The sequence below is a fragment of the Diadema setosum genome, chromosome 5, assembly GCF_964275005.1.
Source record: "Diadema setosum chromosome 5, eeDiaSeto1, whole genome shotgun sequence".
In the NCBI taxonomy this organism is placed as follows: Eukaryota; Metazoa; Echinodermata; class Echinoidea; order Diadematoida; family Diadematidae; genus Diadema; species Diadema setosum.
The window spans coordinates 1,883,707-2,015,058 of NC_092689.1; the positions used below are offsets into that span (position 1 = coordinate 1,883,707).

General features: G+C 37.9%; 7 protein-coding genes across 7 annotated transcripts; 4 read left to right on the forward strand and 3 right to left on the reverse strand.

Moving 5' to 3' along the window:
* The first annotated feature begins 3,543 nt into the window (after positions 1-3,543).
* LOC140228505 (lysosomal alpha-mannosidase-like) lies at positions 3,544-31,889 on the forward strand. The gene is made up of 24 exons (XM_072308737.1): positions 3,544-3,731; positions 5,597-5,699; positions 6,507-6,680; positions 7,810-8,003; positions 11,518-11,721; positions 12,893-12,964; positions 14,935-15,051; positions 15,696-15,896; positions 16,733-16,805; positions 17,560-17,599; positions 18,305-18,374; positions 19,407-19,532; positions 19,887-20,003; positions 20,954-21,083; positions 21,673-21,761; positions 22,127-22,348; positions 23,042-23,160; positions 24,032-24,133; positions 24,629-24,716; positions 25,430-25,510; positions 26,553-26,771; positions 27,672-27,821; positions 28,357-28,480; positions 29,102-31,889. Exons 1-24 carry the CDS (start codon positions 3,654-3,656, stop codon positions 29,194-29,196), a joined length of 2,988 nt encoding a protein of 995 aa, XP_072164838.1. The 5' UTR covers positions 3,544-3,653; the 3' UTR covers positions 29,197-31,889.
* A 1,517-nt stretch (positions 31,890-33,406) lies between these two features.
* LOC140228410 (uncharacterized) lies at positions 33,407-35,432 on the reverse strand. The gene is made up of 3 exons (XM_072308629.1): positions 35,351-35,432; positions 34,068-34,348; positions 33,407-33,496 (listed from the first exon to the last, which is right to left on the reverse strand). Exons 1-3 carry the CDS (start codon positions 35,430-35,432, stop codon positions 33,407-33,409), a joined length of 453 nt encoding a protein of 150 aa, XP_072164730.1.
* A 1,323-nt stretch (positions 35,433-36,755) lies between these two features.
* LOC140228986 (uncharacterized) lies at positions 36,756-44,846 on the forward strand. The gene is made up of 5 exons (XM_072309248.1): positions 36,756-37,006; positions 39,977-41,044; positions 41,604-41,900; positions 42,373-42,511; positions 43,182-44,846. The coding sequence occupies exons 1-5, from the start codon at positions 36,893-36,895 to the stop codon at positions 43,502-43,504; spliced, it is 1,941 nt and encodes a 646-aa protein (XP_072165349.1). The 5' UTR covers positions 36,756-36,892; the 3' UTR covers positions 43,505-44,846.
* Positions 44,847-48,728: 3,882 nt separating this feature from the next.
* LOC140228383 (C-type lectin galactose-binding isoform-like) lies at positions 48,729-52,374 on the reverse strand. Its single transcript, XM_072308606.1, has 4 exons — positions 52,285-52,374; positions 51,356-51,622; positions 49,908-50,036; positions 48,729-48,997 (listed from the first exon to the last, which is right to left on the reverse strand). Exons 1-4 carry the CDS (start codon positions 52,358-52,360, stop codon positions 48,729-48,731), a joined length of 741 nt encoding a protein of 246 aa, XP_072164707.1. The 5' UTR covers positions 52,361-52,374.
* Positions 52,375-56,463: 4,089 nt separating this feature from the next.
* On the forward strand, positions 56,464-59,711 carry LOC140228412 (uncharacterized). Its single transcript, XM_072308632.1, has 3 exons — positions 56,464-57,325; positions 58,572-58,710; positions 59,226-59,711. Exons 1-3 carry the CDS (start codon positions 56,580-56,582, stop codon positions 59,709-59,711), a joined length of 1,371 nt encoding a protein of 456 aa, XP_072164733.1. The 5' UTR covers positions 56,464-56,579.
* Positions 59,712-63,121: 3,410 nt separating this feature from the next.
* On the forward strand, positions 63,122-68,135 carry LOC140228987 (uncharacterized). Its single transcript, XM_072309249.1, has 5 exons — positions 63,122-63,705; positions 64,577-64,844; positions 65,463-65,668; positions 66,278-66,857; positions 67,252-68,135. The coding sequence occupies exons 1-5, from the start codon at positions 63,202-63,204 to the stop codon at positions 67,548-67,550; spliced, it is 1,857 nt and encodes a 618-aa protein (XP_072165350.1). The 5' UTR covers positions 63,122-63,201; the 3' UTR covers positions 67,551-68,135.
* A 4,325-nt stretch (positions 68,136-72,460) lies between these two features.
* On the reverse strand, positions 72,461-93,786 carry LOC140228988 (tetraspanin-15-like). The gene is made up of 7 exons (XM_072309250.1): positions 93,658-93,786; positions 84,697-84,882; positions 83,387-83,461; positions 81,815-81,910; positions 79,968-80,078; positions 78,567-78,740; positions 72,461-72,812 (listed from the first exon to the last, which is right to left on the reverse strand). Exons 1-7 carry the CDS (start codon positions 93,733-93,735, stop codon positions 72,711-72,713), a joined length of 822 nt encoding a protein of 273 aa, XP_072165351.1. The 5' UTR covers positions 93,736-93,786; the 3' UTR covers positions 72,461-72,710.
* Positions 93,787-131,352: the final 37,566 nt, after the last annotated feature.

Below are 131,352 nucleotides of genomic sequence, written 5' to 3' on the forward strand. Positions count from 1 at the left end.
TTTATCAGCGCTTGCCACGGTGCCATTCAGTTCGATACCTCATTAACCGGTCTCACGGTGTGTTCAACCTCTCACACATTAACCTTTGTCTCAATCATAAACATCGGTGTAATGATTAATTTTGTTCAGTAGTGAGGAGATATAGTTGGAGAACATAAACGGGAAGGGGGATGATGGGGCGGTGTATTACAGACCTCTGTGGTTGCGGAAGGGAGTGCTATACACGCCCATATAGGCTTATTAATCGGGAATGAAGTTCTGATCAAAGTTCGAGTCACGCTTTGAGAAAGCTGCCCCTCCCCCTCCTTGCCATCTCTCTCTTGCGCCTGCATGCATGCACACGCACACACACACCGGCATGCACACAGACACAGACACCGGCACGCACACGCGCTCACATACACATAAACACACAAATTCACACACACAGACACACACACATGTACAATGTATTCATAGTTATTCCTGCTCATCTATGTTCATCGTTTGGAAGATTAGGCCTATGAGGCCAAAATAGTGTTGATTAATGCAGAAGAGACGTCTCCAGTGGCATAAGGAGATAAAAAAGCAAAAATAAAACCAATGACATATATATAGATATGATATATATATATATATATATATAGGTGTGTTGGTACCAGGATTGTTTTTTATTCCAGGATTGTTTCGAATAACCTTTGAACTTTGAACTTTATTGAGAATAACACCTTTTGGCCCCGTGGGGGCATATAAAGGCTTAAACGTACATAACATAAACATAATATAGTGAATACTATAACGATATAGAACATATTTACAAATATACATGTATATACAGTTGTCAGCCGACACTCAATCTGTGAATCAAGGTCTACTTGGCAGTAAGCAAAATCAATTACTTAATTACTTAAAGGGAAGGTTCAGCAGTGGGGTAGAGGGAGGTCTAAAATAAAAAAAAAATGATTTTCGAGTATACCAGTATAGAAAAGATGACGAAGTAGAGTGGTAGTGCATTTTGACAGTCCAACAGTGCTATTTATTCTGATAGCACTGTTGGACTGGCAAAATGCATTACCACTCTACTTCGTCATCTTTTATCTATCTATCTATCTATCTATCTATCTATCTATCTATCTGTCTATCTATCTATCTATCTATATTTTATGTTTAAATCTGGTGGTCGACATCAATTTTTACTGGCCCGATGCCACAGGACCACCTCCAATATCGAGCCCTTTTTAACGTACTATGATGATAATATGATATAATGTATAAGATTTGTAAAACATTATAAGTGAAAATTTGAGGATTATTAATGCTTTGACTGTGCTACCATTTCTACTTTTGAGACGTAACCAAGGCACGTAACCGTTTTTCATAGAGAGAGGACAGAAGTTGAAAAAAAAATGTTCAAATTGCATTATTTTTAAGATAAATTTCCTCAAACATTCATGTACACTGCACCGCTAATCTTGCTGTTTGAGGGTTTGGTATTGTTTGAATTCTTTCTACATTCTCTGACTCCACATGGTTGGAAAAACTTTCCCCTATCACCACTTCCTGCAACATACTCGTTTCATTCACGTATATACGTGGACGCTAGTGGTAATAAATGAATGGTATACAATGAGCTGGCGGGTATGCGCAGTCGTGGAACTGTGTCACTTATCAAAGTCAGTTCAATTCTATTCTATTTTACTGTCCATTTACTATATACACAAAATTTGTTTTGTTTGCATCCAGCATATTACATCGGTACATACAAAGAATGCATACATACAGAGCAATAAAAATAGATAGATAGACATTACACACATACTAATATACAGCAATATAACATCAATTTCAATACAAGATTATTATGTACCATAACAGAGGGAATTCTAATTTGTATTGTTATTATGAGTCGATCTCTTGTTGAGTGTATACTGTGTGTATATACAGATATATGAATATGTGTCAAATTAACAATGGCTATATAAACATTTGAAAAAAAATATAAATGAATGTATTATATGTATAAAAAATGTATAAACATCTTGAAGGTTATTTGCGTGTTTATGTGCACATTATATTTCAACGTACCATTATAAAAAGTAAGAAAATAACCGATAGTTACTTGTATATCCAGAAACTGGTTTGAAGTTATAATGTTTATCTTTGTTTGTTGTTGTTATTATTTTTTTTTTGTACAGAAGAGTTATCGAAATTCGATCGTTAGATTTTTTTCTTTCCTCTTACTGATTTTCAGTGGTCCTTCCTGCAAATTAAAAATGTTCATAGGTTGGATTTTCAACGTACGTCCTACTTCGTTGCGCGTATATCTACAGTTTATCAGTTTATCATTTACGTAGGATCAAAATACTCCATATTAAAGATAGGAGCATAAAAAGAATGACAAATTGTCCTTTTTACTGCAATATTTTTATAACTTTTTAGAAATGAATTTGTATGAATACTAATAATGTCTTACATATCAGCAGTCCATTTTAATTTCTTTAACTTTACTTCATACCATACCTTTAAAAGGATAATGCCATTGCAATAAAAAAAATCATAAAATTATTAACTTAGTCATATAGAATGTACTAAATAAATGAAGTATAAGAGTTAGCTTAATCATATATATATATATATATACATACATACATATTTTTGTAGTGATTGTATATAACTGAGTTGTGTCTCCGCATGCGTGCATTGCGCAGCACACAACAGTATGTGAGACTCATTTTTGATAACAGACCCTCAACTTGGAAGTCTGATTTTGAGTGAACATTCTTACAAAGGTTCATTCTTCTCGTTTTATTTTGATAACAGGAAAGTCATTTTGTATAAGTCCAATATCACTTCAGGCCTAAAGCTGAGAATCTCATTTATTTTATCTGTTTTTCTCTGCAAATTCATGAACCGACGACTCTCAGTCTTGTCGTTATCATTTATAAATTCATTATATGTTTAATGAAGAGATTATCAATATTACCCTTGTTATTATCGTAATCATCACGTCATCATTATTAGATTATTACCATCATCATAATTATCTTCAGTTTTGTAATTTGTCTCAGTAGTCCGTCATTAAGTTTGTTGTTTCACGATCATCGCAACTGTAATTACTGGTCTATCAGAATCTTGTTATCATTCAATCAGTTCCCTCATTCTTTCCAAGAGCTCTCCAAGTCCAAGTATCATGCGATATACGCTCAACCCATTTTACTCTTGAATACCCCCTGTTTATTTTTCATAAAACTGATTTTTCTTTTTGTCTTTCAACACAAAAATAATATCAATTTATGGGTTTCTTCTTTTACAGCCCCTCTCCCTTTTTATTCCCCCCTCCTCTCCCCTTCCCTTTCTGAACCATACATTTTATGAGGATCGTTGCTCCACGCATTGTGCTTTCGCTATCAGGGTTATCACGAAAGAGAGAGGGAACGGCTGAGACAAAGGCTAAATGACCCAATGCAGGCCGCTGTCAGTCACATGGCTTCACCGAGAGTCACATGATGATGTGACCGGTGCCTTCGCTGTCTGCAATATACACCACCAGCAAGAGCCGCGCCGAGCGACTGACGCGACGTCCCGCCTATGGCAACTGTGCGATGATAACGCAACTTCGCAGGCGCAGGTTGCTGTTGTGAAGTGGAGTCACAAAATTTGTGAAAGGAAACAACATGGGTTCCAAACAGTTTTTGCTTTCTATGGTTCTCTGTATTGCTGTTGTCGCTGCAAATGCTACCTGTGGTTACCAGGTAAATATTCTTGAAGTTAGAGTGTTGGTATGTTATTCATCTTCGTTTTTTTTTTTGTTTTTTTTTTTTCCGAGCTAAAGAGTAACGTTCGCGTTAGGCGTAGGGCCTACATAACTATACCATAGCATACATATTACACATGAAGTGAATTTACGTGGTCAGTGACGAAGTGGCGTTTTCGCTTTCAATAGTTTTTGTTTGTTCATGTGTTTACAGTAATTTCTAAAGCCATAAGGTACATTTAGATCTGCCCATGCCCCTGGTTCCTGTGGTTGTAATTTTAGTTAATCAAGCTAGTATTCCCCTTCTCGCTTTGTTAGCCTGCTCCACTCGGCTCTTCCCCAGTACCGTAGTGAAAACAACAACACGCCTGCCCTGCCCTGGCTGGAGTGATGAAAAGCCCAACTCTTGTCGTGGTAGTCCCATCAGTTCAAAACAGTGTAGTCTATTTAAACTTGGTCCATGCACCCAGTCCTTGTTCTAGTGTGGTGTAATCTGACACTGGCAGTGTGAGTTGTGGCGAAGTGCAAAATTTGTGTATTTCCTTTTCTAGAAAATTCTACTCCACGTTCTGTTCTAAACTAAACTGTCAATACAAATTAAATCCAAATGTGTTAAGCATCACAAAACCAACAAAGTCACATGCCCCATTTTTAAGTGCAGACTTAAAAATAAATTTAGGTAAAAGGCAGGGGACACTTTTTAGGTTTTTGTATTTTCTGAAGTGAAAGAGCAAATCTACTTAATTCCAAAGTTTGGGATGATGAAATGAATGATAAATTGTGTTTTTGATGTTTTCCTTGAACACTTTTTTGTAAAATAAGCAATAAGATAAGATACAGTGCCATGGGTAAGTCAGTGGTGTTATCTTAGCAACCCGTTTTCATGTCTTTAAGACTTTCACCCACTATTTTCTTTTAACTCTGATAACTTTTGAAAAGATCATGATTCTACTGCTTTGAAAGTTAGTGATAAATAGTCATGGATACATTTATTACATGCTTAGACACAAATTGCACAATTTCAACATATGAAGAGTTTGTTTGCAAAAACCGATAAGTCCATTTTTGAAGATTTTGAAATACGGTCTCTGCCATAAAGTACAAAATAATACCTTTTAAATGATATATTGATCACTGCATATAAAGGTATATTTTTGATGTTATGGTCAAAAGAAGCAAAAATTTTCTTATTATTCTCTTTGTTTTTCTTGACCTTTAATCGCAAATATCTTCATTTGACAAATATGGACTTATCAGTTTTTGCAAACAAACTCTTCATATAATCCATTTTATTCATTGTAGGTTTTCATATAATCCATTTTATTCATTGTAGGTTTTGTTGTTTTTGTTTTTAAATCCTATTCCTTTTTTTTTTGTCCTAATCATTGAACAGAGCAAAGCTGGGTGATGAGTATAGTTGACTCTAGACCCTAAACAGCAAGACATCACACCCACTTTTCTCTGTATATGCTTTTCCAGAGTGTGTACTTTCTTAACCCACTAAAGGCTAGTCATGAGTACACTCCGGCAGGCATCTGTGGAAAGTGCATGTTGTAACATAATCAGCCCATCTTCAATGTGTTAACATCATTTTAATAGGTTAGGAAAGTATATTTGTATTGAGTTAAAATGCTTTGAAACTACTTCTCAAAATCTGCCCTTAACTAATAGCCATGTCTGGCGACTTTCTGGTGGTTTATGATGCAGGTTTCCATGATTATGCCATAAAGCCATTCTACTTGGAGCCTTTTATGTTGACTTAAATGTCTCTGAATGTGTTTATAACAGCACAGTGTGGCCAGCACCTGTGTGAAGGAAAGGGTAATTTCTTTGGTTATTTCATTCTATTGTCCCAAATTTTAGTCATGTAACCCCACCAAGGCGAACAGGGTGAATGTACATCTGGTCCCACACACTCATGATGATGTAGGCTGGCTCAAGACTGTTGATGAGTATCTCTATGGAGGTGAGTGTGCCCACTTTTATAACTTTTTGTTAGATGGTTCCTGACTGAGACATGGGTTTGCAGATGTGAATAAATCTCAAATAGCTGTTAATTGTTCTGGACATTTCCTGCTTTTGTATGACAGTCTAAGATAGATTATACTCAATCTGCCCCTGATGCGTCGGATTATGTGTCATACTGGCTTTGTTGCTAGTAGTAGGCAGACACAGTATCCGTGGAAGCATGGAAATTGCCATCTCTATTTGTTAATCATTTATTTATGTTAAAAAATATTTCACTTTGTGATGTGATGTGGTCCTTTCTTTAAAAAAAAAGAAAACCCAAGCAAACATGGGAATGAAATTTCTGTATATATAGCCGCACATCTTGATATTTACTTTTTTTCATTTGGAGATATACCGATTTTCACTAGGAATTCAATAATGAGCAGATTGTCTGATTGTTCAAATTTTGTAGATGGACACACCTAATGCACACCAAACATTTTGCTGGTCGTAAATTAATTCATTTCCAGAAGAATCAGCTCACAGTGCAGGATCTGTTTATTCAACCCAAAAAGAATGAGTACCATTTAAATCAAATTATAGTGTGTAGTTGAAGTATTTTTGTATTGTTACTATTTACGTGTATTATGTGCATGAGCAGGATCTCACCTTGATTTTCAAAGCGAGAATTATGAAATAAAATATCACTACTGTCATTTTCAGCAAATCACATCTTTTTCAACTAGTAATACATCTCATAAGGTATATTATAGAGTATAATATACTTCTTACTCATTTGAGTACCATTTGTTCTTCTTTGCAGCCAACAACAGCATTCAGCACGCTGGGGTACAGTACATTCTGGATTCTGTGACCTCTGAACTTGCCAAGGACCCTGGACGAAGGTTCATCTACGTAGAGACGGCCTTCTTTGAGCGTTGGTGGCACCAGCAGGATGAAAAGACGCAGTTCCTTGTCCGCCAGCTTGTCAGCGAAGGTAATTCACCTGAATGCTCCAAATCAAAAGAACTATGCGATACAAGTGCATGTTGACTTGTTTTGACTCATGATATCCTGATCATCACTTATTTGACCAAAAGAATATATCTGAATATGTATCATATACATGTATTTCATGATGATATTTCTACTATTTTTCTTCAGTGCGAAAAAAACACAACAACAACAACAACAAACATACAAACCAAAAACCTTCCAAACCAGAATTCTGCTAGTGACATCATTTGTCAATCATTGCTAAAGTACTAATACGATGTAACAACAGACACTAGAATGCACCTGCCCCTAATTATGACCATAACTGGTACAGATATTTTCCCACAGTGTCTTTTATTAATCTCATTAGTATTCAGCAATAATCGAGAATCTTGGTTTGGAAGGTTTTTTTTTTTTTTTTTTTTTTTTTTGGGGGGGGGGGGGAGAGTATCCAAGTGATCTGAAGAAAAAATATGGAAATATGAAATATATGGAACATATTTAGCTATTCATTTGGACACATAGGTGGTGGTGAGGGTACCTTGAATCAACACAAGTCAACATGCATTTGTGTTAAATAGTTCCTTAAAGTGTGGTAGACATTTGTATAGACATAGTCTGAATAATGTCAAATCCTACAACATTTAAGATTTGGAGTACACTTAATGGAAAGTTACAGGTTTGTCCTTAGACATTACCATTACTGTTGGACAATGTTCAAGTAATGAAATTATAGAAAAAAGATAAACAGATAGGCAGACAGACAAACTAGACAGAAAAAGAGGGGAATGCAATTGATTTACACATGATATGAAAAATTATCACACCACATGTGCATGATTTTTCAGAGTGCAATTCAAAATGTTTACTATAGTAATAGCTTTGCATTGCATTTACCTAGTAGCTCAGTTTTGCTTGACAATTTAACAGTCATCTTTGTCACTTAAGTTTAAAAGAAAATTTTAGTCGGCATATCATTAGATTTTCTATTTCAAATTTGGATTCATTCAAGATGTTATAAAATGTTTGGTTTGCAATTTTCCAACTTCAGTTGTTAAATGATCCAAAGGTGATCATTTCTCAGGGGACAAGCTGATGATTTTAATTTTTCTGTGTGTTATGGCCTGTAGGAAGACTAGAATTCATCAATGGTGGCTGGAGTATGAACGATGAGGCCTGCACACATTACAATGCCATCATTGACCAGATGACCGAGGGCCTGCGCTTCCTGGTCAACACTTTTGGCAAGTGTGGTGTCCCTCGAGTGGCCTGGCATATTGACCCCTTTGGTCACTCCAGAGAGCAGGCTGCTCTCTTTGCTCAGGTAAAACAAAAAAATAAATACAAAAATAGATAATGTGTATTTAGAATCACCTACTCCAAGCCCAATTCACACACCTATAAATTATCCTATATTATGCAGACATCTGTCGGCACTTTCGACTTTTTAAGCAAAAATGCTGTTGCTCACTATTTCCCTCAGGTAATTTATGTATCCATTGCTTTTGTTTTCATGACCCCTGGCATTTCCTCTTTGCATACACCATTTCAGTCCCCTCATTGTTCATAGTTATGGCGTATTTCCTCAAGCACTTTAGGACATGACCTTTAAGTGGAGAGCATATGGCGCTATAGTATCTCAAATTAGGTTGTCTATTATTTTTATGTATCCTTCTCAAAGGGTGCAGTAAGCATTATGTTTTGGGTTGTCTGTCTGTCCTTCCATTCATCCGCTTTTTATTACGATTATAGATAAACTGCTCTTCCCTACTTGTCTACGTTGATGTAGGGCAATTTGCCAATTGGTTGCGATAAACTGCACTTTGAATTTTATTTGTGCATGGCACAGATGTGCTACAAAAGATGTAACTATGCATCAACTAGATTGTGGGCAAAATCCCTCAAAGTCAATCAATAAAGTTTAGTTCAAAATGATTTCAGAATTAGATCTACTTGCATGTACATAAATTTAATGGTGGTAGAAAGTCAAAGGCAAGGTCAAAGGTCACTGAAATCTAATTTAGAATGTAATTTTCCAGTCATCACTGCGACAGGGTATGTCCATCGGTAGAATTATCTGGTGAGACGATGAGGAATACATGATGAGAGATTTGCCTGCAGTAACAGGGTGTAAAGATCATAGTCAAAGACCATCAAACTAAGTTTTGCTATTTTGGGATTCTATGAAATAAGTTCGCAGTAATGTTACTGTAAAAGTGGGTATTTTTGTGTGAGTAATTTTTTCGCACTTGGCTGGGTAAAATTAATTGTGTTTTTTATTCTACGGAATCAGGACATTAACTACTGGGACATAAATGGCATGCAAAAATTTGCATGCCTTTATTTTGCTACTACCTTCTGGTCGTGCAAAATGCACAAAAATTTCCACTTTTAGAGTATTTGGTGTTAGGGATTGAAATATAAAAAAAAATATTCCTTCTTTTTGAGAGGGTTAGAGATCAGTCCTTGGTCAGTCAAACTTCATCAAAATTATTATGAAAGAAGGGTCATGTACATGTACATTGTATGGTACAAATAATTGCTAGCATGAGAAACAGAGGTCAAATCAACTACATAGCAGTGGAATTAGTCTGATTCTGCTTCAGTCAAAGTGAACCACGTATTCATTATGTATTTCTTTCAATATCATTTCTGTGTGTATGTGTGTGTGCAACGGAATCTCTTGGTCTGAGCTTTATCTCGGCCCTTCCTCCACTCTGTGGATGATATCTAAAAGTGAATTGCTGTTGAACAAAAGATTAGCTATTCTCGTTCTTCCTTTCATGCAAAATTTTCCCCTGGACACAAGGTCTTATGGGCTTCCTGTTTCACAAACCATAAATCAAATCTGAGTGTGTGTTGTAATTTGGAATAGTACAGAACTCTGACTTTTCATCACCTTTTAGTTTTACGATGTAATCCAGGGTTTTCCTGGCAGAGGAAAGGAAGTGTTTGTAGAGGCTAAATGTTTTATGCCAGTCAAAAATAAAAAGAAAAGGCAAGCCCCATATGACATTCATATTATATACAGGTGTATATAAAACTTGAATATTTGTGAACAAAAATGAAAAGGAAAAAAGAAAGAGAAAATGAATGTACATGTTACTGTAAAAGTGGATATTTTCGCGCTACTAATTTATGATGCTCAGCGAGGTAAGAGGAGTTTCGCATGTTTTTGAATTCCGCAGAATCAAGACATCAACTACTGGAACATATGGCAAGCAAAAATATTTGCGTGCTTTTATATTCACACTAGTTTTGAGTTGTGCGAAATGAGTGAAAATTTCAACACTGCAAAAATTTCCACTTTTACAGTACATAAGTGATGATGAAGTTGCAGAATGGAGCATTTTTGTAGTAGATTCAGAACTGGCATCAGCCTGGAAATGTGGATTTTTGAAAGAAATCTGCATCAACATTATGTGTTTGCAGTGTTGTTGTGCTGGATGTACAGTAAATCACTTGGTTGTCTACATTGTTAGCATTTTCAGCTTGTTGCATGGTTTGTTTTGATGCTGTTGAATGCAGTTCTTTTTTGTTAATGTACTGTTTTTTTTTATATATCCTGTCTTGCCCTTTTTCCCTCCCCACAACAAAAATCTGAGTACCAAAAAATGCATGTTTTCGTACTTTGCTAGTTCCCTTTCTATTCAAGGTTCATCCAAATTTCTCACCGTCTTGAGATGTTTAAAAAGACAAATTCAATCAGCAAATCTTTTATGCCTTCATTGCAGGTACATAACACTTGTTTGCGTTTTGTAATGCATCACATTATTTCTTTTTGGGATCTGTTGTTGTAACCCTGTTTCCATGTGTGTTTCTGTATCGACCTTGACTATGATAATATTTTATCACTTTCATATGTCTTTATGTATATATATATGTGACCCGCTACAACAAAATGATCATAAAGTCGGGCGAGGTCGATTATTTGAAAATTGCACGATATAATTCCCTAATCTTTCTGCTTTAGATTGATATATAACACATTTTATAAAAATAATCGGCTGCGGAGATATCGATGTTTAAAAGAGAGCATGTCGAGACGTCTGGAAAATCACTGTTTCGAGAAAAGCACCCTAAAAGTCTTCCTTTCGACGCAATCGTGATCAACGGACACGCAAGTCAGTTTTCACTTCTGGACAATAGAAGGCAAGTCCTAGCAACCCCTGAAGAGTTCATTCAAGCACATCAGCGTTGGCGGTCTCCTCACCAACCAATCAGTGACCAGGATGTGAGAAGCGGCTGAGCATAGCAGACCCCGCCCGCACGCACCAGTCGACTGGGCAGTGTGCGAGCTTCACGCTTCGGTTAGCAGCAAGCAGCAAACTGACCAATGAGATCACTCTGGTCGTTGTTAGGGGCGGAACCTATCTGTGGCACTCAATCCAAATTTTCGAACCAGTTTCTGCTTCGTTGAAACGCCAAAAAACATGGCTCAGAAAAACGCTATTTTTTGGTCTTTCCTTTGATCATTTTGCTTCAAAATTTCGACAGATGATAGAAGACACGTTAAACTCCAATAATATATCAAAATCAGAAAATCGTAAGTTTTGACCAATTTTAAAGCTCTGACTTCAAACTCGATTTTCACGGCTTCGACCGTGCGCGACTTTAGGACCTTTTTGTTGTAGCGGGTCACATATATATGCTGCTGAGTGCAATCACACTCAGCATCAACAGAACTCTGATGGAGGGCAATCAGCTTGGAAAGCTCATTAAAATGGGTTGCAACTCAACATCGCAGCTGCATCTCCCGCACAAAATTTGTGGGCAATATAATAATATGTGTATAATTATATACGATATATTTATCCCCCCTCTGTCCTCTCCACTAGATGGGCTTTGATGGGTTCTTCTTTGGCCGTCTTAGTTACAATGACAAGCTCCACCGACTCAACACGAAGACCATGGAGCAAGTTTGGCACGGTAACCCGAGTCTGGGCAGCCCCGCTGATCTCTTCTTTGGTGCCCTCTACAACGGTTACAACCCACCAAAAGGATTCTGCTTTGACAGAGGTTGTAGCGACCCACCCATCCAGGTAAGATTTTTAAAATTATTTGTGTTTTTTCTTCAATATCTGGAAGCCAGATAGACTCCAACTACATAGTCCGACTCCTATTTCTTGATTCTGCATTCCATAGTCCGCATCACTTACTGACTTTGTTTTCTCTTGCTTCATTTTATGATATAATACTCAGAAGTTCTCTGATGTCTGGAACAGGATATAGAAACACCACCTACATCGTCCAACTTGTAGTTTTTGATTCTGCATTCCATAGTTCATATTACTTTCCGACTTTGTTTTTCTCTTGCTTCATTTTATGATACACTGTACATCACTCAGAATTTCACATCTCTTCACTTCTCCTTCTCTTATCTCCATAATTGTCCAACCTTCTTCCCCCCCCCCCTCGGACTGGTTCATATTTTTCCTCCCACTGATTTCCAAACCCTTTACCTGTATCCTATTCTCGTTTTCCACTAGTGCAACTTCTACTTCCAGCTCACCACTGCCCTTTGGCTGTCACTATTTGCCTTCCTCACACTCTCCCTTATGTCACTTCCCTCCTCCACTCTTCTCTTTGTTGGGTCCTTGTTTACCAATGTACAGTCCTTTCAAGAACTAAAAACACATGAATTTACTGCAAACCTCTCACAACTTCAAATGTTCCATAAATGCAGGCATAAATCAAACAAAAATATTTGCATGAAAGATAGAAAAAGAGTATGACTGTTCCATTTTATCCATGTTAATTATGGAGATACAGCCTATTTGTTAATTGCTAGTAGGATCGTAGGAATCTAATGGCAGACATAGATTTTTACAGATGACAAATTTGTTAAGCAAAGCAGAATTAGACCCCCCCCCAAGAAAAAAGAAAAGAAAAAGAAAAGAAAACAGAAAGCCACATGTACATGTACCACTTGTGAGAGCCTGCTATTTTTAGTTGATTACAAAATAAATATTATTTTAGTGTATATGCATGTTTTTAATGTAAGTGTGGGATTCTTCTGCATCATGCACATACCTCATGTATGACATTTTAGACTCAGGATGTTGTAAACCTTGTCAAGAGGTTTTAGTTTTGTTACACTCACCTTGTGGAGTGATGTGATAACAATAATATGTTAATTCGTCATTGGTTTGAGAGTGTTTACAGGTGGTCTAATTGCTTCTTCCTGTTTCGTTGAAACTCTATCAATTGCAGGATGATCCGCGGTTGTTTGATTACAACGTAGACGATCGAGTGGAAGCCTTTGTGAAGTGGTGCAGGGACCAGGTACTGTAAAACACAATATATTTGTGGCATGAACATTTTGCGAATTGGAGCCAACAGCCTTTATCGCAGCATGAAATTTTCGCGAATTGCCACTGGCATCCGATGCATATCGTGTAGGCAACAACTTTCACGTTCATTTTAATTTCGCGAATGTTGGCGCTTGCAAAATTCGCGAAATTAAAGGACAAGTTCACCTTCATTAACATAAGGATTGAGAGAATGTAGCAATATTAGTAGAACACATCAATGAAAGTTTGAGGAAAATCGGACAATCCGTTCAAAAGTTAAGAATTTTTGAAGTTTTTGCGCAGTCACCGCTGGATGAGAAGACTACTGCCGTGTATGATTTAACATGCGTACAACAACATAAGGAAAATATAAGGAGAATTTCACAAAATTTCATCTTTTGAAAAAAGTACACATTCCCTGGACTCGTTACTGACATATGTTATACGTAATATTATTCCCATTGCCTTTAGAAAGAGGCAAGTCAGGTGCTCTTTTATTATGCGAAAAAAGTGAAAATATGTTGAGTTTTCTTTACATTTTCTTTATACTGTTGTACTCATATGACATCATGAGCCTTTAGTAGTCTCTTCATCCAGCGGTTCCAACACAAAAATTTTAAAAATTCATAACTTTTGCATCGATTGTCCAATTTTCCTCCAACTTTCACTGATGTGTTCTACTAATATTGCTCCATTCTCTCAATCCTTATGTTTATGAAGGTGAACTTGTCCTTTAAAAATGCACGCCAACATTCCTCATTGTACAGTATTGTGTGCAGTCTAATACCCTCTTCATATTGAAAGGACAGGATGAAGAGCCGTTTCATGTCATTCTCTTCCACTTTCGGAATGCGTCACTTATGCTTTCAGGTGGATTTCTGGTTTTGTTCTTTGTTTTTATGCAGGAGAAGAGAAACAAGCGTGAGAATAGGGGAAGGCCCATGCTCTACTTAAAGGAAAATATATTATCAATGCAGTACAGTGTTAAAGGCATTATTTAATACTTGCAGATGAAACAAAAACACAGCTTTAGTGCTTCAAAATAGTTCTAAAATGTGAGCTAGGGATCGAAACTACCAATGTACAAATTTGAATCAGTATAGTCATTATTATACTAAGTATAAGTATAGGAACCTACAGAATGTGAACAATAGTTGTATTAAAAATGTCTCTAGACCACACCATCTACAGTTATGGTTTATTGAGAAAAATAGTGATATCTCCATATATTTTAGGCTTCATAGCAAAAAATTTATATGGTAGTTTGTTTTGTGATACAACGGACCTACACATATGCATTAAATGTAATATCTTGAATTCTTTTTTTTTAATTACTACTCCCAGCGGTAAACAGGACCTTTAACCAAGTGCTCTGCAGGACCTTCATAAGGCTCAGAAGCAGTTAGTGGTTGAAACTGTATTGTACTGTGTATTGGAAGGAATTGTTCACCTTTGACCAAGCTCATAATCATGCTTTTCTGGCCCTCCAATTACAGGATGGTTGATGACCAGTAATTCTTGAGATGTCATTTAAATTGATCTTCATAATGTGCTAGCTCTGAACAGATGAGGCCTATACTCCTTTTTAATGAACATTTGATCAAGTGTCTCACTCGTACAAATGTTGGTTTGAAAACGTCAACAGGGGCAGTGAAATATTGTTGGGATAAGAGGAAGGTATCATTAACAAATGAGAATCACAGCAGAAGTAGAGACAAATATTTGCTAACATCGTTCAGTGGCTTCATTAAGAAAGAGGTTTGTATTAGACTTTTGGAATTGTTATTAACTGTATTCATATTAACATCCCATTCGTTGGGATTGAAACAAGACTACATTGCATATAAATGGTTCCAAGATTATTATGGAAGGTAATGATAAAATTGTCTCCTCATTTCTGCCAATATTCAGTTAACCATGACATTTCCAGTCTATGCCTCACCTCTTGTTTTCCATCTGTAGGCCGCTTTCTTTGCAACCAATCACATCATCCTAACCATGGGCTCTGACTTCCAGTATGAGAATGCCAACGCATGGTACAAGAATCTTGACAAGCTGATGAAATATGTCAATGCCAAGGTGAGCTTAAAGCTGTGTGATAAGACAGAAAAAGGGCATGATTTTCTGAGATGTATCTTTGTTCCTCAATCCTCCTGCTCAATCCTCCTGGCCTGATCCAGTTTCTAGTTTTCTTGCTGTGCTTGTTCTGGGTTCTGGGGTAGGCAACAGGCAGCTGTAAAGTCTAACACACGCCCTCCGTGAGACCCTGTCTAGCGGCTCAATGCAAGTCAGGCCTCACATCCTAGTGTCAGCCCAGACACATTCAGACCAGGTCTTCCTTGGTCTCCCACATCCTCTAGAGCTGAGAGTTGACATACTTAAGATGATGTTAATAATAAGTTGCTTTGCATATTCAGAGGCAATGGACTGCCATCATTTGACTTAGGGCAGGTACTTGGAAAGATTGATACTTAAATTGGTAAGAGGACCAACAGACAGGTTTTGAGGTGTAGAAAAATAAAGACAGAAACCAATATCAATCAGTGTCTGTATCTTCACCCATTTGGAATGAAACTAGGGAAAATTAACATATTATACTATTTGGGTGGTATATAGTTCTTTCATGCAGTTCATTTGAAGAATGATGTAAAGGAGAAAGCAATAGGGCTTTTCAAGCGATGTTCTACCTCACTGACTAAGGCTTCATCTCTTTCTCATCACAGGAGAATGATACAGGACTCTATCTGCTCTACTCCACACCATCGTGTTATGTCTCCAACCTGAACGAAGCCAACAAGACGTGGACCACTAAGAGCCAGGACTTCATGCCGTACGGCGACGCTCCCCACAACTTCTGGAGTGGGTACTTTGTCAGCAGACCAGCCATCAAGGGCTATGTGAGGGAGTCTAACAACCTTCTCCAGGTATGATTATTACTGATGTCATGTTGTGGTAGTCTGTTGGTGGCAGAAGCGACGATTGAGTGACAATAGTTTTGTGTGCAAGTTGGCCACTTCTTATACAGTTGAACCTCTCGTATCCAGACAAGTCGGGACCGGGGCTCATCCGGATAAGGGATTTGGCTGGATACGGGAGACTCAGTGCTTTATACATGTGCATACATACACATGTACTGATGTAGCCCATTGTAGTACCACATGTAGTAATGTGTATACTGCAACCTTTTCATTGTTACATTTGGGGATGTTTGGGGATGTTAAAATGTCTGAGGGTAAGCAATTTGGAAGGAAATTTGATGTAATGTATGTTAATCATGTTGGAAGTAATATGTAATTCATGTGTGTTTGTGTAGGAGTTCTCAAGGAGTTGGGCTAAATCACAGCGAGATTGCGTCCGGATAATAGAGAGATCCGGATAAAGGGAGGCCGGATAATAGAGGTTCAACTGTAATGGTGCTGTGAATTTTAAGAATGTTGAATGTGATGTAAGCAGTGCTTTGTGTTGGGAAAGGATGTGATAGTGTAGTTAATGTAGTACACAGTTTTGAAGAATGATGTCCTTAATATGACGCCATTGATGATGTCATTCATGGAAATATCACAAAATCCAGTGTTTATGAATGATTTCAGAAGTGTCCAGATAGAGTGTGGTTACTGCATTCACTGCCAGCATGCTCATAGTAACTTTAAATCAGACTTTTACCTATGTCTATATGAAACTTGCTCATGGATATTTTAATCAACTTGTCAGCTGCTGTATTTTTCACATCTTGTTTTCTTTTCCTGACACATATCATCAGGTCTGCAAACAGCTGGAAGCCTTCACTGGTCCAAGTAGCTTCAGAAAATCAGGAGTAACGTCAGAAAGATTAAGTAAGTTTTCACTGGTAGAGCTGGCAAGTCTACCTGATTCTACAGGAGGCTTCCTGAAAACTGAAATGTCTCTTCATGTCCTGACAATAAACACCAGAAGTTTTACTGATTTAGGTATTATTTTGACTTTGACTAAGCCTATTTCACACTTATTTTAGTCCATGGTCTAAATTTAAACCACCTTCATCAGTTCGAACCATTGAGTCTGCATGTGAATTACAATTATCTTCCTGATTGCCCTTTGGAATCTGCCTGAGTGTGATGTGGGAATATTGGTAGCCCTGCACTCGGGTTTGGTTCTGCTTTGGTAGTCATTTGGCTACCTGTTTCTCTCTCCTTCTCTCCCTCTCTCTCCTTCCCTTTGTCTTGTGCAGTGTTACCCCCACAGATTTCAGTAGCCTAATTTCACAACTGTGATGTTGCTGATGTAAGGTCTGCATGACTGAAAGTTAAACATCAAAACATTGATATGATTATGCATTTAGACATTGTGCTAAATGACTTACCATGACTATTTGCAGCAGACATCTGCATAAGGACAGTCTTCAATCGATTATACTGAGTATGTATTGGAACTATCTCAAATAACTTATTTTCAAATAGTTTTTGTCCATGCATAAATTTAAATGGAATCCTTGAGAAACTGTAAGAAGCCATTTAAATTTTTGAACTGTGTAGAGTAACCTCTGGAAAAAGTCTCATTTACAAGACCAGAGAGTGAAACACAGTTTGTTTTTGTTTTTAATGTTTGCAGGGGAAGCTATGGCTGTTGCTCAACACCATGATGCTGTGACGTAAGTGTGTGTGTTTGCAGAGTTTGAGTTTCATTTTTTGTTTTTGTTTTTGTTTTAAGATCAAGTTAGCATCATTCTGATGAACACTTGAGGAAGAACACGTATGTTTCAAGCCATGATGTGTGATATCGATAACAATCAAGAGGGAGATGTAAAAATAAATTGAGTTAGTTGTATTGATGTAAGATGTTCTGATTGATGGTGGATGACCTTATCAGAGGTGTGATCTACTGCTTTCAAAATGATTCACTCCACAAATTTGACAAGTGCTGTCAAAGTATGTATGTTTTCAAGGCCTTGTCAAGTCACTATTCATTTCATTTGATACTTTTATTACGCAATCACTACATTTTCACCATCTCGGGAACAATTAGAAGTTACATTATGCCTAACAGTTAGTAGTCCAGTTCATTTCTTACCCAAAATTATAAGAATAAATTGGGCATATTATCATTTGGGTCTTCAACACTCAATCTGTTATTCATGACTATGGTGGCAAGAATGAATGGATAGGACTTTACGGCAGCATTGAACCGCCAATGATTGTCTGGACATTGCTCATAGAGATGAGGAGTGTTTTCATATTAATTCAGCAATTCTCAGACAAGACACTTTTATGAAATTGGTAAAGAATAATGAGTTTCTATTCCATAATGGATGCACTGATCTGTTGCAATTCTTTCTTTTTCTATTGAATGTATTCAGGGGAACTGAAAAGCAGCATGTTGCTGATGACTACGCCAAGAGACTCTCCATCGGCAGAGTAGATTGCCAGGTTGGTATATGCTTAAATGATCTCGAAACTATAATACGTAGTGATGGAAATCTCATGTTAACCCTTCAAAGCACAAAGGAGAATTATATGTGGTGATATACTTTGTGTTATGATAACACATCATGTACTGAAATGGTTATGCATCTTTAGATTAACACCACACAATATCATGAGCTCTTTGTCGTTGAGGTTTATTCATTTACTTATTTCATTTTATTTTCTTTGTAGTTGAGGTTAAGCCCATATTAATGAGCACATGCTCCTCACAAGTCATTGACCTTTGCAAGACATTGTGACTTACTCTTTTATATGTGAAAGTGTCCGTCAAAACCGCAAGTTTATCATGGCCATTGGTTCAGACAAAACAAAATGATACAGCATTAAGTTTTTGTGACATTAGAGTACCATAATTATTATGTGTAGGGTTCGGTTAGGAATTGGAGACTCTCTCTAAGTTTGTAATGTGATCTATCATGAAAACCTGCTAGGATCACCAGGCATCACTTGTCAGATTTCTAAATTTCCCATGTTTTTTTTAGACTTTCATCTGCTGAATTATTCATTTGTAGCCCCACCTCATTTAGAACAACCTACCATAAAAATCATATGAAAGCTAATCAGTAGAAATGGACCATTTTGTGAAAATTAGCTTTGAAGTATTGATGTAGTCATTTATATGCCAGAGAGATGGTATTGAAACATGTCAGTTTGATTAAAACCCCCAAAGCCACATGCTTCAGATTTATGTGAAAAGATTTTGTTTTCAAAAACAAAATTAGATTTTGAAACAGGACAACAGGAAGTGGTGATGTCTTACTATAGCTTTTTAAAACAAATATAACTTTTTTGACCTCTTGAGCCTCTATAGGAGAGATGATCAGTTATTTCCTTAGCCTAATTTAGTCTAATTTGCTATTCTCAACGTTAATGTCTGCAACTCTGATGGGGTAACAAGGCAATGACCACAAATTGGGAAACAAATCATGCACAAGAGATTTTATGCCCACCTGTCTCTCTTTCTCCTTTCTCAAGACTCTGATCAGTGAAGCGATATCAGCGGATGTCAGCCAAAAGTTCAGCTACCATCTCCAGGATTCTTCTGACCATTGTGACTACGCCAACATCAGTATCTGTGCTGCTTCGGAATCACTTAGCCAGGTAGTGTGGAGATCTGATGACTAATGAGCTACCAAGTGTCTAATGATGTACAACTAACATCAAGATAATGTGGATTATAGAATTGTTTGCATTTATCATGTGTTGATTTCCCTATTAGGGAATTAATTTGCTGTGGATTTGCTGTGTGAAGAAACTTTTTGTAGAATATTTGGCTGAAAGTGTTATCTTATGCATTGAATGTTTTGGCAACCAAGCATGATATGCAGTACCATAAACCCTAATGGATTGCAAATTTCAACAGAATAATTTTACAACGTGTATTTGTTAGTCAAATTATTGTTTTTAGGAAATGTAACATGCTGTCTTGTTTTTTTTTTTTTTTTTTTTCATCAGTTTGTGGTTGTTGTGTACAACCCTGTAGCCCGGTCAGTGACCTGGCCTATTCGTCTTCCAGTCAACCATGCAACCTACACTGTGGTGGGGCCTGATGGTAAATCTGTACCCAATCAGGTTAGTCTTGTCTTCTCAGACAGCTTTGTGTAGTGTTTGGGGGTTTTATTGTGTATTTTCTTTTTTTAGAAACACACACAAAAAAAAAACAACAACAATAAGGCATCCTCATGAAAACATAGTCTCAAAGGAATAGAAGTGTAGTATAACATGAATATTACCTTGTAATCGTATGTCATTCAAAAAATTAATTTGCCACTTGCTTGTCTCTAATATTCAGTTGTGTATAAATTTCATGCAATACATTTGGCATTTGTTCTATGAATATAAAAGTACAGACTGTAATTCACTATGAAGAGACTAGTTCTTGCTATACAGGTTAACCCGTTGAGGATGGACTGATTTTGCTACAACACTCATTTCCCACAGACACCTGTCAGAGTATACTCGGGGCTCATCCTCAATGTTAAGGGGGTACCTAGCTGCCCCTACTTTGTAATGCAGCTTTCATAGTCTAAATCTAGTTTATTATGGCAGCCAAAAAGCAGGTCTTTAGAACTTGTATTCCATATTATACCACTAATATGATATTTGGAGATGAGGTCATGGGAATAGCCTGGCAGGTGCTTTTACCACTAAAAGTCATCTGAGGTTTTTACTAGACTTTGTTTTAAAAAATCTATAGTTCTAGACATGTTTACAGTTACGCCATATATAGACAGCAGTTTTAATCATATCATGTACAAATGAAAAGCGCATCTGTTAGAAATTGAAATTAAAGAGCAGTGCTCATTACACCTTTACAACATACGTACATTTTCATCACAGCATAATGTAGACCAATGTGGTGTGCTTTTATAATGTGCCTAAATGTTCAATGCAAATCAGCAATATAAACATATAGACTCAGAAACACTTGAGCATACATTATTCTCAAATGGTAGCAAGTGTATCATCTTATGAAGAATCTAAGAATTTTTGTTTGTTTTGTACATTTTTTCCACCTCAAGATTCAAGATGTGACAGCCAGTACAAAGAGTGTCAGAAGGGACAGGGGTAATGCCACCAAAGAGCTTGTCTTCCTAGCTACCGTGCCACCAGTCGGTTATAGCACATACCGAGTCACTGCTGCCTCCAACAGTAAGCACAAATTTGTTTTGGAAAGATCAATTATGCTATGATGTCAGCGTAAAAAGCAGGAAGGAGATGGAAAAATGGGACATTCAATGACTCAAATGTCAATGTCCATGTGTAGCTCTAATGTGACCATGTTTCTTTTTTCTTTTTTTTTTAACCTTTATTTCATTTCATTTGAGTGGAGATTGGACTCAAAACTTTGTTTGCCATTAAATTTGTACAATTTTACTCATACTTTAATGATAATATTTCTTGCCAATGTACAATTTATCAGTACAGTGTAAAACTTCAATTGCATATAATATGTTTTATGATGTTAATCAATGGTTAAATGTGGGTCTTTGATTCCTAGGGTGTAGACACCAACTTGATGAAAATTATGTTATGCAACTACTGTGGTGAAATAAACGTAATTCTGAACCACTGAAGTTAGCCTCAAAGAATTGAATGAACTGTTATTACTGTTATAAACTTATCTCTTCACCCATATACATTTTTTTTTTTTTTTTTTACTATTATCTATGCACTCTACATGTCATCATGAATGTTATAATTTTAAAATTTTGTATCCATTTCTTGGTCCTGATGTCAGACTTGCTGAATCGATTAATGGCAGCAAAGAGGAGTCAACCGGTCCAGATGTCAAATGCTATTGGTCAGGATGCTTCCATTGCTAATGAGGTGAGCTTATCAGTCAGCCATTTCTCTATGTTTATGACAGAAACTTTGTTTAGGTGCATATCTTGGGATAGGGCCCTTTCCTTCCAACCCCCCAACACACGCACATACACAATTTCTGCTGAGTTAGGCTGCAATACTACTGCTTGTACCTGTACTTGTCGCCTCATGGTGTATGATGTCAAGATATAAAGTTATATGTCTCAGACACTCTTTTGAGATGTGATACAAATTGTCCTGCAATGAACACTGCGCAACTTCCTTTTGTTTTAATTCATGAGTAGATTTTAAGTCTAGTATGATATTTTACAATATTTAGTTGTAATTCAATCATTATATTTCATTTGTAATGATTCCTCTTTTTGCAGTTTTTGCATCTCAACTTTGATGGCACCACTGGCCTCCTGAAGTCGATGACAGACTTGGTGTCCAACAACACGATCCTGGTGAACCAATCTTTCTTCTGGTACAACTCCAGTACGGGCAACAATGTCTCCATCCAGCCATCCGGGGCTTACATCTTCCGTCCGAACCAGAGCGACCCGTACCCGCTGTTTGACGGCAAATCAGTGCAACTCAAAGTGGTCACAGTAAGCTTTGGTCGTGGTGTTCATATGCTTTGTGCTTTTATATGTTTGTGTCTGTAAGTGTATAGATGGAAAACAAGCGTGTAGAGACTGACAGAGAAGGGAGGTGATAGACAAAAAAAAAAGTAAAAATAAATAGGAAAAGTGCTGACTGCTTCTTTTTTGCAGTATTTTGTATGGCTTTTCAAAAATAATGCAGGTTTCATGGATAATGCTGTTTTCCCCCCAAATTGTATTACACACATGTCTATCAAAAAAGGTACAAATTTTGTTTTTCAATCAGAAGATATGCCTTTACAATTCTGAAAATACAGGAATGCTGTTAAAAAGGTTGGCATCCCTGAAAAACTAATAGGGAAAGAAAGGAAAAAAAAAGAAGCTTAGTTGAGGAAAGGTTTAAATTTTTTCTTTGGATACATGAGGAAGACATTACGTGTGAATTTTTTAGCAGTCATTGAGTGTTCATGATAGTAGTGATGAATTTGTACCTTGATGTGAATTTTTTTCTCTCTGTGCTAAGGATGATCAATGAAGGATTTATGTTAGGGGGAAGTAAAGATAATATTTGATTTCTACTGATGCTGTCCTACGTCACATTTATAAACAAAGATGTTGGTCTATCACTGTGTTTTCTGATCTGATGACAAGCAGCAAGGAAGTTTGCTTTCACATGATTGGCTTATTTCTGGTTGCCAGGGCGATGTGGTGCAGGAAGTTCAGCAGCAGTTCACACCTTGGCTCAGTCAAGTGGTTAGACTCTACAAGGGGCTGCAAAGGGCTGAGTTTGAGTGGACAGTGGGACCAATTCCAGTCAGGTAGACCTTGGCATCTCATGCCATTTATACTTTGTTTGTCTTTTTCTTTATAGACTTGTGGCTATTTCCAGAAATTTCCTGTTGTCCAAGATTAAAACAGTTATCGTGAGTTTGGCAGATAAAGACATGTTTTAGTGTAATAGTGGATGAGGAATATCCAATTTTACCTCAAAATCTCCCCTCTCATACTTCTCTCTGATATTCTGTGTTTCACATCCCTCCCATCTAGTGATGGAAGAGTAAATAATAACATGTCATTGCATGACTTACTGATATCAGATAACGAGTCCATTCCTGTCTCTGTACCAATTTTGCCAATCAGCATGTCCTCAAAGTGTTTATCATTCAACAAGCCCTGTCAGGATTACATCCTGGAAGAAGTGTCAGTTAAAACTGGTTATGTAACTTCCCCGTTTCCTGCAGTATCACAGTTATCTCTTGGGTAGGCTTTGTTATCTTTCCATCACAGTGGGTACTGTATATGTAACTGAGTGGGTATATACAATGATGCCAACCAGTTTTTGTATCACTTTACTGATAGTGGAATGCAGGTTTAAAACTGAACTGAACTGAACTGTATGATGGTGGAATTTAGTTGTTTTCTTTTCTTTTCTTTTTCATGCCTTTTCATTTATACTTGAAGGGGAAGGGAATACTCTAATGTATCCATGCCAGTGAAATAGCCAGATACGTATATTTAATACTGCTGAGTACACAGGCAAGGATTACTGACCGTAATAGTTTGCCATTTACGATTGCAACATTGTTATTGTGATGCTAATCCATGTCTTCATTTCTGTGTGATTTGTTTTCTATGTTCCATGTTCTCCCCACCCCCCCCCCCCCCCCAACTTTCCCCTCCCTGCTGTAGTGATGGACTTGGGAAGGAGATTATCACTCGGTTTGACACCAACATCCAGTCAGGAAAGACTTTCTTCACAGACTCAAATGGCAGACAGATTCTTGAAAGGATGTAAGACATAATTATGTGCAATGAAAATTATTCACTCGCATTCAGTGTGTACTATGAATGTTTCTACACAATGAGAACATTCACTGAAAAGCTTACCCACAACATAACATGATTCAGATTTAGAATGTGAATGCTGTTGTGACAGTTTTTCTGTCTCTTTTGTGAGGTATGCACAACATGGTGGTTTTTATTTCTCTTAGATTTTGTAACATTCTAAATTCTCATAGGCAATGATTGCAGATCTCAGAAGGTCTTGAGATATTTCAGCCTAGCTTGATCCAAAGATTTGTGAAGACAAAACAATTTCCTTTTTATATTTCATCATTCGTGTGCAGAGATCTATGATTGCTATATTGACAGAAAAAGAAAACCCCTTTTTAGTGAAATGCGAGTAAATAACTCAGTGGATAAAGTTAGTGTTCTGTGCTGGCTGTGTACTCTAAAAGACAATTGAAAGTACAAAAGGTTTTGTATCTTTCTTTTTTTCCTCACCAGCTTGGATCAGAGAGAGGATTATGAATACAACAACAGTGAGCCAGTGGCAGGCAACTACTACCCCATCAACAGTAGGATCTTTATCAAGGTGTGTTAACATCTTATCTTTCTTCCCTCACACAAATCACTGATTTGTTACTCATTTTGTCCACTCATCTCTGCTCTGCTAATCAGAAGTTTCCTGTTTTGAATTATCTCTCTTTTTTCCCCCTTTTTTGGTCACTTAGAGAAGGATTTTGAGTTTGTCCAGTTGGTTTTGGCAGTGTTGGATATATGAGAAAATGTTCTTTAAAAAGCAAAAGTCATCTTATATGAGTGCTTATTCAGTGTTTGATTATCATACCTATGATCCAATGCTAACTTTTATGCAGTTATTGAGACATTTACATCAGACTTGGTGTCGTAAAAGATATCTAGATGAATAACTATGAGTGAATTAGTCTTCATCATTTGTGTTGCAAACTCTGCCTCATCACGTAGGTCTTGACCACATACACCTGCTTTTAATATACCAAATAATTTTTATGGGAATATTATAAGTATGGAATTTGTGCAATGACTTAAGGTATGAGTTAAAGAATATATATTTGATACTATAAGAACAGAGATACGCATCTTCTGTGCTATATTGGTAAGAACAAATTTGATATGGGTGAAAGGAGCTTGTCAGAAAAAAAAAATGGTGTGTAGACCAATTTTTGTATCAGATTGGTTCTCTGTTCTTTTGTATTTGCTTTGTTTCTTCAACAAATGTATGATGTTATTCATTTTTTGTTTCTTTTATCACAAATATGGCTGCAGGACAACTCATCCCAGTTCACAGTTTTGACTGACAGGTCTCAAGGAGGAAGCAGTCTCAGGTCTGGCTCTGTTGAGGTCATGGTAAGACCCCGTTTCTCATTTATAATGATAGCTGGCATGGGAGGGAACAGACAAAAATATGATTTATAGTAAAAATTCTGGCTCAGTTATGCAATGAACAAGAAATGTTGGATTGTTTGAATGCGAGCTAGTGTTGTCTTAAAGGGTGTGTACAGTTCTCGTCGAGGTGAGGATTTAGCTTTTAATGTTTTGCGAGATATTCAGAAACCGCTCTCTGAGATGGCAAAGAGCATGCAATTCTAAGGGGTATCAAAAATTTATTTGATGAAAATCGGTTTTGAAATGGCTGAGATATCCAAAAACAAGGTGAAACAAAGAGATCCTAATAAAGTTGTGGCCTGTCGCCTTTTATTATTATCACTTTTTTTGATATCTCGGCCATTTGAAAACCAATTTTCATCAAATAAACGTTGAATCCTTCTTAAAATTACATGCTCTTTCATATTTCATAAGAGGTACCTCATTATCTCACTTAAGAATGTTCAAAACATGAATTCCCACCTCAACCAGTACTGTACAGTCCCTTTAAAGTTTGTACGATGATGGAAATGAGGAAGAGAGGTTTGCGGTAAAATTATGTACATGTAGTCCTTGGAAGGACTTTTGTTTGGAGAAAGAAGACCCTAGAAAGAGGAGATCCTAGGATGCAGGATGGAAGCGACATCTATTCAAGGGAGAGTGTAAGGAATGCTTACGGTGACAGTTGAAGGGCAGTGGTGAGCTGAAAGTTGAAGTTGCTCTAGTGGAGATGGGAGAATAGGAGACAGGGAGAGTTGTAAGGAAAATAGAGTGAGGATTGGGTAAAGGGTCATGAAGTCGGTGGGAGGAGAAAGGTGAACCAAAAAGGAGAGATGAAAAGGTTGGGAAATCTTGGAGATAAGAGAGAAAGCAGTGAAGATGATGTGACATTCTGATTGATATACCACAAAACAAAGTAAACTAATTTTCTCTCACTTTATTTCATGATAATTATGTTATGATACATTTTGCTATTTCGTCGCTTTCCAAAGTTCTGGCATGTGTGTCTCTTTTGCACTGACAGATCCATCGCAGGGTTCTCAAAGATGACAACCGAGGCGTGGGCGAGCCTCTGAATGAGACTGGTCAGTTTGGGGATGGTCTCATGGTCCGTGGAAGTCACTATGTGGTCCTGTCCACCCCAAAGAAGGCCTCCTTCCTTCAACGCACTCTGGGAGAGGAAATATATATGAGACCGTACTTTTACATCACCTCAGCAACTGAGACCAATGCCAGTGCTAATGTGAGTTGAACAGTATTTGCTTAGCTTACAGCTCAGGCTTTCATCATAGAAATGGAAGTGTGAAAAGAAAATGCCCATCACTGCAGGAAAATTAAGGACTCCACCTTTAGGTTGTGGTATTACAGATGTCAACTCATCAGGGCAATAACAAGCCCTTGACTTAACAATATATGAAATTTCTGCAAATCAGAGAAATGTAGCATAGGCTTGAGTTAACTTGCAGACTAATACAAAATGGATCCTCTGAGAATATGTTGTTTGCTCTTTCTACTAAAAATATCAGGCAGTGATTACATTTTTCTAGTCTTGCCAACAGCAAATGACTTCCACATCTACTATTTGCATTATTCATGCTGTAATGATTGAGTTGACTTGAAGATCAATACAAAATCGCACTTGTTTTCTTGCAGTCAGTATACAGACATTGCTAATGCCTATTGATTTCTCTAGATCAAATTGCATGTATCACTGATTTCCTAGTTTATCTGATTCTGTTGCATCTGTGTTGTATTTGTTACCCTGATAAAACATCTCTTGCTGAAGTCAACGATTGTTATTCATCATAAGCATCTAAATGAGTCTGGCACTTAACACGTAGCATCTAAGCACTTGCTGAAAACTTCTGTACGCACTTGTAATTGCCAAAATAAGGAAAATGTCGACAATAAGATACTTCATCTTCAAGAAGATACCATGTAGTTATACAGGTACCCCTGTAGTTTGCATAGACAAATGGCAAACAGCAGACTTTCTCGATCATTTTTTATCATTGTCTTATACAATGTTGGTTTTTTCTTTTAGAATATATATTTTTTTTTTAGGATGGAGGGGAAGTAATGACTGGAGTTATGTTGATGTAGCATCATATTTCTTATGTCTCTCTTTCTCTCTCTCTCTCAGGCATCGTACGTGACCACGACCTTACCTGACAATGTCCACCTCTTGACCCTTGAGCAGCTGACCCCTAATGTCATCCTCTTTCGTCTGGAGCACCAGTTTGAGAAAGGGGAGGATGCCGTCTTCTCGAAATCTGTAACTGTCTCTCTCAAGGTTAGTCACACAAGCCTTCTCACTTGGGCGTTACTCTGCTTTGTTGACTGATCATGTGATGTTGTGAGCTCCATACACAAATGTCTAGGCAATGGGCAATGGTAAGATGGTGGCATATGCGTAGTGCTTCAAAGTGATCAGCCAGTGAGATATCCAGACTCTTTCAGTAGAGGATCAGTAGTAAAAATGCTGCACGTTTGGTGGTAGCCTTGAGGTATGAGTGCATAGAGGTTAATGTGGTCCTATGTGTATGCTCTCATGTTTGATAAGGCATGTAAGCCTACTCGCATGCAACTTGCATCAAATTTTTGTCACTTCTGTGGCAATGCTGACAAAGGCTTTATGTGCAGTCGAAAGCTAAACTAAACGTAGTTTGCAATTTTGTTGAAGATGTCACAAGTGTTGTAAATGGGTTTGAGATCTTCTAGCAAGGATTCTATACCAACATGGATGTGGGTGTCAAAGCTGGGTGCTACGTACATCATTTCATGCCATTTTTGAAGCCATTTTGTTTCCTCCTGTTCGGTCCTTGCAGGATATGTTCACTCCATTCGCCATCGCAGACATCAAGGAACTCTCTCTGGCCGCTAATCAGCTTCTGAAGAGCGTTGATCGTCTCCAGTGGACAATAGAGGGCAGCACAACAACCACGCCGCAAGGTAATGTCCGTTTCTATTCTACCCATACATGTATGGCGCCATGTACCCAGTGTATAGGAAGTCTTGACAGAGCATGCTTGGCTTTAGACAGGCATGAATGTTCTTTTGCTTTGAATAGTTTTATTCATGATGTGTCTGTTTTCACCAGTGTCAGTGTGTGGGATGAACATTGTCCAATGAGATTCAGCAGATGACCCTAAGTCCATTAGGAAGAAAAATTGGGAGGGAATCCATATTCATTTATAAAAGCAAACAATGCAGAGTATGTCCGGTATGATGATGTTAATCTTAAGTCGTTAAAAAAATTGAGATATTAGAACATACAGCGACGCACACATTAAGAATTAACCCATGACTTATCATGGATGATCTATTTTGATAGATTTAGCTTGAGAGGCAAGTTGGCACTACCCCCCCCCCCCACAAAAAAAAAAAAAAAAAAAATGACAGTGTTTCAAATAATTCTGAGATTGAGATTCAATATGTCACCAGTCACCTTAAGTGACCTAACCATGCTTTTAAAAGTCAAATGGCATTTTGTCTACTTGAGTGAAAATTCAAGCTGATATTTTGAAGCATGCTGGAATAGAGTGTTTTTAATATATTTTTGTACTGTTGCAGCCTTCAAGCCCATCCCAGTCACTGCGCCAGACTACAACGTGACGCTGAACCCGATGGACATCCGCACATTCAACGTGACCATCCAGAGACACTGAATGCAAGCCCTGCCCCCGTTTCTATGGCGTGAGGAAGCATTGACGTACTGATGTGTGTACATGATGGACAAGATGCTGGTATCATTATTCTGTGGTTACTAATGCTTTGAGAGCTGATACCATTTTGTAATGACCATCATGATTTTTGTCTTCCAAGACAGCAAATTTCAGAAATAAATGTATTGTATATTATTATGTATTAACACACAGATTGGTGAGAAATTACACAGATAATACATGAAAGAACTGGAGTGATGGAGGTGATAGTTTCAATGGTAATATTAAAATGTTAGAAGTGTGACCTCATGCACTATCCGTCTAATAAGACACTACAAAAGTAGTAATTTGACAATATTGTAAATCACTTATAGCATGTTAAAGACTCAATGTGATATTAAAAAACCTGAGTATATCAGGAAAAGGTATACAAATTGTACTTCAGTATATTAAGGAAACATTAAACGTTACACTAAAATGCATTTAATGGTCAAGTATCAGCAATCCCCTCATATTTACACTATGAGGGGACTTTTCTTCTTTCTTTTCTTTTTTGAAGTCCCATTCATTCTGAAATATGTAAACCCAGTAATGCAATTTACCTACCCTCTTACATTGTTTGTGTCCATGTGACCAAGCTGTTTGTGTCCTAGTATACGTTGCATGGTTGTCTACATTTTTTTGCAGAGGTTGAAAAAATGGGAGCATAAGTTGCATTTTGGTGTTGGTATGCCCAAGAAGTTGATCATTTTTGGTGGATGTGTGTATTGCTTGATAATTTTACTTTTGTGGGCATTGACAAGCATTCTTGAATAGTATCATTGAAAAGAGCAGTACAATTGAACGGTTTGATGGAGTTATGCAGATGATATTCAAAGCACAAGTAAAGAAGTACATGTATTTACCATTCCATACTATTAGGAGTACAATAAGTCAGCATGACACAACAGAGCAAAATTTTCAAGATGCTTTATATTTTGATGTTTGTCATGTTTAGTCAGAAAAATTGTTTGCAGTTTTTGTTTCTTTTTGGCATGACAATACAATGACCTTTTCAGTGATTTTCATGAAATGAGGAATATTGCAGATGTTTTAATATATGACACATGCCTATTATGATATATCATAACTTAGGTTGAGAAGAGTCTGTGGAAGGGAGTGATAAATTCATCAAGTTTTGCTGTGCAATAAGGTAACATTTGGATCAGATTTCAAACCTGTGATCCAAATGCCTTGATATATTTTGAATGTTTGGTATGTTGTAAGGAGAAGATTGTTTTTGTTTTGTTTGTTTTTTAATGGAGAATGAAGTGTAGAGTGACTACAAAATCACACTAAATTGTGGCTGTTCTTGTTATCAAATGACATGCAGTACATAGGTATTTTTCTACAGTGTATGTTCAGTATTGAAAAATTGTTCTTTGTTTCCATTACAAGTACTTTTGAATTGTAGAGCTTTGATCTTGCAAATAGGACACCTAACTACAGTATGTGCAAAGCATGTGTATTAAAAAAATTTGTGGAATGTAGAATTTGAATTTGTAAGTCTTGATATATAATTAACCCAAGTTAAGTAATACAGTCAACATCACAGCAGTTTATGTGACATACAGGTGTATAGTACAAGTATGTCAGATACTGAGGTACAGTAAGTCAATATACAGTTGATCATGCCCAAATCAATGTTGTTTTTTTTCATGTTCTTGACATAAATATCACTTCTCTCCACCTGTGTTAGGCCTATCGTTTTGTCCTAGCAGCTGTACTAGGTGTTACAGGTATAGGTAAATGAATTTTATAAAGGAATTCTCTGTATTGTAGTTTAAAACCCATCATACTGGTGAATACCTCTGTCTCATCTCCAGTTTATCTGGCAAAGAGCCGCTTCAGGGATTATCTCATCGTAGTCGGGGTACTACAACCATGTAGGAGATTCATAGATGCTATACTTGTGGAATGTGTTCTTTACGGGATCATTGAATGTACAAATGCAGCAGCTCTACTAGTGAAAGAGCAACTGTTTTTCCTGTCCTTTACATGAAGTGTCACTTGAGTCAAACTGTTTAGGCCATCATTTTGTTTTAGTGGCTGTATTATTATTATGCAAGGTTGTTGATAAATACATGTTATAAAGGAATCCTCTGTACCATAGTTGAAAGCCCAAACAGGTGTGAATACCTCTGGTCTTGACTCCAGTTTAGCTTGAAAAGAGCAGCTTCAGGGATTATCTCATCAAGGTCAAGGTACTAAGTGGTCCACAGACACCATCGTGATATGTATTCTTATGGGGTCATTAAATGTACGATCATAGCAGCTCTGTTAACAATAGAGTAGCTGATATGATGTCAGTGTTTTGTTTTGTTATTAAAATGAACATAAATATGTTTACTACTGTGTGATGTTTTGTAAATGTATCATTTGGTACCTACTGCATGTCTCACTCTATGAAATGGCCTGCCATCTTATTGTTTTATGGTTAGCATGCACAGTTCATTATTTTTTTTCTTTTCCCTATTTTTCCTCTAATGTTTCTTCAAGCAGTGTCATCTTTCAGTTACATCTATCTTCTGATATTGTACTGTCTTTTGTGATAATTTTGTTCACAATGACCAAGAGTGATATCATTTACTCTGTTTCACTGTTTATGATATCCGATGGACAATAAATGAGATGTATGTGAGCAAGAAATACAAGAACTGCCTGTGTGATGTGTGGATGTCATTTTGAGTTTCACTCACGAACATGTACATTCTCTTTGGATGAGAATCCTATCGGCAGTTTTGTTTGTTCTAGATTTGATAAGCGCTTTATATTGTCAGTAGATTGATCCTAATCATAGAGCCAGTTGCCACTCTTTCTTAGCCAAGGATTCGTAAGGTTTTATTGCAAAAACATAATACCACGTTACTCATTAGGATATTGGTGTGTAATGTGACCTTTCAGAAATCATACCGACAAATGATTTGGATCGTTTGTTTTTCTGTCCTCGGGTAAAATGTCCATGAGCCTCATCAAATATGTATAATTATAATACTAGTTGACCGGTTCGATAACATAATTATTCAAATCTTGCACGTACATGTAGTTTGTAAAACAAGATTTTTTTTTTCTTTCCTGATAACTGCACAGCTCGCCTGTCATCGCAAAAAATAACAAACAAACAAACAAACAAACAAACAACAACAACGAACTAATACATGCAAATTGTACCTGGTATTCTGAGCATTTGATAGTACTGGGTAGAAACATCTGAGTAGGAATGTTTATGAATTAATGTACTAAAATTTAAGAAACCATTCCCTCCGGTGCTTCCAACATTCTATTCCATTGACCTGTGCATGCTTGGCTCATTTCGTATAAACTGGGAATCCACTTTACATATTTTAGTTGTTGCTTCATCAGGCAAACCTTTGGCAAGCTATCGAAACTAGGAATGAGGAATATGCTTGAAATTAAAAACCTTTAACAAACAAATCTAATGAGAAGATCACTCCTATGTCAAATTAGGGAAGGGGGGGGGGGGCCTTGATGAGTACATGTAATATGAGTAAACAAGCCCATACACCTGTGTGTGTGTCTAAATCAGTTTATTCAAGGTTTTTCCGCGCACTGTGTATCATACGTGAACATAGATTCATTTTACATGTATTAATTAAAGGCTTACATATAACAGTATATCTGCAGAAGTACTCTTGATACAATGTACAATGGATTGCTCTTTACTACTTTTAAGTTGCTGCATTATAGTTGTAAAGAAATTTGAGTTGTACAGTTATGAGCCTATGTAATGTGGCAACACAAACAATTAAAAAAATGTCTTATCATATATATAAAACATTTATCACAAGTAGTTACTGCCCGTAAGTCAAGCAGTTTGCTGCAGTCGTAGTTCCACACACAGTTGGGGAAAAAAATCTTGGAATGTATTACAATGAGAGTCAATACTTCATGCTCGTGACATGTCCAGCAAATTGTTAAAATCGTAATGTTTTCATATATAGTCACCTTTTATCAGATACGACTTTTCGTGTTGTCATTTATAGTAATAATTGCCAATGGTGTACAAAATAGAACTCTATCATCTGAAATCAAACAGGGCGCAATGTATGCCTTTGCATAGACTACGAATGTGACAACGCTTTTGTTTCTCAAAAAACAGAAAAAAAGAAAGACTGGTGTATTTACAGTAGTTTTTACTAACAGAGATATGAGGTTAAGATTCTGGGAATGGGTTTCGGCATCGCACTTGTCCATCAACGAAACATCGACACACGAGGTCTCCCTTCAAGAAGTTGACATTTACCTGTTTTGAGAAGAAAACAAACGAAACAAATATTCCAACAATGAGATCGAACAGTAACAACAGTGTATTGATTTCATCGTAATTACAGTGAGCAACTCAATGTTTAGATTTGCTAATTGCAAAGCAAAAGTGTTCATATTCGACATTTGCTATCTACTACAGTGTACCAAATTATTTGACGAGAAAAAAAAAATAATGAGGTATAGTACTCCCCTTTTAGCATTATCTTGTTTTTCCAGCTACATGAAAAAAAGTCTATACATGGTATGTGTTTGGGGTGCTTCATTGCTTGAGTTCAGTGAGGTCCTTTTTAATATGTACCAGTTCTACACCCCCCCCCCCAAAAAAAAATGTTTGTTATTATCTTATGATTTCATTCCTTTTTCAAGATTTTGAGCTTTTATATGATATTCGCTAAGTGACGTTTACAAAAACAGAAGAAAAAGGAGCAAACATTCTAAAGATGAGTAGACAAATACGGAGTACAAGAAGAAAAATAATGCAAGCAGGAGTAAAGAGACATCATCATTTAAAGATAATAATATTCTAGAGATAAGAAGCGAAAGCTTACTGGAAAAACTTCGTCGTCGTAACTACACTCAGTGACCTGACGTTTCCTTCGACAGACCCTCTTCTGCACACACACATCCGCGTAGCCATCCAGGATGTAACGCCCCCGAGGACACGCCCACCCGCTGACGCACATGCGCACACAGGGGCGAGTGCCGGATCGAGATTCTTTGCGCACATCTGCGCAGGTGATTGACTGGCACGCCGATAGGCATTGGTTGAACTCGAGATCGTTACTGCTCGGGCATTGTTGCAGTGGGCGTGTCTTACGTACTAGACGGTCTAGTATACGAAGGAAAAAAAATGAACAAAATATAATGTAATAAAAGATAGGAAAGAAATGCAACAGCACAAACGCATGCAGATAATTAGTATTATTGGCGATATTACATCTCTATTCAATATAGGATGAGAGGGGGGAGGCAGGCAGACAGAATTGTTAAAAAAAGGAAAAAAAAAAAACTAATAAAAACTCTTTGAAAGCATATCATAGACGCATGAATGTTTGATATCACTGCGTATACAAGCAATGGGTATTTTTTTTTTCCATCGAACAAACCACTCTGATGTTACGTAATAATGCTGCCCACTCGTTTTGGTTGTTGGTTATCTACAATATGTTTGCGCTTGACTGCACGAGTTGCAGAGATAAAAGATAACAAAGTGGATGTTGATACCTTTTCACGATTGGTTGGATTCACTTTCAAGAAGCACGGAACTAGGCATAATACTAGAAACTTCATGATTTAACCATGATGAACACTGGAGTTATGATAGTAAAACAAGCAAGTTCATAAAAAATAAATGATAATGACAAAGATAGAAGAAGGAATATGAAATATATCCAATTGTGACTTTTTCCAGTGTGGATATATATATATATATATATATATATATACCTGTGAGTGTGTGTATGTGTGTTTGTGTGTTTGTGTGTATAAAGAAAGGGAGAGGTGGTAGATAGAGACATAAGTAGAAGAAAGATATAGATGGATGTAGGATTGAAGAAGGGACGATATCTATCAGACACGCAAAAACTGCGACATTATCATGTGTGAGAAAATAATATTTCATGTTTAAGAATAACGTGCTTAGATATCCATTTAGATAAAACTTCTAAAGTTTTACGAGAACATATTCCTATAGCATTTCTCCGAAAGGTAAGAGTGATCACTCCTGGTTAATGATAAATCTCATGAACTAATTCGACAGTAACGAACATAATGGAATAAACTAGCGACTAGGTTGCATTAGTCGTAATGATTGCAAATTTCTGTTCCATACCTTTCACAGGCCTCTGCTGAGCTCCACTGACCACGATCGCTAATGCAAGGATGCACAGTAAGACGTCGAGTATTCTCTTCATTGTGGTGATCTCCGGAGGCAGTGTTTCAGCTTTCCTTACCCTTGTATTGGAGGTCGAAAGCACAACAACACCACAACACCCGACAAGGATTGGTAACTGAAAGTTGTATACCAGTTGACGCTGGGCAACTTTGCTCGGGGGGAAAAAGCCAACGTAAGACCGGAAGTGGGTCTGTCAAGCCCGATAGATTAGGAGAATGGAAATCGTGTGTCGTAGCCATACATGAGATACTTCTGGCCATTTAATTCAATGTTCCTCTTTAGCACTACTCGCTTATTGGGATCATACAACCAACTTACGAAAACGCTGGTGATTGTGTGCTCTTTGCCTACGTACACAGAGAGAGAGAGAGAGAGAGAGAGAGAGAGAGAGAGAGAGAGAGAGAGGAGGGGGCGAAAAAACAAACTTATCTGCCTTATGAATACTGCTGATCAGTATAATCGTGACACATGTAACGGAATGATAACTCATATATATATATATATATATATATATATATATATATATATATATATATATATCGATGCATAGCTAGCCAGCTAGCTCTGTAGATAGATTGTAGCTTGATTGATTGATTTATGGAAAGTCACATAGGAAGACACGGCCAAAGAGATAGATCGTTTGAACAGATATTAAAACAAAAAAGATGAAAGTGATGGGGTATGAGGTAAGGTATTTTTGTACTCGATGATAACGAAAAAAAGAAGTGTGTAAAAATGTGTCAAAACTGTGTAGTCATGGTAGTGATGGCTTCTTCTTTTTTTTTTTTTCGTTAAAGAAGTGTCAGTAATTGTGTACGCCTAGTACTGAAGCTGTTTCAAGTACAGCAAAATCTGACATTTGATAGTTGACGAATTTTGTCTAAACACTCATACATGTCCACAAATCGATAGTTTTCGCATTGTATATGGTATTGACTCCGCCTATTTTGTATTATAATAATATAGGCTTTTATTTGAATCAGGCGTTCGATGCGGACAGTAGTGACGCAACAAACAGTTCTTCCACTGAATCCAAACAGGCTTTTGTCATGCCTTTTTTCATTTTACGCTTGACATGGCATTGCCTGCCTTGCCTGAAAGAGCTCTGCCTGTCCACAGACACGTAGAGAGGAAGAGTAGTTTGGAAGCCGTCTCAACATTAATATTGATACACTGAGGTATGTCATCATTTTATCACAGGTTATGATAATACTGTCATCTCCTCAGCGTTTATTCAAAAGATTTTAGATATTGTCTGGACAGAAGCGGATTGTTGCTATAAACTACAAACTACACCTCCCCGTCCGTATCTCTGTGAACGAGGATACAGCAGGAGACAAGTCAAAGTAAACACGAAAACAACAACAAAACAAATGTGCGACGCTGTCGAGGGCTTTGGTATGTGCACATTCATTCCATACTGTTTGTTAGCGAGAGCAGTGCATTACCGGGACTCACGATTCACGCCCTTCGAGTTCTATGGGGGAACTTTGTGTACTTTATCTTAACTACATTGATCTTTTTCTTCACCTTTGGGGTCTAATTACAACACAGAAAATGGACCTCATTCGTACTCTGCTCGTGAAGTATAAGGTAAGTGATATTTTTTTTTTTTCTTGCGAAAATTGGAATCGAAATAGTTCGGTAATGTGACTACTCACACCCACAGAGTAAACACTTAATTTAAACCCACCCTCAACCCCACCATAATTATCCCAATAGGCAATACCCATGCATGGACAGAGGATAATCGGAATATCTATCATTAAAACCCAAACCCAAACCTTGACCTCATCCCTATCCCAGTACCAGACTAGATACTAGAGGCCGACGGGTGTCGCTGTGAATGTTTTAGAACTATTTCATCTCGAAGTTAAATTACTTTTAATAAAAAAAAAAATTGAATTTACTCCAATTCCAATGATTACATTTGCAAAGTATCTTTGAATGGGTCTACGGCAATTACCCACTGGGCAATTACCCTGGACCCTTCCCCTGGCCCTAATCCCAACCCTAATCCTAATCCTGAACCTAATCCTAACCCTAATCCTAACCCTATAATCTTTACTCTAACCTTACTACTAACCAGTATTTAGCCAGGGGGTAATTGCCCTCTGGGGCAATTGCCTGGGTATGCTTTTAATCTTAACTGACGTAAAGTAACTCGTGCTAGCCTGGTAATCTATATAAGCAGTCCACAGTCACGCTTTGAGGCTGCCAGGGCTAATAGTGAGTAGAATATGAGTCAAATAAGATTTAACTTTCTCAGTCGAAATTCTATAATGTAGATTTTCTGTCAAAGTAAATAGATGTATTAGGTACTGACATGTACGGATGTTCCTACCTGTTGATTAGACACGCCCTATAATATATGGAACTCTAGCCTCATGCTTTATCGTCTTGAATTGGCTGGTTTTCAAATATTTCCAAATTCATAGATGGTTGGGTGTTGTTGTTTCCCGTTTTTACGAAGACTTTTTCAGCTGTTAATTCACCTCCTCCAACTTAATTTTTGTGGAAAGTACTTTGGATTCCAATCTTGCTATGTTGGGTAATTCTGGGTAAGTTGTTCGGTTGTCCGTGACAACCGTCAATGGCATTCAGGTTATGCACGCGTTTTGAATAATCATGTTAATGTTTGTACCTCTCTTCGTCGAGCATTATATAGTTATTAGCTGCATGGTAAACTCAAACTGTGAACAGGGAGGTGCTAGAGAAGGAGAGGCAACTACTGCTCTCCTTTGAAGTCATGCGCGGCGCCGCCGAGAAGTTATGCGTTCAACTACAGGTGTTACCCATGTGCTTTCACAAAAGAGAGCATCAATAATCGGGACTAGCGCTCTCACATCTAGAAATACTTGCCCCTACTGCAATTCGCTCTCTCTTTCAATGTGATGGCAACAATGAATTTGTGTAACTTGAATTGGAGCAGCGAACCAAAATGCAGTGTAAAACTAACAATTTTAACAGCAAAATAGTTTAAAAGCACGCTGGAATACGCTTCAGCGGAGTACTGTATTTGAAAGATCAAAATATCCCAGATTAAAAGATTAAAAAACTAACATGCACAAAATATGCGCATTATAGAAAAATATAAAATTTTTAAGAGGGCCTAATTTTCATTTCATTTTGATTTGCGCATTACGAAGAAACTAGAAATACATGTTTATAATATTGAATTCTTTCCTAAACTATTCTAAATCAATTCGAGTAGACATTTCTATTTCATTTAAAATTTTACGGTGAAATAGAACTTGTAATTCAACGAAAGGTGAAATGCGTTCTTCTTCTCCCAACTTCGTCTTGCAAACCATAGCGGCGCCGAGCATGACTTCAAAGCGTAATGGAATGCTAGACATCCCATTGTAACGCCTTGAACCCAAACATGCGTTTGCATGAATTACGAAGAGTTGCCACTCCATCTCTGTAACACCTCCCTGCTGTGAAGGAAGTTTGAATATATTATGAAATGTCTTCATGCCCAACTGTGGGCAGCAGGTGTTGAGAATGCGTTGATCCTTTCAGAGGCAAATTAATTTTCAGGGCCGAACTATCCACCTTGGAGTACAACTGCATGGTTGTCGAGATTCCAGATGTAGACGGGGCCTCCCTGACGTCATAATTTGGCTTCTGATAATAATTTACGTATTCATACCTGTTTTTGGCTCTGGCGAATGGGGATATGAGCTATGATTTCATTTGACATCTTCATTTCAAAGAAAGTGTTTGTTGCTTGGTTGGTATTTATGGAAAGCAGTGATTATAACGCAATCTAAAAGTGGAAATACCTAGGTAAAAGCAGAAGCATCATTCTTTAGATTAAAATTCATTTTCATTTTTGACGAAACCATTAACATTCACTTTACTTTTGTAACAGAGAATAACGTAAGCAATGCAATGTAAAATGAAGAGAGTATACAATAATAGTGAAACATTATAATGAAACATTGAAATGTATAACAAAAGTGAAGTGAACAATATGCAATGTACAAAAATTGAGTCGTAGGTTTAATATTCTTCTGCTTTGTCACACATAGAGCATTCAAATGCATATTTTCCTCGCAAGAGTACTTTTTATTTTGTAGTGGGTTTCATGTAGGAAAATTGATTTTGTGAGTGATTATTTCATTTCCGTTATGCATTCCATTCCATCATTTTCTTTCCGTATCGTACATCAAAATTGTGTTTCCTCTTCCGTTGATATACTCTTGATCATGGGATCTGAGTGAATGACTCGCGTTTGGAGTTCATAAGAGTGATTGTGTAGCGGTAATTTTCTGCCATTTACTATGAAAAGTATGGAAGGGAGATCAAAAAGAATGGGACAAACAGACAGAGAACAGGAATAAGGAGACACAATCATAGAGAGCAAAGTTTTTATTGTTGGATTACATTTAGTGAGAATACACCGGTCCTACCTCATCACATAATACAGGTTTACATCCTCAAGCTAATATCAAAAGTTGTGCAGAATTAATGACCCCTCCCCTCCCATAAAAGGAAGAAAAATCTCCCATTTGATCCCTCTGATGAATTATGATGTTTATTCTTCTCTTGCTCCAGAAATCCGGACTCAGTGTGGAGGCACAAAACTCTAGAGACGTCCTTGAGGAAGATTTAAAGTTGCATCAAATCATCAACCAGTCTTTTGACAAAGAAATGCAAGCCACTTTGACTCTGCGTACTCAAAATGATGGAGCTATAGAGGGTCTTGATGAGGGATCAGTGGAAATATCGAATCATCAAGCCTTCGTCACCAAGGAAATTAACAAGTCAGACGTCTTTGGAAAAGAGCTCTACCATGACGCAGTAATGGATGTGCCAGTGTGGACCACACGAAGTTCTTCCGCATCCAGCAGTGCGGGACGAAACGCATCGCGGTTAGGAAGCCCCAGTCCTGGGAATCATCCAGTACGGGCCCATGGTGTAGCAGTGCCTGTCCCAGCTCTGGTTATGCTGTGTGTATTTGTCGAAGCGTGCGTCCTGGCTGCCTTCGTCATTGCGATCATTTCTCATATAAGGCGACTTGATAAGAAAAAGGACGCCGAGAAAGGAGCCAATCGACTGTCTGAAAAAGTCGAGGAAATACCGTCTGTAATCAGCACCTCGACGCCGCAGTCACATAGCAGGATTTGCCCCGGTCTGACCAGCGCTCTCTCAGATAACCTACAATTCGTGTTGCCTGTGTCTCCCATAGACCCCCTTGATCGACCAACCCTTGGCAGCCTTTCCGCTGGGTCCGGCACACCATGTAATCCCGCTGATGCCCGACCAAAGAAGCTCATGGGGGCCTTGTCCGAAGACAGGCAGCGAAGCAGTACCTGGTTAACTTTCACTCCCGACTCAAAGAGGGCGCTGTTTGCAATGACGCGCTCGAAGTCGAACCCGGAGCAACTCTACTCCCTTTCGATGTCGAGCGACGGACATGAGATCGAGACGGCCATTGGCAAGATTGACCCGTCCGTCTACAAACGACAAGAAGAACTGGTGGCGAAATATGTTGGCAAGTGGAAACAAAAGAGCAAAAAAGAAAAAGGCAAAATCAGTTTCAAGGTCTCCTTTGACTTTGAAATCGAGCTTCTGACTGTGTTCATCGCCAAGGTAACAGATCTCCCCGTTGTGTCGAAAGAGGTACGAAAACCATAATTTTTTTCATTAATCCTGGAAGATATCTTACTAATTAAGCTGTCACTACAAATGTCTTTATTAGTTATTACAACAGTTTTTATCCTTTTTATTTCCACATTCCATGATTTTTTTTTTTTTTTTTGGGGGGGGGGGGAGGGGTGTATTTGTTTGTCGGTAACGCAGTAACAGTGTATCAACATTATCATAAATTCATTCTAAGAATAAAAATGAAACTTTAGAAACAAGCGTCAGGATTCCCCTTGTTTACAGGGGTCATAATCAGATAATTGCATTGGAAAGTATTGACATGGACAGGCAGACATCAAGATGCACACCAATTGAAAAGAATAGATTTAAAGGTTAACCGAACATTATCTTCGGTGAAACATGTACATGTCATGCATATCAATCTATACCTGAAACCAACATACGTACCTCTACAACTTGTGCGTGTAAAGAAAAAAGGAAGTATAGAGTAAGCAATTAGTTAATTGGGGTTGTAATTTGCACAGACTATAGTTTCATTTCAAGGTGGAATGTCTATCATTGCAAACCCTGACAGTGCAATGGAGACGTGTTCATCACAGTGGCTTTAGACCCGGACCACAAGAAACGTTCCATGAGTTCATCCATCCAACGCGGTACTCGCAGCCCAAACTTCAGCCAGAACTTCGCTTTCCGCATTGCCAAGTGCGCCCTCGCCGACATGAACGTAATTCTGACGGTGTGCGAGTACGACCGCTACTCCCATCCAATACCTGTCGGTCATGTGACCTATTCCCTGGCGAGTCACGATTTTGCGGGAACCAACACAGACAGTGAAAAAATCATTTGGCTCGACCTTGAGAAGCCGGATAAGGTATCATGTCTAACTTATAGCACAATGGTTTTCCAATCTATGACGACATGCTCTTTGGGATGACAATGAATCAGGCATTTGCGTCTTGGGACTCGGAATTGGGGATCAAAATTTATACATTTGAAGCTCACGAGAAGCATCATGTGATGTATAACACTGTACATAAATATTCAAAATCTCAGATTTATTGTATTACATTATAGATAAAAAAAAAATCATGAGTAGTGTCCCTCTTGTTTGATAATGTACATGTCAGGTGCTGGAAGTCATAATTTGTGGGCTAGATACTGGATCCACATATTCGAGTGTCTTGGGATTTGGGGGTGGGGAGGGAACAAGGGGGCGGACATTTATCTACTTTGAAATAGAATCCACTGGCACAGCATATCGGATGTACAATGTATAAATCTAGGCCGGGAAGACGAGAGAATTTAACCTTGAATCGTACGTACTGATCTTTCCATTACTCTAGGATGCAGATTATACCAAATGCGGAGAACTTCTCATCTCGCTGACCTACCTTCCGAACGCCGAGCGTGTGAATCTCATCATCATGAAGGCACAGGGTTTGAGACTCAAAGAGTGGGGAGACAAGCAAGTTGGAAAGTCCAGTAAGTCAATGATCAGTTTCGAACTGAGCTGAATTACTTACAAGTTAACTTAACGTTAGCTAACTTCTAGGATGGTGCAGAGACTAGCAGCCCAAAGGGGTTGTTTGAATGCTCTCTTATATGACAGACTTGGCGCGCGCGTTTCTAGCATTCCGTTGGTCATTAAAGCATTAGCATTAAACGTTTTTTGGAAGGCAAGTAAAATAATGTTCATTTTTATACGTCGAAGGTGTTATAAATGACTATCTTTAAAAGTGAGACACAAGTGAGATATCTAAACTAAAATGCCATGAAAGATGCCCGATTTGATGCAAGAATGGACATTGCTGTCGTCGTCTCCTCGTCAATGAGTTAGTTTTCATAAGATTGACCTTAACACTGCATTCCTTTACAACGGAATGATGCAGTATTAATATGCCGTTGGTAATTCAAGATGGCCATACTGCGTCAATACAACCCGTGCCTAATTGCACTCCCACTACTTATGATTTTCACGGTATCATTTTCGTCAATTGCAGCTCTCATTTCTCTAAACACCTGAATACTTTATTATGAGCAAACCACTGAGGCTGCTGTTTTTCTTTTCATGACTATCGACTATAATGAGTACTTCATTATAGATCAATGGACTGATGGTATTGATTGACGCTGATGTATTTTTGTGCTACAGTTCTCGATACCTTCGTGAAGATCACCATCATGCGGTGTGGGAAAGTCATGAAGCACAAGAACACCAAAGTCGTGCGTCGCTCGTGTTCGCCGATCTACAACGAAGCATTCTCCATCGATCGCATGCGGCTATCGGAGATGCCCGAATGCTGCTTCGTGCTCTCGGTCTGCGTTCGGCTCAACCACTTTCGAAGTCACCGTGTCATTGGTCGATGCGTGGTCGGCGGCAAGGACTGCGCTGTCGGCGACGGGCTCGCGCACTGGAACGACATGTCAGATTCGCCGCGCAGCATTGTCGCCAGATGGCACAAAATACAAAAGTGATCCTTAATTGAATTCCGTAACTTCCTAATGCTCCTTTGTTATTTCATGTTTGACCTGATATTTGCAATTGCACTTCCTTTCCAAATTGGATGATTTCAGGCATCCGTTCTCTTAATTTCGTTTAAACGCTGAAGTTCATATTGAAGACAGGAGGCAATCTCGTAAGATGCCAAAGTTTCAAAATCTTGACTGACAATAGGCTGAACAAGGTCCTCAGAGTTCCGTAGTTGATCAGAAGATGAAATCCTATTAGATGAAGAGAATCACTCCCATTTGGACGGTGAGTGTATTCAATTTGATTGGATGGTTAAGCTGGTTATTTTGTCCTGCCTGTAATCAGTCTCTCCATGAAGTCTTTTTTTTTTCCCACATATAGAAATTTGCTTTCTATGAGTTATCGAATGAAGACTTCGCTGTACAGAGGTATTGATTAGCGAGAAGAAAAGTAATTAATCGTCCTTCCTCATAATCACGTACACAGATATTTTTCCTTCTGACAGCAGCATAATTATTGGAATAATTCGGTCACTTTCCGCAGAGTTTAGTAATGTAAGTTTGTGTCAAGACAAGTACACCATGTAGACGGGGTCCTGTGCTTAAATGACCGAGTAGAATATATCCACATTTCTATCGTGGTGAGCCAAGGAAGTGTGACTTTGATTCACAAAATGTTCAATGTCATTGTTGCCGCTGGATATGAAGCCGAATTGCAATGTCGTATTGGCACAACTTAAACTCGGTTAGGAAAACTATGCTTTGCTGCATACGTGCAAGGTGTTCTTGGGGAAACTGGAGAACACAACAACGTGAAATCAGTTGTTCACGTAAAGAATTGCATGAGACACAAGAGTGAATATTTCAATACATATTAAACAGGAATGGAATCGCGTAATATTGTCTGACTTGGGTAGAGTCGATCGTTCAAAACAGAAAAAAGGAGAGCAAGAACTAAATACAAACCAGCCTTGAAGACATGCATTGACATGCATGAGAGCTCTGTTTGATATGTTTACACACTTATGTGTCGATGATTTGGATAACTAAGAGGTGTTCGGCATTGTTTCGAATAATTCACGCAGAAGGACTTTCCTGAATTTTTGTAAAGCTGTTGTAAATTTTCTAGAAAAGCTGCCTACGGAACCTCGCGATCGTTTTACGACGAATAATATGTCAGATTTCACTCTAGTTACTAGTAAAGACTGTCGTTTATTACGAAATTAAAACCGTGCAAAGTTTATATGCACAAGCGCGTCTTTTCTTAATGACGTTCATTTAATGGGGAAACATTCCGTAATTCAAATTATTGTAAATGTCTTATCGACAACCAAGTCTTTTTATAATCGGATGAACGTCAGGAACACTAGTATTTTCGAGAAAACATATTCGAGGAATATCTAGATTACCATGTTACCCGAAAGTTGTGATTGGGATCCTACTGCGATAAATACACAATAACCCCACATGTCGGTGTCTCAGATACTCTCGATTAAAGAGAGTAACTAAATTTCATGAACTACAGTGTATTATAACTTTGATGTCGCAATTTGTACCCACCAGGGAACTTGGTTATTATACAATGGTATACGTAACACACATCATTCCTTCTGTCGACAAAGTGGTCAATATAATGATGTTAATAAATAACCAAACAGGTCAAATGGAACCCCCGATTGTGCATGTTTACACGTTATTACTGTCGTTCCCGTTGCTAAAGAGAGAGAAAGAGAAAGAGAAAGAGAGGGGGGGGGGGGGGGCTGCACAATAGCAAATTTGTTGCCTCTTTGTGATCGATTACCCAATAAAGGTGTAAGTTTGGATGTAAAGCCACCATTTTCATGTACAGCGGGCGGGAATGACCGTGTGCAAGAGACGCCTTGAAGGTGTCACACGATGGACCGATTGTGAGTGTGTGTGGGTGTCTGTGTGTGTGTGTGTGTGTGTTTGTGTGTGTGTGTGTGTTTGTTTGTGTGTGTGTTTGTGTGGTGAGTTTATAGGTATGCATATTTTGCTGAGATTGTTTGCATATGTAACCGTCGACCTCGTCATCGATGACTTCGAAGAGAAATTGACGGCTGCTCTATCATGTCCGTTATAATTAACATGCCACAATAATATCATCTAAGAACAGTCACGCTTTCTTATCTTGAAGTGTAAAAATTTTGGCGATTATCTTCACTCGATGACTTATGATAAACATTTGAGACAATTTTACGGAATATTGCATTATCTATATTTTATTTTAATCATTTAATTATGATGGGATTTGAGTTGGACTTCATGATTGTATTATCTTCCCACACGAAATGCCATCATGAAATATATTTGTCCCTGCATTCTGCTTGGTCCTTTTAGTTTCTGAAAAAGGCGTTAGAGGCTTGGACCTCAAAGAAATAAGTAATTGGATGGCAATTCATCCTCGATACGAGGAATTACGTTGATGAATTGTGCACTACAGATCATTTTCCGAGTATAATAATTGAAATATATTGGTTACTATGCTCATGACCTGATGCAATGCGTGCATGTGCCGTCAAGCTAGTGATCCAACATTGCTATCCATGGAAGGGAAAAGTAAACGCCGATAGACTGAAAACAAATTCCTTGCATTGTTCTTTAGGCCAGTTCGTATTTCAATTCTACCGTGCGCATGTGCAGAAAAAAAATCAGTTTGTCATAACAGGCATGTTGGTTTTTAGATTCACTAAAATAAACATCAGTGATGTAGTGATTATTCATGACGTAATCCTTATCATAAATGGTGCTTGTCAGCATGTTTAACTGACAGCAACAAAGTATTCATTAAAGCCTGTAGTATTTGGTAATATTGACAGGAAAGATTATGCATTCAATGCAAAACAATAAAATGGATGCTTCCCCAAGTGTAAATAGACGGGCCCTTTCTAGTCACGTGGTCTACGAAGGTTCATTCTTTATTTTAACATAAATTTCTGTAAATATTACTTCGGGCAAGGTTATGCATTATGTTGCTTTGGCAACGCGTGAAGTGCCTAAACAAATGAGAGAGAGAGAGAAAAAAAAAGAAGAAAAATGTCATTTTTCTAAATGTGCACATGAGCTAATTGTTATGTCTTTCCTGTCATGAGACACAGTGAAAAGGAAACTAGCTTTGTGACATAATAAGGGTAAGAGAATATTTAAGGCTTTGGTGACAAACGATATTCTTTTCTGTTTCTCAGGAAAATCCGAAAACAATGGAATTTAGTATAATTATATAATTATTTGGTTAATTTCCTAATGTTCGCAGTTATTTTTTTTTTTCGGAAACAGAGTGAAAAGAGACTTGCCCGCCACGCTTTGTCTCTTATATGGTTGTGAAAGCATGTACAATTAAGCTTTTTCCATCTCTTTGGGAATCGTGGTTCCAGCGTAGATAGGGCCTACTATACGTAACTGTTAACTGTAACTTGGGCGTGAGAACTACATGGACAGTTTTGTTGCAATCACAAATAGCCTGTTTATGATTTTGTTAGATGTAAGTGTGCGATGGGAGTATGTGTGTGAATGTGTGTGTGTGTGTGTGTGTCTGTGTGTCTGTCTGTCTGTGTGTGTGTCCTTTTCGTAAGGAATCGGTGATTTTGCCATAGCGCCTCCAAATGCCAGTCTTCTCCTTTAACCTGTCGCCAGAACAAACCAACCGGAGATGGATAACTCCAGACATCGCAATAATGTGTAAACATAAACTTTCATCGCATGCTTTTCTTGTTAACCAGCGGCTCTAAGTGTTTGCTCATTTCTTGTAGAAACATCCATATTTCGCATCTCCAAAACTGACGTTGATCAATGTGGCGAATAACTCATCGTAGTTTGGCAACGTTAACTTGAACAATGTGCTATACTCTTTCACCTTACACAAGTAACACTTCACTGTTTTCTCGGGCTTACCAAACCAAATCGCAAACTCAGTACATAACGGACTCAGAGTGTTATGTTGATAAAAGTATATTTACAAACACTGCAATAATAGGCATACATATTTATATCTAACAATTAAGTCAGCTTATCTAAAAGATTCACATGTCTTTTCTAAAAACAAACCCACAAATAACAACAACAAAATACGATAGGTGGAAACAAAACAGGAAAAAAATAACATCAAGAGCAAGAACAAAATAAGACCTACGATTGGAAATCGCTGATACTACGTACTGAATATCCAAGTGACGGAATTTCATTTCATAGAATGTAATTGCTTTTATCTCTGGTACTTTTTTTAGGTTCATTCAATTGGGTGTTTCCAGGAATGGCAAATTTCAGATGAGGTTTGATTGACCAATGATTTGATCATACACTTTATGCAATTCATATAAATTCATGACGACGCCGTAATTTCACAGAAAATATTCACAGCCCTAACGTGGTAGGGTACGTATAACAGCAAGAAAGGGCTTTTTACACTTGTAAATTTTTGCTTAGCCCCGGACTATCGGTGGGGCTAAGGGGGGGCCTTAGCCCCACCGATAGTACGGGACTATCCTTAGCCCACTTTCTGTTTACACTCGTTTTTGCCAAAGTGGGCTAGCCCCACCGATAGTACGGTACTATCTGGCCCTGCAAAATAGCAGGGGTTAGCACCGCAATTGCGGTGCTAGCACCGCAATTGCGGTGCCAAGCAAGTGAGTGTAAACAGAACGAAAAAATAATCCTGGGCTAAGCGACGGAGACGAAGTGCGACCCTCACTGACCAATCAGAAACGAGGTAATCAAGTGCTGCCGGTGCGTGCGTGTACGTGTACAGTACACAGCGTAATTATGAATATTCATGTGGTTTGGAAAGTCCGGGGCTAAGAAAGACGAGTGTAAAAAGGTCAGTTTTCTCCTTAACCCCGGACAAGAGATAGTACGGGACTAATTGGCGAGTGTAAAAAGCTGAAAAAATTGGTACGGGACTAACGATAGTCCTGGGTCAGAGAAAGTCCGGGGTTAAGAAACACAAGTGTAAAAAGCCCTGAAGATAGTTTGACCTTTATAGCATTTGTAAACTCATGGGTGTACCCCCACCCCCACCCACACCCCTACCGCCTCCCTCCCCCGCTGGTAAAATATTTGGGAATACTTCTCTTCGTTGGTCAGCAGCCCTAGCAACGCTCGCAAGTTGTCCTGGAAACAGAATGAGCTCGTATTTAATTGACCATCACACTGGTCGATACGTAACGTTCAAATCTTAAAGAATCGATAGAATCATCGTTCAAATACCGTCCATAATTTACAGGCGATACACGGGCTCGAAGTTGGCACAGCCGGTGACTCTCTGAAGGGCGCCTTGTCCCGTCAGAGTCAAATCCATTCGATTGATTTCACAGGTGCCGTCTCTAAGGAGATTGAAGGAAAGACACTCGCCTTCGATCAGGCAGAGCGTCGAGCACGACACGGTGGTCATAGCATGGGTCTTTCTTACCATGTGGCCTGTGAGACAGAAGTTGATTGTAAGTCGTCTCACTTCGAACGAAGTCACCGAGTTCTTTCCGGAAAGCTCTGTAAAACCAGCAACATTTGACATGAATACATTTTTTTTTTTTTTTTTTTTGGTGGGGGGGGGGGGGTGGGGGTACTACTACAAAGCCATAGACGACAGAATCATGCAAAATTTGTGTATTTCATTAGGCCCTCCTTATCTATCTTATGTTTATACCAGTCCATCTCTTTATGATATAATCCATATAAATACGTATGTCGCTTCTTTGAAATACGTATAACGTTACTCTCACGGTGTTTATTTCCTTTTTTTTTTTACTATGATAATAATAATGATAGATATGATGACAATAATAGGGCCTAATGATAACGATAATGATGATTACAATGATAAAGATATTCATCGTTATTACTATTGTTATTAGTATTATTATAAGTAGTAGTAGTAGTAGTCATTGTAGTAGTAATAGTTATACACTGTTGTATCATCTTTATCATTATTATGGTCTCCGGATTTGATCGGCATCTGACAACTGATATTATATTTTCATCAGCCTAAATTTATCTGTTTTCCTGTTGTATATTTAAGCGAGACTGATATATGGAATATTGCCTATCTGCTGAGAGATAAATTATTTTGACCAGGCCTGATCCCACTGATAAAATGGTTACAGTTCGTTAATCTGAAGGTTCATTATTCCGGAGGTTCGTTAATCCGAAAATGGAATAAGGTTCGTTATTCCGAAGTTTCGTTAATCCGAAAATAAAATAAGGTTCGTATATAAGATTCCGAAGGATTGTTCGTACGCACCTCACTCTCTTTTCTTTCTTTTTTTTTTAATTTTCGGATTAACGAACATTGGTTCAATTTTCGGATAAATGAACCATCGGAATAACGAACATTACCCGAAGTTAATATCTTGCACCTACTATACACATACACGCACGCCCACACACGATACCTACTCACCTGCTACTTTCTGACACATCGTGTAATGATAGCTGGCTGGATAATCGTCCGAGGTTACCAGGGTTTGGGTGTTCAGGACCAAAGATGCAGCTAAGCTCTCGTTTATACTGGGAGTCTCATGGGCCCAGCCTATAGAGAAGAAGTACGTCGCACACAGAAAACACAGGAGGTGAATGTAATATCAAAGTGTCAAATGGATAGACTAAGGAGGTACATGTATCACACATATATATACATTGGATGGTACGCTTTACGATAGGTAAGAAGACAGCTGCAGAAATTGGTTAGGGTGAAGAGGGCAAGTAAAGAAAGAATAAGAGAGAAGAAAGAGAGACAGAAAGAGGAAATGAGAAAGAGTTTGTGAGGAACAGAAATTATGCGCAATGTATTCACATGGCTAATTGCCATAACACAATTATTAGTAACTATATAATTGTTTAGCACTACTTTTCAACCTACACACGCATTTAGAAACAGGAACATTTGAAAATTACATTGAGAAACATACAGCTGAGGAAAGGTGGAAATTAAGAATACAATAGTCCGCAAAGAGCAAACACACATGCATTTGTGCATTCTTGTTATAATATGAATGTCTTTGGTATGATTTCATGAGGAATCTATATCTTTATTTGATTTATTGTTTGTAGTCAAACGTTTATACGGGCAACCCGTGTGCATCATGAGCCTGAGTGTGAAAGAATTAAGTCTGGATTTTTCAGCATAGATATCATGAATAGATGTCATAAATATAATTTTCATTGATTTCAACGACGACGGTGAGAGTAGGGGAATGGAAGGTAATTAAATAATCGGCACTTTATCATCTTTTGATAAGCGCTGATCTTTCTTCCCTTTATAATAATCTTTTGTAGGGCCTAGTAAGATTCCTTTTACAACTCCGTTACTCGTCGCTAACTTGTTGGTCGTTTATTTCGTTGTTATTGCACATTTTCAATAGATTTTTGTGAGCCCTGTACCTGGGTCTTTTTTTTTTAATTTGCATAATCATGTTTGGTCAAATGTTAAGAAAGAGGATCATCATAATACATTATTAAGTTATGTGTAGAGCTATATGTCTTTGTCTGAAATAGCACCCTTTTTTATCTGATGATATATGTGTGTGTAGGGTGTGTGTGTGCGTGCGTGTTGTTGATTATTTTATTTGGGGTTTAATATTTCGAGAAGGTATCTTGACGATATTCCAGAACATACATGACATAGGGAAGGGAATCTTTTTTTTTTCTTTTTCTTTTTTTTTAGTATTGATTAGAATACTCACAATACATGCCCCCCCCCTCCACAAAAAACAACAACAAAAAACAAAACCAGACATTAGCTCATGATTATCATTATGGTATGCAGTTTTTGTTATTCAGGCAAAATGTATAGTGATAATGATGTGAACCACTTGTGAATCGGGTATGATTGCACCGTAGATAACATACCTTGAAAAATCTCCTTGTCGTCCACGCAACTCCACGTTTTCGTACCCTTTGCCCGCCTACAGCCGAGCCATATCTTTTTGAGAACATTGGACGGTTGCAACGCCAGACGGCTCAAGAAATAAACCTGGCGTCGGGAATGAGCGGTGACCAAGTCTCCACCTACCGACTGGCAAAATGCGAGCGCATCTGACCACTGCGACACGCCTTTCTCCTTGGAGTAGCAGTAGCCATCCCAGTATGTCCAGTCGGCTGGACACGCCGGCGATTCTACGGAACAAAATGTTTCATTCCTAGGGTGATGTTCGGTCTGCAATGATGCTTTAACATAATACTACAAAGGATGATGAAAACTGACATACAGTTTCAAATAAACGCGAAACGTACAAGCCCTATGATTTTAAAGACTAACATGACAATATGGCAAGATCTTTCTATAAACCTGGGACAGAATGATTTAACAAACAAGGAAGTCACAACGAAATTTTTCATGTCACTATCAATGAGCAGATCGGGTAACAAAATGTTACGTTCTAAATGATATCTATGAATGAGATTAGATTTAAATCTGGCTCGACGTGAACGTTTCTCACTCAAAAAGGAATAGGCTTCAACGCATTTGCCTTTTCCAGTTTTCTAATTTCAATTTTTTTTTTTTCTGACCGTGGTTTTACAGTGAGACGTCCAACATTTCCCTGTAGTCATGATGCAACCAAGCAATGATTTCCTGCTTTGAAATGTTTTTCATCAATCTTTATTCTTTGTTCATTGTGTAAAATTGGAAGAAGATATCTTTGAGAGCGATACAATAAATTTCCCCACCCAGGATTGAGTGCTGGGAACACCAGAAAGAATGGAAATGTCCAACTTTTAATAGGATCACTTCATCGACTCACGTTTAGAAACGTGTCTTTCTCTTTCATTCCACTCACCCGACAAGTCTGCGGCCGACACTACACCGATAGATGCGGTCAGGATGACGAAGAATGCCTTACAGATATCGGACATTATTGTGTTTTCAGTTCCTCTGCGCGAAGCTCTGCAACTCGTTACAAAGAAAAATAAGAAGTCTTGTTGGTAAATCAAAGGACAGCCTGCGTTCACTAGTTGGTTCTTATTGCCTACTATCCTCCAGATTCCAAAGCAGGAGAAGCGGCTACCTCTGGACGTGATGCGCTGGGATTATTTCAGTTGGTGGAAAGAGCACTGAATAGTCTGATAAGTCAGTAAACTCTGTCATGGGCTTCTGAGGATAGTGAGAGGGAAGTGCGATCGAAGATTGGCGCGCAAAAAGTGTTCGTTACCAGGAACGCGGCCGGAATTCAGCTTGCGTCTGACGCTCGTGCCATAATTATGACAAATGAGTTAGATTGCAATGATCGTATGTCTCCCCACTGTGTAAAGAATATTCTCCCATCTTACAATTGTTATTGCTTTCTGTAAAGTGAGAAAGGAGTCCACGCACAATGATGTCCTGCATAGAAAGGCTTAATTGATTTCCGATAACCACCTAGCGGTTAAAGAAATATACAAAAATGCCTCCCGTACCCTTTGAAAACGTCCTTTAAAAATGTTGAAATTCCACATTTATATCAACACTACATGATTATTGTATTTTATAATGTTGTTGTCATATTACAAGAACAATGCACTGTTTGCTATCATCACTTTTAAACGCTGACTTAATACTTATAGAAGCAACAAAGCGTGACCTTATAGTGAGATATACACATTAAACATTGTGTCACATGCAGATAGATTAAAAAAAAAAAAAAAACCAGACAGACAAACAAACGCTGTATGAAGAAATGAAGAAAACAGTTGGCCAGCACCAATAAATATATCGGCACAATGAATTTGTCTGTCATTCTTATCACACAATGTCACAGGCTAAAAAGTGTCCCAAATAAGTAAGGACAGCTCAGTCATTACGCTGATGTACATGTATAGACTAATTGCATTTGACAAAGTACTGCCCACTTCTCATGATCTGTACCGGGATTGACATGCGATACATTGCGCAGAGACGTACCAGCAGAATGATCCATGGTTAACGCGCGTGATCACCTCATATTATACACTGTTTAACTTCGAGGTATACATGTACTATATAGTATCACTTCTTAACATGGCGTCAGACACGGAATCGGACGAAGGGGTGATTGCGGTCCTAGTTGGCTTCTTGAACCCTTTCCCTGGAAATTTGGAGGTCCTCGTCTGGATCCAGTCAGTTACAGTCGCTTTATCCGTCCTTACCATTGCTGTGTTGCTGTGGATCTGTTGTCGAGGACGACGATGGAAGGAACTCGACGTCGAACCCGTGCCCTTCATGTGCCTCTTCATAGGTCAGTGAAGATTGATAGCCAGATAACAATGTAATCTGCGCGTTATTGTGGAATTGACATTCGTAATATTTCCTCTATATTTTCCCCCTTAGATATAAGAAATGTTAGCAACAGTGTTCGCTGTCTCTTAGACGCATAATCTATACCCATATAGTACATTGCAGTTACTAATAGCAGGCACCTGTTGCTAACTTGAATCATTAGACATTCTTAATGATCAAAATACATATCTATTTTTGAGACCTTTTTTCAGCTATATCATAAACAGTATACAGGGCGCATAAGAAAAAACCTTTACACTTTTAAAAAAAAAATTGTCTAAATTACATTTCAAAATATTTGGATTTTATTTTCATATATATGGATGCCTAATAGTCTCATCTATCAAGTGCAATCAACAAAACAAATTTTTGTTCACGCTTGGCTGAACACTGAAGCTCTTTGTCCCGAGTGTGAAAAATGACTTGCGCCAAATTGAAAAAAGATGGAAATTTCAGCCAGCAGTCCAAATAAGTGCTACCATTCAAACAAATTGCTCTTTTGCTTAAAGCTTTGATTATGTAATGATAATGTGAGATTTTTCTTTTGTCAGCTTTATCGTAATTTTAATGATTTCATATCTAAATCAATAGGTGAGAATTAGAGTGTGTAATTACTTCAAGATCTTTAAAGCACAGTTTTCACAATACCCGGACACATCAATACCATATGCCAGTTACTCACTAATGTGGTAGTGGTACCAAATTCATCAACATTAAAATCATTAATCCCATTAATCTTTCAATTGATTGACCAATTAATCAATCCATTAATCAATCAATCAATTATTCAATCAATCAACTCATCAATACATCAACCGATATATCAGTTAGTCAGTCATTGAGTCGTTCAATCAATCAGCGAATGAACCCAATGATCAATTAATCACTTTTCAGTCATTGAAATAATCAATCGGCTGCTTGAATGAATGAATTAACAAATAAATCAGTTTTTTTAAACATTAATCAGCCTTTAAGCCACGAAGGCGGGGGGGGGGGGGGGAGGGAGGTGATATTCCCTATGTCGATCTCCCACTTTTTATACAACATGCATACAATTATGAGTAACTGATTGATTGATTGATTGATTGCTTGATTGATTGATTGATTGATTGATTGATTGATTGGATTGATCGTATTGATTATATTGATTGAATGATCTGAGGATGCATTAATTTTGTACTTTTCTTCTTGACTGAGTGATTGGCATGTGGATTCGATATGTCTGTGGATGATTTGTGATAACTGAGCTTAAAAGATCTTGATGTTGTTAATCGACCTTCCATAACACAATGAAATCATTTAAAACGTGACGGGAAATCGCCAGAAAATTCCTAAACTATCATAACATAATCAAAACAGTGAGGAACAGAGCAGTTTGTATGAATGAGAGCACTTATTTGGACTGCAGCTGCTGCTGGCTTAATTTTCCATCTTCTTTCAATTTGGCGCAAGTCATTTTCAAACTCTGGACAAAGAGCGTCAGTGTTCAGCCAAGCGTGAACAAAAATTTGTTTTGTTGATTACACTTGATAGATGAGACTATTGGGCATCCATAAATATGAAAAAATCTTCCAAATATTTTGAAATGTAATTTAGGCAATTTTTCAAAAGTGTAACGCTCTTTTTGATACGCCCTGTATATAGGTCCTATAAGCAATTTTTGGAGGCCGTTTTATTTGGCAAATTTCCGACGGATTGTAGGCTGAAATCATGTACAATTTTCCACACCCATCTGACATTGAATAATATGTTTAGAAAAATGTCTTGTGGGATTGAAGATCCATTAATTTGCTATTCATTGACAATCGAGTTGAATTATTGATGAAGTCATGCTTTATTCTCTCCATTTATGGCGAAAAATCTGCAATTCAACGACTATAACATGTTTATTACAGACTTATTTATGAATGTTTTTTTTTATACTGTAACTCTCGTTGAGTTTTTCTTTATATTCCTGCTTTCTTTGTAACACCTTTTTATTTCAGTTTTCTCATAGCGTGTGCTTTCAATTTGCTAAAAAGTCATTGTTTCAACTTGACCCTTTGGTAGAATAGTTCTCCCGCAACCTCAGACAGCCACACGAGCTATGTGATACTGATTTATTTTTGCATTTCGCCATGTTACTTGATATGGTTTTATACAAAAATAAAGCCAAATCGAATCGTATGTCATTAATTCCTTAATGATCAGATGTAAGCAACTTTGCTGGTACCTTGTGACCGAAAACAAAAGTGTTCCTACACACAGAGGTATGGGCATGTCAATGTACAGTTAACGAAAATCAGTATACTATCTCTCATAGCCACATACGTCTTTTGTTGGCATAATAAGAATTACAGGCAACTCCTCTGGCTTCTTTATACTTGTTAACATTATGTAAAAGATTTCATGCTCAATTTATAGTCTGAAGAGTTTAGGCTCAAGTCTGACAGAATTACTAAAAACACTCGACTATAGTTGTATTAACTGATTAAGTTCAAGATATCCCCATATAAAAAAATTATATGCATAAAAACGTGTGTGTGCGTCGTGCATGCGTGTGTATATTAATGTGATACCGGATTCTTCCTTTAACCATTCACGTTTTAGATGTTCTCCGTTTGTAATGGCAATATAAACCTTTGTTGAATAGCGTAATGAGGTTTTTTTTTTTTTTAATAATTTAAAAAGAAGAAAGAAAAGAACGCTGAATCTAAACTACTGTTCATCTTCTTTCTCTTCATCTTCTACTCAGATAGCACATGGCTGGACAGATTGTCTGTTTTTGCGTGGCTGAACCGCACGCTTCTTCGTAATAAATGGAAAACAGAGCGAGAAACGCTGCTCACGGCAATCAGCGAAATGTGCCAGTCGTCTACGACGCAGCATGTTCAACACCCAATTCTTGTGACGTCATCCGTAAAAACAACGTTGGACCTTTTCTTCCGAGTCCAGAAGTACCCCTCTGAGTCGGAGGTTATCGTCACTGCTATCAACGCGTACGATACGATTCAAGTCATCCTCCACCATGGGCTACACGTGGTTCCGCTGGACATCGATAAAGATACACTCTCCCCTAACATAGAGGCATTGCGTCACGTGATCAACGAAAACACAGTGGCCCTTTTTGTGTCGCACCTGTACGGGCGGTTGTCCGACCTGACCCAGATCGCCGACATTGCTCACGAGCACGGGGTTCATTTATTGGAGGACTGTTCCCAAGCCTGCACCAGCCCCGTGGATAGCGCCAACCCCGAGTCTGATCTGGCCTTCTTCAGTTTTGACACCATTCACCCCTGTACGGCACATGGCGGCGCCATAACCAGAGTCAAGGACAAATATCTCCTAGCCAAAATGAAGGAACTGCACGAGACCTATCCAGTCGGCTCTGAAGTGAAGTATGTGGAGAACATACTGAAAACTTCCGTGGTGGCACTGACTCTCAACCATCCGCGGTTCACCAAACTTACCATGTTGTTGTTGAGACCCTTCAAGGTTGACCTCAAGGAGAAGGCAAATTCCTTCCTAACAGCGCCCCCACCGGCTGGATTGTTACGTCTTCTTCGAGAACAACCTCCAACGGCATTGCTGTTCCTGCTACACAGACGGTAGGAACCAATGTATTTGATAACGTAATCCCCCCCGAAAAAGCAAACAAACAACAAACAACAAACAACAAACAACAAACAACAAACAAACAACAACAACAACAAAAGCAACATAAAATCACTCAAATTCAAGGGTTGATGAAATATGTTTCATTATAAGATTTGAATCGAATCTGGAAGAAAATGTGTTAGCATGCAGAAAATGTAGTGTGCATCAGAATGTACAGAAATAAAAACCTGGGCCTAGGTTTATGATTAACCAGCTTCGTCGTTAAACATGCATGTTTAGTAGCAGAAAATTTGATGTTCAAACTAGCCAGGTGATTAATCTGCGAAGTAATAAATAAATAAAAAAAGAATGCTCGTACATGCAGTGGCAATTTACACTAAAAATTAATGCAACTTTATAGGTCCCTGCAATAAATGGTAGACCGAATTGGACTTCTCATTGGGAATAGTAAAAAGACTGATCAACGTTTGCTTCTATAGATTGCATTAAATAACGATGACAATAACAATGAAAAAGATAAAGGGTGCAATGTTAAAAGTATGCTCTTGTCATTCTTGTAGCCTCCAGCGCTGTTCTCCTATTATAGGGCCCCATCATTGTGTTCTTGTTCTAGCATTACCAGGTACAACTCTTGGGAAAAGAGAAACATTAGTCTACAGTGTATAGTTGGTAAAACGGATGATGTTCGTTACTCCGAAGGTTCATTGTTCCGAAACAGACAGATTCCCTACTCAAAAGTTCCTAGGTGTTCGTTAATGCGAAAATGAAAATAGGGTACGTTAATCCGAATATTTTGTGGCATTATTCCGAAGGTTCGGTTTTCATCCGAAATGAGGTCAGATTCGTTATTCCGAAAATGAGAAACAAAAGGTATACTCTAACGAACCTTCAGAATCATGAACCTTTTTAATTTCTAATTTTCGCATTTATAATACGCGGTCGGAATAACGATTTTTTTAATATAATTATTTTCAGACTAACGAAGCTTCGAAATAACGAATCTTCAGAATAACGAATTGTCAGGGTACAGGGTGGGATTCAAACCCAGAATATTATTGTTGGAGCAATTAATCAAGAATCGCGTCAACTGCGACCCAGAAGGTTGTTCTTAAATCCGTATTACACATTTCCTCTTAGGTGTTTGTTATAAAATGTGACCCTATGACTATACATCATTATGATGTTTAAATTATTGGTAACAAACTTGTTATCGATATTTGCACATGATTGATGTAGGTTGAAAAATTTCAATCCAACCGATTTCGACAAGTCACGAGAGACAGGGGACTACGTGACGGAGAGGATGCCTCAGGTTGCGGGGCAGATTGGCATGAAGGCCTTGGTGAGAGGTTACTGGCTCTATCCTATTCTCGTGGTAAGTGACAAAAGTAGGTACATTAACCACATCATTACACATTCTGCCCTGCCTGGGCGAAACAAATCAAGTAAAAAAAAATTATAACTTTTATAAATTAGTAAAATGATATTTGACATATAAATTTGTAACAATGCAATGCTACGATGTCTTGACAATTTTTTCCCCATTATGATTTATGTTTGACCTCAAATGTTAATGTTCAAGATATGCCAAGCGAAGTCCAATTTAAAGGCAGTAATAACTCGGATTTTGATGAGACACTGTAATAAGACTATGCCACTTCTCCTTGCCAAATGAGGGCAGCCAAATTTCATTGCACTGTCTTTTTCCACACAGCAATTGAATTCAATTGTAATCACGACGACAAGCTAATTCCACTTGCAACACCGAAGCAGCTATAACGGTGACGGTAGTCAAGTTGTAATACTCTAACCGTCTGCACTTTGTCTTTCGTATAATAACTTAAAGTTTCAGACCACATCCCCCGTTATATTTGTACCGTTACGATACAGAATGATCCGGACGAAGTTGTACGTCGCTTAAATCTTCTGGGGATCGGGGCAGCGAGGCAAGTAACTCAGTTGACCCTAATCACGGCTCCTGCAACACAAAGTTCCGTGTCTGACTCGGTTGAACCTCCTCTCATGGGAGTAGATTCCAGCCAATGTCCACTCACCACCGCCACCTTCATCATTGACCACGTCGTCTACCTTCCCGTCCACAAGCGCGTCGCGCGACATCACCTTGAGCAGGTCTGCCTCGCCGTTGAGATCGTTGTCAACAAGCTGGCCATACTAAAACGCTACCGAGCTAGACTACAGGACGCCGCCTCGTCAACGAGAGGATCGCACGAAGTCTCAAACTCTGGTCCGTATGGTCCAGTCGCCTCTCGGAAGACCAAGGACTCCAATCGTAGACGCACTGTTTCCTTCAATCCCAGCGTCAAGATGTTCGCCCAAGTACCAGCTTCCCAAACAGAAGGACCCAAGTCAACATAATCCATTCTGAAGTTCCGTTTACTTCCTCCGGACGACTACCAGTTTTCAAGATCAGTAGTAATGGAGTATTGAGAACTAAACTTTGAGGGCATGTTAAAGCGTTATCTTGTTATGTACATAAACATATTAAGTTACAATTACGACACAGTTACGGAAAATGTTTCATCTTTGAGTCGTGAACAGTTTATAATGTGAATCTGATAACGATGCATACTCCTGCAGCCACATCCCCTGGTTTGATACCACCTGTATTAATGCTCTATAATCCTTTCAGCGTGATATCTTGGTTCCTTTAAACCATCGGTGTCAAGATCAACTTCACCTTCATTCCTAATTTCTATTTCATCAATCGGCCATATCATCGCCGTCTCTACAGGGGAAGGGTTGCTTGTCATGTATTATAGATATCGAAGCAGGTAGCAGTTCCAGACTTAATACAGAAAAGAAAAATGTATGTGATCACGTCTGCTAAACACAATTGTGTCCGTGCCCACTGTTATCCTGAAACGACATTCAACGACAACAAATGTGTCACAAATCATCATAGCCTGCTATTCGATTATGTAAACAACAACAAGCACACATTCAAGGGTGTTTGAACATTACTGAATTATACCACCGTACTATTTTAATGACGATGTACGCACAACAATAAAACTATTAATAAGGGGCAATAAGCATAAGTTAAGCATAAGTTATGCTCCACCTCCTCAATCGTATTTAGAGGCCACATTACTCACACGAGCACTGGTAGTCATAAAATAAGCGTTTTCGTAGAATTGTGGTTGTGTAAATGTTAGTATAAGTAGACAATAGGTATGGAAAAACTTATCCTTACATGATTACATTCAAATCTAGATTTCAGAACAAGAATACCACCTCACGTACGTCAATCCCACTATAATGAAATGTTTTCAGACTTCAATTGAAATAATTATTATTAGTATTTTTCTCCAAATATACCTTGCAAAGTGTAATGTAATTCATCTTTTCCTCCTATACACATTCCAGTACTCGGAAACCAGTGTACATGTCTATTCGTTGTTGTTTGCCTGTAATCGTTGTTATGTGCATGTACTCGTTGTTGCCATATCGGGAAAGGCACCATCACGCCTTCAAGATCCTAGTGAGAACTTTGCCAATATGCCAGTGATATGCATACAATTTGGCATGTAGTTGCCAAACGACCCGTTTATTATGCCTTGTATTATACATGTAAGTGCATGGACCTTGGGCGCGCTAAACGCATTTCACGGACAAGATTACGACAGTGATGTGTATACATGAATAATGATGTGGAAAAAAAAAGTCTCCAAATAGCTCAACTAGTCACCATTTGTTTGTAGTAGTGTACGAAAAGAGGTAGTGAGATTACATTGTAGAAATGTTCGTGTCCTGAATATGCTGTTCGCCACTCAACCTAGGTAATTTACTTTCCCATAAATTAGTTTACTAGCCCTGATGTTTGTTTGTTTGTTTGTTTGTTTTTTCCAGCATTATTCAGTCTCGCTTTCCAGTTTAAATTATCATCAGTTCGGGTAGTGCCTCCTTCTTACATGTAGAACGTGAAAAAATCATGTATTTAAGATCAAGAGTTGTGTGCGCACTGTCGCACTTGTCTAATGTCTAATAATGACGGTAGGTGATAGCATTTTAAAGTTGACGTACCTGGATTCTGAAATGAATCATTCACAAGAAAATAACATTATGTATCCTTCAGAGTTGTTACTTGTGGTATAGCACCACATAGCATTTATATTTTTCCCTTTTTACCATGGTTGGAAGTTTCAGGGAGAGAATAAAGAAAAATACAAGCACATTTGTGATTTCTTGGTGAAGACTAAACTACATGTAATTCATAGCACTCTAACATGATCGTGGTGTAATAAGTTGTTTGTTCCTTTTCCTTTATTTCTCAACAAGAACCCGCCTTTTTTCACCCCCCCCCCTCTCTCTCTCTCTCTTCTCCGTTCATACAGGGTGTCCCATTAACTGGAATCATCTCCCAGTGTTAAATCAGGAAGATTTATAGATAACATTCATAACAATGTCTATACATAATGAGTGGTGTGATATATGTACAATAGAAATAACTTTCTTGATTTATACAGAGAAAAAAAATGTAGAAAAGATACTTGTACTTAAAGGACAAGTTCACCTTCATAAACATAAGGATTGAGAGAATGTAGCAATATTAGCAGAACACATCATTGAAAGTTTGAGGAAAATCGGACAATCCGTTCAAAAGTTATGAATTTTCAGTGAAGTTTTAATGCAGTAACCACTGGATGAGAAGACTACTGCATTGTATGAATAACTTAGATGTCACATGCGTACAACAATATAAGGAAAATACAAAGAGAATTTCACAAAATTTCATCTTTTGAAAAAAGTACACATTCCCTTGACTCGTTACCGACAGGGGTAATATCATTCCCCCTGCCTTTAGAAAGAGGCAAGTCAAGTGCTCTTTTATTATGCGAAAAAGTGAAAATATGTTAAATTTTCTTTACATTTTCTTTATACTGTTGTACGCATATGACTCACAAGCTGTAGTAGTCTCCTCATCCAGCGGTTCCAACACAAAAATTTTAAAAATTCATAACTTTTGCATCAATCGTCCAATTTTCCTCAAACTTTCACTGATGTGTTCTACTAATATTGCTGCATTCTCCCAATCCTTATGTTTATGAAGGTGAACTTGTCCTTTAAAAGCATTATACACATACATATTCACAGCTGCCCTAAGATCAACAACAATGTGCGTGACATCTTAAAACACGGAAAGAAATAAAATAACAGCCGTGGGTGTTCAGACCTACTTTTAGAACTCCCTGTAAATTACTAGTATAGTGTTATCGTTATCAATGATAATCGATCAATTATCAATGAAAAGATCATATTGATTGGATCTTATGCCGGTAAGGGTCTACAATAGGCTGCTTTAAAAAAAAGAAAAGAAAAAGGGAAGAAGATAAAAACAGAACAAGGTGCAACAAGTACTCAGGGGGCATTTCATGAAGCGTTTTGTCAGAATTTTTTTCTTTCTAACTGTTGTAAAGTACTGAAATCCTTGCATCTGATATGTCCTGAGAGCATAATTTTGTCCGGCAACGGACAAAACGCTTCATGAAATCCCCCCCCCCCCCCTCCCCCGTACCGGCTCCACAGGTCAGAGCGTTGCATTGTTTCGTCATAAAGGCGCGCATTCTGAACCAGTCAGCTGTCGCGCGCTTACCTGTGAGTTGCTTAGCTGCATGCGTACCCTTCGCATCACAGTACTCAGACAACAAAATGAGACCTTTAGCACCATAACTTTTTGAGAGACTTTTTGGCAGCAACCTTTATTCCCGGTTGTTCGCGAAATCAACCACATTTTATACCTGTACATCTTGAAGAAAAAAAAAACTTTAAATGTTAAAAAATCAACGAAGGTAGGGCATTAAAGGAAAAAGACGATATAATACAAAAAAGGACTCCAGGTATAGAGATGGAAAATCAGGTAGAGCAAGACAACGCAGGCAACAAGTTCAAGTCATTCTTTACCTCTTTAAAACATCGCGCTCGCATTTCACTACTCTGTTCATCTTCATCCGTCGTGCCCTTTCCCGACAACAGAGATGCTGCCCTCAATGAACAGCCACCGGAAAGAGACGATGTAGGCGGAGTCGACATTCGCGAATCTGCCAAAACCAGTCGAGCATACGGCCTCGTCGATCTCCGAGTCATCGACCAGTTCGATGAGGAGTACGAAGATGAAGACGGGGAAGAAAGAGCTGTTGTCAACGAGGAGGACTATGTTTACGAGTATGATTCCAGCGAGGATATAGGCGATGATTTGATGTGGGAGATGACGATGGGAAAGAAGATCCACTGCATGAAAAGGGGCAACAGACCGGTGGTTTTTCGACTCTATCTCTTGGACATGATTCGGTACTCGGCGAAAATCAACGACCTCAAATGTCTCTGTATGTATGTCAGAGAGCTCCAGAAAGTAAGCAGTTCATATCCGCTTTGACACGAGCAATAGGAATTTGTGTCTTAAAAATGCGATTGTAGCACAACAAAATGGCCATAATCATGATAGATTAAATGCCGACCATCGACAAAGTACTGTAACTCGTCGTTGGTAACATAGTTTCGAATCATTTTTTTTTTTTAATTCAATTAATTTCCACATAATCATCAAAAATACATTGGAAGGTACATAACAATTTAAACACAAGCAATCTAAAAGACAAGCTATTTTGTTGGTGTTCTTTTGCAAAAAAACAAACAAACAAACAAACAAACAAACAAACAAAACAACAACACCAAAACACTGTCGTGCTGATTAGAAAGGGGATGTACTAATATACTAAGGTTAAGGGTAATGTTTGCGTTTGTCTCTAGCATGTCTAGCTGACAAATAAGAAGCTGGCAGACGAACATTTCTGACCTCCGTGTCTGACCTATGATCTATGACCTAGTAAACACTACAAAGAGCCTTTTCCTGCAGAAAACTAAATCTGAAAGGTAACTCCACTCCTCCCCCCCCCCAAAAAAAAAATAGGCCTACTATACATCAATAATTCGGTGCATAATAAATGTATTTTTTGATAGATTATATAAACACGCATAGCTTATAATTGCCGCATGAAATGTAATTTCCCTGCATCTCACACGAAGGACTCAAGCTGTTATACGTATTTCATTATTTCCTCAATCACCCGTTAATATTGATAGATACATGTACTGCAGTAGCAGCGAGCACTTGCCTGTTTTAATATCAACTTTACCACTCATTCCGCCCCTTCTGATTATGAGTAAGACCAGTTTTTACCTGTTTCTCATTCGCATGGCTCACTTTTCTTAACACTGGGAAGGAGTATGGTGTTTATGAGAACTACGAGCGGATCATCAAGAGCAGAAGCGACCCGAACACATCCCGCAAATTTCGCATCGACCGCGCCTCCGAAGACCTCATCATTCGACTGGCGACGCTATGCGTCGGGTCGGCAGTCGGTTGGAAGCGTACGCTCAACCTCATCTGTGACCGGCTGCAGAGGAGCATGGAGCACAGGAGGTTGGAACCCGAGGATCTCCCGGTGATGTTCCGCCCGGGGAGCAGCATCGGTATCAAGGAAGTTCGAGGTGAGAACTCATGTGTACAACAAGAGGATGCCACCTTTTTAATTCGGTCAGTCATTAGAGATGAATGTCGAGTTGATAATGAGAAAAAAAGGTAAAACGCCCAAGTGTATAATAGCATGTAACAGAAGAGAGATTCTTTCAGAGTCGGCAAAATGAAAGACATTCTTATGAGCAGTAATACTTTGTATTATTATCATCTTCCATTCTTGCCAACCCTGATATTCAAGAAAATGGAACTGAAAGATAATGCAAACTATTAATAACCACCCGTGTCCAATACAATTATTTTCTATTAGCAGGTGTTGACAAAGACAGGAACACAAGGTTGATCGAAGAAGCTTCTTTCCTAACACGATCTGTCTAAGAATTAAGGATGTTCCTATTGAACGAGAATAGTTTGCAGGTATGATATTTTTCACATGGACTTCGAGGCCTTCAGAAAGGACTACTGCCTTCAAACGGGGTATATAAGTGCACTGCTGTCGACTCAAACATTTGTCTCACAATGTCATCGGTGACAGAACATCTCAGAATGACAGCTTAAATCCTCATTAGGTTGATTATTATATACTTAATTACTTTCTTCAAACTCTGGTTGAACACGCCGGCTTTTCACAGAGGTCTGGGTGCATGTGACAGTGCTGGACTTGACAGGTTACGCGATTCAAGGGAACCGTGAGGGCGTGAGGCTCCGTCGAAGACTGAAGATCTACCTGAGTCTCCGCCCCGTACTCCTCGTAAAGCTGGGCCTAGGACACACAGGGCTGAAGAAAGATAAATTCGTCAAGCTGCTCCCGTTCCTAGCCGGTTTGCCATCCTTACAGGTTTGCATTCAAAAGTATTATGTGAATGACTGGCTTATAGGCGTGTTTGTGTGTGCTCGTGCGAGAGGGATTGATACAGTATTGATAATAATTGTAGTACGAGCGAACATTTTGTAGCACATGTATACTAGTATACTTGATTTACGGACACAATACAGTAGCATCAATATCCGCATTCACTTGCGAAAGTCCTGACGAACAGCAAATATCAATAAATAGATAAATAAACTTGTCTTTCCATATAAAGAAACTACTGAATTGGAGAGCAACCGGGGCCCCGTTTCATCAAACTTGTTATCAGTGACAAATTTTGATAGTTGTTATAAGCTACTGAAATCCTTGCATCTGATTGCCTGAGAGCAAATTTGTCATAGAAATGTGGCAGTTGTTACTGATAACAAGTTTTCTGAAACGGGGCCAGGGTCTGTTTTCCTGCAAAACTGAAGCTTTTCCTATGGAGAAGTGGTTTCATTTTTTTTTTGCTTTTTTTTTAAAGGTGATAGGCTTTCTTTTGTTGTTGTTGTTGTTGTTGTTGTTGTCGTCGTCGTCGTTGTTGTTCTCATTTCCGCTTTTCCTTATTTACCACTTTATGTTTGTTCTGTCCCTAAGGAGCTTGATCTACGGGGAAACTACCTGGACAACTCCATATTCAAACATATCTACCCATTCCTTGGTCGATCGGGTGACCACTTTCGTTCTGGGTTCCCGCGTCTCCGCTGGATGTACCTCAATCACAACGTCGACATTCACCACCTCCCAGTCCGCTTTGTGGTCGGCCTCGACCGCCGCTGGCCGCCGGTGGACTATCGGCCCACGCATCGCGAGGTGACAGATCGTCGCGCGTCCGTCAGCGATTTTTCAAAGGTGCAGGATCTGCGGGAAAGAATCCGAGTGAAAGCGCTTGCGATAGAGGCCGAATCAAGCCGCCGGACTCGACACAGCAAACGCCATTCCAGGCACCGGGCGAGGAGAAGACGCAGGAGGAGAGAGGCGTTCTTAAAGACGCTGGCCGACACCAACGGGCGCGTTCCCAGCGACTCGTCGGTTTCATCGTCCTCGTCTGTTGTCAATCCTGCAGACGTCGCAGGGGAGGCTGGCGCCCCGGTTCCTGATGTCGATACGGCTGATGCGTCAGCGTTGAGGGCACGCGCAGCTCGAAACCACAACGACAACGGAAATAACGCACACGGTTTGTGATACTCGCTGATACTCGATTACGTCATACCTAGCATGCAATGCGCAAAATGAGGAATTCTCACTCGCTCATCCAACGGTTATTCGCATACATTCTAGTATACAATAACACTTAAAAAATGATCAGATTTAGGTAGGAAGTAGCATATTCTTTGTTGATTTATGTTTTCTCTAGTATGAACCGCAGCCCAGTACCCACTTCTCACGTGTTCGCCGTGCAAAATACTTTTCACTGGGGTTTGATACCAGTTGGCAGAACATGATAGAGTTAGTTCTCGCAGCTACAGCTGACATTGCAGTTATAGTAATTGTATGTGTGATGACACTTTTTACATGTTAATACGAATAATACGAGGAACTTTATCTATTGATTTGAATTTCTGCTGCAGATGACATCAATTACGAGTTCGACAATGAAAATATCAATGTCCAGTCAGATGAGAGTGACTACGACGCTAGCAGTGAAAGTGACGACGATGCTCAATCTTCGCAAATGGAAAACGGAGATGACGTAACAGATGACGAGGGAATCGATGATGGAGATGCCACCTCGGAAGATGAGACGAGCTCGGAGACGAGCTCGGAGGAAGTTGATACTGGTCCTCTAGTCGCAGTGTTTGATGATACCACTTCCGCTAGCCTTGACGACTTTCTGATTTATCAACTTGATCCATTTCGGGAAAACTGAATTTATCATGGCATATTGGATAAGATACATTGCAAAGTTAACACGTTAAGCTAAAATAAGTTTTCGGGGACTACCAAGCAGTATGTGAACATGTTTCCCCTTCTCACCCAGCTATTTTGCTCAAAAAAGTTACACAGAGCTTACAAACGGCCGTTGTGTTTAACTGACTTTATTGTTCCGTAACTGACTTAATTGTTCCGCACTTGACAAAGCAGTATAAAACTTGGCTTAAAACAAAACAAATCATGATACACGGCCGCTTTGCTCATTTCAGTCCTACAACGGTAATGTCGGTACCCCCGAAAGTTGGTATAGAAACAATCATTTCCCACTTAAGACGCATCTTGAGATTCTTCAATTAGATTTCGTAATGCAAAGTATGACAAGCATAAAGTGTCGAGCGGCATTTCATCAATGCGTGGAATGCAAAAGGGCTATTGTCTGTGTAATCATCGCGCCATTACAAAGTTATTTTTTGTCCACCTTGATAAGCTCTGATTATTGTGACAAACTTTTAAAACTGGAGAAATACGTTTTGTGTATGCTTTCTGATTGCAGACATGAATAAAAACTGGATACTTTCAAGATTTAAATCGAACAAAAGTTAATACACGAGTGTCACAGTTATGGCTGCAACGGATGTCGAAAACGAAGTACACTGTCTTGAGAGACAGCGGGATATCAGACGGGGGTGGGGGTAAAGAGTGTGGAGATGAGTAGGAGGCAAGGACAGAGAAAGAAGAGAATATGGGGGTATACTTGGAGGAAACTTGGAGGATGTGGATCTTAAGTGGGGCAAGAGAGGTGGCCATACATTGCACATTGTACCAATACACTTGTACTGTACGTGTACAATGTATTATATTTCATTACTGAAATCAGGGAGATATTCCCACCTACCTGCTGAAATCCTGTTTAGTGATTTTCTGCATAGCGTCATGTCAACAAACATTATCATCGCTATGTTGAAGACAAAATGCCAGTGGACAAAAATGTCAAAAATGTGATCCATGGTAATGAATTGTAATAGCCATATTCATGCTTCAGTGCACTATACAATGTAACATGAAAACTACGCCATAGGTAGATCGATCATTTTTTTTTTATTTATTCATTTATTTTTTTGATAGCATGGGTTAAGTTCTTTTTCAGTATTGGCCTCACAGACCACTGTGTTAATCGCTTCCACACGGTTACACACGGTTCACTTTTCTTCCACTGTAAAATTTTCTAATTCTTCGATTCTTCGGAAGGAGATATAACAAATATACCATGCACTGTTTCAAGCCACTAAATGAATTATTGATTTCTCGATGACAGAAATTGCATTATTCCTGCCGCCTTGAAATGCACAATTTCAACTGAAGCCTTTCAGTGCATCGTATATTAAAATAAACAAATGTACGATGGTATACACGATGGTATTACGAACACTATCAGACTCGCTCACACCACAGCTTGCATCACACAGCTTGGACACATGGAATAATGTACATGCACTGGTTTCTGCTATAGAATCTGTCATTCCTGCTTTTATTATTGATATAATTTTTGCTATTGATATAAAGTATTTGTAAAACTTTTCATTCTAACCAAGAAAATAACACATTCTCTCTAATGGCAATATAGATACACACAGAAAATCTCTCACATGCACGTGTCTACAAAATATCATTTATCTGTGGTACAATATTGCTATGACGCAAATTGAACGGCTGTCAAAATTAGTGTAGACTTATAGATCTAATAAAGGTGCATACACTTCTTCTAAATTCACACCCTGTATACTGTATAGCACCCCTTTTACTGGCATAATTCCAAATACTTCACGCACTGACACAGACTGCCTACATCCATTACGTAATTGGAAAGTTGACTTTCGGTGAAAACAAAATACAAACATGACAAATGGAACCATCAAACAGCACCAGTACAAGTAATATTTCTAATTCATCACATGAACGTTTTGATGACCAGTTTGATGAACACAAAGAGAATGCTGCACGGGGTTTCAAACTTGGCACTGCTACAAGTGCATCATGTCACTTTGTACACAGAGAAAGCTGTTTGCAAGAAATTTAATGGACAATAAGAATACATATTTCTAACAGGAATCTGAGCATCAAAAAATCGTATGACATGTCTGTGAATGTTCTCAGTCATCCAGGTAAAGTATCCCATGAACTATATCAGTAAGTCCAGTTGACTAGATTTATTGATATACACGTAGTTCATGAGAAACATCATATAACACATTACTAGTAGGCCTACCTTGGTCTTATAGTGACACCAAGCCTCAAAATCGCGTCAGTGGGGCTATACAAGCATTTGTCGGTCTGCCACCAAAGACGTTTTGAGGGTTAAACATTCACTGGTGAAAATACAGGATTGGTGGAACACGTAATGGGGTAGCTGATGAAAAGATGGATACATTGGCATGGGGCAGACTGATTATCCTAGCACCCTTTCGTGTTGAGGTATATGCTTCTAGATGGGGCACAAATAAACTATGTACATGTATACACGTACACAAGGTGCATGTTCAAATAGATAAACAGAAATTGAATCAGAACATGTCAGAATCAAAATGAAATCTAACTTGTAATAGTTCGTAACATGATAATCTGAATCTGAACGTAGAAAATCCAATTTCTGGACAGAACGTTGTACACATACACACACACACACCACATTACAAACAACACAGAATACATGGACAAAATCAAGTGTTTCATCAACAAAGTAAGTAGCAAAGCTCTATAGACAAAAATCATAACACACTGGGAAGGTGCATACAATATCACTTACATTGCATGAATAAAGCAAGCAAGATGATTTTGCAAACAGAATGAAACACACCGAGGATGATCAACTTGCCATCATATAACCACCTGAATCCTATTAAAGAAAAATGTTTAACAGACTATAAAATATAACACATATGTACACTTTCCCACTTAATCTTGTACAAAATATTTTTGACAACTTATACTTTATATGATTGTTGTTGGATCTTCAAGTTATAAGTTATTTTATTACTTTCTGGAGATCCATCCATTTGCCATTCATATTGTCTCTATCTTTTTTTTTTTTTTTTTTTTTTTGCAATTGTCTATATGTAAATTGTACTTTTACTTGTGTGTTAATGCTATGTATCATGTCTTCTGTTCTTGTTCATGTTGACATAAAATGGAAAATAAATTCAATTCAATTCAATTCAATTCAAATATTTGCGTATCCATTCCTGAAAATGATCAGCAATCTCACATACATAACTGTATGCTGCATCATATTTTTTGGAAACTGCCCTCACACTCGTATCCTCCCCATTGTTGGGCTAGCAATGCAGTCTGGGTTGAAGGTATATAGACATATCTAAATAATTTTTATTCATCAAGGTTTGTGTAATGTAAAATAAAATACTAACAGCATGTAATGTCTATCAATTGCGGGCGACCCTGATTTAGTCACATATGATAAATATTTCATATTCATAATCATGCGAGTCAACTACTTCTCTGTGACCAACTGGAATCATCATCAATATCAGTCTCTGAATGTACAAAAATATCAGCCTAGCCTTTCAAGGCACATTAACAGTTACAACCGGAAGCACTTGAAAGGGATAACAACAGCAAGAAAAAGGTCATTTTAACACATTTCAGTCTCTGTCACTCAAAGCCTCTGTAAATAAAACTGATTTTGGATGCAATCTTTGACAGCCTCTTTTATATACAAAATGGGGATAGATATGATGCATTGTGCATCGCTCTACACAAATGTTGGAAGTTTTTAATAAAGTTTATGCGCGTAGTTTTTGAAGTTGATTCACATGACAGAAAAAGATACTGTGCACTATTAAATTTTGTATGTAAATAATAGGCAGTGATTGTACTACGTGTACATCTTTTGTTCTAAGGTGTCTCACTTCTATATAATTATGGCATTTCATTTGATCCACTGGCACTGAGCTTGTCTTCATAGCTTCTTTAAATATATATGTGTGTTTTGGCAATTACAAAAACTAAAGGCAAGTATGAAATCTAATCAAAACAATATTTGGCTAGGTAGGAAACACATAAAGCTTTAACAAATCTTGATTCATCTATAATTTACAAATGTATATTACTGTAATATCTATTTTATTGCTGAAGCTTTTCAATATTTCGCTCAGTATCAGTGACTGTAACTTCACATGGCAATAAAGTCTAATGACATCCGTCCCCCTTGTGATGTAATACAAGGAGTCTTCACAGCACATCTCCACCTAATCCGCTTCTCTGATGAGGCAACTGTATCATGAGTGGCCTTGCATGACATAGCCACAAAAAGATGTTGCCACATGAGAAGTTTGAGTAGCTGTCTAACTATACAAGAGGAGATTCGCAGCTCTCCATAAATCATATACATCTAAGCAGAAAACTTAACCAACTTACATGTAAATACATAGGTGAAAGAAGGACCAATTTGTAGGAATCATTTTTACTTTCGAGGAAATGGACATTAAGGCTTTATGGAAGCATGCTTCATCACACTTTAATGAGCATGCAATGAATGAGGACTCCAGATGACTGCTACAAAAGACCGTCATTTGCATACTAAAAGATCCTCATTTGCATAGTCATGGGAAAGGTAAAATGCATTGTATATATTCATGATTATCTGAAAGTGATATTACCACTGCAGTCTTGCTATTGAAATATCTCTAGGATTTTTATAATTTCACAAGCCTTATTACAGGAGGAAAGGAGGAAAACCAACTTTAAATGCAAAAAATAAATTGATGAATTGATAAATGAATAAAGGTCCACAAAACCTATCTGAGAAGAACTCCATATACCCAATGTCAACAAACTTCAGATTTAGTTAACAGAAAAAAGATACTCCTTTTGATACATAATACCCAAAACTACAAAAAAATAAGCCTCTTTGACTGAAAAAATAAAAAAATAAAAAAAAAATATTTCAGAGCCCACTAGAACATCAACTCATGTTGTTTAGGTGTATAATGTAATGCACATTCACACAGTGGAAGACATCATGCATATGGTTCTATATATAGGTCTCTACCTTAACCCCTGACTAAAATTCTATGACACTCGGGCATTGTATGCTCTTCATGCCAGCGGTTAGGATGAGGATGCCGACCCCAATTCTGACCTATTTCTTGTCCGAGGATGTTGGTGCCTGGTGGTAATCATACTGGTCTTGGGCCTCCCTGATCTTAGAGATGAAGAGCCACGTCAGGAGACATCCGAGTAACTGACAAAAACAACAACAACCCACAAATCGTATCGTAAATATGACAATGATTCCACAGTAATCATAAAGGGAATGCTTCAAATAATCCTACAATTCGGACTAGATGGTAGAATAGGCAACTGTTGTAGTCACTTCTATTGATTTCCTTTCCTTTATTCAGTTAGGCAGGCCCACTAATGTGCTTGTACTTCTGAATTTTTCAACAAGGACAAAGAAACACCCTATTTACTTCACCTGTTCCTACAGAGTACCAAAGTGTGATGCCACAGCCATTCATCACCATGGAAACAGGTTCTAAATAGCCTCACCTGGCCAAAATATGTGAACACTATTGTTGCCCACCATGCTTGTACCTGGTTCTAACCCTGGTTAAAACAAAAGACTGTGACATCATCGCTTTGGCACTCTATTGAATGCTGCTGTCACGTGTAAATTTTGAACAAGTTAGTACAGCTGACTATTTGATGTGTTAATTGTTCATAAAATCTCTTGTGAAATTCTTTTACTTGTGAATGGCCTTCAGTTTGCTCAAATTAGAGAAGCTTCAAAAAAGTATTTGGGTTTCTCCACATAACCTGTCTAACAAAGTATGCAAACATTAATGACACATGAGCGAATTGGTTTAGGGATTGATTTTTTTTTTCCTTTACTATCATGTATCACAATTTCATGCATTTATAGTTTTTAAATAGGATTCTGGTGATAGCTTAAAACCTTGTGGAAGGACTTCTTGGTGCTTCCATGATACCGTGGGAACTGATCAAATTTATAATAAACGTTTTATCCATAGCCATGGCACTGCTTGTTTCAGACTGAATTATTCCAATACTCTTATGATAAAATGTACATGATTTTGAAAACTGAATACAGTATCATTATTATATTCCTGACTTTGATCCTAAAACAAATTTATTATTAACAAATTAACAATTTATATTTTCAGTGAGAAGGTTCTTGCTTGAATCACAACAGAGTGGCATTAGAAACAATAGTGCCAGTGTGTCTAATTGTGCTATGTTGGCAAAGCAAAATAAAGAATAAACCTCACACATATTCAACAAGAAATCAAAGATAAAATCAGAGAACTTGAAGATAGGTCATTACAGACAACTGTCAGTACAGAGAGTTATTTTCAAAGAATCAACCAAATGTCCTCAAGTTTGATAAAGATTGCCACTGCATGAATAATCACAAATGGAATAATTTGGCTTGTGCAATAACTAAAATATTTTCTGTGCATGGATTATATGTAGTCTATTAAGCAGACACCAAGTCGGTATATGCCTCTCACTCTCAACTTGTTTCTATAGCTTGTTAATGCTAAATTAACTGCAATGGTGTGAGTTCATGAAATATATTGATGTATTAGGTTGTTAATCATTTGTTTGATGTCAGTTATTGAATACAATATTTGAAATGAAACCTGCTAGTATTGAGAGTTATGCATATTTGAATATATACACTAGTTTATATATCATAGTGACATCCAGTAATTCATAATCCATGTACAGCAATGAAACCATGAGAGTTATATTACCTTTAAATAGGTGAACACTATTCCATTAGATGAGATGACAAAGTAGTTTTTTACAAGTATATATAATAATATAACCTAACACAATTTACTAAGAATGTTTTCAGAGTGTTGTAACTTGCTGGCACTGAACCAGTGTTATGTGTTTCCTTCGTTCTCAGCAAAAACAATAACCCCCCCCCCCCCCCCAAATTGATGCAATTCTACTCACGCTTGTCTTAAATCCTTGAATGTCCCATGGCAACAGGAATGACAAAAGTAAATTGTCCAATTTCTGCAGTATGAATGTATCTCACAATCCCTTTTTTTAGAAAAAAAAAATGCAAAAAAAAAAAAAAAATTCCCTCTTTCTTTGGTATGGGGGCATGATGGCCTCTAAGGATCAACCAGAACATTATGGAAGGCATGCAGGCACCACGAGGATGGCACCACCACACATCACCTTGTTCTGATCTCTAAACACAGTATGTACGAAGTGTTCAATGTTCACTGGTAGTCTGTATGTGTGTGGGCCAGTAGACAGAGATGCTGTAAATTTTGTTCACTCAAGGACTTAACTAAAAAACAGATTTTTTTTTCTTTTTCTGTTCTTATTTCAAAAAAAAAAAAAAAATGCTCTGAGGACAAGGTTGTCTGCCTAACGCAGGTAAGCCTTGTGCCTTCCATTACAGTTCTTATCATAGAAGGAGCAACACCTAATCTGATAAAATTGTGTTCTGGGCTATCCCAAGTCTAAGCTGCATCAGAGCAGGGAGGCACGTCTAACCCTTTCTCTTCTAGATATTGCCATTCCCCTGTGAACCAAAATATGACACACCCAAGATCCCATAAACATTGGGTTAAGAAGCCAATAAATATGGTATAGTAGATGACATTTCTTAGGCGCATGCAAGAATATCATATATGGCATGAAATCAATATGGAGCCGAGTGGACAAACCAACAGAATATACACGTATACCTAGTCATAGATGTACAAATTTGTAAGGCAACATCAGAAACGCTCCTTGCAGTAACATTTCTGTAGTGTTTAATACTGATTGTAATACTGCAAGTTTTCAGCACAAGACCAAATCATTGCAAGTACTGTCAGACAAATATTGTTCTCTACATTTTCTTGAGGATGGCGTCAAAACTGTCCCCCAAGCTTTGGACAGCCTGCAGTAACATGTATATTATAAACATCTGTACACTTGTACATCAGTGCCTTGCCTCATCAACTGCAAAAATGATACTCATATTTCAAATGCTGGATGATTTAAAAGGATCAAACCATGTACATAAAGTTTTTTTTTTTTTTTTTTTTTTTTTTTTTTAAAGAACGTACATGTAACCTGTAACAATATTAACCCTATCTAATTTGCAGGCATCTAAGCAAAAAACTTTAATGAGTGACAAATAGATGTCAGTTAGGCAGTATATTCTACAGACAAAATAAATATTTGGTGAAGAACAAAAATTAAAGAAAAATATTGTGCAACAACAGAAAAAAAAAAAAACACCCTTACAACAATGTTAATGTAGCGTATTGCAGTTTTAGACATTACTGATGAAATGCTAGGTTACCTATTAATTTACATAGGTATTATGAACGCACATATTATCTTTGAATTATGGCACGGCTGACAGGAATTAAAGAAATCCATCACCAATTTACTCTGATAAAGTCTATGACATTAACGCATAGAACACTGCAACATGATGCTGAAAAACAAAACATACCTGAAAACTCAAAGCCTAAGAATGATTTGATATTACAAGCTCTTTTACGCTTTTCTTTGGCTTTCTTGCACAAAGATACCATGGAGTGGGAGGGCTGGCCCTGCTCAGATATACGTGTGTATTCACGAGTACCCGTAACGAATTGTGTAAAGCTTCAACACTGACCTCTATGCAAGTACACACACAGCCGAAAATCATGACTGGAGTCAACCATTACCAATGAGCATACACTTCGATGCACATATTATTCACTGACGCATGGTTGATGGTTGGTATGCATGGCTTTGGAATGTGCAGCCAGTGGGCAGCAAATGAAGAGCAATCCAACTGGGCCACCTATATTTCTCCGATATTTCTATGCTACGGAATCTTGAACAAATTCCTTTAGTGCTGTCTATTACCCAAGACTCAGTCCAAATGATACCAGCAGAGAGTTCAAATTATTAAGGAGAAAGAAAGAGAAAGACAGAGAGAGAGAGAACTTGGGATACTGCAATGAGTAACCTCGACCTCAACCCACAACAACAACAAAAACCTCTCAGTAAGTGTTAAATTCAAGTCAGAGGTGAAAGGGAAAAAAAAACAAACGTAATTCAGTTGTGTCCCTCCCGGATATAGAATATGTGAGATGAGAGAGCGGAGTTACACTCAGTGTTAGTGTTACAGCAAGAAACAAACTTGTAAAGCAAATAAAAGAAGAACAAAAACAAGGAAAAAAAAAGATTCATACTTCTTTTGCAAATCCTGTATGTTGATGATAAAGAAAAATGCCAAGAGGCAACCAAAGAGCTGAAGAAAAGGAAAGAAAACACTGGTCAGACATTCGCTGAATTGACACTTTTACATCAAATTCTTTGATTGGCTTCATTCACACCATTTTCTCAACAAAGAAGTATAGGATGGAGGTATGTCAAATTAACTTTATTACCCTTACAGAGTAAGGTCATCGTGGATTCCTTCTGATGAGGGAAATGTGGGGGGGGGGGGGGGAGTGCTATCTTGAAGTCTAAAAGATGATGACTCACTGTAAATGATGTGCATGAATCATCAAATATGACAAACATACCGATATCTTTTACCGCCCCCCCCCCCCCCCCTCCCCCCCCCGGCTAAATTGAATTTTGAAGTTTTAAAGGGATGGTACAGTTTTGGTGGAGATGAGAATTGGGCTTTTAACTTTTTGCGAGATACCAAGAAAACACTTATGAAATAGTACAGAGCATACGGTACCATTTAAAGAGGAATTCAAAGTTTATTTGATGAAAATTGGGTTTGGAATGACTGAAACATCCAAAAACAAAGCAAAACAAAGTGATCGTAATAAAGTGTGGGTCCCACACTTATTAGAATCGCTCTGTTTTGGATATCTCAGCCATTTCAAAACCAATTTTCATCAAATAAACGTTGAATTTCTCATGGAATTACAGCTCTTTCATATTTCATAAGAGGTTTCTCATTATCTCACCAAAAAATGTTAGAAACCTGAAATTATGTCTCAACCAAAAATATACGATCCCTTTAAAGCAACATACCTGCAGTGTCCCCTGATGATGTATAACTGACTAAATTGAAGCTACAACTTGAGGGGTCTTACAAAACAACTAGATGTACAAACTATGCAGCTTTCCCTCAACATGTATCTGTACACGCAATAAAATCTACCTGTTCAAGTGGATGGAGAAGATAGCTAAACAATCAGTCTTTTTGGTACACATCGCTAGCCTTGGTCCAACACCTTTAGAGGGGGACCAAATGTACCATTTCAACAAATCTGCATTCTTTGCCCCTGAGAACAATATCTGTCAAAATGTTCGGAGCACCTGTTGAAGCTTATCGATAAAAATGAAAGGGTTAATTGTTTCCTCCAGGGCCCAATGGAAGACTGCTGTCAACAACAGATATATTTCCTCTGTAAAATATTTTCCAACATTTGGAAAATGATAACTATTATAATCAGGCATCTCCACAGTAGGGCTGAATATGTTGAATACGGTGTTGAAACGAGTAGTAGAATAAGTTCAGCGTTGATCAATATCTGCATAGGAGACAATCACCATTTTATGAATACTAACGTAGAATATTCATATAAAAGGTGTAATTTGTGCGTCAGGTTACATTCAAAATGAGATTGAGTCAAGCCTTGCACTGTATCCTTTACACAGTCATGTTGGTTTACAATAATAAGAGGCATTTGTGCAATCTTTGTAAGATTTCCTTTGGGTCTTCAAATACTATTACTGAATCTCACTCTGTCCACTCAAGCATATAAAGATTCAAGTTATTATTGCATAGAATTTTGAAGTTAGAAAGTTTTGGATCATTTTCCCATGGCCTGGCCTATTTCCTATAAATAAAAATACACATAAGACACATTACCCCACACCATCATATAATAATACAGTTTATACACTGCCTTTTCACTATCTGTCACAAAGTGCTTTCACGCATCAGTTGTATGTAAATTGCATAATTTGCCGTAATTCACTTAAAGGTACCAACCTGTGGCAGACACAGGCCCAAAGTGAGCCCGATGAAAATGTCAAGATGGTCCTGGAACCAGACCAGCAAGGCATCCGTGCAGCCCCGGACAAAGATCTTCTCGTCAAGCGCAAATGGTCCAGGGTTACCCTCCCGGATGCCTGCTCCGCACTGCGTGTTCACAACCATGTCAGTCTGCAAGAGAGATGGACATTTCATTAAATGATTATTTGTATCAATCAGTTTGAATGATTAAAACATGCACATTATATGATTCCATACCTCATCTGCATCCCATATCAAAATTACAAATCTTGTTCATCTATAGATCACTGTACTAGCTGTCAGTTTTGACAGCATATTCTGCCTCACTTTAACAATGCATGATGAGAGGTTATCAACTTGTCAGAACAGCTACTTCTCTGCTGTTGTAATTGAAGGGTAACAGTGTACTACACAACCTGTGGAGTTCGATTTGCACAAACTGTGCAGATTCATCACATAGCTTTAAAATGAAGCTACCATGAATGTCACACATCTCATATACATTGATTCTATTTGCAAAACTCCACAAGGTCAGGATATGCATTAATATACTGAGAGCATCAGTTTGGATTGTGTGCATTTGAGGTAATTATGGAATGCTTAACTCATGAGGTGAAGCGATTTGAAAAAAAAAAATGAGCACACACTTCAAGAGTTTACATACAAGGCATGACAATTTATTAAGACAAATGCCTTATTTCAGGCAGGGTTTTGCAGACAATTGATTTTCCTGTTTCCCTTCTTCTGCCAATCAAAGAAATTCAAATTTGTCCCAAGAAGGATAAATCAGTCTGTAAGCAATCTCAAAATCACTAGCAGCAGCAACTTAGTTCTCTGGCAGTGTGCCGTGTTTCAATCTGAGCAATCACTGACATATCACCTACAATTGTAACTTCCCGTCAAAAATAGCAACTCTTGCATAAGCATGAAAACTTGGCATGAGTAATAAACATTGCAGCAAACCCCGCGTTCACGTGAGGTCCCATATCGCAGGACCTTCCCTTCCAAAACCATAGTGTGGACTCTTACCATGACTTCTACCCTGTCCCCGTGAGTCAAGTCGGGTCTGGGGACAAAATTCGGAGGGGAAGGTGACCTTGGGACGTAATCATTAGTGCCCAACTGTATTCATCAAATGCGCACATGTGCGTCATCTGGTGTCAAGTACATGTAGTAGGGCTTGCCCCAAGCTGTTAGTGCCCCCGCAGCTCGGGGACAGTCAAGATACCATTGTGGATGGTCAGTTGTAAAAAAAAAAAAGAAAAAAAAAAGAAAAAAAGATCACATCTTTCCGGACTGTCTCTGCAATGCGTGGTCTAGTTTGATTGCAGGGTGTGTTGAAACTAGGTGAAATGGCAGCTTCTTCAGTGTCATTACCTTGCTTGATATACAGCAGGAGTAGGGCACACCACAGCTTCCCTTCTCGTTGCAGGCAAAGTATAGGTTCTGCTCCCAGTCCTTGTAATCAAAACCTCCACAGCATTCAAGCTGTATTCATTAGAATACAAAGTAAACTTCAGTGAAATGAACAGAACAGGAGAGAAAGCAACATAGTATAGAGGACAAAAATACACGTAATGTCATACAAGCAACAAATTGGTTCCTCCATTTGTATGGCACAAAGAAATTGTCAAAACTGTTTGCTGACTACTGCTTTTCACCTGTTTGAAAATCAAAGGGTCAGTTCTCACTTATCCATGTACCAGAACTGACAGCATGATAACAAACAACATTACTCAGGTGGAGACATTATGTGCCAAAACCTGAGTCTCTTAATTGGAAAGTAGACATGTATCTGACTGAGCCAACTCAACATTTTTGCTAATTGGGTGAAATTTGGCAAATCATACAAATCACAAGATTAAAAAAAAACAAACCACCTTTTATAGTGCCTGTGTCAAAGTGCCAACAGCTTATCCTCTTCTTCACTGCTAACACAATGTTCAACTGAGAGAGACTAGACTTAACCCTAACAGGGCTGGGGGGGGTGTCAGAATCCGCCCCCTCTCGACGTTTCACGCTATAACGCGAGAAGGCCTCGTCGCGAGGCTTCTTGACTTTCTTCGTTCAAGTCTCGCGCAACTTTTGAGACCAAATTTGCAACGTCCGCGCATACTTTTTCGAAGCCACGCCCATTTTTGTAACGGCATGTCGGCCCAAAATGGGCACAATTTTGTGATTTTGTGTACATTTCCTATGGAAAACAGTACTCTCTCATGAAAGTCATAAAAACCTGATTATTTTTTACAATTAATCACTTTCATTGATTACTTTTATGCTAATTATGGTAGAAAAGTGACAATTTCCAATAAAAAAACAAAGCAAAAACAAAAGTTGAAAAACAAAGAAATACATAAGAAATTCCAAAAACAATAAAATACATAAGAATTGAAATGAGTTTTGGAAGTTTTTGTGATGTACAATTGTTGAATATGCAAAAAGAGATTAACAGACCAAAAAGTAGACTCTCAATGCTTTTAATTTATAGGCTAAAATATGATCTTGAGCTTAATTTGCACATGTTCTATTCATACCTCGCACTCGATCGATATTTTCACTGTTAGATGGCACATGTAGGTGACCAAGGGAAGGGGGTACAATGTACATGTGATGCATCACACGTTACCCTGGGGTACCGTAGTACCCCGGGTAACCGGGTTGTGTAGCGCCACCTCACGTCCACTCGAGGACAGCCAGAGAAAAATGCATGCACTGTGTGTGCGTGTTATAGTCATTCCCATGCCACTGCATGTTATACTATGCATGCACTAGCGTGTGCTTTTAGTGCAGTGCAGTGCAGTAGCTAGCGCGCGCTAGCTCCAGCACCAAAATAATTTCCTCTTTTTGGCACCCCGGGTACAACCTTTTTAAAAAAATAAATAATTCAACAAAATGGCTGATTTTTGTTTGGTACCCCGGGATACCATTTATGTCATCATGTACCGCTTGACTGCTTTTGCACATGTGGATTACCAACCTGTCTGTTCTCTGATCGACAGGCAAAAAGAATCTCATGGGGGGGGGGGGGGGGGCATTCAGGGCACTCAGAGAATTGCGGAAGAAACGGGTTAAGTTTGATTTGAGTTGACAGTGCAGCCCAGCAATTTTTCATCAAAAAAAAGGTGGGTTGATACATGTATGAAAAAATATTTTCACAAATCTTGAATTCAGCTGCATTTTGATGATAAATCCTACCTTCTATCAGCCTTCTAGTATCTGCTTACCTTCAACTGGATAGTGTCGATGGCAAAGTGAATGTCAGGGTCATCGTAGTAGTTGTCAAGGGCACCCTTGAAACTGTTGCTCACAAGAGCTTTTGCCTGCAAGGAAATTATACAAAGATTAAAACAAAATGAAATCGCTCACATGTTATACATGAATGTTGCCTACTGTAATAAATAAACATTGATTCACTTTCATTTACAAGTACTGTTATGATGAAGTAAAAGGAATGCATAAAACAAGATTCAGTCTTGGTTAAAATGATTCAACCTGATTTCAACGCTTTCATGATAGCAGATCATTCTGCACTATAGATTGTGAACTCTTGCAAAATGGAATTGATGCTTTTGTGACGGTTTTTGAAAGAAGAATAATGCTGCATACGATTATGTTGTGTACCACTATTCACCTAGAATATTTCGTCATGTACATTTACGAATCCTGTTTGACCCCTTCGATGTGATTGTTAAATGCTGACGCCATCATGTCTCGAACTGTTACGGTTTCATCTAATAATGCATCCCTGATCTGATTCTCCATCCATAGAACTAGTTCGGCCCAATACCAAATAGCTGATTCACTTGCATACTCACTAGATCGGTCCGCCTTGATTCTAAAACTGCCCTTTCTCGACCAAACTTGAATATAGACCAGGCCGACTTGATCTCAGAAAGATATAGGTCATGACCCAGTTATACATCCACGTGCCTCTGCCTTCTTTGAGAAACTGGATGACCCATTTACACATCGTTCGCATGGTAACTGGATCACCCAGCTTTACGGCACGCGACATCCCAGATCGTATATAAACGTCTGTTTTGGCAATTACGAAAAAAGGATTCCCTTTTCGCTCTGTTTTTACGAGACTGGACCAGGAGCGAATACATGTAGTTCGAGACCGCATGATGTGTTAGCCTTTAATGTGTTCGCCGTGACATGTGTGATGTTGTATTGATGCTCGTCTTATCAGTATGTGATGTCTTCTTTTAATAAAATACGAACTTGATACTTCTCTTGTTATTAATTTTCTCTCCTCTACGACAAATTGTATGGGATATGCGTGTGCGTGAAATCACAATTTGAACTTTCGCCATCCATGACATGCATCCACAACTCTCATCATGAACGCACCCAGAAACTTCGTTGCAAAACAATGAAAATACTGTTTTTGCAGTAGAGACGTTGTCCATGGTTTGTTGTGCATAACCTCAGACTCTATATTGAACCTCCCCCCACCCCCCCCACCCCCCCCCGTAATAGTGGGCTAATCATGCCTGATCTCATGCTTTTGATACATTGTCTGCATAATTCATAAAAACTGGTCAGTTGGTACTGTATGAGCAATCTCCCGATATCAAAAAATTCACAAATCAAAAATTGCAATTACTCCAGGCAGCAACAAAACTGCTATTACGTTTCAGAATCTGCAGTTCCATGCTACAAAAAAGAGATGCCTCCCCTTTTTCCATGCTAGAAAAAGAGGAAGCATCGCCCTTTTCCTCCTCGTTTGTGCCTCTTTTCCAAAATCTATCATCAACTGTGGATGAATCCAAGCTTTGAGAGGGCTGCCGTACCTTTGTCTTGAAGACGATGGCCATGATGGCAGCTATCAGCTGTAGCATGAAGACGATCGTGATGGTCCAGCCAAACTAGGGAAAGGTCACAACATATCACACCATTCACTTGACTTAAAACATTCACTTGGCAGGTGATCAGAGGCTACTCTTACTATCACAAAACAAATGAAATGATGTGCTTTCTATCTCAAACAGTGACTGAAGGGCCATACCATGCAGTTATCTGCCGTCGTCATACCTGAAAATGACTACTGTATTTGTTATTTTTACGAATTTCGCGAGTAAGGTGCTATTCGCAAATTGTAAAACATGCAAACATATTAACTTATCCCAACATGAATGTGACATGTGCGCCTGTATACATTTCTATGTTCAGTAATGTACTCCACAATGTCGTGAATTTAACCATTCGCAAAATTGTTCTGAAGTTCCGATTTGCAAAAATTTAGACTCGCTAAAACGTAATTATGGCGTATACAGTATATCAATGTCAATGAAAAAAAAATTGGTGTGCATTTTTCATAAATTCATTACATTTATGACATAGCTATTACACAGTACTGCTGATAGTGATATGACAGATGTCTAACTATACATGTAGGTTTGAAATGGCTGTTAAACATTCTTACTTGGGTACATACACAGTTTGACAGAAAATCTGACTAAAAGCATGCAAAAAGTGAAAATACGTTATCCAATATTGGTGATGTCTTATACATGTACATGTTGTACATCTGAACGAGTGTTCTACCATCTAATAATCAGGCAAAGAAGAACTCAAGCATGCCATATAATCATTACACATTGAACAAGTATTGTACTTACAATTTTGTAAAATACAGCACATTAGGATCTCTTGCAGCACAGTCGTGTGTATAGTTTTTTATGATTTAGATTTCAGATATTTCATATCATTATTTTGTCATTACAGGAAAAATAAGGCTGATGATAAAGAGTCATACTGGAATATATCATCCTATATGGCCAGCTGAAATGGTATGTACACTTAACTTAGATCTATGGTGCTGGTTCTATCAACTTCTCCATGGTCTATCACTCAGAGATGATCAGTTGCTATGCCTCCAACTTCAACCTGAAAAGATTGAAGGCCGCAACATGAATGTATTGTTGTTGTTGTTGTTTTTAAATTGTAATTGTATCATTTTTCACCTATAAAGTTTTGGTCTTGAGAGATGAGCTGTGAAATGTGGTTTCTCAGTCTGACTCAGTGGACTTCACTACCTACAAACTTCTAAACTTTAGAAATTAATCGAAAAAAAAAGGGCAATGAAAATAATTCTACTTACAATCTTCAAGAGAGTGATGTTTTCCCTCAGGGCTCCGACACACCCGATGAAAGTCAGGATGAACATACAGCAACCGACGAAGATGAGGACGGACGACGGGCTGAGTATGACATTGTCCACAGCTTGGTAGTTTCTCTTCTCAACCTCTGCATAGATGCCCACCCCCAAGAGTGTGGTGCCAAATAGCTAGAAATGGAATGCACATTTTGATTTTCAAAAATTGATTGACAATGTAAACTGTAAAAAGTACAAATGTATCAAACAAGACAATGAAATGAAAGTTTTCTCGATAGTCTTTCAGAGCCAGCATTTTGTTGTGATTTACTACTAAATGGAATGCTGGTTTGAACAGGGTTTGTTGTACATTGGGCATTCTGGACACTTTTGCTTTAAATACTCTTTGCGAAAAGGTGTATGAATTATGCTGCACATGGGTGCAGAATGCTCACACATCCCAATCTGAATATGAGATGTTGACAGAGAGTGTTATCAAAGTATGATTTTCTTTTCGTGTCTAATTCTCGAACAGTGAATAGAAAATAACAAACAGAAGAAGTGCAGCAAAAAGGAATGAGAGCTTGTGAATCATGATAGTCCACTGGCTTAAAGGGGATGGCTACTAACTGATCTGTGGGAATCAGTGGGAATGCTGGGGGATGATTGTTCCAATCCTTGTGGGATTCATTTCAACCCGTTGAGGATGGTTTGATTTTGCTGCAACACGCAATTCCCATATACTGCCCGAGTATACTCGGGACTCGTCCTCAACGGGTTAAGAGTACATTAAATGTTGTTGTGTGAAAATTATTTGCTTCAGAATGGTCTCATATTCAAGTAATGTGTTGTTTAGTGTTTCCAGATTAGAATGCCTGTACAGTGACGGGGCGTTAAATTGCACATTACTTGAATATGAGACCGTTCTGAAGCAAATATAATGTTCACACAACAATAGATATATAATGTACTCTTAAATGAATCCCACAAGAACTGGAACAATCATTCCCCAGCATTCCTACTGATTCCCACTGATCATAGTTACCAGCCATCCCCTTTAAGTTTGCAAAACAAGAGTTTTCTACACATGTGCATTGTGTATCTCTAGCACAGATGATTAAGTTACTGACAGAGACTTTCTACAACTGTACGTATTCCAGTCCCCTTTGAGATACAATGCAAATACAGTTTAAAGGCACACAATGTATCCCGTGACCTATCAAAGGCATTTTAAAGGCCATGATATGAGCTCCTAACATACAAATGTGAATCACACAGAGGACAAAGGGGTCTTCTGTTTCCATGTGCACTCATGGGTCCAGCGTTTAACACATCTCATTCTGTCTTGCCAGACATCATGTACACTTATACGTATCATGTAGATCTAAGTACCTACAATGTGTACATGTACAAGTGTAAGATGCTCCATCCACTTCAGTTTCATTCATTTGAAGAAATGCAGTACAATGTACATTGTATGCTGACATTTTTGAAAGAATAATAAATGACAGCAAAAGAAAAAAAATTTAGTTGACAACACACAGTACAGAGAAATGCTGACAATAATAAAACAAATTACAAGCATTTAAGCATTATTCTGTATGAAGCATAATCTTCCTCACATGTTTCCATACAATGCAAAGACATACAAGACATTAATAAGATAATTTCTTTGATGACTCATTGCTGTTTCATTTAATCATTATCATTTCCTCTTTTTTATTTGAATACCGGGTATATGTGCGTGTGATTCATGCACCGGCATACTATGTACATTGTATCAATGGTATACAGATATGTACAAAAATGTACATGTTTGTACAAAACCAGATCCTGCTTCTTGTGTTCAATCCCTTGTTGAAATGAATCAGCAAATTAATAGCCACATGGTAATTGTGATCACCATGATATTTCCTGCTAATATACAATGAACAATGTATAAGTGACTGTTGCGAAGCATGCAGGGTGGGGAAAACAGTTCAGTGTTCAGCGCTAAGTTGGTGAGAAAAATGTATTCTATATCATGCCACTAAATTGCTGGGAGTATAAGGGTGTGTACAGTTCTGGTCAAGGCGAGGATTTAGCTTTTAACGTTTTGCGAGATATTAAAAAACCACACTATGAGATGTCAAAGAACATTCAATTCTAAGGGGTATCAAACATTTATTTGATGAAAATCCATTTTGAAATGGCCGAGATATCCAAAAACAAAGTGAAACAAAGAGAACAGGCTAATAAAGTTGTGGCCTGTCGCCTTTTATTACTATCACTTTTTTGGACATCTCAGCCATTTGAAAACCAATTTTCATCAAATAAATGTTGAATCCTTCTTAAAATTACATGCTCTTTCATATTTCATAAGAGGTTTCTCAATATCTCACTTAGAAATGTTCAAAACATGAATCCCTCACCTCAACCAGTACTACAGCTGTAAGACTTTGCTGACCTGAAAGGAAACATTATGAAATTGCTAGGGTAAATGATACTTGAAATACAGTGAGAGCTGAAGACTTCTGAACTTTGATGAAGTACTGGTATGCTGAAAAACTCTGGATCTAGTACAGTATCACTCGGCCCTGTGATGCAATGTGCAGCTATTAAAATCATAGCAGAGTAACGCTGGAGAACATCTTCAAACGTGTCGGAATTATACATGTACATAGATCTGTTTTCAGAACACTGCTTGGCAATGCATTAAATTACAATCTGTTGCTGTTCTGATGAAGAAATTGGCAAGTGCAGTTGAAGGGCCGTATGTAAAATAGTAATCACGATGGTGGCTTCAGGTTGACATGCATCTTGATGCTTGGGCTGGGTAAATATGGTCCACCAGCTTGAAGTCAATGATGCTGTACACATACATGTAAGTTTGATTTTACAGAGGTGCAGTAAAGACTTGGCCATAAAAAAAAAGCCTCATTTTTCAGGATGAAATTACTTTGGAAATTTAATCATAAAAATGTACACCTTTTTCTTTTTTTCTTTTTTTTTTTTTTTTTTTTTGGGGGGGGGGACTTTTTTTTTTATATAGCATACAATCATAATGTTTTGCCTCGAATGCAAACCACAAAGTCCACTGGAATAAAACTCTCAGGAAAAAAAGAGGAAATTGCTTTACCACAATGCAACTTTAATACTTTGCATAATAATCAGCCTCTGCCTGATACTTTGTACAGCACAAAGGAAACTGACAAGAACTCCCTGAAATAGCAAGGAGACTGTGTACACATCCATGATTGGAATGCACATCATAGGTTTTAGGCTACATTCACTGCACACAATGAGATATATTATATGAAAGTATGGTGGGAGTGAGGGTTTTTACCCAATGGATATTAGTACTGCATTGAAAGTACAACTGTACATCTTCAGGCCACTTTTATAGAGGCTACGAGGTATCACCGTGGTTTACTATATAACTAAGTTTACCATAATCCATTCTTATTCTTTTTCAATGTTTTTGTCTTAACTGATGGCAATATTTCATGGTCATGATATCAACAAAGATTTGAATATAATTTGTTTTAAACTTATAGAAGGACATAGAAGAAAAATGGTGAATGTTATAAAAAATACTAAAATTCTGTAATTTGCAATCAAACTATCACACTAAACACAACAAATTTGGAAAAAAATATGAAGTGGGTAAAGATTCATTAAAAACTTGTACATTGCAGGCACCTGTCAGTCATTCTTCCAGAAAAAAAAAAAAAAACACCCAACAACTTATAATGATATCTAAAAATAGAGCATTACAATGTACAGTTTGTAGGTTAGTGGAATTAGACAAACAACAAACAAATTCAACAAATCAAATGAATTGAATTTCCCACACGATGCTGTTTACACAGCCCAGAAATGAGTCAGCTTCTGCTTCACACTACGACAATTCTCGTCATGTCCTCCCAGTTCGTGCCCACACTACAGGGACGGGGACAGGATATTGTGAAATCGTTGCCAAGAGACAAACACGTCCGTGATTCACACGGTACGGCTCCCTTGCCCCGCACAGGATGGAGAGTGTGCTTACATCGAATACCGTGGCCTGTTCTACACACTACTTTCTTGGCAGTATGAATCATGGAACCTGCCCAGGTCTGGGGCTCTCAAGGCATGTACTCTTTACACTTTAGTAGGGGGGAAAAAAGAAGGGTACGGAGATATGAATTGCACTTTAATGCACAGTCAGTGATTATGAATTGACCTTTTCTCTGCATGGGCTACAGATGAGTCCAGTGTTTTTATTTCAGTCTCACTGACTAGATCTATAGTCAGAGGGTTTTAATACTATGTGTGTCACTCACAATAATGCTGATAAAATAAGTTTATACCGTACTTTAGAACTACACAGTCTGTTAAAGGGATGGTTTAAAGTATTGGTTGACATGAGAAGTTAAATAGCTTAAAGGGATTGCACAGTTATGGTTGAGATCTAATTTCAGGTTTCTAACATTCTTTGGTGAGATAATGAGAAACCTCTAATAAAATGTGAAAGAGCATGTAATTCTATGAGGAATTCAACGTTTATTTGATGAAAATTGGTTTTGAAATGGCTGAGATATCAAAAAAGAGCAATTCTAATAAAGTGTGGGACCCACACTTTATTACGATCGCTTTGTTTTACTTTGTTTTTGGATGTTTCAGTCATTCCGATTTTCGTCAAATAAACTTTGAATTCTTCTTAAAACGGTATGTTATGTACTATATCATAAGTGTTTTCTTGGTATCTCGCAAAAAGTTAAAAACCCAATTCTCATCTCCACCAAAACTGTACTATCCCTTTAAAATATATTTTTGCCGGATACTTAGACACATACCACTTCATGAAATGCTGAAAGGCATACAATATGTACAATTCTAAGAGGAATTCAAACTACAGATATGTGATGAAAATTGGTTTTGAAGTGGCTGAGACACCCCAAAACTTCTAGAAGTAAAACAAAGTGATCCTAGTAAAAGGTGGGATCCACCTTTTATAAGGACTGCTTTGTTTCATTCATTCATTCATTTATTTCCATATCAAAACATAACATCTACAAATATCAAAATACAATTGCCTTAGAACATTTATACATTTTGAATGGAGGGATCATAGAAAGCACACAAGAGGCTTGTTGGAAATGATCCCCTACAAACAATTATCAATACATTTCAACTAAACAATTATCATACAAATTCATTTGATAAAACAAATGTCAAAGATACTAAGAAAAGAGAAGAAAAGAGGCAGAGGTGGAAACAATGCATACTTATACTTACAATTTCAGATACATTTCATCAAAAATATGTTTTTTTATAAAGCCTTTTAAATTGACGTAAGGTCTTGCTACTCTTGAGTGTTGGAGGAAGAGTATTCCAAAGAATAGGGCCATGGTAAAAAATGGAGGATTGAGTTTTTGAAATCCGGTTTAATGGTGTGTGAATATTTTTTGCATTCCTGGTATTATAATTGTGTATAGAACAATTCAAAGTGAAATGGTTGTGAAATACTTCAGAAAGAACATTGTTGGAAACTTTAAACATAAAAATCATACTCTCCAAAGAAATAAATTCTGGAACAGGTAGAATTTTCATCTTAAGAAATAATGGCTTACTGGGAGCTAAATATGAAGAGTTGGTTATCAAACGAATACTGCGTTTCTGTAATTTATGAATACGATCAATATTTTTCTTTGTAGTAAAACCCCAAACAATACTACAATATTTTATGTGAACTGAAACAAACGAATAATACAGCATCTTTAAAATATTCTGTGGAAGAAATTGTAATTTGTACAGAACACCTTGATACTTTTTGATATTGTTGAACATATATGATTCACATGAGAATTCCAGGACAATTTATCATCAATAAAAACACCCAAAAATTTTATATCAAATACTCGTTTAATTTCCTCATCTCTATACATCAATTTCAAATTACTGTCAATTTTAGTTTCGAATCCTATTTCAGATATTTCAAAACCAATTTTCATCAAATAAACTTTGAATTCATCTTTAGAATTATACGCTCTTTGAAATTTCATAATTTAAAGAGGTTTCCTGCATCATCTAAAAAAAAAAAAATCCATATCATCCCTTTAATGTTTACAAGATGGAGGCCTATCTATACTATGCTATGTACATTGTACCAAAAGTGTTCGCCCAGACTGCAAACCGAAAACAACATTCAAAACAGAAACAGGGAAGTGAGGTCATAAGCTCAATGCACAGCTGCCAACAACTGCAGATCAAATAACTTTAAAAAACCAAAAAAAAAAAAGGAGAAAAAAATTGTTGATTTGTCAACCTCCATACTACTACAAGAGTTATCTAAGATTTATGCACTTCAGCTTTAATCTGTTGGATTCATTGTCCTCGTTTCATTATTTCAAAGGATATTTGTACAAACCATCATCTGTAATGAGTCGTCAATGTAAGTATCCACAGGGTGTGGTGGTGGGGGGGGGGGGGGAGGGGTGAAGGAATTCATGTTCTCCTTTCTCCTGGCAGGGTTTATTTCACTTACACCATGTACTTACAGTACTTACAAACATAAATTATAAATGTCACAGATCCTGCAGTTTGGCAGAGCTGGCTAAGGCCTAATCTTTACAAAGGACTTCACAGTCAATCATTGCAGCTTTTTAGTAACAATCACACTGCACTCAGTCTGCTGATAGCATTGATTTGCAGCTTGTGCCAAGATGGCTCTGCAAGGTGAATGCACAAAAGTTGTATCCTCTATCTATTCATAGTCATACAATGTGGAGTTTTCCAATCCACTAGGGCAATGGCTGACCTTCTAAACAGACAGTGGAGTTAATACCTCAGTTGGGAAGGACATTTTACACATGCATACTATTAACTGCCTTCTTTCAGAAAGAATGACCTACACATATTTACAAAGAATAGTCCTTGAGAATAGTATCAGGAACTACCGATCTTGTTAAAACAGCCATGCAAATGTGCCTTAACCCTCTAGCCTCCATAAGAACTTGTTTGTGTTCACTGTAACTGATATTCTGAGGTCTTGGTGCTAGGAAGATTTAATACAAAGACAATAAAAGAAAAGCAGCAAACTAATAAAACTGCACAAAATACCATGCTCATTGACTGTCCATAATTTATCAGCATTCAATACTGAAGGACAGCACATCTCAAACAGAACTTGCTTTGACTGCTAAAAATTCGTACCTTTCTTTGTAGACAATTGTGCTGTATACAAAGTCCTCACTGGCACCTATTAAAATGATGATTAAAATTTGATTCCACTCAATATGCTTTAAGTTGACTTAGCCCCTGATATACAGTAAATTCACCAAAAAAAAAAATAGAAGTTGATTTTCAAGAAAATCAGCCATGAAATACACGTGTATGGATTCCAAATGGAAGTTTACAAGTTTCCCATTTCAACAAAGTGATATTGTCGAAACAACACGCAACATGCATACCAGAGGTAGGGATAGGTACATACAAAGGACAGGAGAGACAGCAAAGATGGGCAATCTAAATACAGCCTGTTAGCTCCTGATCATTTAATGGTGAATGCTAGTTGATAACACATTATAGATTTAGGTTTTTTTTTAATTCTTGAATATCATTCAAGACTACACCATACAGTGAAATTGTCTACACTGTATAATAATTAATATATGTCAAAATTTCATCCAAATTATATCAAGTATTGTTATTATGTAGAGAATCCCTTTATTGTACATATGGCCAAAATTTTATGACAAATCCACATCAATACAAGCTCAAGGCATGCTCCCCCTTATCAAACATCAAAAAACAAAAACAAACAAACAAACAAACAAACAAAAAACACTGCACAAGGCTGCATCTCAACTTGATGGAAGACAGCACATATTTGGTGGAAATTTCAATAGCTCAATATACTATGTACAAACAATTGCACATGTACTTGTTGCATCGGGCTGGCACTCAAAATGTACAGTACCCTTACTTGTGATACAGCTAGCTTTTAAACCAGGTGAGGAAAAGGTAATTTTACTATGCGGCAGGCATTTCCCATAGATGCCTGCCCAAGTTTACTTCAACAGCATGGGGACTCAGAAATGTCAACCTGTGGGCTGCATGCTAGCACTGTTAGGACCAAAAACACAGAAAGGTGATCCACCATGCTTGTCCTTCACTCTACCTGGTGGCTATCCATCTTCAAGTCAACCCTATTAAAGTATTCTGTGGTAGAAATAGGATCTCGAAAATAAAACATGTATTTCTCAGCATAAACTGGCAGTATCACCACAAAACTCAGTCTTAACTGAATTTAAAAGAATTCAAGTGTGATACAGAATGGGAATTTACTCTTAACTTTGTCATTTAAACATCATCAGGTTTCCATGATGACAGACATTCATCATTATTCATAAACAATGTATACGATGTAAATTTACATGATGTAGATTACATTAACATATTATGAATGTGTTTTCTCAGGCGACATTAGAACATGTTTGCCGAGACAATATTCAATGACATTATGTCATATACTATCAAGTGGAATGTGGAAACCTAGCTGTCCTAACAGAGTCCCTCATCTCAGTGTGAATTAACACTCGCCAGCCTGAAAGTGAAATGCGAAAAATTATTCCTCAAATATAGAATGAAAGGTTAAAATAACAGATAGGATCTCTTCAGGTCTTAGATGCTATGCTAGATGGTGGATGAGATTAAACGTTTGTACATGTCATTGCCTCGAGAGATCAAAGTACGACACAGCGTCATGTGAACTAAACCACTACTTTCATTTTGGCTTGAATGCCATGCGAGAGAGTGAAGACGAGATGCGACGCCACCGCACGGACATCAAGACACATCTCCGCCGCAGCTCCCGGGTCATTTGCTGTTGGCAAACCCATTCGGGAGAAGCTCGCTCCCTTCGAACGTGAAAATAGTAAAGCACCGACATAGACGTATTGATCAAAATCCTCCCGTTTATGAAAGCCATGACAACCAACTTACCCAGAAGAACACATTATAGAGGAACACCAGGGCCTTCAAAAATGTGTGGCCACAGTCGGGTTTACGGATCAGGGGCATATTGGACAGCTAATGTCGTCGACTTCACTGCTTTCTCAAGGACAGGACCAGACTCGCTCCACACATAAAACGTACGGGACGTGCTCAAGTTATCACCCATTCGCACTCGGTCTAGCCTTTAAACAAGGCGACTCGCTCTGCGTGCGGTTACCCCACAAACATGTTGGCCGGGTGGAGCGAGCCGCCTTTAGCCACTCGTTCATCAGGGATGTGTACGCAGAAAATACACACGGCACCAAGGCAAGCCGCGCGCGCTTGCTAACAAATTATATTCAATAGTGAGGTTCACACCTAGGCCCCTTTACCTTAAGGTTTTCTAAACCTCGAGGTTTTGTAAACTACGAGGCACTAAACTCCAAGTTAGCGTAGATGTAGACGCATGTAGTTTAGAAAACCACGACAAAACCTTAAGGCGAAGACACCACGACAACACCACAAGATTTCTTAGGGTGTTGTCGTGGTTTAAGCGCGTAGTTTAAGCGCGCTGTGGCAGCGCGCTTAAACTATGACAGATGTGAACGGAGTTTTGTTAACCACGACGCTCAGTTTTTTCCACAATAGTGCGCAACCCTATGTGCAAACTAGGCGCCCTTTATTTTCTATCGTAGTTATCTTTACCTCGAGGTTTTGCTAACTGCATGTAGGTGTGAACGGCATCGAAGTTTTGTCGTGGTTAGGGGAACGCATTTTTGCGCTTGTAGTTAGTATAACTACAAGTTTTTGGATAGGTGTAGACATGGCTTTTGACAAATTTGCGTACAAATTTGTTAGCAAGCGCGCGCGGCTTGCCTTGGTGCCGTGTGTATTTTCTGCGTCAAATTTGTACGCAAATTTGTCAAAGAATATAAAGCAACAACAACGACAAAAGTACACATCCCTGAACGAGTGGATAAAGGCGGCTCGCTCCACCCGGCCAACAGGTTTGTGGGGTAAACGCGCTATACGGGGGCACGCAGAGCGAGTCGCCTTGTTTAAAGGCTACACTCGGTCATGTACATGTATGTAAACAACAACAGGCACCTTCGCTTCTCGATCTCGGTGCGCCTGCTTATTGGTACTTTTACATAGAACAGTACAGTGTACAGATAGCTACACACACGCACAACGCGACTACTAGTACTCTAGTACGAGTTCGAGTACGAGTGTGCTACAAACACCTCCCCCCCCCCCCATGCCATTGCAATATTGCATTGAATACAAAGCGAAACTAAAAGAACATCGTCATGGGGATTGCACATGGGATGATATGCAAAATTTGCAGAATTTGGTGTCAAAAAGGGTGAAAGCGCCAACATAATTATGAAAAGAAATTATCAAATTTTGCCCTCTGTCATTTGTCATACTTTCATTGCTTCACTTGATCCTTTCCATCTATCACTGGTTTTGATGGGACTCCCCTGCCACACCACACTAATTATCTACAGTTGTGCTTTCACAACCATAGTAGCAAGGTGTGGCCTTGAATGTAAATTCAAGGTAAATATTTTGCCTTTTTAATAACTTTGTTATAGGCCCTACTGATGTGAAAAGTTCAATTTACTCCAACAACGTTAAATGCGTCAATTTCAATGACATGATTACCTGGGCTCAATCATGTCAATTTGAAGATTTGCTACACTAGGAGCTACATGATCATGCGGATTCAGCTTTTGCAGTGACTAATACAGTAAAAATAGCAATAGCAAAGCATGTGAATACATTAATGAAGTTTGTGGAAAATAGGAAAATCCGTTCAAAAGAACGTTTTTTTTTTTTTTTTTTTTTGCTTTTTTTTTCAAGTTTTCAAAGTTTCATGTGCCGTCTTTGCTGGATAAGATGACAATTCGTAAGGTCACAGTAGGGCAGCGTAATGAAAATAGATAAGAGAAAATTCAACAAAGTTTTCCGATTTCATGTATATAATTATTACTGTAATATTGTGTGATGAGACGCATAAAAACCTATCAAAATTTTAATTAACTGAGATGATTTCAAGACTGTTTAGTCTTATTCACTCATGGTAAATGATAGGACTCCTACTATAATAATAGGCTCCTACTTTAGTCATGACGATTGAAGATATTCATAGACCCTATATAAATATAATCCCAATGAAAACTGGCATTCGAACTGGGTAAAAATTATATTTCAGATAAAAAGAAATAGGCCTAATAATTTTGAGTCCTTTTCCATGATACTTAATCGCATCTTTCTGTTCATTCAACTTATCGATATAAAGTCAGCTTGTAAACAAAGTTGAATTTCACTTTTTTTTTCCTTGTACCCAGATACTAGTCTCAGCTGACATGCAGACGATAAGTCATAATTTCGTATGTGCCACTAATATTTTCCAAGCATGATATTTTGTGAAGCAGAACTTGAAAAAAAAACCCGATATTGCTAATGGTTAATCTTGTGATCGAGAACTAATACCTGAATAGAAATGATTTCTCTCTTTTTTTTTCTTTTTGTTTAGAGAAGCAAGATTGGCAATTTCCCACCACAGAACGACGATAGTTAGGCCTATTGTCATACCATGCTTGTTGGACGCGAGGAAACATGAATTTGGCTCCATAAATAGATTGCTCTGTATAGAAATGTCATGATAGAATGATGACTACTGAACGATAAATTGCAGCTTTTTTCGATTATGGAGATCTGTAGGGCCTATAGAGGTTTATCTTATACAAAATATAACCCAATAAGGCACATCATTGTAGTGGAGGTATATGGGGTGAACCGCCTGCAGCAGGGAGGTGAGTCACGCGCTTTAGTGGCACTGAGATAGCAAAAGACTTCTACTGCTCTTTGGCATTGGATGGCGACAGCGCCATCTACAGACTTGCGCAATGGCATTGAGACTGAGGCAGTGGATAGTTTATGCGTGATTATACAGTATGTCCCCCCCCCCAAAAAAAATTACAATCAAATTTTTGCATTGATATTGATAACACCCAATATGATCAAACCGTCTAAATGCTACTTCAGGGTTTGAAAAATATAATATTTTAGCTCCATTTTGCAGAAAACCCCATAGAGAAATGTGGAATGTTGTAAAGCATGTCATTCATGAGTCTGATTCTTCCAAGTTTAGCACTTCATCGATGCTTTTGTGTGTGAATACAATAGACAGAACTTGGAGGGAAGATATTCTTGACATCCTCTACAAAATTCCTCATTTCTATTAAACTATTCTTAAAGATATCATTGCGGTGGGTCCCGTTGTATTTTTTTTTTTTTTTTTTTTTTTTCGTTGGGGGGGGGGGGGGGGGGGACATACGGTGTTACAGCCAAGATGATAGCTGATGTTGTCTCCCTGGCGTGAACACGAAACCCAAACGAGACATATAGAATTGGACGATGATAATGGTAATCTTGCACAGCAACAACAATAACAACAATATGTTTTAATTATCTTTCTACTTCACAAAAACAACGATGTCATTGCAATTGATTGACAAATTGCCCTACATCGACGTAAATAAGCACTGCATTGATCAGTGTTTGAAACACTGACTATTCATTGCTTATCTACGTCGATAGAGGGCAATTTGTAAGTCAGTTGCAATGAAAACATCTCGACGGAAGAATTACATGAATTTGAATAACAACAATGTCATTGTAAAGCAATTAATCATTGTATGATTAAATTACGTTTGTTTCTTTGCTTTTGTGAACACAAAGTTGAAATAAATTCAAATTAATCTATTGATCGATCTATCCATCCATCCATCCATCCATCCATTTTTTTCCATTATGGCAAAACAAAAAATCCATCAATCAATCAATCAATCAATCAATCAATCAATCAATCAATCAATCAATCAATCAATCAAAACAACAGTAACCAAAAAAGTGAAAACAATAACTACTGCTACTATTATTATACCACCATTAGGAAAGTTACAGAAACAATAATTGTATGATGATCATAATGAAAATAAAGATGCAAATTAAAGATACATAAAAAACTGTATAAGAGTCAAGATAATGCAAGAAAGATTTACACCCGTATATTGAAGTTGACATAAAAAGTGGAGAAAAGGAAATTTTCTGAATGTTCAGATGAAAAAAAAAAAGATGTTGATCATTATGATGAAATTAAGGATGAAAAGCAAAAGTCACATTCAATGATCAACTGGACATACTCACTCTCGCTTTTGATGTATGAATGTGTATTATGAAATTGAAAGCTCAAATAGGAACATCGATGGCACAAAAATAGAACTGAAAGTGCTTTGAAGTGCATAGCCAGCCCATCGCACTAATTTGAATGCACACAATAATGATGTCTAAACACGAAACTGAATTAATGTTTACAATGGTTTACATCCGAATTAGAACTTGTGACCATTGATTTTGATGCCTAAAGGTCCGTTCATATTGGAGCGGTTTTGCGGCAGCGGCAGCGGCGGCGGTTTGCCGCTAAACTCTGCCGCAGCGGCACGCTGTGCACACTGGAGCGGTTTGCCGCGCGTAATATGCAAATTAGATTGTTGCCCTTGGGCACCTGCAGTTTACTAGTAATCAATTACATAATTATCATGCACATGTTTACACGTAAATACATGTACATTCCCCATGGATCTGAGAATTTACAAAATCATTTTTCCAACACGAAACAAACAATCAAGGAAATCAAGGATGCGCAACATGCAAGAAGACTATTAGACAATCAGTACTGGAATCTCAGCTTTTCAACTTTTTGCTTGAAAAGAAAAACACTTTCAACACAGACTGTTCAATGAAACTGCAAAATATTCCTTGTGTTACTGATATTGGTATGCACGCAGAAATTATTGCATCGGACCACTGCTATATATACTGAGAAGGCGGTTCATAAAATGTGTACATCCAACACCTCAATATCTCAAATATGATCTGCGAATGTCACATTTTCCTTGTTCTTGTTTTATTGTTTGTTTGTTTTTTGTTTGTTTTTTCTTTCTACAAAATTAGTCAGCATCCAAAGTAATGATATCTTATCTTGTTTCATGTTAACGAGAAAATGACTAGTATTTCTTTTTTCTGGTGTCGGTAAAGTAGTCAACTGTATGAAAGATGAGCTCTTAAAAAAAAACAAAAAAAAAAAAAAAACAGCAATATACTTCTTTACTTGTCATTCCAATCTTTTACCATAGAATAGTATACCGGTATTATGATATATATATATATATATATATATATATATATATATATATATATATATATATATATATATATATTGTAGTTGTTCCGCGTATTGGCAGTACTAGAAATAGCAATAATAAAGTCACAACAGAGGAATGCAGGGAATGCATTAATAGCCAATATTGATTTAATGAATAATCCGAATTTTCGAGGATCCTTCCTCTTCTTCAGGGATGACAGTGCGAATATTCACACTGTCATCCCTGAAGAAGAGGAAGGATCCTTGAAAATTCGGATTATTCATTAAATCAAGATTGGCTATTAATGCATTCCTGCATTCCTCTGTTGTGACTTCATTATTGCTATATATATATATATATATATATATATATATATAATTAGATCATCATGATTGTGTCATTCATTTTCATGTTTGTGTAATGATTTTTGTACTTCATAACTCACTTTTCCTACTGCGCCTTGAGCACGTTAGTCATGTGGAATTGGCACATTAAATGTATACTGTATTATTATTATCATTATTACCGATGAACTCTATATTGATGAAATGTTAATGTTTGATTTGATTTCTGTCACAGTTCATGCTCTTTCTGGAAGTGTAGTTACAAAGGTGAGGGGATGTTTTAGGTAATATGCCTACCATTCACTCTCCTACTCACACCTACTAGATCTACGTATGTAGAGTATAATGTAATCAACAAACGGTCCATAATAAACTCACCGACATACTGTACTCCCAGCTATGGAAAAACAAGATTAGCATTTTCACTCTCCACAACATGTGTTTTATATTTATGCATGGGAAGAAATTAATGGCAGTTTTGCATCCTCTTTAATAGAAAAAACAAACAAACAAACAAAAACAAAAACTACACATACACACACACGATGTCAGTTTGGATGTCAAATTCATACATCTGCATTACACCATCAAATCTACGCTTTCAGAAATCTGGATAGCATTTTAACAGACAGTCGATTTCCAAGTGAACCACACAGCTGTTGGGTAAAGTGATTACCAAAAGCCAACTGAGGTCGGTTTTATCTTAAGCAAGTTTTGTGGAATTACACTAAATCTTTTCTTTGAAATTTAACCACCGAATGAAAACATTAGTTAACAGGAATTTTAACCAACTTATGTCGGTAAATGACAAACTTCACTCGAAATACACATCAAACAATGTACATACACTAATACAAACCACACATGTCAAATTTAGCACTTGAGACACTAATTCAGGACAATTGTTCCAACATACAATCTCATTTGATGTGATCTAATATGGCAGTCTGTTGCAGAAATAAAGTACAGTGTATACATATACTGTTAACATTTGCGAAGGGAAGTAATATAACACATTCACATGTAAAATGAAAATTTACAAGATCTGACACTGTATGAGCAACTTTGTAAATCTGAATGGACAGACATGAGTTGTCAAAACAATACAGTAATGGTAGTATGGTACTGGTTTTTATGAATGATTGAAGTACATGTATGATAATTAACACCAATGTAATTTGTACATGTATCTTGGACCAATTTTCTATAAGCATATTATTCTCATCTCCTACATCTGAAAAAAGAAGAATTAATTCAGTGCAAATTCCTAGCAGAAATGCATACTTAACAACATAAAACAAATCAGTTGTTTACATTTCACTTTCAAACCTCATAAGGACCAATCTTTCTAAGTATAATAAGAAGCACAAAAAGTACTTGTATTACATGTACATGGGTCTAGGGCAATTACCAACTGGGCAATTACCCCGGACCCTTCCTGTGGTTCTAATCCTAATCCTAACCCAAACTCCTAACCGTTGACCTAATCCTAACCCTAATCTTTACTCTAACCTTACCAGTACCACTAACCAGTATTTAGCCAGGGGGTAATTGCCCTCTGGGGCAATTGCTCGGATACGCATGTACATACATGTAGGACAGGAAAAATAAAGGAGAGAATAGGATTGAGAAAAAAGAGCAGTACAGAGTTCATCAAATGAAGTGAGCAAGAAAGAGCGGATACATAGGGGTGGATGAGGCTTGAGATTTACAATGATATGGACATGTATTGAAGTTACAAACACAAACACAAGAAAATCAGGATAAGCAAAGGAATACAACAAAAATGGGCACCTAGGTGCTTACATGGTTCAATTTAGCTAGTCAGATAACAAAATCAAGTAGCAAACAGAATAGCAACATATTACGCATATCCAATGCAATGACCTGTTATGACTTGTCTGACATCAAATACTAATTTAATGCAAGGAAGGTACAAACTGAGTATTCAAGATTATTCATGTAATGAAAATAATATTCGATGCCATGTCAACATTCATAGATTTGGGTTTCAAGATAAACTTGAAGCTTTCAAAAATCTGTAGTAACATGCTTCAGGTACACTATAAAGTGCTTGGTCTACTGCTAATCATTTTACTCATTGTCATGCAGCATAATACAATATTACATCCATACTCCAAAGTCAAATACACACATGTGACAGGTACTATGTAGGTACATAGTGAAAAGGTGGAATTTCATCACATTTTTGAATAGTATGTTGGCTACTGGCCTACCTGGGAGCAATGCAAAGAATTCTTGTGTTGTGGACCTGTACATGTATTATGCTATCACATTTCTCCTGAGTCGAGTTCTAACTGTGAAGTGATACACACTAGCCTGCCTTGTATGATAATCATGAAGAACTTGATCACTTCTTACGAACATAGATGAAATTGCGTGGGGTACATCTTCACTACTCAAGTGATGCTGTTTTATTATGCAGACTTGATACGGGAAGGGTGGAGATGATAAATAAATGGTTGCATTATGGTTGACTCGGCAAATTTAGAAAATAAGGGATGGATGCCAAAGTTTCAAATCCTCCTTGTTTGTACAGGAGTCCCTTTTAAAATGGTCTCACCGCCATGCAATGTGGCCAGTAGTTGCGATTTAGAACGAAGATCAACTTGAAGACAAGATCAGCTGCACCCGCAATGCCTTGAGGATTATGCCCTGTGCTCCACAACTGCAGATACATGTACCTGAAGAAGGTATAATTTGCTTTCTCCAATAAAAAGGATGAAGGGCTGTGACTGCGGATGTTCTGTGTCGACCACATATGAGTAGTTAAAACAGTCCTTCCTGGAAGAACGAAAAAGGCAGGCATATATGGAAACAGTGTAAAAAATTTTAAGACATATTGATGTGCACTATTTTCTTATGCCTTTATACACATGATATTTCCAGTAATTTTGTACCATATATTTACTAGCAACTCCAGCAAACTAGGAGCAAGAGTGACCAAGATCAGAAGGTCATTCTTTAAAGCTGAAGATCTACTATGCACATGCAGGAGTGAGTCAAACATGATATCTGGAAACAGGGGACAAAATTGTTTCAGAAGGGAATGGGGAGGTAGAACGGGCCTGTAAGAAAGCTACAGATCACAACAGAACAATTCACACAATTCTGGCCTTCATGGTGCTATTTGTTTGTTTGTTTGTTTGTTTTTTCCCATGTCTAGCTTCATTACAAACCAGAACTGTCTTTGCAAAGAAGTGTAACTTTGTCTTAAGTCAATTTTTTTTGGACCAACCCCCCCCCCCCAAAAAAAAAATAAATAGAAATAAAATAAAATAAAAGTGACAGACAATTTTACATTCAAAGTTATATTTGACATGCATTTTCATGTCCTCCGAAACTGATTAAATTGGTATGGGCCAATTACTAGACCTAGGCACCTATGGTACACTATAATATACACTATCAAAATGATTGATTGGTGCATGCTGCATATTGTCATACCTGTCAAATGTATGGGATGTTGCCATATACATTATAGAGAAAGAGAAGAATCTACATACATGTACATTTCCTTGAATGAAGGGGCAGGGTAAAGATTAAAAGATGTGCCTTCACAGAAATTTCACTCTTAATTTAAGTTCACTCCTTAGTTCTAGGTGACATACAAAATAATGTACCTGTGTTGTCATTAGAATTATCAGGTACGGTACAATACATGTACCATCACTTCCAAAATAAAGTTGTTGTTTTTTCCTCCCACAGGAGTAAGGTCAAGTTCTGAACAATGTTTATGGTATAAATGTACCTAGAATGTTAATCTTTTGAATAATGCACTTTCAGTAAATCCTGAAAGCTGAAACTCACAGCTTTCCAGTCAATGAGTGAGCTTGCATCAAAGCCTGGTCAGGGATGCAGCCTCCTTTGCATGGTCTTTCTGCATTCGCTGAATAGGAGGGGAGCAGATTCAATCACTGTTTACCTGAGGGTAAATAATATTCATACAAAGTGAGGTGTTATACAAATGATGTGTTACACATGTACAATGCATTATAACGTTATTTCCTTACATGAATGGGGGAACTTTTTACTCAGCACAAAGAAAATGTAATATAAACAGGTCTCTTTTAAAAAGCACCTTAGCCCTTCACTCCCATAACCAATACCACATGCAGGAATTGATTGCCTGAACTTTTGATATCTGTTTTTCGCTCTTAAATTGCTCATTTTGCAGTACAGTGTAAGTGCTACTAAAATGCCAAGTGCTTCATGAAACTATTCATGAAAATAGACATTTGGTATTGCTACCAACATGAATTAACGCACTGAATTACCTGCAGAACACAATACAGAGGGTCATCTTTCCTATCGAGGAACACAAAGGACTGGCACAGCCTCCCAGAAGAAGTAATGGCTGCTTCAACCCTTGATAAAATATGTCAAGGGTCAGCAATTAACCAACCACTGCATCACTAGCATTTAAATTGTATGAATGAGGGTACCACCTATCGGCACCCTATGAATTTGCAGCTCATTTATTCCAAAAGTATAAAACAAATTCACCAAAGTTTTTCCTCAAATAAGCTGTAAATACTGCAGTTTCAAATCTTGTGACCGTTCTGTTGATATCCAAATCTCTGTTGTAAAATTATGCAATTTTAGTACGTGCGATGCATTTTCTTCGCGTGGCTGAAAAAGGGTACCTCATGATCTGCACTCCTTCCCTCCATAGGTAATACATGTGAATTTCATAGTCATGTGTTGTTACTGTGTGGATGTGTAATTGAAACGTGTTTAGTTTGTTTTGTTGGCTTGATTTTCGTTTCTTTGTTACTGTTTTCATAGCTATAAAATGGCACTTAATCCCACGCATACCTTTTTGTTCTATACGCAAACAGCCATGATACGCAGGGTGTCGATGTACCCTGCCGATAGCTGGTACCCTTACCATACATTGAAAAAACCGTCCAAGTCTATTGATTGTGGGAAATGTGGGCATCTTTGGAAAGGCAAGACAAGATAATGCACACGTATGCTTGCCAGCTAGACAGTTACAGTTAAAGTGATTTTAAAACATTACCCTTAACTTGGTCAGACTCAGCCTGAGACTCATGAGAGGATTTGATTCACTTTCTAACAAGACAAATCAGTCCTACTTCACTGCCTGTCTGATGATGCGAGACTGAACGCAAGTAAATTCAAGTACCGTAGATTGTCTTTGTCATGCCAATGCCAATGGACAAAGTTGTGGTTATGTGTATGCATTTATACCAGTGCGGTTGCAGTATGGCAGCACAAAAACACCTACGTAGTACATGACCTAGATCTAGGCCTGTATAGAGGCAGAGTCAGTGCCAAGAACATACCTAAAGGGCCTAATGCACATTAGGACTAGAAACTTTAGACTAGAGTCTAGAACTGTGTCTAACGTTAACAATAACAGTATCAGGCCTAGAGGCTAGGTGTTTTTGTTGTTGTTTTTATTTGAATTTATTTGCCGTTTATTGACCATTTTTTCCCCTTATTAGCTCTAATTAACGCCAAATTTTTACTTATGAATTACTTTCTAATTCAACAAAATTTTCCCTTTAGGCAGGGCCTACATTATTTTAATTTTATCAACCGTTGTTAGAAATAATCCAAAAATACTCTATGATATCAAATATATCTCACGTTAGAGTGTCTAGTCTACTATAGTACTAGCTTAATAAGAAGCATTGTGACGTTGAATATATTACACCTGCCTACGTAACTTTTTTTTTTTTTTTTAATGAGGATGTTAGGGCCAGGCCCTACCGCCTGCCTACCGGTATACAATCGACCATATTGTCAGAGACTCCAACCCCAAGCACCTTCTGATCTGGAGATTCTCCCGCCCGAAACCCCTAGCAAACGGGAGACTCCAAGTTGATGTGTGCGAAGCGCGAAGTTCCTAGGATTCTAGATGTTCTCTGGAGCTATCTTAGGCTTATTTTTTCAACATACGATAGAAATAAGTAAGAAATCCTTTCCACCGGGAGACACAGAGCCAGGGCGGGAGAAATCAAATCTCAAACGGGAGAACGGGAGATTGTGCAAAAATGGGCTTTCGGCGGGAGATCTCCCGTCGAAAACGGGAGAGTTGGAGTCTCTGTATTGTGGTCCATTTATCATAAGCCCTTCCCATCTATGGACCCATACATTACTGGTCATTAGTAGGTGTGGGACTAGTCGGATAGTAGGAGTGTTCCTAGTAGTTCTAGATCTACTCTAGACTTCAAGGCTTCAGTACCACGTTGGCAGAATACTCTAGACATAGATACGCGTATATGGGACTGTGATATTGATAGACTGCTTTCTTTCGCTGGCGAGTCTGCGTCTATGGCAAAATACGTAGAAAGTTACAATCTGCAATGCAGCCTCTGCAAGAGAGTGACCGCTGTCAAGGGTCGAAACAAATGGCAAAACCTTGAGAAAACCAAATGAGCAACTTACCATTTAGCCCGATTTCATCACCAATGGTCTCCAATTCGATATTTTCCTTAGGAGTGTTTTTGTGAACATAATTGAGTTTATTGTACAAAAGTTGTCTTTTCTGGACGTCTTCGTTCCGCTCTTCGACCGACGTGTTGCACCTTCGCGAGACTCTTTTCAAGCTAAAGTTTATGACCCCACCCACATAATAACGTCACGAACTGTACTCTATTATGATTGGTCAATAGCAACCTCGCCGCAGCGGCAGACTAGAAAAATCGCTCTGCGAAGCGATTCGAGAAAACCGCTTGCGGTTGCCGCTCTGAAAAGTCACCGCTACCGCTCCAGTGTGAACGGTTGTACATGAACAACACGCGAGGGATTTTTGCGGCACGCCGCTGCCGCTGCCGCTGCCGCAAAACCGCTCCAATGTGAACGGCCCTTAAAACAGATTTGAAAGCACTAAAACGTGAGATCGTTTGACCAATATCAGTCCATTGCTTAAAAAATCACGAATTCGAATGCACATGAAATGAAGATGGATGACATTTTTACGAAATCAGCCGGGAAAACATTATGTTGTTACATGTATTACTGTAAAAATTATTATCATAATCCTTGTAATGGCATTATCATTTTGCATGAGGTCATTTTGTAATGTTATTGCATTACTTGACTGAAATTACATGATATTGTATTATCATCTACATCAGGTTCACCCACCAGAGTGACTTGAAATAATTCTCATTCTGGTGAGAGTGTAGTTTTGTTATAATTTCTGTGATTATCCTATCAATCCGCTATATATATAGTTTGCTGTCATATCCCTCTTTTACAGAAGACGTTTCACTTGCATTATTATGTCTTTCATTGCTTGCCAATTTCCCTTATAGTGCTAGACAAGCCACTTTTAAAGCTATAATTGATCTTGAGGAGAAAACGCCAGTAGAATTGGCAATTTTATGTGATTGTACTTGAGGTTAAGATGAGTGGGCGATGATTCATTAGGTTAATAAAGTCGAAAATACACAATTCTCCGGTTCTTCGCACCCTTTCGTCATTAGTAAGGTAAATCCCCCGCTAATTTTTGTCTGGCTAATCCTTGTGGCAATGTTTGATCTATAGGACGAATTGTCACTCTGCTGGTAAGCTTCAAAGTTTGGGCGGGCGTATTGATTGCAGTACAAAGGTTGTACACAATACATTGACACGCCAAACAAACGTTCTATTAGCAGAGGGAAAATGATCAAACAAAATGATTTGCGAAGTGGACTTTGGTCATGGGACTGGTGTCGAACATCTTTGTATAATTGCTTCAGATATAAGAATATCATCATAAAATCTTGCGACAAATAATTGTAGACTATAAACAGGTTAGCACTTATCCATGACCTTTTCCTCTATTTTGTGAGTATGTAACAGAACTTAGCTCACAAAAACTGTTACCATCTACGTCCACCACGAACCCGTTTACTGATGTCAGTGAGTTTCACCTGAATTTCCTCTTTAATCTTTGAAGATGACACTTGTCAAATCATATATAAATCAATCTAACCACACACTATTTTTGAAAAGAAAAAAATGGAGAGAGATCTGTTCTTATATTATGCTTTTCTTTACATATACAATGTATAGTATAGACTGTGAGCCTCTTCTGAGGAGCAGTATACATCATGTCTGACGGAATATCGAAGGTTGTTCAGACTCTGTATGTGACCCTATATAGCTCACAATGAATTGTCAGGGTTGCCTATTTCGTTGTATTTTGGTAGTGCATAGTGAGCAAATGAGAGTTTTAATTTAATGAACCTCAGATCCAAAAATGAAGAAGAACAGAAGTAAACCATGAGTAAATAACATTATGCTGGGCAAGATGTTCTTCTTATCTTAGTAACACAATGAGAGATTACAAGCTTATTGTTACCAATAAGTTATAGGTTATGTGGTTATTACATCTATTACACTTGATTCTTTATTTGCTACATTATCGTATTCACACTTGATTCTTTAATTGCTACAGATATATCGTATTCACACAACTTCTCCATGTCAGTACCAACACAAGCAGCTCTTGAGTGTGAGATATTATGAGCCTATAATCAGCCATCTCTTGATTTACCATGTTTACCGGCGGAGCGGAGGAGGGATAGTACGTGCGTGTGCGTGTGTGCGTGTGTGTGTGTGTGTGTGTGTGTGTGAGCGTAGCCTATGTGAGCATGGAGCTACAACGTTGTAAGTCCATGGTGTGAGAAACAGAAAGAGGTACTAAGAGAGAGGGGGAGAGATACCAGGATCTATAAGTGGATTTCGACGCCATTCGTCAGTAGGAATCTACGTGCGCGATGGCTACCGAAATTTAATTTGATGTGTTTGTTTACTCTATTAAGGATTATTTGAGCTTTATTCCGACTCGACCGGTAGGGCTGTTCTACAGCCACAGTCACTGACAGTAACCCCATTGTTTTGCGACCGTTCGGCAGACGCACAGACCCAGGACCGACTCAAATTCTCTTGATCAAAGGCATTTGTAAATCTTCATTTATAGTGAGTGTGAGCACGTACGTGGCAAAACGGACAGAAACTTAATGAAACAAACTGAAGCTTGAATATCTTGCCCCTCGACATCGCCCATCTTTCACAGTCGCTTTCCATGCTGTGTGGTTGTTTCTGACGGCAGGGACTATCAACGACAAGAGGTCGTGTTCGTCCACGGTCCAGGCCATTGGTGCTAGATTGAGAGACAGGTAAAACATTCGTACTGTTTGCTATCGTTTATTCCAACTTTTCTTTGGTTCTGTTTTATCATAAAAACTGTAACATACTGTGCCTTATGCAATATCTTACTTGGTGAGAGGTGAGAGAGTTGCAATTCAACGTACGTACATAGAACAAAATTGGAATTCATTGATGTTAATCGTAAATGCTCTAGGCCTATTATGCTACATAATGTAGGCCTAGATTGTATACTCTAAATTGTTTCAGCCAATTAAAATAAGAACCATGAATTCCTATTAGATACACTGAAAGAAGTCGCTGCACCTTATAACCGAAACTATACAAAATTATATTAGGCCTACTGCATTATCAATGTCGTAAGACAAAATTTGTTACAAAATCGAACATTCTAAGCGATATTCTTTCTCTATTTTTCTTTTTTTTTCAGGGGAAAACATCACAGTGCAGACAAAGTTATGCGTATGGTCTTAGTAAGGTTAGCTTCAAAGTAAGATCTAGGGACTCCGAATGTCTTTTCCAATGACTACTGATAAGATTTCAATAAACATTATATATTAATTTATTTGTGTTTGTATGTGTGTGTGTGTGTGTGTGTGTTATTCCTCATTAATCTTTAAGAGGGATTACATTCTTTACCTTCGGGCATTGTCGTCCAAATACCTTCGGCGATCGTCATTACCATTCGTATAGCTAATGTAGGCATAATAGAAATCAAAGATGTGAGCATTCTCGTAAGATATAAAGTATGCCCTTAGGCATAAATCTTATTGCTGTGATAAATATTTAAACATTGTGCTGTGACGATTAAAAACTACACTACGTTAGTTTCCTGTTCTTAAGATGATGTCGCCATAGCATTATTATAATATTATTCAACGGTTAAGTTGTGTAGATTTTACCATTATTGATAATGTGTAATCAGAATGAAATAGCTAGTTTTGAAAAAAAAAATCAATAAATTGAGAAAACAACGCATCACGAGGATCTATGAATAGCAGTCCCACAGAGGAGAGTAATAAGTGTAAACCAATTCTTCTTCATTTTTCTTTTGGCCGTGAACACACACACAATACACGCAGTTGACGGTAATGCCTGTCTATATGCATCACACAAGTTCCTATATTAATTCGGTCTGGCTACTATTTCATGCACGTTGCAAAGTCCATACTCATTGCAGCCAGTCTCAGAGTACGTCCTACGGCATGTCTGGGCAGAGTGGAACTGTGGCCATTTTATCTGGAGATCCGACATGAACACCGAATAACAAACACATTATGCTGATATGAGCTCCTACGGAGCTTAGGGCAGAAAAGGAGAGGGAAGGGGTGAATTAAACATTTCGTAATGATGTATCTTCATAATCACACAATACAAACAAGAAACAGGTGTGAAGAGTATAAAGAGTCTGAATCGCAGTGGGTATTCTCGAAATTTTAATATAAATGTCACTGACGAAGTGGGAATTCCAGACCACTGAAAAGTCAATCTGAACAGATAGAGTAAATTTTCATAAACACAACAATGAAAATGTGATGAAATTCGGATGAATATCTAGAAAGTTATAGAATTGTACATTCTCGCTAATTTTCACGAAACAGTTCTTGAAGAACAGTCAATATCATGACTATGCAAATGAATGACTTGATGATGCCCTAGCCTCACAACTAGCCATATTATAATTTGTATCCATCACGATCTTTAAAATTCCATTTTAACCATTTCTAGGTTCGCACTTCTTCTTTTTTTATCTGAGACGTAATATACACGATTCGCAAATTTAGCCTTTTAAAAATTGAATAAAATCTACTGTAAGGATGCTATACAGGTTGGGGCAAGGCTATAATGGCGTAGTTGCTGAGACTTTAGTTAATACAAAAATATAACAAGTAACAGAACAAAACTGTACACGGCTTCTTTTACGGTGATGTTCCACCGAAGCCGACAGTTAGTTTCTTTGGGTGGAAGTTGAAGCGTGCTCAGATTTGGAATTTCAAATTGAAAATGTGGAAGTTGCTAGTAATCACTTTTTGCATCCGAATGACTTAATTTTGACATAAATTTTGCTTGAATCGTTGTTGCATCGGGTTGATTTCATAGGCTTAGCTTAATCAGAACAGTATGAAAATGATTGCCCAAGCATGTATTGTTAGTAAATTGGATTATTGTAATGGGATATTATGGACTCCCTGATACCCAAGTCCAAAAACTCCTGTGCAAGGCTTATTTGTAACAAACCTAGGTTTTCAAGGATTACTCCTCTTCTGAAAGATTTACACTGGCTTTACACTTCACGTTCGTAAACGACTTTGTTGATTGTGTATAAGTCACTTATCGGTCAAGCCCCCAGTTTCATATCCGAATTATTTATGTTTAAATCTCATCGACATAGTCATAATTTGCGCAGTTCTAAGGACACTCTTCTTTTACAGATTCCAACATGTAAAACAAAAGTAACGTTGGGAGACAGAGCATTTGCCTCTGCAGCTCCCAAACTCTTGAATGATCTACCATTATAGAAGTCCGAAAATCCCCAACAGTAGCAGTCTTTAAATCACGACTCAAAACACATCTTTTCATTAAACTGTTCGTTATTATCAAGCACATCAGAAGCTTTTGCAGCGCAGAAGAATATAATGTCTATAGGTTTTGCGCTTTATAAATTGATATACTATTATCATTATTATTATCAAATAGAGACATTTGCTCGTCATGGCATGCCTGACAGTGCTATAGTAACAGTAGCCCAAGAACCTTCACTGTTATGTTGTGTTTTATCCTGCAGTGCATGGAAGCATCACTCAAGAAACTTTTGTATAATCAACAACAAACAAAAGCCAGACCCCACAGTTCAGGGAAAATTGAGTGCGTTTGAATTTGTCATGAGTGAACAGGGGAGATATAATCCGAACTTTCTTATTCTATTTTGTCGAATAACTAAGATTCGCATCATCGTTTATATCAATTATGTATTTGAAAAAAAAAGTGAATAAAATTGTGATCGAATGGATGAGCGCTATATGATGGCAATGATAATGCCAATCTTATTTCGTCGGTGTTACCACGAACCGACGCTATTTCGTTTTTGAGCGAAAATGCAATTCTGAGAAAATCGCGTTTAAAGATCTCACAAGTTTTAGACAACGTTTTCAATGACTTTTCCTGTCTTGTGTGTGAAAATTTTGACAGGGTGATGAGAGTGGAAGTTGTTCTTCCTATCCATAGTGTAATTTTAGTGTGAATTCAAAAGAATTACGATATTTCTGTCTTCAAACTCACTGCGTCGGTTCGTAAATCCATCGTTTCTTGCGCGCACCATAGGTTATGTACTTAAGCGCGGGTCTCACGAACCGACGTAAGTTGTATTACGCCGGTTCGTGAGACCCGCGCTGTAGGGCCTGCACAATAGGTAACGTGCAATACGCGTGTATTTACGAACCGTCGCTATTTCATTTTCGTATGTGTTTACATACAAATACTATTAGGGCTATACCTGCTTATCAACAATAACCTTATTAATTGAAATTAATTGTCATGTAATGATTATTGTGATGATTATAATACATTAGGTGATAATTAAGATGATAATATAAGCCAGTTTCTCTTAATTGTTCTAAAAAGCGTGTTGTCCTTGTTTTCATCTTCATTTAGCATTGTTATTAGAGCTGTCGTTGATCGCTCCAAAGATTTCTTTGCCCTCCCCCCTCCTTTTTTGTGTGGATATATTATTCAACACTTTTGCATGTGGACATTTATCATTTGGTAATTAATATGTACTCGGTATACTGTGTTTCATATTTTTTTTACTTTTTACTGTTTTATTTTTTTACTTTTTTAACTTACTTTCTTTATTTTTCACATAATTTTTAATTCAAATTCAGTTCACTTCTTTCATAATAATTATGAATGTTTGTTCTAAGATGAAGGATACCGCTAAATATAGGGAAAAAGATGTGCCAGTCAGTAATGATTACTTGCATTTACTCATCTTTCATACTCATGCACTCTGTTATTTCTTTCTCTGAAATAATCTATTAATTTCTTTATTTCTTATTATTCCACATTATTTGTGACTTTTACTTTGTCACAATTTTTATCGGTGTCATTATTGTCATTTGGCTTGCATGCGAATTCACTCATAATTCCTCATTTTCCATCTTTCTCTTTCCTGCTCAACAGATTCTTTGATAGCTGCACTTGATCATATAAAAACATAAAACTCATCCTGCATGCACTCTTCGAAACTGATAAACTCCTAAAAATACATAAATATCAAAATTATCAGAATTTCAAGCTTCATTTTAAATATATAACAATGGTCATGTTTTATTATGCCTTTTGCAGCAATATATTGAAGAGGTACATTATGTAATCGAAGAAACATAGGTTCTCAATAAAGTATCAAATTTGAATTATTCAGAGATGAGTAATGACAATGGGAAGGATAACAATTGTGGAAGAGCTCCATAAATCAATAAATATCTAATGGCAAATGGAGATGGAATCAATATTAAAGAATATGCGTAATTCAAGTTCATTATTACATCAGTTCTTGTGTGTTCACAAAAAGAGAAACACAGTTCGAACACGCGCACCAAATCTTACAATTTACATTTACATCTATAGAGTGCGGACGGAACATATACAAAAGAAAGAATAACATTCTCAAATTAATATATCAAGCATAATTATGTATATGAACATAAAAAGATGTTGCTGCATATGCATGAAGCTTGTGAGTGCTGCAACACACATTATGCTCAGATGGAAACTTGATGTATATCATACAAAAGAGAAGAGGTACTGCATGTACATGTAGTTACACTATTCACAGGACAGTAGAGAAAAAGCAAGAGAGAGAGAAGGAAATGGGTGTCTAAAATAGGTCGATGTAAGGAGTGCCAAGCCAATTAAGTCTCTAATAGTTATACATATATGAAAAGGAAACAAATTAATCACAACATAAATGATCGTGCTCATATTAACCAATGATTAGCATCTAAAAATGTGTGTAGAAAGCCCATAATATCAGCCTTTCGCCCCGTAGGCTTGTTACATATGAGAAAAGAGAAATTTTGGCCGACCCCCCCCCCCTCCGAATCCTTAATCCACCAGTACTATAAACACATGTGCTAGCAAATTCACAAGAGGGGTGGGGAAATTCGGCCAAAATTGTGTGTGGTTAAGATAATTAAAAAGAAAGGTCATCGGCAAAACTACGGGGTGGATGCAGACGAATTTTCATGTGATGACTAAAAAAAAAAATGCAGCCAAAGGGGGGGAAAAAAAAGGACGGTGGAGAGGGGCCAAGGCTAATTTGACTCCCCTCCCCCCCCCCCAAAAAAAAAAAAAAAAGCATGCCACTGTTTTACAGCACCTTTAAAGGACTCTTAATTTTCTTTTGTAAAAAACAAATGTCTCGAAGTAAAGAATTCCATATTGTAGGCGAAATGTAGACCGATACAGTGTATGAAGTGTACATCCCAAGCTATTAAAGAAAAAAAAAACAGATTATGAATATTATTTAAAGTAAGAATTTCAGTGCGTTTAATCATCTTTAGTCGAGTTGCAAATGACATGTGCATATTTAATAAGAGCAGTTAACTTCGAAGCGCCCCCAAGCCCTTCTATATTTAATCATTCATGTCTAAAGGTAGTGCTAGGGCATCCCGGTGGTCTAGTGGTTATGGCGCTGGTCTAGTAATGCGGAGGTCGTGGGTTCGAATCCCGCTTGGGCTGCCTGTGATTTTTTTTTTTTTTTTTTCACAGCAGCCCACAAACTGCACACTGCAGTTGCATGTGTTACTACGGATGGAGACAAATGAATAATCTATTATTTTAATATACAATGTTTGACATCCTTTTTGTAATCACTTTCTTTAATTGTACATTTAGAGACATAATGAATTATTATTAAAAAGAAATCAAATTTCTGTATTTTGTTGTGAGTTTGCATGGGAGCATACAGGTATCATAATTTACAATTTTAGTTAAATAAAGAACATCTCATAACAGAACTGTCTAGTGATGGTTGAATGATTATGTCAATTTGTTATAAGTCCTATCAGTTATATGGAGTGCATTTCCCATGTTTATAAGAATCATACGTAACACATTCAAAGTGGGTTGAAGACAACAAAATAATAAATAAAAGAATAAAGGAGAATAGAATGAATTACAGTTTGAGGTGAGTTTGGCATGTCATTAACTGGATTAATATTATCATCTAGCAGAGATGCATGTTTGATTATTTGTTGCATTAATTTCATAAAAATACATACATGTATAACATGTCTCAATCAACATTCAGAATGTTTGCAAAATGTAGATGAACATGTATCATGAACATGGTTGAAGATGAAGCTGGAACTTTTTGTTAATGGGTCTAAGCTACCATTTGTGACTCTCATAAATCTGTTTTCTGTGAAAATTCGTACAGCGAGCGAAAAGTTTCTGATATACACATTTTGACAGTGTGACACATTTGGTTATGCCCCCGACAATTTTCACCGTTTACGAAAAATAAATCAGTGAAGGGCATGTTAATCCTCAGTCGATAACTATTACAACTATGCAATGATTATTCAACCATCTAACTTCATCTGATTACAGCATCATCTGAATATTGCCAATGTGCACTTAGAAATTTATCAAGATGTATCACAAGGTTATGATTACCACACAAAACCTTCAAGATTTATTATCATGAAATACATACCAATGAACACTTAAAGAAAATCTAACATTCCATATCCACATGAAGCTTGCCTTGATATAAATGTCTCTCAGTAGTGTTATTAAAGTGTAGCAAAATTGTAATTACGATATCACAGAATGGAATGCATGTTTTCACCTTCAATCTTAGAATCTTCTTTCATGTTTCCACTTTACAATCACATTTTAATGTAGATATACCGTCCTTATGTTGTCGCCCTTCATCCCAAGTTCTCCCTTCTATCCTATCTGTAGATTGTCTTCTTTCCTAAGCCATTGTATTCACATTCCTTGATGATAAGCACGATGCTGTACTTTTTTTCTTCTCTGAAACAGTCCAGCTCTTCGCTACTGCATGCCATCAGTCATGTGAAAGAAAAGACAGAAATTAAGAACTTTCGATTAAAATCAAACATCATGATACAAGATACAACTTTCATTTTGAGAAAAAGAAATCAGCCAACTAAGCTGTAGTTGAAATCATTTTGCTCTATTTATATTAAACATAAAACAAAATGGTATACTGGATCAAAGAATGTCAAGAAATACTGCTGTTCGTCTTTGATGCATATTCAAATTGTCTCGCCTTTTACATATTTTAATGATGCAAGATCTTATGTCTAGCACTTAGTAAGTCTCATGTAGAAATTAAATTATCATTCACATGAATAAATCTGCATGTCCTTGTAAATAAGGCATTGCTTTGAAAAAGCTGAATATTACTAACTGCATTTGGGAAACAGTCTACGACAATCAAACTTCTTTATTATCAGAGACTTTAACATCTTGATTAGACCTAGACTCTAATTACCATTGTATTCACATCCGTTGATGATGTACACGGCCCTGTACTTTTTCTTTTCTTTTCTGAGACAGTCCAGTTCTTCGCTACTACATGGCACCAGTCATCTGAAAGAAAATAAAGAAATTAAGAACTTTTGATTAAAATCAAACATCATGGTACAAGATACAACTTTAATTTTGAGAAGAAAAAAAAATCAGCCAACAAAACTGAAGTTGAAATTATTTTGCTCTATTTATATTAAACATAAAACAAAATGGTAGGCCTATATGCAGGATCAAAGAATGTCAAAGTATACTGCTGTTCGTCTTTGATCCATATTCAAATTGTCTCGTCATTTACACATTTTAATGATGCAAGATCTTATGTCTAGCACTTAGTAAGTCTCATGTAGAAATTGAATTATCATTCACATGAATATAAATCTACATGTACTTGTAAACAAGGCATTGCATTGAAGTAGCTGAATATTACTACCTGCATTTGGGAAACAGTCTACGACAATCAAACCTGTTTCTTATCAGAGACTGTATCATCTTAATTAGACCTAGACTCTACATTATCATTCAGCTTTTAAAGGTATTAACCATTCACCTATAAAACAGTGGCATTGTCATGTGCATCATAATTCTTTGATACTGCACATATTTTCATGAAGTCTGTGCAAGAATGCAAATGAAACACGTCTGCTGTTTGGTATTTATCAAAAAAAAAAAAAAAATCACTAACCCGGAAGTCCTTGGCCTTAGGAATAACACGTGGCGAGTTAGCAGGAATTGACATTAAAATAGAATAAGAATAGATCTACTAAATAGGCCTTTGCCTCATGAATGTCTGGTCTAATTATAGACTAAGTGAAGTCTAGACCTTTCACTTTTAAGTTACACAGATTTCATATTACTTAGATCTAGACTACATCTAAATTTAGACATCTAATACTATTAGATCTTGGCAACTTTTGTCTTTGTGACACGAAATTAACACGTCACGGATGATATTTCGGCGATGTCCAACAGGATGACAGTACCACTATTACTAAATCAGTAAGTTGACATAGATAATTAACATCAACTTGTTAAAGTACGTTAGAGATGGCACCATATACAATAACCGGTGACACTGACACTGACAGATCTAGCGACTACGTTTAGACTAACGTTAAAGAGTGAGACTCGCCATCTCAGTAAGTCGGCCAAAGACAAAGTCAATACAGGGCTAAGTCAGTGTTACTGTTATGTTAGGCCTAACAAACATCAACGGTTACTCGGTAAGGTTAGGTTTACCAGGACTCAAGAGTCCTGGTTAAATCAGTCGAGGGACATTTCTTAGGAAGTCCTTCGATTCCAAGAATAAAAAGAGTGAAAGAACAAAGGGAAAAAAGGAAAGAAGAAAGGACAAAAGATTATGTTTGGCTGCTGTGGAAATCGACAGCGCCACTGTATCACTATCAATCAAGCGTAAATACATAAATGCCATTTGGTTGGGCCACATTCACAAGTTTTAGGGGAAAAAAGCCCCACCGCTGTGCTTAGGTACTCCACTCGAACTAACGTTAGACATACACTACACACAGTATGGTACTAGGGCTGAATTCACAAGTATACTTTAACACTGCACTGTACAGGAAAGCCACCTAACCTGTAGAGTACTCGTAGTGTTTAGGTAGTATCACTAGACCACATACTGTCATAGATGACATCTACACCAACGCTGCACACTGGCACTGGTCCGACGGTCCCTGACCAGGAAAAATCACTGTTGGACACTGACCAGTAACTTTTTCAGGAATGGACCAGTAAAGATTGGGGGGGGGGGGGAAATGGGTGGACTTTACCTACTATTACCACTAGTCTAGATGTAGATCTAGAGCTAGACTACCGGTATGGCTCTGAACTGTGTTAATTTGACATGTTTGACTTGGTCTTAGACTTCAGCTGATCTTAGTTTTAGTAACTGGTATTACAAGTCTTAACTTAGACTTAATAGTTAGACTTGAAAGTAAAAGTCTAACATGTCTAACTTTATTCTTTACTCTTCCTTTGAGTTTTACTGTTAGACTTTTTATTTATTTTTTTGTTTAGTACGCCTACTTTGTCAATCTCATGATTTCATTTTCAACTCAAAAGTCAAGGCTTTTAGTGTCTTCGAGACTTTGAAATCTTGCAATCTGCATGTCTTGCACACTGACGTTACGACTACAGTACTCAGTAGTCTCAGAAGTAACGACATAAGTTGAAAAGAAACAATAAATAATATGATTTGGGATCTAATTTGAAATTGGATGGCGTTTACAGACTAGGCTTCACAAGCATCACGCGATTGAATACATGGGACTACACACTACCGCAATTAATGGTTATGGTAGTCCAACTGAAACTGTTATTTTGAGCATGATTTTGATAGGATTATAGCTTACCATTCACTTCACTCGTGGACAGTGGGCTGGCTTAGGCCGTCATTCATCTTTCAGAAGGTTTGGTTCTCACTCTGAGATCTGGATTAGGGCCAAAACCTAATTCTAGGCCAGTAAGTTGAACAAAGCTCAAAGTAATGCAACTGCGACGGTTCGTAAAACCCGCATTGCTCTTCACCGTAGCAATTCGGGTTTCACGAACCGGCGTATCTTTCGTGCGTCGGTTCGTGAAACTCCTTTTTCTCAATTTCTCGATATTTCGAGTACCGTCGTTTTTTTCTTTCTTTGATAAAATTAAGAATAATTAATTTTGTGATCTAAAATTTTGGGATTTGGTAGAGTTTTGAAAGCACTTTCATTTGGTACCAATATCTCGATTTTGAAAATTTTGACCAAAATCGAAATAGCGTCAGTTCGTGAAAACGCCGACGATTTATGCCCCGGAGGCATTGGGAATTACCAAGAACATGTGACATTAACATCTTTTCTACATACATTATCCATGCCATAGAAAAAGAGAGGGAATATGTAATACAGTAAGAACCTTTAAGAATAAGAACGATCCATCATAATAATTTCATCGTTTATAAAGTGTCAAAAGTGTTTGAGTTTGCAAGGATGGGAGATATATATTCTCTTTTGTGTAATTTTCCTTTCAACTATTTGACTCAATATGGTGCCCTTGTAAAAAAGAAGAATGTTCAAGCTACTTTGTTTCTATTATCTTACTAAGCTTATTGTTACAATATATGCTATCATTTGACGTTTGTATTACCTATACATATTGATTGGAAATGAAAATAAAAACATGAATGAATGAATGAATTATTAACGCCATTGTTACCATTATATCAGTTTGATGTGTTGACAGAAATCAAATCTACACCACTTTGTCCTTTCATACTCAGATGCGGAAACCATGATGGCGCGTTTCTCTGTCTTGGTTATTCTGGGGTTCATTCTTCCTATGGCCTACGGTAAGTTTCCGTGATAGTCTGTAAAGTTTCACACATTCCCTTTAATTCGTCCACCATAATTATACGTCTTTATGATGTACGCTTAGATTTATGTTTTAACGCTATGTAATTCTCCAAGCAAACATTACGCGGTCCACTGTTTGCATTTATGGGTGTATATATTATGTATACACCACAGTTTAAAAGGAGTATTGGTTTTGACCGTTTGATTATACTAGTATGGCTTTATAGGCCTACATTACAAAACAGTTTTGTTGTTGTTGTATTGCACGTCAATTGGTCGTAAGTTGATAGGGGAGAAACCTTCTTTCTCAATATCCTATTTTTCTTTTATTATTAATCAGACAACCACGAGACCATGTAACAGTCGAAGAGAAGATTTTAAAGGAGATGGCTTTATTGCTGCATTCTCTTTAAAAGTTGAGCACTTATTCGGCCAAAGAGAAACATTGTCAACTATTTACGTGGATTCGAAAGAAGAATTTATGGACAACAGCTCTTTGCGCCGTACTGAGTGGCTTCATTGTATACACCAAGTTCTATAAAAACAAGCGTGTGATAAAATGTGTAATAAGTTTTATTGCATGGAAAGAAACGAAAAGTAGCACAAGCTGTTTGTCAGAGTTTGTAGTGAACTAGACGTCACCTCGAGTCAGCTTGACTACATAAGCAACTGCCTGAGAATTGAGTTTTAAAACATTAAGCCATAAAAGTATAGCTGAAAAGCGAAATTAACTTGTGGAAAGAATAAACAGTACACACTTAAAAGGGAATCGGGATGATTTTCATAATTTTACTGCAGGTGTTCATAGGTGTCATGTATTGATTTCTGGAATTTATTGTGCATGCAGTTCTTGAGCAGATAGACCAATCCTCTGAAAAAAAAAATACACTGTACAATGATGATGCCGTAGGAGGCTCACTTATTCCAGTTATGACTGTAGCAACGTAATTCCATTACATTACCACTCGCTTGACAACTTCATCTGTGTAAAAGTTAGGCATGCTTTCTTATTTTGTTCCGCTACCTTTAGCACCCAATCATGCATTCTTATGTGAAGCTGCTATAATATTATGTCATCATTCTTGTTCATATGAATTTTGAAAGCATTCTTTTTCCTCATCGGATTCACTGTAAATTTTGATGCTCTGTTCCCCGTAGAATCAATTAACATTCAGATCCTGAAGTCTGAAAATAATCCGGAATTTTCTATGCTTTAAGCTTCATTTGCGCTCTAGACATATGCTTAAGCAGTTAAGTGACCAGACCTTCGGACCTTCGACTGCACAGCGTCATGCTCTCCATGGGTATCTCGGAGAAACAAATCCTCGTTTCATCCTGGAAAGACCAGTAATAGTAAACTTAGTAATCGGATTAGTTTGGAAAAAAGGGTAGCGATTAAGCAGGATATTCTCATTCTTCACTCTATGAAAACGTCTGCAACGGAGAGCTGTATCGAAGCGACAAAGCACAAAGCAACATTAATTAATGTTTCACAATGACATATAAATAATCGCGTAATGCAAAATTAGCGAGTTGTACATGAGAGAGAGAGAGAGAGAGAAAGAGAGAGAGAGAGAGAGAGAGAGTTAGGTATTATAGTAGTTTTTAGAATCCAAAACGTAGACTAAATTCGTTTCATAGTAATCTTGGTTGGTACATTTGAAAAATGAAGAGAAAGAAGACAAGTTGTTACGCTTTGCTTTGGCATGTTTAGGATATCTGACTCAATTTTACATGTGTAGTAGTGCGTGTGCTGTTGTGCTTTGACATCAGTGGATAAAGCTGAGACCGTTTATATAGTATCATTGGATTTTTATTTGGTGAAGATCTCAATGTACAACAGAAATTGAACTTGGATAGAGACTAAAATACTACCTTTCTCTATTCTCTTACATTCACAATAGTTTCTCCTGAAATATACAGCGTCATCTCTTGAATTTCTAAATTCCAAATTACATACAGGAACAGGTCAAAGTAAAAACCTTACGTCTGACACCTATATAGTCCACGCTTAAAGCATATTTTCATGTACTGTGCACATTAAATGCCCGTCATCACTTGAATTATGACATGGATTGGGTATTAACCAATCGTATCGAAAAGGCAAGCAAACGGTGTTTGAGTTTCGGGTGGGTTGCAATTGATATGTTTATCAGTACTTGTCATACCTTTTCGTCACATTGAAACTCCATTTCAAAGGTTGATTTTTCATTTGTTGACAAAACTGCTGCTTGTGCTACCTTATAAAAGCATTGATATGTCATATATATTTGATTGATAGGATTTTTCTTTTCTGATCAATTGGTCATTTAGATATATATATATATATATATATATATATATATATATACATATATTATTTTTTTTTTTTTACAAGGAGAGATGTCATTTGAAAAGAAGCGACTTATGTCGAGGCATTATGTGTGATTCAATCCTCAACTACGAAAAAAAAAGAGCAGAACAAGTCACGAAATGTCTTTCAAGTGTAAGGTTAAATGAAATTATCTAAATGCCGAATTGTACTCTATGACCGATTGCATTTTATGTTGAATTACCAAATAACTAATGAGAATGATAAAAAAGAATAATTCATATCAATACTGATATTTAATAAGGTTAGCCTTACGAACGATGATACATTTTGGTTCGATAGCATACATCCACTGCAGGTTGGGTGGACAAAGGGAATGTCACTAACACTAATATGTATACATTAGATACGTATATAATATATAGATACATATACGGATTTTCCTTGTGATTTTTGTAACAGGTGCACGGCCATCATGGACTGGAGGAAAAAATCTAGCTTATTCCCAGATAAGTGAAAGCGAGGCACCTGGTGAGTATGATAAAAAACGAAGCAAGAAACTAGAAATTCTAAAGGAAAATAACACTCCAAGTTGACAATTAATGATTTTATTACGTAAATAACATCAAACAGACTGGAAGAAGTTTCATTGACATTTGACATTTCATTATCAATGTCATTGAAGTTAAAGAGGTTTCAAATAATCGCAGAATCGGTGAGGTAACGATCTCTCATTACACATTTCACATACTAGTAGATCTTAACTAAAAACATCAAAACAAGATTCGTTCATTACACAAATCTTTTCGAGTGTTACGAGTGTAATGATAATCACCTCTTATATAAAGATATTACTGTTGCTTCAAAAACATTGGAAACTTTGTGTGAATGACTGCGTACGGATGATTATATTTATTGAAGTATTGTTGAACCGACCAATCATTAAGTCCTATGGGTATATTACAGACTTAAGATGTTGTAATATTGCAAAGACAGTTAAGGCATGCTCCTCATTATTATACAGTTTGCTAGATTCAGGAGGTGTACAGGGTGGAGTCTTTTTGATCTATAAAAAGACCTTACTTGCAAAAGGCGCTTATTCCATCATTTTCCATTGATATTTATAGCGCCTTTTGGAAACAAGCTCTTCATCACATAGCCTGTTTTCATGATAATAATTATAGAAATTATTATTTGCTATTAGTTTCTAATGATTAAGGACCAATATACGTGTCATGGAAATTATTGAAGGCCAACGTGGCGAAATCTTCGTTCTGTGCAACGTCTTCTACAACTTAATTTCACATTCTACTGCCACTCCTTCTTGCATCAGGACCGCCATAGGACCAAAATTGGTTTCGTATATGCAACCAGACTTGATACAAAGCACTTATGATGTTGTAGGGCAAACCTTGTTCATGCTTTCTCCGACTGTACTCACAGATAATCAGTACACTACTTCCTGAAAATATTTAAGGTGTCTGAGTTAAAGAATCAAAAATGATTTTTTTTCCCCTCCGTATCACGCCTCTATCTGTATCTCTACCTAGGATATTTTATCGGCACCCTTCAAGCGTTCGATGGAGATAATGACCCACTTACTTACGCTATCGACGATCTTACTACTGAAGTGGATGAGAGCAATCGTGAAAGAGACTGCTATGATTACCTCAGTGTGGAGAGTGATACAGGGAATGTTACCTTAGCAGTTAAACTCGATTATGAGGTAAATGTTTCTTTACAGCTTTACGACTTTGCAGCAAGCTGTTTTTTTTTTTTTGTGTGTGTTTTCTTTATGGGGCAAAGTCATGAGCACAGATTCCAAACATGGTTATGGCAGAAATACATATTGATAACTTGGGAATTTTTCGACGAGACAGGTTAAATATCGTAAATTATGTGCTGCCTCAAAGATCAGAGAGATAGGAAATTAGCTGTGTAGAAGATGAAAATACTAAAATTTAATATGTGATTTATCTTTTGCTGACTAAGTGCATGTCATTCGATGGAGAATAATCTTATCAAGTGTGACGGAAGAGAAACAACACGAGACACAAGAGCCACTATGATAAGGAGCTGTGTTAATGAAGTGTTTGTATAAATCTACACACCTCTAACAAGTATAACGGCAGATTTTATGTTTATAAAGACTCTTCATATTCTCCTTATTCCAATATAAACAAATTTCAATAGAATGTCTTGAGGATAGAACAATTTGAACAATTAAAAAAATAACATAAATCGAATCGAGTGGAAACATATCAATATCAATCTGGAGGAAAAATGCACCTTAGTTAACTTAAACCAGTTTCGTAACGCTGCTGCTTCAATTCTGCATCATCATCACTCTCAACTGATTCGTCGGAGTTCGTGACGAAGTTTTCACAGAGAGACACAAATGGCAGAAGAGTGCAATGTCAAACGTTACTTATAAAAAAAAATGGAAACAGGTTCTCAACAATCTCTTAAATGCTAGCACTTTATAGGCTTATACATGCGGCTGTTGGCAACACACTGTTTCCTTCTCGTGATTGCAGTGCATATTATGTTCTGTAAGTTTGTTTTGCATATTCGATTCAGAGAGAAATACAAGAAACTATTCAAACACCCTTGGGTGAGATGTTTCCTCCAGACCCTATAGATGAACACACTATATTATATGAAAGAATAAAATAGGAACTGGTAAATCACGGGACTGACGTTCTTGAAATAACAAGTGATTCTAAAAGCAAAAGTTATTTCGGTGTATAGACATTGTGCTCTTTCACATTTTGATCTACAGGAGTTTGAAAAGCTAATATGCCGCTGGCTCGTGAGCGATCCAAGTAATTCCGACGTGCAGGTAAGTAAAAGTATTTGGTAATGTGAGTCTAGCTCTTCCTGCGAATGATGCGCCCCTAATGATTCCACAGCCAGCAGGTGTTCTGTTTGTTTGTGTGTTTGTTGTTTGGTTCTCGACAGTTAAACCCCGGTCACACAGCGCTTTACGGCTTAATCACGGCCAAAACACGTCAAAAAGTGGTCTCGCGTGAAGCAGACGATGTTGTTCCCGTTGATGTCGAGTTTAATAAGACGAGCTACGGTCGATTTATAGACGTGGCAGGACACGGGGAAAAATCGGAACGGCGTCGTACGCGGTAAAAAGTTTTGAAGTACTCAAAATTTTATTCCGCGGACAACCACGGGCGGCACACGTGGTAAAGACGTGCAACACACGTGAAACACACGTGATGATCAGTGTTCCGGCAGTGATTAAAACTTGGAGAGACGCGGTAAGACACGAAAGTTTAGCCGTCTGTAACGGGCAGAGCACGGTCATCTGACGCGTGTTACGCGTTGGTATCACGGAAAATAGCGTGTGTTTAGCGGCTTATCACTGACAAATGGATTTTTCTGCGTGCACACACGTGGCTGGACGTGGTTAGCCGTGCTTAGGCAGTACTTAAGCAGTGGAACAGCCGCCAACGGCCATACCCCGTACAAAGCACGGCCAAACCAAAATTGACCAAAAAATTACCACTTTATACGACCACGTCCACCAGATTTTCAGAACTTTTTGTACGTGATTTAGACGTGGAGTGCTGTGTGACCGGGGCTTTATGTTGAGGATATTGTGCGTTTTTTTTTCTACTTAAAGAAAACAGAACAGTATATATTATTCATATTATGCAGATATAAATGTATATAATGCGGTCCATAAGGCGCATATGCGTCGGAAAACGAGATATCTTAACAATGGCGGATCCAGAGGGGTGCACCGGGCGCGCACCCCCTCTTTATATTTGGTTAAAGCAAACGAAATCAAAAGAAAAAATGGGGGGGGGGGGTGTGAGCTGGCGCCCCCTTTAATTTTGCAAAAAGTCGCCTCCCATTTACGAAATTCCTGGATCCGCCCCTGCTTAAGGTAATTCGCTCTAAAGGGGAAATTTGTTGATTCCCCTCAATGCCTTATCAGTGATCTGGGGCCTAAAGACTACTCCACAGTAGGACACAGAGGGCGTAGTGTTGAGGACTGTACTATCAGATACAATGGGCCGGATGCATAAACGCTAGCAATTGCTTGTGCTAGCCTTTTACTCGAATCAGTATGCATAAAAACAAGCAATTGCTTGCGAGCAGAAGCTCTTGCCAGCAAGTACAAGCAATTGCTTGCTGTCCGCAAGCAATTGCTTAGAGACCAAGCATTTGCTTAAAAACGTATGCATAAAACATACCTTTTGCTAGTTCTTGCTAGCAATTGCTTACGATTTTCCAAGCTCTGTAAAATGAGCTTGAGCTTTTGCTTATCTGGGACGTTCCCTTGTAAGTATCATTTTCATATTCATGGAAGAAAGACAACAATAATTGTGAAGGAGTGGTATAAATCTACAAGAAATTACTCTTAAGTAGAGTAAGAAATTTTTCATTTCAACAACGGGAATGTCCAGTGGTTAGCACGCAAAATTTGATGAAAAACGGGTAGGATGTCTCACTTCGGTGGAGAGCAAGGAGACGTCTCTCCACGTGCGATCTGGCAGATGCGGGCTATTGTAAGTAGTGGTGGTAAATCAGCCAGTAATACGAGTGTGTGTATAGTTGTGTGTGTGTGTGCGTCTGTGTGTGCATTTATGAGTGTCATTTCATAGCTCTTCTGCTATGTCAGGAAATGTTTCTGCACACAAATGCCCTTTCAAATGCATACCGCCACACTCGCCTTTGTTCTTGTGTTCGCACAGGCGTGACGTCCCTTTTATTGAAAACGCAACCATTTATTGCTTGTGCGGGACAAGCAAAAGGTATAAGCACTAGCAAAAGGTTATGCATATGGATTTAAGCAATTGCTTGAGCTAGACCTTTTGCTAGACAAGCTTGTGCTTTTGCTTGAAGCAATTGCTTGTTTTATGCATTCGGCCCAATAAGGGGAGCTTGTCAGTGATGCAAATAATTGAACAAATAAATAAATAAATAACAAATAAGAAATGGATGTATATATTGGATGTGCATAAAAAATGGGTCATGGGGCAATATATATCTGCCTTTTCTCCAAAAAAGATTGTATTTGCTCATTTACATACATAATTTAGTGGTTTAAGATGCATTTTGTTTTCTTATCAACTCAATGCTTTATTGAGCCCATATCAACGCATAAATTCTCAAAAGAAGACAATATTTTCATTTTTACTGATTATCATTATGCTTTTTGTCAAAACTTCCCCAATATATCATTTATTCCGTATTTAACCTTATGGCTAGTCCAGATACTGGACGATTTTAATCGTCCGCATTCCCCATACTAACACACGCATACACATGCATGCACCCACACAATGGGCCGGATGCATAAACGCTAGCAATTGCTTGTGCTAGCCTTTTACTCGAATCAGTATGCATAAAAACAAGCAATTGCTTGCGAGGAGAAGCTCTTGCTAGCAAGTACAAGCAATTGCTTGCTGTCCGCAAGCAATTGCTTAGAGACCAAGCATTTGCTTAAAAACGTATGCATAAAACATACCTTTTGCTAGTTCTTGCTAGCAATTGCTTACGATTTTCCAAGCTCTGTAAAATGAGCTTGAGCTTTTGCTTATCTGGGACGTTCCCTTTTAAGTATCATTTTCATATTCATGGAAGAAAGACAACAATTGTGTGAAGGAGTGGTATAAATCTACCAGAAATTTTTCATTTCAACAACGGGAATGTCCAGTGGTTAGCACGCAAAATTTGATGAAAAACAGGTAGGATGTCTCACTTCGGTGGAGAGCAAGGAGACGTCTCTCCACGTGCGATCTGGCAGATGCGGGCTATTGTAAGCAGGGATGGTGGGAATCAGCCAGTAATACGAGTGTGTGTATAGTTGTGTGTGTGTGTGCGTCTGTGTGTGCATTTATGTGCGTCATTTCATAGCTCTTCTGCTATGTCAGGAAATGTTTCCGCACACACATGCCCTTTCAAAATGCATGCTGCCACACTCGCCTTTGTTCTTGGGTTCGCACAGGCGTGACGCTATTGTTCGAACCCTAAGCAATAGACCGGTTTACTAATGTATGCACAGACCTTTAATTTTGCACACGGCCGCAACCTCGGGCAAACAAAGGACACGAGCCTCCAACGTCGGCTGCTGCAGCCGTCCGCGACACGTCCCCACGTGTAGACTTACGTGTATGTTGTGTACATGTGTGCGATGCATCAACTTCGACTTTACCTCCTGGCATTTCGTGTGGCTCTAAATCAATTCCCAACCTCAGATGAGGGAGAATTCTGCTGTGATCAAACGCAATTTGGACTATAGTTTCGATTTTGTTAAATTTTGGTTTCGATTTTGTCTTCAGTAGTTTCTGAAAATGGGTGGAAAACACTGCTGCTACGGAACGTGCAACAGTGATTCGAGGTATGTGGGGAAGAGGCCTGAGATCTCGGAGTATTTTTCATCCCTTTTCCGAAACCAAAAACAAATTTGGAGAAGTGCAAGATATGGATCAAGCAGTGTGGTCGAAAGGATTTTGGAATTGAGCGAATTACCAAGGATACATACATTTGTTCAAAACATTTTGTTGGAGGAAAGGGCCCATCAGCCGAACATCCCCATCCTATCCCAGCGGCAGCCACGGAGCTTGAGCGACGGATTGCATCGAAACCTGTGCGGCCTCCTCCCCGTAAGCGGTCATTGGAAGAGCTACCGCAGTCATCTTGTCCAAAGAGAAATCGGTCAGCTGAAGAACCAGGAGAAATTCAAGATGCTCCCGTGGATGTTCCTATCTACAACTTTGTGGATCGTGGTAAGTAGTAATACTAGATATTGTAGACAGGTATAGGCCTACCATTATCAACTGCCACCAGCAGCCCAGTCCCGAACTCGTACTACGTAGCGTAATGGGGCTGCAGACTGTAGCATACAGGATCATGACAGGGGTAGTATCGCGGATAAATATCAACTTATAATCGAAAAATTTCTTCAATTTGTATACTTACAGGTAAAGTTTAAGTGTTGACAACAGGTAGCGTGCAACGTTTGGTTCTGCCAATAGTCACTTTCTGTTCGAATTGATGACTTAATGTGACTCGGTCGAGAGGAACCTGGGAGAGCTACACTGAATTGACGGCTAGCGCATGCGCACACATCATGATGTCTGTGTGCGCATGCGCTGGCCGTCAATTCAGTGTAGCTCTCCCAGGTTCTTCTCGGCCGAGTCACATTAAATCATCAATTCGAACAGAAAGGGACTATTGGCAGAACCAAACGTTGCACGCTACCTGTTGTCAACACTTAAACTTTACCTGTAAGTATACAAATTAAATAAATTTTTCGATTATAAGTTGATATTTATCCGCGATACTACCCCTGTCATGATCCTGGATGCTACAGTCCGCAGCCCTATTACGCTACGTAGTACGCGTTTGGGGCTGCTGATCGCAGTTTTAATAGCCTACCATCAGCAAGAAACTACAATCAAAGAGCAGATGTTTTCCTGTCAGCCTGTAGTTCCGGGCTGTAGTTCTACATAATCTTTTGTATTATTTATCTTCCTAAGGTACTTTGAATTTGGGTTTTTACAACAAAGTGGCCAACTGTTTTGACATATGAAGGGGAGGGGAGAAATTGTTTCCACGTTCATTGTCAGTCATTATAGTTTCGTATCCATTTCATTTTATTACTACAGGATGCCAGACTCACTATTCACAACCACCTCGTCGACTACCATATTCAGAAGAATCACCACAATGCGCCACTAAAGATGCAGCTACACAAACAGCAATTTCCCATATCGACTTAAAATGCTACTCTACAGATGAGCTTCAAGACTCTACATTACTGTTGCGGAAAAAATTTGTTGACCGTGTAAAATCATCGGACAAGTCCTGTATCTTCTACACAGGTAAATAAAGGCTCTAACTTTCATTACGTATATGGATATATCTTGATTGATTCTTCTGTACATGTCAGATGTTCATTTTGTCATATAATTTTGAATAATCATGAGGAATTACTGTATAATCAATATATGTTACAGACATCCAAAACTGATTTGTTTGCATTCATTTTTGTTTAAGTTTAACCCCCTCCCTCATCAGAAAGTACTTCCCCAGTCATCAATTTTTATCATGTCAAGTTCCAAATCATGAAGTTTGCAATAACTATTTATGTATGTTCTTTTGATTATTTTGCAGGTTTGAAGGTGATCATGCTGGTCTTCCTCTTTGATTTCCTACAGAAGAAGGCATCACAAATGCGATATTGGAAGGGAGCAGGTACCCCAAAACCCTTTCCAGCTGGAGCTGAGGTACATATTTACATTAAGAAGTCCTTATTTCCTTTTTAAAAGCCTTAATCCCAGAAATCTATAATAGATAAAAGATTGCACAATTATGTTTTTCTGAAATATAAACTTCCCAAGTTAGAAGTGATTTCCATAGAAATTATTCCACACGCACAAAATACAATATGAAATTTGTCATAGAAGAGAAAAGGTGTTGATAGAAGAAAATTGATTTGTGATATATCAAAGATAAATTTATTTGTCCTTGCCTTACCCCCTTTTTTTCTTTTATCCTAATATAACAAGATTTCTAACTCCTAAGATGGATCTCAGTACAATTGTATTAATTTTGCATATTTTCTAACATGTGTATCAATTATTGATTTAATTCTTTTACTGTTGGTGTTTCAGGACAATCGTTCCCGTGTGCTAACCTTATTTGAAGAGTTCCTCTTGACACTGGTACGACTGCGACGTGGATGGACAACCCTGAGTTTGGCAGATACCTTTGGCATTTCAAAGAGTCTTGCCAGCAATCTCTTCACCACCTGGATAAATTTCCTAGACCTTGAACTCAAACCTCTTCTCATCAGATGGCCAAGTCGGGAACAGGTGTTGAAACACTTGCCCAAAAGCTTCAAGCATTTCAAGAATACGCGTGCAATCATTGATTGCACAGAGATATTTGTTTCAAAGCCATCGTTACCAAGTTCGCAACGAATTACTTGGTCCAATTACAAACATCACAATACTCTTAAGCTTCTTGTTGCAACATCTCCTCGGGGTACCTTCATATTCCTCTCAAAACTCTGGACTGGAAGTGTGTCAGACAAGAAGATAACAGCAGAATCAGGATTCCTGGATAAAATTGAATATGGAGACGATATTATGGCTGATAGAGGATTTTTAATCCGAGACTTACTGGCAGAGAAGGGGGCTACTCTGAACATGCCACCCTTTGCTCAAGGAAAGCAGCTTTCAAGCCGGGCTACTACTAAGACACGCAGGATAGCATCTGCACGTATTCATGTGGAGAGAGCGATTGGACGCCTTAAAACATTCAGACTGTTAAATGGCACTGTCCCTCTAGATCTGAAGCCATTATTAAACCAAATTGTTGGTGTCTGCGCTGCTCTTTGCAATCTCCAAAAACCACTGAATGCCTGAAAGTTGAACTATTCTGGAAGAGAAACTGGTAGGTGGAGATAGGATGAGAGACGCAGAGGAGGGGGAGGGGGTCATGAAAGTCAAGTCTTGTATTATCAAAGTACCTAACTATATGTACTGACCATCCAAAGGAAATATGAAGAGTGACTGATATTATCAGACGGTTGTTATATCAGCCATTCCGTGTAAATGTCACATGAGTCGCATCAATGAATAAAGAAGTATTGATTAAAGAACAGCTTTGTTATTAATTTTACATCAAGATATTATATTAAACAAATTATTGTTCTGTAATCAATATTTGTTTAGGTATTACAATATTTCTGGCGCGACACTTACGTGGAATGGCAGCTGATATGTATATGCAAATTGCCA

Coding starts and splice junctions, on each gene's coding strand:
- LOC140228505 (XM_072308737.1), top strand. CDS start 3,654: ATGGGTTCCAAACAGTTTTTGCTTTCTATGGTTCTCTGTATTGCTGTT. Junction 5,700..6,506: donor TGATGAGTATCTCTATGGAG/GTGAGTGTGCCC, acceptor TCTTCTTTGCAG/CCAACAACAGCATTCAGCAC. Junction 20,004..20,953: donor GTAAATCTGTACCCAATCAG/GTTAGTCTTGTC, acceptor TTCCACCTCAAG/ATTCAAGATGTGACAGCCAG.
- LOC140228410 (XM_072308629.1), bottom strand. CDS start 35,432: ATGAAGAGAATACTCGACGTCTTACTGTGCATCCTTGCATTAGCGATC. Junction 34,349..35,350: donor TCAGCAGAGGCCTGTGAAAG/GTATGGAACAGA, acceptor TTCGTATACTAG/ACCGTCTAGTACGTAAGACA. Junction 33,497..34,067: donor ACGACGACGAAGTTTTTCCA/GTAAGCTTTCGC, acceptor TTCTCAAAACAG/GTAAATGTCAACTTCTTGAA.
- LOC140228986 (XM_072309248.1), top strand. CDS start 36,893: ATGGGGGAACTTTGTGTACTTTATCTTAACTACATTGATCTTTTTCTT. Junction 37,007..39,976: donor CTCTGCTCGTGAAGTATAAG/GTAAGTGATATT, acceptor CTCTTGCTCCAG/AAATCCGGACTCAGTGTGGA. Junction 41,045..41,603: donor TCCCCGTTGTGTCGAAAGAG/GTACGAAAACCA, acceptor AAACCCTGACAG/TGCAATGGAGACGTGTTCAT.
- LOC140228383 (XM_072308606.1), bottom strand. CDS start 52,360: ATGTCCGATATCTGTAAGGCATTCTTCGTCATCCTGACCGCATCTATC. Junction 50,037..51,355: donor CGACAAGGAGATTTTTCAAG/GTATGTTATCTA, acceptor TCTTCTCTATAG/GCTGGGCCCATGAGACTCCC. Junction 48,998..49,907: donor GATGTGTCAGAAAGTAGCAG/GTGAGTAGGTAT, acceptor CTGGTTTTACAG/AGCTTTCCGGAAAGAACTCG.
- LOC140228412 (XM_072308632.1), top strand. CDS start 56,580: ATGTGCCAGTCGTCTACGACGCAGCATGTTCAACACCCAATTCTTGTG. Junction 57,326..58,571: donor CTGTTCCTGCTACACAGACG/GTAGGAACCAAT, acceptor TGATTGATGTAG/GTTGAAAAATTTCAATCCAA. Junction 58,711..59,225: donor GGCTCTATCCTATTCTCGTG/GTAAGTGACAAA, acceptor GTTACGATACAG/AATGATCCGGACGAAGTTGT.
- LOC140228987 (XM_072309249.1), top strand. CDS start 63,202: ATGGAAAATCAGGTAGAGCAAGACAACGCAGGCAACAAGTTCAAGTCA. Junction 64,845..65,462: donor CGGTATCAAGGAAGTTCGAG/GTGAGAACTCAT, acceptor GGCTTTTCACAG/AGGTCTGGGTGCATGTGACA. Junction 65,669..66,277: donor CCGGTTTGCCATCCTTACAG/GTTTGCATTCAA, acceptor TCTGTCCCTAAG/GAGCTTGATCTACGGGGAAA.
- LOC140228988 (XM_072309250.1), bottom strand. CDS start 93,735: ATGCCCCTGATCCGTAAACCCGACTGTGGCCACACATTTTTGAAGGCC. Junction 80,079..81,814: donor TCGACACTATCCAGTTGAAG/GTAAGCAGATAC, acceptor TAATGAATACAG/CTTGAATGCTGTGGAGGTTT. Junction 72,813..78,566: donor TGGGCCTGTGTCTGCCACAG/GTTGGTACCTTT, acceptor TGTTTTTGTCAG/TTACTCGGATGTCTCCTGAC.